This window comes from Oncorhynchus mykiss, chromosome 30, assembly GCF_013265735.2.
Source record: "Oncorhynchus mykiss isolate Arlee chromosome 30, USDA_OmykA_1.1, whole genome shotgun sequence".
In the NCBI taxonomy this organism is placed as follows: Eukaryota; Metazoa; Chordata; class Actinopteri; order Salmoniformes; family Salmonidae; genus Oncorhynchus; species Oncorhynchus mykiss.
In genome coordinates this window covers 6,850,245-6,983,864 of record NC_050570.1, presented here as the reverse complement: position 1 = coordinate 6,983,864, position 133,620 = coordinate 6,850,245, and the positions used below count along the sequence as shown (strand labels likewise).

Sequence of the window (133,620 nt, the reverse complement as noted above, 5' to 3'; positions counted from 1 at the left end):
AATACTTATGTAAATAAGGTATTTCTGGTTAACATTTTTTATAAACTTGCAAACATTTCTGAAAACCTGTTTTCGCGTTGTTATTATGGGGCAATTGTGTGTTGATTCATGAGATAAAATAAGAATTTCATCAGTTTTTATAATATAAGACTGTAAAGTAACAAAATGTTGAAAAAGTCAAGGGATCTGAATACACTGTATTATCACAGCAGGCTGTTTACTTCTTTCCAAAAAACTATTCTACCAAAGGTGACCAATGCAGAAAGAACGTCACACAAGACCATGAATATGCAGAAACAAAAGGCTTTATTGGATTTTTTTTCTCCATGTTGTCCTTCACACATTCTCTGACGCTGCACAGTATACACAGAGAATACAAATTAAATACACCAAGCTAACAAATCGCAAAAAAACACACAGCAATGTCAAACAGGCAACACAAATACAGTATACGTCACATTCAATCCATTTGTTGTTGTCGATCCGGCCACATGTTTTCATCAACATCACATTTCCTCGATTGCAATGCGACGAGGAAAGAAACCTCCTTACATGTTGCATCCACGTTTGGCAGCCCTCTGCGGGGATTTCCAGACAACCGGCATTCATTGCGTCGTGGAGGGGCATCTGTCACGAGTTCCACCGAAGTTGTTCCCTCTCCTTGTTCGGGCGGTGTTCGGCGGTCAACGTCACCGACCTTCTAGCCATCGCTGATCCATTTTTCATTTTCTATTGGTTTTGTCTTCCATCACACCTGGTTCCAATCCCATCAATTACATGTTGTGTATTTAACCCTCTGTTCCCCCTCATGTCCTTGTCGGTGATTGTTTATTGTAAGTGTATGTGTACGTCTGTACTGTTGTGCGTCGGGTTATGTAACCCATTGATTTGTATTATTATGTTTTCCGGTGGGTTTTTTTTTTGTAAATAAACTTCGCCGTTGGAAACACAATTATTTTTCTCCTGCGTCGGACTTCTCTGCCGCCAGTTAAACACCCTTACAGCATCTGGTCATGTGTACGGTCATAATAAACTTTCCACCTTAGCGCATCTGAACCCGTCTTCCTTTATGGGACCGTCCACCTCTCCTTTATCCTTGCCCTTCAGCCTCTTACTTCCATTCTTGCAAACAGCAATTCAGAGGTGACCTCTTTTATGCACGAATAAAGACTGATTGCTGATTGAACGATTGTGCAAAGAAGTTTTGCACACACGTGCAGAAGAGGTTCACATTCATGTGAAGAATTTGTACGAGCTGTGAACAAATGTTTTAATTTAGTTTGACATGATTTACTCAACTGAGTTTTGTGTCTCTTGTAGAGAGTTGTGTTTACTGTTTTGCAAAAATGTGCTTAGCATTTGCATTGTGTGTGAAAGCAATGAGAAATGACTTACAGTTTTACACAAAATAATACTGTTGTGCTCATTAGGTTAGGATGGAGATTAACTGGTCCCCAGTTTCATTAAAAGTGTCTTAGCAATCGAGAAAAACTGTAAATTAAGTTTGTGATTGGCACTGATTTATGCTACTCTTTGTAGTGCTTCCGTACACCACAGGGGGGCACTGTTTTAGAATACTCAACCCAGCTGCTGCTCTAACTGAAAAAAAAACAGGCTTTCAATTTTTTTTTTCTCTTTTCATTTTTATTTCTTCTGGCAAATCTTTTGCCAATTTGCCACAAGCTCATATTTTCACTTGCGCTGACGTTGCTTCCAGAGGCAGTTTGGAACTCAGTAGTGAGTGTTGCAACCGAGGACAGATCATTTTAACGCGTTATGTGAACTTGTGTGGTCTACCACTTTGTGGCTGAGCCGTTGTTGCTCCTAGAAGTTTCCACTTCACAATAACAGTACTTACAGTTGACCGGGGCAGGTCTAGCAGGGCAGAAATGTCAAAACTGACTTGTTGGAAAGCTCACTGAGCTCCTCAGTAAGGCCAATATTTGTTTATGGCGATTGCATGGCTGTGTGCTCGATTTTATACACCTGTCAGCAACGGGAGTGGCTGAAGTAGCAGGTCCATTGTCTACTGAGCGGCCCAGTTCTTTACCGAAGTTACTTTTTCGTAGCAGGTTAGGATAATTAATGTAGCAGGTTTGGAGACTGAGGTTAAGGTTAAGAAAATGGATAGGGTTAGCGATAATGCTCTTCCAACCTGCTACGAAAATCACTTTGTATCGAAGTTTGAGCGGTAAGACTGAAGAGCCGACTGCAACCAAAAGTTGGACACTAATGTAGTTGAACATTTTAATGCATTTGAAGATACACAAATACACTGAATCAAATACAGTCCCATGAACCCTGGTATTTGAAATAAGTGTTTGAACATACTGTCAAATACAATTTGACAGACTATTTGGTTTTTACAAATAGCCATTAAAATACTCAAAAGTACTTGTTTTGGCAGGTGTATTTGTAAATACACAAAGTATTTTAAATAGCAGATACTCAAATACACATGTATTTGAACCCAGGACTGCATTGTTTATAAAAGGTTTTCTTTATCACTTATTTGTATATATCCACAGTACATATAAATCGCGACAAATTGGTTCCTGTTTGGTCAAACAACAATAATTGGTTGACAATAGAACCTCCCACAATGCAGGATGAAGTTGGTGAAGAACAACTGCAGAAACTTGCAATGGTATGCCGACTAAACGTCATGACCTTTGATCGAGTTTTTTGTAAAGTCCATGTAGTTAGTCGGGAAATATCCCCAGAAAGCAACACACTTTGTCACCGAATTGACAAAAGTGATCCGCTCGAATGCGCCCAGTGTGTCCCTGTATAATGCAGCGTTCAAAGCAACTAGGAACTTGTAAATCTCCGACTTCAAAGCGTTTTAAGACAACTGGGAAATCGGGAGAAAAACTAGCAATTCAATTCAAGGGGCTTTATTGGCATGGGAAACATGTGTTAACATTTCCAAAGCAAGTGTTGTAACATTGTACAAATGGTTAAAGTACACAAGGGAAAATAAATAAGCATAAATATGGGTTGTATTTACAATGGTGTTTGTTCTTCACTGGTTGCCCTTTTCTTGTGGCAACAGGTCACAAATCTTGCTGCTGTGATGGAACACTGTGGTATTTCACCCAGTAGATATGGGAGTTTATCAAAATTGGATTTGTTTTCGAATTCTTTGTGGATCTGTGTAATCTGAGGGAAATATGTCTCTCTAATATGGTCATACATTTGGCAGGAGGTTAGGAAGTACAGCTCAGTTTCCACCTCATTTTGTGGGCAGTGTGCACATAGCCTGTCTTCTCTTGAGAGCCATGTCTGCCTACGGCGGCCTTTCTCAATAGCAAGGCTATGCTCACTGAGTCTGTACATAGTCAAAGCTTTCCTTAAGTTTGGCTCAGTCACAGTGGTCAGGTATTCTGCTAATTGTGCTGTTGTCCTGGGGCTCTGTGGGGTGTGTTTGTGTTTGTGAACAGAGCGCTAGGACCAGCTTGCTTAGGGGACTCTTCTCCAGGTTCATCTCTCTGTAGGTGATGGCTTTGTTATGGAAGGTTTGGGAATCGCTTCCTTTTAGGTGGTTGTAGAATTTAAAGGCTCTTTTCTGGATTTTGATCATTAGTGGGTATCGGTCTAATTCTGCTCTGTGTGCATTATTTGGTGTTCTAATTTGTGCACGGAGGATATTTTTGTAGAATTCTGCATGCAGAGTCTCAATTTGGTGTTTGTCCCATTTTGTGAAGTCTTAGCTAGCTCCGACTGGGACAAATCGTTTTGAACGGTCATCCAACTCGGGAACTCTGACCTCTTTCTAGAGCTCTGACTTTCTGACCTGAAGATCACTGACGTCATGATTTGACCTCGTATTTTTCAGTTCCCAGTGGTCTTGAACATAGCGGTCAACCTATTTCCTGTAGTCTCAAAATTATTAAACATTTTGTTTCTTGAAATACATTTTCGATTTCTACCTCAAATGGAGCACACTTTGTTAATAATAATAGTATTCAATCATAAATTAAATAATGTCATGCCTGATGCACATGTATCAACTAAATAGCATGTTTTTATTGTTTGGGCTATTGGCTAATGCCTTTTAACTGAGTACATAAATCGGTGATCGGTCGCTCTTTCCCGCCAAACATTCCTTTGTTCATTGAGCAGCTTCGCTGTGTGAGCGAGCAACTAACGCGGCGCAATTCGCGGTCATTTGCGCAGATGCATGGGGTGCCGGTGACTCCACCTCATGACTAGAAGGGATCCAGCTTTTGTCAAAATAATATTGACATTTTAGCTAACCCGTACCCCTTTCCTAACCTTAACCAAATTCTCCTAACCTGCTGCATAAACTCTCCTAACCTGCTACGAAAAGTCAAATCTGACATTATTTTGACAAAAGCTGTATCCCTTCTAGCCATGACCGTCAGTCCACTACCGTCTACGGCGTCATTTATGTTGACAGTTGGAACCACTAGCAGTGGTGGGAAAAGTACCCAGTTGTCATAAAAGTAAAGATTTCTTAATCGAAAATGACTCAAGTAAACGTGAAAGTCACCCAGTAAAATACTACTTGTGTCCAAAAGTATTTGGTTTGACATATACTTAAATATCAAAAGTAAATGTAATTGCTAAAATATACTTAAGTATCAAAAGTAAACATAGGAATAATAAAACATTCCTTATATCAAGCAAAGCACCATTTTCTTGTATTTCTTTAATTTACGGATAGAAAGAGGCACATTCCAACACCCAGACATAATTGACAAATGAAGCATTTGTGTTTAGTGAGTCAGCCAGATCAAAGTCAGTAGGTATGACCAGGGACATAGCCACGGGAAGTAGTTTGGGGGTGAGGCTGCTGCGGGTGAGGTGGATGCAGGAAACAAATTGCCCACGCTGAAGATATCGGTCCGCTAATACAGGACTAGTAAAGGCCCAGTGCACTATTTTTGTGAAAATGTTTTAACTAAATGTGTTAGAGTGTTTACCAGTATTTGTAACTTGAGTTTGATCATTGTCTACACAAAATAGTTAATCAGATAATACTTGTGGAATATAAAAATACATCCTTGATATATGTTTTCCAATTTCTTGAAATACTTATTTCTATGTGAAAACTGAAATGGTCTATTCATCCCTTTTCCATCTTAGTAGACACCCTTATCCAGAGCAACTTACAGTAGTGAGTGCGTTCATCCATGTGACGTACTTGTTGTGTGTATGTACTGACATGTATGTGTACCCGATACACACACACACACACACACACACACACACCACACACACACACACACACACACACACACACACACACACACACACACAACACACACACACACAACACACACACACACACACACACACACACACACACACACACACACACACACACACACACAAACATTTAAAACATTAACATGTAGTGTATGTCAATTGTAAAGTATTTTTAGTTATGTGTCGGCCCCCTGTAAGAGTAGCAGTTGCCATTGGCGTCGGATAATGGGGATCCTAATCATTTAAATAAAATAAATGTTGTTACTTTTTCCCCATGGGAATTAAACCCACAACAAGCCTAGCATTGCACACGTCATTCTCTACCAACTGAGCCATATCATCACAAACCACTTGATGTCTCCATGTACTCAATTACTGTATTGTACATTGTTTTATCGTCATGGTGATGAAAAGTCTACAGGTAGAAAACTAGATGACCAGCCTATGTACAATACACTAATGTACATTTACATTAAGTGGTTTGAAAGGATGGTAAATTAATACTGCGCAAAAAAAAAATGTTGTTTTCCCATGTTATTTGATCAAGAAAAATATTTAATTTGATGTGGATGTTTGATGACAGAGTTTTGTTATTTCTAGATTCCATTAGAATGACATCACAGAGAAAGGAACAGGGTTTTGTTCTTTCTAGATTCCATTAGAATGTCATCACAGAGAAAGGAACAGGGTTTTGTTCTTTCTAGATTCCATTAGAATGTCATCACAGAGAAAGGAACAGGGTTTTGTTATTTCTAGATTCCATTAGAATGACATCACAGAGAAAGGAACAGGGCAACAACTCTCACAATTCCAACTATTGAATCCTGCAAAATTCTGTTCTTAATTATACAACCACCTTTTTTTTGCCAAAGCAGAAACGCTACAGACTTCTATATCGGTCGGCTAATACTAGTAAAGGCCCAGTGCACTACATTTGTGAAAATGCAGCACACTCAGCACCCCTACTTTGCACGGCTATGACCAAGGATGTTCTCTTCATAAGTGTGTGAATTTGACTATTTTCCCGTCCGCATTCAACATTTTATGAGTAGGACTACTTTTGGGTCTCAGCGAAAGTGTTTCTTCAGGAATGTAGTAAAATAAAAGTTGTCAAAAAATATAAATAGTAAAGTACAGATACCCCAAAAAACGACTTAAGTGGTACATTAAAGTATATATTTTTTACTTAAGTAGATTACACCACTGACCACTGTTTGGGACACTCTTCAGCTATGAACCCAGCATACGGTTAGTTCTCCAAACCTGCCACATTATGGATGATCAGTCCTTGTATCCATAGTTCAGTCTATGAATTTAAACATTGTTACATTTCTCCAGCCCCCCCCCCCCCCCCCCCAGCTGTTTACCAACAAAAAGGCAGGGCGAACGGATCCCAGATTGTCCCTTCAAATCTAAAGTGAATATTACTAGAGCTTTTACAATGCAGCCAAAAACATTCTTACCTTTCTATTAACAGAATTTTCCTCTGCATCTTGGTTTTAGTTGTACTCTCGAACTTTGACTTTCTGCCATAATGTAACAATGAACAGCAAGTGACTGTGTCAGCAAAACATTAGAAGAATCAGGAAACAAGCAGCCAATGGCTGGGTTTGCCAGAGAACAAGAGAGAAAGAAGGACACAGAGAAGAGTGAGGGCTTTTTCCACAGTGAAGGTATCTGCCCGACTGAATGATCTACAAATAACCTAGCATCATAAATAACTACTCATTATTATTTGTAGATCAGTCAATCAGTCACAATTAGACAGACAGAGATAATGTGTTACAGAGAGAGAGAGATTCAGACAGAGATAATGTGTTACAGGAAGAGAGAGAGAGAGAGAGAGAGAGAGAGAGAGTCAGAGAGACAGACATCATGTGTTATATATAGAGAGAGTCAGACAGACAGAGATAATGTGTTACAGAGAGAGATAGAGTCAGACAGACATGTTACAGAGAGAGAGAGAGTCAGACAGACAGAGATAATGTGTTACAGACAGAGAGAGAGAAAGAGAGAGAGTCAGAGAGACAGACATCATGTGTTATATAGCGAGAGAGAGTCAGACAGACAGAGATAATGTGTTACAGAGAGAGATAGAGTCATACAGACATGTTACAGAGAGAGAGAGTCAGACAGACAGAAAATAATGTACTTTTTACTACATAAATCTTCCCTGACACCCAAAAGTACTCATTTCATTTTGACAGGGAAATGGTCCAATTCACACACTTATCAAGAGAACATCCCTGGTAATCTCTACTGCCTCTGATCTGGCGACTCACTAAACACAAATGCTTTGTTTGTAAATTATGTCTGAATGTTGGAGTGTGTCTCTGTCTATTCCCCCTCCCCATTTAAAAAAAATGGTACCTTCTGATTTGCTTAATATAAGGAATTTGAAATTATTTATACTTTTGATACTTACGTACAATTAAAACCAAATACCTTTAGACTTTTACTCAAGTAGTATTTTACTGGGTGACTTTCACTTTTACTTTAGTCATTTTCTATTAAGGTATCTTTACTTTTACTCAAGTATGACAATGGGGTACTTTTTCTACCGCTGACAAAAAACACTCAGTGACACGATATGCAACAAATAACTGTTTACTATCCATCAGGGAAATAACAAAATAATCTAAAAATGGAACACAGTCTACTGAATGTTCATATAACATTACTATCCATATGATCATAGCATGTACACCTAACCCGTATAGACCTGTGTGGCGCAGCGGTCTAAAGGCACTGCATCTCTGTGCAAGAAGCGTCACTACAGTCCCTGGTTTGAATCCGGGCTGTATCACATCCGGCTGTGATTGAGAGTCCCATTAGAGCGGCGCACAATTGGCCCAAGTTTGGATGGTGTAGGCCGTTATTGTAAATAAGAATTTGTTCTTACCTAGTTACATTTAAAAATATATATATTATATTTATCCATGACAATGGTATTAACATTAACCTCACCTCATATCATTGATATATCCATATTGTTATTGTAGTACAGGATACATATTAACACGCATACAGAAGGAAGATCGGGGGTCAATGAGAAATGACTTTCAAATGCTGCGAAGCAACATGCATGACCCAAAAACCATATGGAATATGGAATACTGCTGTCTGTCAAACGGACTGCAGTTCTGGTCTCCTAGGATGTGTCTGAAATGGCACCCTATTCCATTCAGTTAAGACCAGGTTAGCGTCTCAAATTGCTTCCTATTCCCTATACAGTGCGCCAGAAGTAGTTCACTACATAGGGAATAGGGTGCCATTATCAGACCAGATAACAGAGCATTGTATTGGTAAGCTTGGACACAGCTGTGTTTAACGTCAATAAACCAAAACATACTGTTGTGTCCCTTATGTACACGACATTGGCACACGGTCTGGTCTGACTCACAAATTCACCAGAACCACACCTGTTGACTGACTACATTCAGAAACGTTGTTTTGTTCTGTTGCACATACAGTGAAGAACCAAGGCTTCTGTCAACCTAACAGAGCATGTTACTACAGACGGACACGGTAAAGGATTGTAGCCTGGTTTAACCAGATTGGAAGATGCGCTCACCACTGTTTCGCTATCAACGGTGAAATGTATTGACATCAGGAGATCAGATGCCAGGCTAAAGGGATTATAGTCTACTGGACTAGATACCGAATACAATGTTATTTTACTGGTGCAATATTATTAACAATCCCATTTTTATAATCCGCAGATATATATCTTTACAAACGTGTCCTATTCTGCTCTTACTGGCAAGGGCACATGCTATTTAAGCGAGGCCAATGTACAGTATATAAACTGAGGTTGATCATTTTATAGTTACAAGTTGATCTGTAAATTCATGTTTTATATCGCTCCAGTGTGTTTAAGTGAATACAGCGAGCACGGAGTCGAAAATTCTGGTTTGAGCAAAAAAATATATCATATATTATTCAATGATGAGAATAAAACCCATTAGAAGCCTTTTATACACCAACGACTGTGGAGAGACAGAAAGAGCAGAGCTGCATATACACTCACATACCTTCCAGAACATATACACTCTGCCTCACATACGTTCTAGAACATATACACTCTGCCTCACATACCTTCTAGAACATATACACTCTGCCTCACATACGTTCTAGAACATATACACTCTGCCTCACATACCTTCTAGAACATATACACTCTGCCTCACATACGTTCTAGAACATATACACTCTGCCTCACATACCTTCTAGAACATATACACTCTGCCTCACATACCTTCTAGAACATATACTCTGCCTCACATACCTTCTAGAACATATACACTCTGCCTCACATACCTTCTAGAACATATACACTATGCCTCACATACTTTCTAGAACATATACACTCTGCCTCACATACCTTCTAGAATTTATACAGGAAAAGTACAACAACAACAACAAAAGTTTTGAGAAATATTTAAAATAAAATCATATTGAACATCATCACACAATCAGACAAGACAATTCACTGTTTTTTTTGTTTTTTAAAATATCTGGCATTCATGTACACATCTTCACATTTGTTTCAAGTCTAATATTGTATTACACATTTTTGTAATATCCATCTTTTACATTTTCAGAGTTAACTTTCTTGAGACTAAAACATTTTCCACTCCAGTCAAATGTAGCTATGCGGTAGTTCCATCTCTAAATGAAAACATCGATACTCATAAAGGCTACAGTTATTTTCTTCCCGTTTCAGTTCATAAAATGAGATGTTTGTATAAACAATATTCAATATTTTCTATATATACCATAATCACATCTATACTCATGTACTAACGTTGACAGCCACATTTTATGTTTTCACTTGTAAAGGTTAAACTCCACCATTACCCAGCAGGCAAAACTGTTTGAAATGATGTCACGATGACATCATTACAACCAGATTTGCCCCCTGGGTAATGTAGTCTTTTTTTATTTATTTTTTATTTAAAGCATTTGCTTCACAGGGTTCACTTTAGGATTAGTGAGAGGATTGACCAATGGGAATAAACATTCATAACATCTAACATCTGTCCATCTACAAATAGCAAATACTATATCTTCAATGGGGAATTAAGACTACGTTTTGTAAATCTTCCATTGTTTCCATCATTCCCTTCTGCCCCCTATAGACAGAACTATCTGCCCCCTATAGACAGAACTATCTGCCCCTTATAGACAGAACTATCTGCCCCCTATAGACAGAACTATCTGCCCCCCTATAGACATAACTATCTGCCCCCTATAGACAGAACTATCTGCCCCCTATAGACAGAACTATCTGCCCCCTTATAGACAGAACTATCTGCCCCTTTACAGACGGAACGATTTTTGTTTCACATAGTCTAAATTCTTAACTGGGTTACAGTAGTCATAGACTTATCTGGAATGTTCCATCCTATACGTAAGACCTTAACACTGTGCATGTGTGCTTAAATGGGTTGTTATGATTAAACATCTTTTAATTATTTCACTTATAGTCAACAGAATAACATGCTCGCTCAAAACACACTCCCCATAACCTGAAATAAATCTGAAAATGTCGAGGAATTTAACACCTCTAATATGGCTAATGTTGATGACGCCAACAGAACGTCTGGTATTTCTACTGTAGACAAGACTAACATGTAGCTATTAGCCATCTAGCAACTAGCTAAGATCTAAAAAAAAAAAACAGATGAATACAAATAAAGTCATTTTATGTCTAAAACAAAGTAGATGTCTATTCCTGAGAATCTAAGTGATACAAAATCAAAATTCAACATGGACAAAATTGTGATAATCCTTTTTTTAAAAATAGGATTAAATTCGATCTTTCTGCATTTTTTGTCATGTCCATGTGGCAAAACTGCATCCTTGACAATAATACAGTACTGCAAAAACAAGTATAAACTGTTTTTCAAAAACATGACAGAACATCACAAGCCTACCCCCACTAGGTCCCTGTGTGGATCAGTTGGTAGAGCAGGGCACTTGCAATGCCAGGGTTGTGGGTTCAAATCCCACGGGGGACAAGTACAAACATAAAGTACAAAAAAATGTATGCTCACTATTGTAAGTTGCTCTGGATAAGAGCAGCAAGTCAAATGTACTAAAACTAATATATATTTTTTGAAACGTTGCAATGGCTCTAGTAAGACAGTGTTGGGTTCTTCTATTCAAAGCTAATGAGCATTACAGGGCAGTGCAAGTGTCTGTCTGGCACATGGAAGCAGAGAAATTAATCTTGTGTGTGCGTAATATGTTATTACTATGTGTAATAACTATGTGCATGGTTGGAGTGCTGGTCCATGTTAGGAGATAGGTGTTCCGAGTTTTGTAAAATTATTATTCCTTACATTTAGGAAAAACCTTTTGAAGCAAAATCAAAACAGTATGACACATTTTAATATATACAGTGGGGAGAACAAGTATTTGATACACTGGCGATTTTGCAGGTTTTCCTACTTACAAAGCATGTATATGTCTATAATTTTTTATCAAATGAATTACTTAAAAATCATACAATGTGATTTTCTGGATTTTTGTTTTAGATTCCGTCTCTCACAGTTGAAGTGTACCTATGATAAAAAAAATTATAGACCTCTACATGCTTTGTAAGTAGAAAAACCTGCAAAATCGGCAGTGTATCAAATACTTTGTCTCCCCACTGTATATATTTTTGTTATCTAAGAATTATCTGAATGTAATCGTGAATTGTGGTTCTCATTTGATGATCATCCCTTTTCATCTCCCCAGTCTGTCCCTCACCTAGCCTGGGCGGCTCGGTTTCTGCTCTCATAACAACTGACGCGAGATCAGAAACAGACTGTCACCCTGGCTATTCCTCACCCCTTCTCTCCCACCCTCTCCTCCTCCCTGTCCTACATGCCCGGGTCGTCATAATTGTAGGTGGGTGCCTGTGAGTACTGGGGCTGTTGCTGCTGCATGGCTCCCTGCGCCACCCCCACGGCGGCCTGCTGCGCTGCCTGCTGGACGTGAGGGTTCTTCCAGGCCCCGGTGGTCCACTCCTCCTGGGCTTTACTCATACTGCCCCCAGTGCCACGGTACATGTTGTGCACCTGGAGAGAGAGTCAGGGAGACGGTGTTAGCGTGAGTTGTATTACTGTAGCACAAACAGAGGACACAATAAAGAGTACTGTCTTTGCTCATGTTGTGCCTGGTGCTACAACACATGTTGTCCCTGGTGTTACAGTACATGTTGTCCCTGGTGTTACGGTACATGTTGTCCCTGGTGTTACGGTACATGTTGTCCCTGGTGTTACGGTACATGTTGTCCCTGGTGTTACGGTACATGTTGTCCCTGGTGTTATGGTACATGTTGTCCCTGGTGTTACGGTACATGTTGTCCCTGGTGTTACGGTACATGTTGTCCCTGGTGCTACAACACATGTTGTCCCTGCTACGGTACATGATGTCCCTGGTGTTACGGTACATTCTGTCCCTGGTGTTACGGTACATGATGTCCCTGGTGTTACGGTACATGTTGTGCCTGGTGTTACAGTACATGTTGTGCCTGGTGTTACAGTACATGTTATGCCTGGTGCGATGGTACATGATATCCCTGGTGTTATGGTACATGTTGTCCCTGGTGTTACGGTACATGTTGTCCCTGGTGTTACGGTACATGTTGTCCCTGGTGTTACGGTACAAGTTGTCCCTGGTGTCACGGTACATGTTGTCCCTGGTGTTACGGTACATGTTGTCCCTGGTGTTACGGTACATGATGTCCCTGGTGTTACGGTACATATTGTCCCTGGTGTTACGGTACATGTTGTCCCTAGTGTTACGGTACATGTTGTCCCTGGTGTTACGGTACATGATGTCCCTGGTGTTACGGTATATGTTGTCCCTGCTACGGTACATGATGTCCCTGGTGTTACGGTATATGTTGTCCCTGCTACGGTACATATTGTCCCTGGTGTTACGGTACATGTTGTCCCTGGTGTTACGGTACATGTTGTCCCTGGTGTTACGGTACAAGTTGTCCCTGGTGTCACGGTACATGTTGTCCCTGGTGTTACGGTACATGTTGTCCCTGGTGTTACGGTACATGATGTCCCTGGTGTTACGGTACATGTTGTCCCTGGTGTTACGGTACATGTTGTCCCTAGTGTTACAGTACATGTTGTCCCTGGTGTTACGGTACATGATGTCCCTGGTGTTACGGTATATGTTGTCCCTGCTACGGTACATGATGTCCCTGGTGTTACGGTATATGTTGTCCCTGCTACGGTACATGTTGTCCCTGGTGTTACGGTACATGTTGTCCCTGGTGCTACGGCACATGTTGTCCCTGGTGTTACGGCACATGTTGTCCCTGGTGTTACGGTACATGATGTCCCTGGTGTTACGGTACATGCTGTCCCTGGTGTTACGGTACATGTTGTCCCTGGTGTTACGGCACATGTTGTCCCTGGTGTTACGGTACACGCTGTCCCTGGTGCTATGGTACATGCTGTCCCTGGTGTTACGGCACATGCTGTCCCTGGTGTTACGGTACATGTTGTCCCTGGTGTTATGGTACATGTTGTCCCTGGTGTTACGGTACATGTTGTCCCTGGTGATACGGTACATGTTATCCATGGTGCATGATGTCCCTGGTGTTACGGTACATGTTGTCCCTGGTGCTACGATACATATTGTCCCTGGTGTTATGGTACATGTTGTCCCTGGTGTTACGGTACATGTTGTCCCTGGTGCTACGGTACATGTTGTCCCTGGTGCTACGATACATATTGTCCCTGGTGTTATGGTACATGTTGTCCCTGGTGTTACGGTACATGTTGTCCCTGGTGCTACGGTACATGTTGTCCCTGGTGTTACGGTACATGATGTCCCTGGTGTTACGGTACATGTTGTCCCTGGTGCTACGATACATGTTGTCCCTGGTGTTACGGTACATGTTGTCCCTGGTGTTACGGTACATGATGTCCCTAGTGCTACGGTACATGATGTCCCTGGTGTTACGGTACATGTTGTCCCTGGTGCTACGGTACATGTTGTCCCTGGTGGTACGGTACATGTTGTCCCTGGTGCTATACCTATTTACCCTTATTCAGGTGCAAAACTTTCACTGGGGATGGGGGGATGGGGGGGGCATGTCCCCCTCACATTCTGAAATTGCATTTTTGTCCCCCGTAGTTTTATCATAGGAATGTGATACAAAATGAGGCAACGGTGTGCTTTAGGACCATGCGGACGCCTCCGAGCTGTTGGGTAGGCTGTCCCCCCTCACTTCTAAAACCAAAGTTGCGCCCCCTGCCCTTATTTACCAGGTAAGTTGTTGTGCACCTGAAGAGAGAGACAGACTGAGAGACAGTGTGAGAGAGAGATTTATAGAGTACTGGTCCGGTGCCACAGTACATGAAGCAACACAAACATAGGCATAGACACATGCACACACACACACACACACGCACACACACACGCACGCACGCACAGACACACACACACACACAAAAGTACACATGGATTTTGTACTGTAGATATGTGGTAGTGGCCTGAGGGCACACAGTGTGTTGTGAAATTAATGGGGATCCATAATAAACCCCAGGAAGAATAGCTGCTGCCTTGGCAGGAACTAATGGGGATCCATAATAAACCCCAGGAAGAGTAGCTGCTGCCTTGGCAGGAACTATTGGGGATCCATAATAAACTCCAGGAAGAGTAGCTGCTGCCTTGGCAGGAACTAATGGGGATCCATAATAAACCACAGGAAGAGTAGCTGCTGCCTTGGCAGGAACTAATAGGGATCCATAATAAACCACAGGAAGAGTAGCTGCTGCCTTGGCAGGAACTAATAGGGATCCATAATAAACCCCAGGAAGAGTAGCTGCTGCCTTGGCAGGAACTAATGGGGATCCATAATAAACCACAGGAAGAGTAGCTGCTGCCTTGGCAACGCCTAATGGGGATCCATAATAAACCACAGGAAGAGTAGCTGCTGCCTTGGCAGGAACTAATGGGGATCCATAATAAACCCCAGGAAGAGTAGCTGCTGCCTTGGCAGGAACTAATGGGGATCCGTAATAAACCACAGGAAGAGTAGCTGCTGCCTTGGCAGGAACTAATGGGGATCCTTGTGCTTCCTGGAGAAAGTCAGGGAGAGATTGAGATGGTGTTTGAGATATATTTATATTACCCTAAGTAAAACACAGTACAGGCCATATATATTACTTGTCCATCAACTATGTAGTCGACAAGTCAGGGATATTTATCAAATATTTTTTACTCTTTTATATTTAGGGAATCTATTGGGCTCCCGAGTGGTGCAGTGGTCTAAGGCACTGCATCTCGGTGCTAGAGGTGTAGCTACAGTCCCTGGTTCAATTCCAGGCTGTATCACACCCGGCTGCGATTGGGAGTCCCTTAGGGCTGCGCACAATCGGCCGGGGTAGGCCGTCGTTGTAAATAAGAATTTGTTCTTAACTGACTTGCCTAGTTAAATAAAAGTACACTCTTTTTTTTTTTACAGGGATATTAATTAACATTTCAGTGTTCACATCAATGAAGGGTAAATGTGCCTGAGTTAGCAGAAGAGATCATATTCACCCGCCTGTGGTACCTGAGATGTGAGTCATATTACAGCCAAAGTCAAACTAAAGCTTGTAAGAAAGAAATACGGTCTTTGCTGTAAATTAGATCCGGGCCTGAATACATAGTGTCGACAGTAGGAGTGCTGATCTAGGATCAGATCCCTCCTGTCCATTTCCTGTCTTATTCATTCTGATATAAAAGGCTAAACTGATCCTAGATCAGCACTCCTCTACTCTAAGACACTTTATGAATGTGGGCCCTGATCTCCTGTTACTATAGCAGCCCATCAAGTTGTTGTCCTCTTCAAGTCAAAGACACTAAAGGATGCAGAGAGATCTGATCTCCTGTTATTATAGCAGCCCATCAAGTTGTTGTCCTCTTCAGGTTAAAGACACGAAAGCTATATTTCCTGGAGAACGTACACCAAGAAAATATGGTCAGAAAGATAAGATGATACAATTGTGGGTTTGTCTTGACAGTTTGCTATTGCCTCAACAGACAAGAGCAGTACTAGAAGTACGGTAGTAGTGAGGAGAAACTGTTTTTTTCAGCTGAATCATATGTTGGAAGTTTACATACACCTTGGCCAAATACATTTAAACATTTATTCTAGTAAATATTCTCTGTCTTAGGTCAGTTAGGATCACCACTTTATTTTAAGAATGTGAAATGTCAGAATAATAGTAGAGAGAATTATTTATTTCAGCTTTTATTTCTTTCATCACATTCCTAGTGGGTTTACATACACTCAATTAATATTTGGTAGCATTGGCCTTAAATTGTTTAACTTGAGTCAAATGTTTTAGGTAGCTTTCCACAAGGTTCCCACAATAAGTTGGGTGAATTTTGGCCCATTCCTCCTGACAGAGCTGGTGTAACTGAGTCAGGTTCATAGTCCTCCTCGCTTGCACACGCTTTTTCAGTTCTGCCCACACATTTTCTATGGGATTGAGGTCAGGGATTTGTGATGGCCACTCCAATACCTTGACTTTGCTGTCCTTAAGTCATTTTGACACAACTTTGGAAGTATGCTTGGGGTCATTGTCCATTTGGAAGACCCATTTGCGGCCAAGCTTTAATTTCCTGACTGATGTCTTGAGATGTTGCTTCAATGTATCCACATAATTTTCCTTGTTATTTTGTGAAGTGCCAACATTCCCTCCTGCAGCAAAGCATCCCCACAACATGATGCTGCCACCCCCGTGCTTCACGGTTGGGATGGTGTTCTTCGGCTTGCAAGCATCCCCCTTTTTCCTCCAAACATAACTATGGTCATTATGATCAAACAGTTTTATTTTTGTTTCATCAGACCAGAGGACATTTCTCCAAAAAGTATGATCTTTGTCCCCATGTGCAGTTGCAAACCGTAGTCTGGCTTTTTTATGGAGGTTTTGGAGCAGTGGCTTCTTCCTTGCTGAGCGGGCTTTCAGGTTATGTTGATATAGGACTCATTTTACTGTGGATATAGATACTTTTGTACCTGTTTCCTAAGTCATGACGGCTGCGTGGTCCCATGGTGTTTATACTTGCGTACTATTGTTTGTACAGATGAACGTGGTACCTTGAAAATTGCTCATAAGGATGAACCAGACTTGTTTTTCTGAGGTCTTGGCTGGTTTCTTTTGATTTTCCCATGATGTCAAGCAAAGAGGGACTGAGTTTGAAGGTAGGCCTTGAAATACATCCACAGGTACACCTACAATTGACTCAAATGATGTCAATTAGCCTATCAGAAGCTTCTAAAGCCATGACATAATTTTCTGGAATTTTCCAAGCTGTTTAAAGGCACAGTCAACTTAGTGTATGTAAACTTCTGACCCACTGGAATTGAGATACAGTAAATTATAAGTGAAATAATCTGTCTGTAAACAATTGTTGGAAAAATGACTTGTGTCAGGCACAAGTAGATGTCCTAACTGACTTGACAAAACTATAGTTTGTTAACAAGAAATTTGTGGAGTGGTTGAAAAACACGTTTTAATGACTCCAACCTAAGTGTATGTAAACTTCCGACTTCAACTGTATCTACAGAAACCACACTGCACATATTGCAAGAGTCCATTATACTCTAGTCAGAATGAGAAACGTGTTGCTAGAGTCCATTATACTCTAGTCAGAATGAGAAACGTGTTGCTAGAGTCCATTATACTCTAGTCAGAGTGAGAAACGTGTTGCTAGAGTCCATTATACTCTAGTCAGAATGAGAAACGTGTTGCTAGAGTCCATTATACTCTAGTCAGAATGAGAAACGTGTTGCTAGAGTCCATTATACTCTAGTCAGAGTGAGAAACGTGTTGCTAGAGTCCATTATACTCTAGTCAGAATGAGAAACGTGTTGCTAGAGTCCATTATACTCTAGTCAGAGTGAGAAACGTGTTGCTAGAGTCCATTATACTCTAGTCAGAATGAGAAACGTGTTGCTAGAGTCCATTATACTCTAGTCAGAATGAGAAACGTGTTGCTAGAGTCCATTATACTCTAGTCAGAGTGAGAAACGTGTTGCTAGAGTCCATTATACTCTAGTCAGAATGAGAAACGTGTTGCTAGAGTCCATTATACTCTAGTCAGAGTGAGAAACGTGTTGCTAGAGTCCATTATACTCTAGTCAGAGTGAGAAACGTGTTGCTAGAGTCCATTATACTCTAGTCAGAGTGAGAAACGTGTTGCTAGAGTCCATTATACTCTAGTCAGAGTGAGAAACGTGTTGCTAGAGTCCATTATACTCTAGTCAGAATGAGAAACGTGTTGCTAGAGTCCATTATACTCTAGTCAGAGTGAGAAACGTGTTGCTAGAGTCCATTATACTCTTGTCAGAATGAGAAACGTGTTGCTAGAGTCCATTATACTCTTGTCAGAATGAGAAACGTGTTGCTAGAGTCCATTATACTCTAGTCAGAGTGAGAAATGTGTTGCTAGAGTCCATTATACTCTAGTCAGAGTGAAAAACTGGTGGCCAAAGTCCATTATACTCTAGTCAGAGTGAAAAACGTGTGGCCAAAGTCCATTATACTCTAGTCAGAATGAGAAACGTGTTGCTAGAGTCCATTATACTCTAGTCAGAGTGAGAAACGTGTGGCCAAAGTCCATTATACTCTAGTCAGAGTGAGAAACGTGTTGCTAAAATCCATTATACTCTAGTCAGAATGAGAAACGTGCAAGTCAGGGCTTTAGAGTAAAGTCAGGGCTTTAGAGTAAAGTCAGGGCTTTAGAGTATGGTCAGGGCTTTAGAGTAAAGTCAGGGCTTTAGAGTAAAGTCAGGGCTTTAGAGTAAAGTCAGGGCTTTAGAGTAAAGTCAGGGCTTTAGAGTAAAGTCAGGGCTTTAGAGTAAAGTCAGGGCTTTAGAGTAAAGTGTGGAAGTTATGGTAGAACATTACAAGATTATGTTTTAATATTATTTTATGTATCAAATACTTTGATTAGTACTCTCTGATCTGTGTCTGTGGGACTGAGTTGGGCCACTTCTATTGAATGATTAGTGTATGTGAAAGGCTGGCCTGTCTGCCAGGGCCAGGTGAACCGTCCAGTTTCTCTCTCACATGCAGATGAACACTGGACTTGTGAGGAGGATCCAGTGTCCCATTGTTGCATTAGTATCTGTGTGTTATTAAGGAGTGCCAAGCTGAGAAGATGACCCTGTATAAACAAGCAGTAAAATGACCTAGAGACAGAAACCTGGCGACATGTAAATCTTGCTGTCTGTTACTCGATAACACAATGTACCTTCGTATAATTCTACACATCTGTTGATTGTCGTGAACATTCAGGAGGATGTACTTTGCTATGAAGAGCTGTAACCTAAATCTGCTGGTGGGTTCTCAGCGATCCCCTCCGGATGATTGTTGACCAGCTCCATTATTGCTGTATGTTTGTATGTTTGACTGTACGTTTGTTTTTACTCCATGTGTAACTCTGTGTTGTTGTCTGTGTCACACTGCTTTGCTTTATCTTGGACAGGACGCAGTTGTAAATGAGAACTTGTTCTCAATTGGCCTACCTGGTTAAATAAAGGTGTTCTCAACTGGCCTACCTGGTTAAATAAAGGTGATTTTTTGTTGTTGTTGTTGTAATAATTAAATAATAAAGTTTGATTGTTTTGAAGAAATCTAAAAGTCTCTCTCCTTTGGACAGAAGTATTCCACAACAAAGTGAAAATGTATGTAGCACACACACACATATAGTACTATGGTACCTTGGTGAGCCCGGTGAAGGAGAGGACAGCCATGGCAGTGAACATGATGGTGGGGATCAGCATGACTACAGCGGAGCCTATATTGGTGCTGAAGAAGGTGATGGTAGCCAGCCAGCCACTGGAGGAAGGAAATAGGAAGAAAACCACAACAAGGTCACAGCAAGTCCACGCCTCTTCTAAAGGCAGGCTTTCCCTAATGATAACAATACTATCAGCTGTTAGGCCTACGGACGAAAAACAAGTCAATCAATCAAGCAAATCAATCAAACTGTATAGCCCTTTTTTACATCAACAGTGGTCACAAAGTGCTTTACAGTAACCCGATCTAGAACCCCAAAGAGCAAGGAGAAGTGGCAAGGCAACTATGGAGGAACCTTTCCCTAGAAGGATGTAACCTTGAGCGGAACCAGACTCAGAGGCGACTGGAGGGCCATACTATCAAAGCCAATGGGCGTGACTCTCCCACAAATAAAAAAAAACATTGGTGTTTTATCAGGCTTTTTCCAAGTAAAAAAAAAACATGACATTTTGGCCATCAATGGCCTTCATCAGACTGAACCTAGAAGGAAGAAACCTTGAGAGGAACCAGATTCCCGAGAGGACACCCAGGCTCCATCCTTACCAGACGCCCCAGCCTGGAATGCCTATACACTGGATGATGCTGATCACCACCTGGGCCATGAACACGAAGAAGAACGCCATGAAGTTGAACGAGCTGTCAGTCCTACAAGGGGGGGGGGGGAGAGAGAAGTAAATCCAATCAGAAATCCAGGATTTAACCTAGACAGTGGAGGCTGCTGAGGGGAGAGAACGGCTCATAATAATGGCCGGAACAGAGCACATGGAATGGCATCCAACACCTGGAAACCATGGAAACAATGTGTTTGATGTATGTGATACCATTCCACTGATTCCACTCCAGTCATTACCACCACGAGACCGTCCTCCCCAATTAACCACTGTATATCTGGGGGAAAAAGGCCTTAAGAAAGGGTTTACTCACGTCTCTCTGCCTCATCTAATGTAACACGGGCTGCGTTCAGTAAGTCAGAACGGTGTTCCAACGTTTAATTCAACAAAGACAGTACTGAACGACCAAAACGTTGGCGAACGTTAAAACATACTGAACGCACCCCAGATGTCAGAAAGAAGGATGTACTTACTTGAAGGCCTTGTAGATGGGTCTGAACCAGCACACGTAGGAGCAGGGGGTGAACAGGATGAGCCACAGGATAGCCATGCCAAAGTTAGTGGCTCCGCCCCCGCCGCACATCCATGCCAGGCAGCCAATCAGATTGACCGCCAAGGTGGCACTGTTGACTGTAATGAGCACAGATGGTCAAAAAAGGCTAAATAATGATATTAACGGTGGACCTTGCATTATTTACAATGCAGTAGCATTGGTCATGCTTTTAAAATTGTATTTATTTAACCATTCAGGTCAATTAAAAACAAATTCATATTTACAATGATGGCCTGGTGTTCATTAGGGCATGCAACGGTAATGGAGAATGAGGGTGTCTGATTGGACAAGTCCAGGTCGTCCCTCTCTGTTTCAGTCTGTTTTCAACGGTTTGGTGCCAAATAAACAGGACCGTCATGTTACTGTTTTCCCATTTCCTGTTAGTACAATTACATTGTCTGGGACGCGGACCTTGTGTAATTAAAGTACAACAGCACCGTCTGTTATTGGATGATTAATCTAGCAAAGTAAAGTTTAATTGGTTGCTTCAGATTTGTATGAGAGTTTGCAGAGACAGTAAAGGTAACTTTATGATTTTGTATCTTCGGTATAGGGGAGAGATCTCTATGGTCTGTGTCCCAAATATAAATATTGAACGATAAAGAAAATATGCTGTAATTTGTATGATTTGTATTAAAAAAAAACACAAAATTAAAAAGCTATCTATTCAACACACAATACAGTGACTACTGTAAAGGGCACAAACTAATGATAAACTATTGGGATTATTTATAACATATATGTCACAGGACTTACTTATACAATCCCCAACCTGAGTGATAATGCAAATGAAATGAAAATGATAATGAAAGGTATACGATCATACATCTATAAAGATTACCATGACACTATTAGCTGCATTTTCAGCTCTTGTTGTCAAGCCAACGGTATAGATGGGAGGCTTTGAACTAGCGGATGTTGATTTAGATGAAAAACCATGTCAAGTAACAATTATTGTCTGGATGCCTGAAAGTCTTATTAAAGAGCTTCAAACCAGCTACACCCGCCTTCCTGCTATACCTGTGTTTGTTTCCCATAATGCTTTGGGTGACGTTAAAAGTAATCTGAAAAGAAAGGCCAAACAGTAGCAGTAGCACTTAACAGCTTGCCGTTATGACGTCACTCAAGCAATCTACACAATAAATACGCAAAGGGCTTGGTTAGAATGGGCCGGTGCTGCCCGGTACAGCACCAGAACCTCTAATCTTCTACTGCTTGAGTACCGACCAACTCTTGTAGAATATTAGCTCTAATACTTGATGACTAAAACCCAGTTTAACCAAGTTCAGAACTAAAAAGCATTCTCGATGGAAAAAAAATGTGTATAAGGCTTGCTTAATCTGTCTGGGAAACCCTATTTAGTGCACTACTTTTGACCAGGACCCATAGGGTCAAAAGTAGTGCACTAAATAGGGAATAGGGTGCCATTTGGAAGACATCCTGTGGTTAGAGACTGAGTCATCTGTGTCGGTTTCACCAGACAGAACCCTATGGGTCCTGGCCAAAAGTAGTGCACTAAATAGGGAATAGGGTGCCATTTGGAAGACATCCTGTGGTTAGAGACTGAGTCATCTGTGTCGGTTTCCCAGACAGAACTCTATGGGTCCTGGCCAAAAGTAGTGCACTAAATAGGGAATAGGGTACCACATGGGATACCAACACACTCACAGATCCATAGGTAGTAGAGCTTCTTGCAGATGGAGCGGTGTACATCTGGGATCTCATTGAAGTCCTGATAGAAACACGGCTTCAGAGGGATGAAGCCTGGCAGGGGAGGGAAATTGTTTTCTGTGGGGGATAAAAGGAAGAGGCTCAGAATTGAACTTACTTAGTTAGTCAAATCTTGAATTAAAAACAAAAATCCAAGATAAAATATTAAAGTTAAAAGTATAAGAATTCAACCTGATCAACACACAAGTTATATTAAAACAGTCAGGTTACGCATTGTGTGCTATAATTGCATGATAGTAAAATGCTTATTAGCTACTTACTACTAATGACATATATCTTACAAAAGAGTAGCATGATTCAATATTCAACACAGAAATCACACTCTACAAAATATTCCCACGACTATACCATCCTTGTATGTATAAAGACTGTTCTTACCTGCCATTACAATTTGATATTTTCCTCCAGTTGGAAATAAATATAATTCAGACTAAAACTCAACACCTTAGAAATTATCCTGAAAAGAATATTACATTGTATCAATATTTCAGCAAAGAAAAGTATAATTTTATGATCATAAACACCATAACTGCCTTCATAATATTCCAAGCAACAAACCGGTATGTAGGCTATCGGTAAGAAATATGAAAAACCTTGAGCGCCCAATGAATGCGTCGGTTAACAGTGAAATTACGCCAAAACCGACTCTCCCTCCCAGTGTGCTTTGCGCTCGTAGCCTTTATAACCCACCGCCCCCGCACCTACAATATGGGATTACAATGTAACATGTTAGGTCGATTATGCATAATATTCTATGGCTACAAACCCTCCATTCTGATAGCCTCCTGAATACGGCCATTGTAGTCAGTGAGATATACATTGTAGACTGCATAAAATAATCTGTCATTTATTTTAATAAAGTTTGACAGTGTGATGATGGATATTTATGATATTTGCAGCTACCGTTCAAACACTCGTAGGTTGAGGGTGTTTGGATGAAGGGCATTTTCCCAGCATTTATTTTTGCACCAAATGGGCCTATACCACCAGACTGATAACAAACGATGTTATGAGAGCACAAATCAATGCAACATTTTACGTTTCTCCGATGTTGTTATTCATTTTAAAGGATGGGCAGGATGCAAGATTCCGCTGTATGTAATGCTACAACGGCATCGTGATGAGCACTACTGTCAATGGAGAAAGGGGCGCCCTTCAGATGAGTAACCGTAGTAGAGACCTAGCCTACGACACGATGGAGTATTTTCAGCAGGACTCAATAAACAAGTCAAACGATTGTACCATTCCTGCCGCATGATTATTCTACATTCTATTAATGCACGGAGCATTTAGTAAATCTATAATTCTCCCAATCGTGTAATTGAAACAGAATGAGTGAATGAAATGAAATGTAAATAAAACGGTATGGATTCGTTACTTTGGAAAGGATCTATCGCTTACCTCTTTTTTTTCTTCCAAAACCAGGAATGCTGTTACTATGCAACGTTCTTCAATTGCATTATATGACGATATTCTTTATGAAACACAACACACGCTGGTGAAATTAAAACGAGAGACATAAATTCTATATTCGATTAAAATCTGCAAAAACCAAACGAGAGTTTGGGGGTAGAAAGCTATTCCGTGACGTCACGTTTCTCCTCTCTCTTTACGCACATACCCGTCCTACTAGGAAATGGTTTGAGGAAACGGAATCGTTGCTGGACAGAACTGTCCAACAAGAAAACTGCTTAGTAGCGGTATTTCACTCTCACTATCTTAAAGGAAAGGTTCACCCATTTTCAATGTTATATTGTTTTTGTGCATCTCCGAGTGATGCTCTATTGATTCCCTGGGTAGTTTCATGTTTTCATGTGTGTCTAATTTATTGGCTCAAGCAGGTAGAAATTCGTCCGGTATGATGTAGCACTGTGATAAAGTATCTCTCGCTACACTGAAAGTTCATTGGAATAGTACTTTTAGATCGCGAAAACATCTATCATTCCTGTCACTGATGTCAGATTTCAATACTGGCCGATGTCATAACTCGGAAGGATGTCTTCTCTCGAATGAGCCATTGATCATATTTTTTTTGCGATATTCCTACCTAGAGAAATCTAGCACATTTGTCCTATTTGTCTACCAGAGATATTATCCAAAGAAGATGGGAATCTAATGAATGAAGAAAGTTGTAACGCCCCACCCAGCAGACAGTCGACCAATCGTGTTCACGTTGTCATGCTACGTAACGCGGTTGCTAAGCTTTTCGTCAAGCAATGCCTTCTCAATATCAGTGTATTTGTCGAATAACGTGCCTATTTTCCTCGAAAGTACGTAATGTCACGATTCCAAAACTATATGATATTACACATAGTAAGTTAATTATCTCACATCTCGGAAAATATTTGTAATTTTAACTTCTTGTTTACGAAATTCGTGATAATGTTTTTTTTGTTGCTAGCGCTCAATAGCCTCCCATTCATCCTTGAAGGAGAGCGCCCCTTGTCCCAGAATCACACATAATGCACCGCGCGGCCCTTTGACGTGGCATGGGAAACGTTTCCCATCTCCTCAGAAGTGCATCTGCTGTTGCGAATGATCTGCAGTTTGAACACGGTGAGATTGTAGTCCTAAATTGATAGTGCAGTTTGTTTAGGCGATGTTATAGCTAACTAGCTACTTTACATGCTGATATTGCCAAAACAAAAAATATTGTTTTCACATATTAGCGTTAAGCCTGCACTACTATAGTTTAAAATGTAGATGATAGCTGTTGAGGCGCATAATATGCTATAATTCTCTTTCTTTCTCTCTCATTTATATACAGTACCAGTCAAAAGTTTGGACACACCTACTCATTCCAGGGTTGTTCTTTATTTGGACTATTTTCTACATTGTAGAGTAATAGTGAAGACATCAAAACGATGAAATAACACATATGGAATCATGTAGTAAACCATTTTTTTAAAAAACAAATCAAAATATATTTTATATTTGAGATTCTTCAAAGTAGACATCCTTTGCCTTGATGACAGCTTTGCACACTCTTGGCATTCTCTCAACCAGCTTCATGAGGTAGTCACCTGGAATGCATTTCAATTAACATGTGTGCCTTGTTAAAAGTTAATTTGTAGAATTTCTTATCTTCTTAATGCGTTTGAGCCAATCAGTTGTGTTGTGACAAGGTCGGGGTGGTATACAGAAGATAGCCCTATTTGGTAAAAGACCAAGTCCATATTATGGCAAGTACAACTCAAATAACCAAAGAGAAACGACAGTCCATCATTACTTTAAGACATGAAGGTCAGTCAATTTGGAAAATTTCAAAAACTTTGTACGTTTCTTCAGATGCAGTCGCAAAAACCATCAAGCGCTATGATGAAACTGGCTCTCATGAGGACCACCACAGGAAATGAAGAGCCAGAGTTACCTATTCTGCAGAGGACACATTCATTAGAGTTAACTGCACCTCAGATTGCAGCCCAAATAAATGATTCACAGAGTTCAAGTAACAGACACATCTCAACATCAACTGTTCAGAGGAGACTGCGTGAATCAGGCCTTCATGGTCGATTTTGCCGCAAAGAAACCACTACTAAAGGACACCAATAATAAGAAGAAACTCGCTTTGGTCAAGAAACACGAGTAATGGACATTAGACCAGTGGAAATCTTTCCTTTGGTCTGATGAGTCCTATTGTGAGATTTTTGGTTCCGACCTCTGTGTCTTTGTGAGACGTAGAGTAGGATGAATGGATGATCTCCACATGTGTGGTTCCCAATGTGAAGCATGGAGGAGGAGGTGTGATGGTGTGGGGGTGCTTTGCTGGTGACACTGTCAGTGATTTATTTAGAATTCAATCACCACAATCACCGACAAACCAATTGAGGTAGTTTGGGATGAGTTGGACGGCAGAGTGAAGGAAAAGCAGCCAACAAGTGCTCAGCATATGTAGGAGCTCCTTCAAGACTGTTGGAAAAGCATTTAAGGTAAAGTTGGTTGAGAGAATGCCAAGAGTGTGCAAAGCAGTCATCAAGGAAAAGGATGGCTACTTTGAAGAATCTGTTTAACACTTTTTTGGTTACTACATGATACTACATACATATCTGTTATTTCATCAGTTTGATGTCTTCAAGATTATTCTAATGTAGAAAATAGTAAAAAATTATGAAAAACCCTTGAATGAGTAGGTGTGTCCAAACTTATGACTGGTATTTTACTGGTATTATATATATATATATATATACAGTTAAAGTCGGAAGTTTACATACACCTTGGCCAAATACATTTAAACTCAGTTTTTCACAATTCCATTAATCCTAGTAAAAATTCCCTGTCTTAGGTCAGTTAGGATCACCACTTTATTTTAGGAATGTGAAATGTCAGAATAATAGTAGAGATAATTATTTATTTCAGCTTTTATTTCTTTCATCACATTCCCAGTGGGCCAGAAGTTTCCATACACTCAATTAGTATTTGGTAGCATTGCCTTTAAATTGTTTCACTTGGGTCAAACATTTCGGGTAGCCTTCCACAAGCTTCCCACAATAAGTTGGATGAATTTTGGCCCATTCCTCCTGACAAAGCTGGTGTAACTGAGTCAGGTTTGTAGGCCTCCTTGCTTGCACACACTTTTTCAGTTCTGCCCACAAATATTTTATAGGATTGGGGTCAGGGCTTTGTGATGGCCACTCCAATACCTTGACTTTGTTGTCCTTAGGCCATTTTGACACAACTTTGTAAGTATGCTTGGGGTCATTGTTCAGTTGGAAGACCCACTGGCAAACAAACTTTAACTTCCTGATTGATGTCTTGAGATGTTGCTTCAATATATCCACAATTTCCCTGCCTCATAATGCCATCTATTTTATGAAGTGCACCAGTCCCTCCTGCAGCAAAGCACCCCCGCAACATTTTTATTTCACCATTATTTAACCAGGTAGGCCAGTTGAGAACAAGTTCTCATTTACAACTGCGACCTGGCCAAGATAAAGCAAAGCAGTGTGACACAAACAACAACAACACAGAGGTAAACATGTAATAAACAAACATACAGTAAATAACACAGTAAAAAAAAAGTGGTGATGCTGCCACCTCCGTGCTTCACAGTTGGGATGTTTTTTTTGGGCTTGCCAGCCTCCCCCTTTTTCCTCCAAACATAACGATGGTCATTATGGCCAAACTGTTCTATCTTTGTTTAATCAGACCAGAGGACTTTTCTCCAAAAAGTACGGTCTTTGTCCCCATGTGCAGTTGCAAACTGTAGTCAGGCTTTTTTTATGGCGGTTTTGGAGCAGTGGCTTCTTCCTTGCTGAGCGGCCTTTCAGGTTATGTCGATATAGGACTCATTTTACTGTGGATATAGATACTTTTGTACCCGTTTCCTCCAGCATCTTCACAAGGTCATTTGCTGTTGTTTTGGGATTGATTTGCACTTTTTGCACCAAAGTACGTTCATCTCTAGGAGACAGAACACATCTCCTGCCTGAGCTGTATAATGGCTGCATGGTCCCATGGTGCTTATACTTGCGTACTATTGTTTGTACAGATGAACGTGGTACCTTCAGGCGTTTGGAAATTGCTCCCAAGGATGACCCAGACTTGTGGAGGTCTACAACTTGTTTTCTGAGGTCTTGGCTGATTTCTTTTGATTTTCCCATGAGGTCAAACAAAGAGACACTGAGTTTGAAGGTAGGCCTTGAAATGTATCCACAGGTACACCTCCAATTGACTCAAATGATGTCAATTAGCCTATCAGAAGCTTCTAAGGCCATTACATAATTTCCTGGAATTTTCCAAGCTGTTTAAAGGCACATTCAACTTAGTGTATGTAAACTTCTGACCCACTGGAATTGTGATACAGTGAATTATAAGTGAAATAATCTGTCTCTAAACAATTGTTGGAAAAATTACTTGTGTCATGCACAAAGTAGATGTCCTAACCGATTTGCCAAAACTATAGTTTGTTAACAAGAAATTTGTGGAGTGGTTGAAAAACGAGTTTTAATGACTCCAACCTAAGTGTGTGTAAACTTCCGACTTCAACTGTATATATAATCCCAAGAAGCAGCCCCTGCATAGAGGCACATTTCCAGTAAAATACACTGTGGGACTATTCCAACTTCCCCCAGCCCACGCCACCCAACGTCCTCCATCATCCAACCCTGTGAGCAACAGATACAACTCTGGAGACACTCTGCAAGACTAGTTATCTTGTGTCTTCAATACGTGGCCGGATACATGGTACCAGCAGAGGGTTTCGACAAGTTACCACAGACACAAAGTCAAAATGTACTATTTTGTGAAAATGCATATAAACAAAAATGTCATTTTTGGTCTTAATTTAAGGTTAGGGTTGGGCATAAGGTTGGCAGTGTGGTTAGGTTTAAAATCACATTTTAAGAAGAACAATTATAGAAATAGGCGGGGTTTATGACTTTGTAGATGTGGCAACTAGTGATGACCCCAGCAGAGAGGAAGAGGCAAAGCGAGAGGATTTACTCAGCCCAAAATCTGTCAGCGTGAGATAAGTGTTCTTGTTTTACCTTAGTGGAGATAAGCCCTTTTTTCTATTGAGGTCTATAAGAGTTTCGAATACCGTAAGGCTTAATTGATCAAATAGAAGTTTCGCAATGTTTAGTCTGTTAAAATGTACTGATATAATTGGAGGCACGTGGAATTCTGACAACTTTGAGAAAAACGACTTGGTTTTGCCTGTTGTTCACACGCGTATCTGCCCTCTCATCGGCTAGAATTGTCCCAGCTGTTCACGCCTGCCTTCGATCACTGAGCACATTTCCATTGTTAGAGCGGTCACTCAGCTATCTTGTCAATATATTACATTATCTTCGTTACCAGTCGAACCAGCGGTTGGTAACGGGCTCACTCAGGTAGGTTTATAAAGCAATACGTTTTTAATATCTCATCTAGTTATTACAAGTTGACAAGTACATAAATACGTTTTAGTATTGTTTGTGAGCCAGATGTATTGCTCTCTGTTGGATATGCTAATTAGTTGATGCTAAGCTAACGTTAGCTACCCAGCTAGCTACCAGCTTCATCTAACGTTAGGTAACTTATCTTTCATCTTTATGACTGACCCAAGTTTTTTTTAAGATAGCCTAAGCTACGTTTGTAAAGTAGCATTGTGTCTCTTTAAACGAAGTGTATGAATTATTTAACATTGTCATAATGAACCAACAGGTTTTGTTGACATATGGCACAACTATGTAAACATTATTAGCTAACTAGCTATAGCCTGTGGCTGGCTACACATCCAATTTGCACTCAGCCTTTGGTGGTAAAGATTAAGTTAGTTAACTAGGTTAATGCCTTTCTGCATGCTTTTCGGAATCAATTCTGATTATAAAGGTCCAGCCACATCTCTATGTAAATCTGATAGCGGTCCCTCCACATTTGAATGGTTTTACACAGTAGCAGTTCTCGCACAATCAATATTATGTTTATACGTGTCCATTATTAGCTGTCAGTGATGTCCGTGTACACTTGGGACCTGCGACGCGTCTCTTATCTCCATTGTCTACAGTGTTGGAAATGCAGCCGCCACTCCCACCAGATGAAGTCAGGGAGCTGGTGTGTTCCTGTCTTCACAGGGACCCAGTAGCTGCTGACCTGAGATGCAGCCTGTTTGTTGCTGCTGCTCAGAGCTACAAGAGGGACTCACTGCTCAGACCCTACCCCCCCAGATACATCAGAGACACTGACACCAAGGAGTTTGATGAGCTGGTGAGGAGTTAGACAGGACAGAAAACACTGATACAGTGCCTTGCGAAAGTATTCGGCCCCCTTGAACTTTGCGACCTTTTGCCACATTTCAGGCTTCAAACATAAAGATATAAAACTGTATTTTTTTGTGAAGAATCAACAACAAGTGGGACACAATCATGAAGTGGAACGACATTTATTGGATATTTCAAACTTTTTTAACAAATCAAAATCTGAAAAATTGGGCGTGCAAAATTATTCAGCCCCTTTACTTTCAGTGCAGCAAACTCTCTCCAGAAGTTCAGTGAGGATCTCTGAATGATCCAATGTTGACCTAAATGACTAATGATAATAAATACAATCCACCTGTGTGTAATCAAGTCTCCGTATAAATGCACCTGCACTGTGATAGTCTCAGAGGTCCGTCAAAAGCGCAGAGAGCATCATGAAGTTCAAGGAACACACCAGGCAGGTCCGAGATACTGTTGTGAAGAAGTTTAAAGCTGGATTTGGATACAAAAGTATTTCCCAAGCTTTAAACATCCCAAGGAGCACTGTGCAAGCGATAATATTGAAATGGAAGGAGTATCAGACCACTGCAAATCTACCAAGACCTGTCCGTCCCTCTAAACTTTCAGCTCATACAAGGAGAAGACTGATCAGAGATGCAGCCAAGAGGCCCATGATCACTCTGGATGAACTGCAGAGATCTACAGCTGAGGTGGGAGACTCTGTCCATAGGACAACAATCAGTCGTATATTGCACAAATCTGGCCTTTATGGAAGAGTGGCAAGAAGAAAGCCATTTCTTAAAGATATCCATAAAAAGTTTTGTTTAAAGTTTGCCACAAGCCACCTGGGAGACACACCAAACATGTGGAAGAAGGTGCTCTGGTCAGATGAAACCAAAATTGAACTTTTTGGCAACAATGCAAAACGTTATGTTTGGCGTAAAAGCAACACAGCTGAACACACCATCCCCACTGTCAAACATGGTGGTGGCAGCATCATGGTTTGGGCCTGCTTTTCTTCAGCAGGGACAGGGAAGATGGTTAAAATTGATGGGAAGATGGATGGAGCCAAATACAGGACCATTCTGGAAGAAAACCTGATGGAGTCTGCAAAAGACCTGAGACTGGGACGGAGATTTGTCTTCCAACAAGACAATGATCCAAAACATAAAGCAAAATCTACAATGGAATGGTTCAAAAATAAACATATCCAGGTGTTAGAATGGCCAAGTCAAAGTCCAGACCTGAATCCAATCGAGAATCTGTGGAAAGAACTGAAAACTGCTGTTCACAAATGCTCTCCATCCAACCTCACTGAGCTCGAGCTGTTTTGCAAGGAGGAATGGGAAAAAATGTCAGTCTCTCGATGTGCAAAACTGATAGAGACATACCCGAAGCGACTTACAGCTGTAATCGCAGCAAAAGGTGGCGCTACAAAGTATTAACTTAAGGGGGCTGAATAATTTTGCACGCCCAATTTTTCAGTTTTTGATTTGTTAAAAAAGTTTGAAATATTTTCTCATATCAAAAGATAATTTTTGACTTCTAATTTAAACCTTCAGATGCAGCCTTTCTGCTAGAATTCAAACACATTATTCAGCGTCACTGTGTACCACACCTGTCCAGTTGGTGATGCAATGCACTGTAATCAGTACTGTACTGTGTTGATGTAGCCGGCTCTCCTAGGTTATAGACTCCTATTGTGTTCCTCCCAGCTGTCAGATGTGAGCAGTTTGCCTGGTGTGAGGGAGCTGGTGAAATTGAGACCTGGCAAAGCTGACCATCATCTGGCCCTCACACACTGGGTTCTCTTCTCCAAGAGCTTCGCTGTGAAGACACTACAGAAAGACGAGGTAAAGGCAAAGTCAATAACATGATCACCTCACTATCAACATTCTCAGATTATTGGATGTTCCTGTCAGCTCAGCATTACCATCTTATAACCTACACCTAGCGTTCACGTCAAAGGGGTTTGGATCTCTTGGCGTAACTGCTAAGGTATTTTGCTGACAGTTGCTGGTCCCGGGTTTTAGTCCTGGCCAGGGCGGCCCTTGAATATCCTTGTTCCCTTTCTCCTCTCTGCTGCCCCTTCACCAGTATGTCAAGCTCTGTAACCTGACAGAGGCTGAGGGGATCTCTAAGCCGGTCCCGGACTTTCTGTTTGAGCTAGAGTACTGCGACCAGATGAACGTTAAGTTTGAGAAGACGCGGGCGGGACGCGACCTCTTCTATGCATTCCACGGCAGCCGACTGGAGAACTTCCATTCTATCATACACAACGGACTACACTGCCACCTCAACAAGGTCAGTGCAGAAATGTGGCAGTCCCACCAGGCCTGTCGTGATGGAGATGATCTTTGGTTCCCAGTAGCCCTACTTGAGTATGGTTGATATGTTCACAGATAATTGTTATGTTGAGTCAATAGCCAATATTATCTATAGCATCATTTGAAGTTGCAGAGTAAAATCTAATAATTTGTCAGACCATTATATTTTTTTGACTGACTGACTGTTGGGTTTGGTGATTTTCCCCCACAGACGTCATTGTTCGGAGAGGGCACCTATCTTACCAGTGACCTCAGCATGGCGGTCCTCTACAGTCCCCATGGCAATGGTTGGCGCGACAGCCTCCTGGGACCGTTGCTAAGCTGTGTCGCCATGTGTGAGGTCATTGACCACCCAGACGTGAAGTGCCAGGTAAAGAGGAAAGGTACGTTTGCACAACCTCTAGGATACTTCATAACAGATGAGTGGAGACCCAGTACAGGCAGAGGTGGATATGACTTTCCTCTGAGTCTGGTTCCTCTCAAGGTTTCTTCCTTCTAGGGAGTTTTTTCTTCTGCTTGCTCTTAGGGGTTGAAAATAAATCCTGTCAATAATTATTTCCCTAAACATGTTTCAGACTCGGAGATCATTGACCGGCAGCGATCCAGAGCCAGGAACAGTGAAGGAGGAGAGGTCCCTCAGAAGTACTTTGTGGTCACCAACAATCAGCTGCTCCGAGTCAAATACCTGCTAGTGTACTCTCAGAGAAGACACCTGTCCAGGTTAGTACCTGCTAGTGTACTCTCAGAGAAGACACCTGTCCAGGTTAGTACCTGCTAGTGTACTCTCAGAGAAGACACCTGTCCAGGTTAGTACCTGCTAGTGTACTCTAGGAGAAGACACCTGTCCAGGTTAGTACCTGCTAGTGTACTCTAGGAGAAGACACCTGTCCAGGTTAGTACCTGCTAGTGTACTCTCAGAGAAGACACCTGTCCAGGTTAGTACCTGCTAGTGTACTCTCAGAGAAGACACCTGTCCAGGTTAGTACCTGCTAGTGTACTCTCAGAGAAGACACCTGTCCAGGTTAGTACCTGCTAGTGTACTCTCAGAGAAGACACCTGTCCAGGTTAGTACCTGCTAGTGTATTCTAGGCGAAGACACCTGTCCAGGTTAGTACCTGCTAGTGTACTCTCAGAGAAGACACCTGTCCAGGTTAGTACCTGCTAGTGTACTCTAGGAGAAGACACCTGTCCAGGTTAGTACCTGCTAGTGTACTCTAGGAGAAGACACATGTCCAGGTTAGTACCTGCTAGTGTACTCTCAGAGAAGACACCTGTCCAGGTTAGTACCTGCTAGTGTACTCTCAGAGAAGACACCTGTCCAGGTTAGTACCTGCTAGTGTACTCTAGGAGAAGACACCTGTCCAGGTTAGTACCTGCTAGTGTACTCTCAGAGAAGACACCTGTCCAGGTTAGTACCTGCTAGTGTACTCTAGGAGAAGACACCTGTCCAGGTTAGTACCTGCTAGTGTACTCTCAGAGAAGACACCTGTCCAGGTTAGTACCTGCTAGTGTACTCTCAGAGAAGACACCTGTCCAGGTTAGTACCTGCTAGTGTACCCTAGGAGAAGACACCTGTCCAGGTTAGTACCTGCTAGTGTACTCTCAGAGAAGACACCTGTCCAGGTTAGTACCTGCTAGTGTACTCTCAGAGAAGACACCTGTCCAGGTTAGTACCTGCTAGTGTACTCTAGGAGAAGACACCTGTCCAGGTAAGTCACCTGTATAGATGGAGCACTATTGTTAAAGTCCAACACCTCTTTGACACACTGCTAACTGGATGCACAAATGCGGTCAAATATATTGGCACCTTGCACTTTACAATCGAGCAGAATGTTCTGTTTTTTCTTTTCAAAATTGGTTCAATGTTACCTGCAATTTACCACATGTGAGATGATAAATTACACAGTAAACAAGAATCATTGCCTCCAATGAAATGTATTTGAATTTAGAATAATTTAGTCCATTTTTTTACTTTTTTACTTCTATCTCAATTTCACTTTAGATCATTATTGTTTTTTTGTTCCTGTGCATTTGTAAATCAAACAAATAAATTTTTTCAACTTCAAGTGATTTGATAAAAAATAGAGAATGCATATATATTTTACCATCTGTGTTATCTTTGCTGCCCTCTAGTGGTGTCTTGGTGTGTTGCCAGTACATTGGGAAAAGGATGAACTTTCCAGCTTGGCGTCAGCAGCCACTTCAGATTTTCATTGCCGTTCCAACTCCTATATGCGTTTACTGCTTCTGTAGTGCAGATGTAGTCTTTTGACTTGTGTGATGTGATTTTTTTTTTTTGTGATGTTTCCAGACATTCCCAGGGCAGGTCGTGGCTGGTCAGACATCACTTTGCCATTATGATGAGTCTCTATCTGCTGCTACTCATCTTCATCGGTACCTTCAACTCCACCACATTCCTCTCCTTCTGGAACCGGCTCTTCCGGTGACGTCATGGTGCTTTTCGACTTCAGCCCAAGATGGTCCAGCCTGAGGCTTCCTATGGGCTTAAACCCTGGGGTTTTACTAGGGAAATTGTTTCCTTTCCAACCCTTGGGCTTGACCCTAAGGCACGAGCGTGAAACTCATTCCACGGAGTGCCGAGTGTCTGCAGGTTTTCGCGCCTCCCTTGTACTTGATTGATGAATTAAGGTCACTGATTAGTAAATAACTCCCCTCAACTGGTTGTCTAGGTCTTAATTGAAAAGAAAAACCAGCAGACACTAGAGCCTCCATGGAATGAGTTGGAGACCACTGCACTTCAAACTTGGGAAGAGCAGTGTGTCAAGTTCAACAACCTGTGAAATTTCAACAGTTTCTTATGAGAAGGAATAGTTCATCTAGACATGGACCATTCTTCTCATTCATAGTGCCTTCCCTAACACAGAGACAGACCAGACGGACAGACCAGACGGACGGACAGCACAGGAGACAGACCAGATGGACGGACAGCACAGGAGACAGACCAGATGGACGGACAGCACAGGAGACAGACCAGATGGACGGACAGCACAGGAGACAGACTGGACGGACAGCACAGGAGACAGACTGGACGGACAGCACAGGAGACAGACCGGACGGACGGACAGCACAGGAGACGGACCAGGCATACGGACCGGACGGACAGATGGACAGCACAGGAGACGGACCAGACGGACGGACCGGACGGACGGACCGACAGCACAGGAGACGGACCGGACGGACAGCACAGGAGACGGACCGGACGGACAGGAGACGGACGGACGGATGGACAGCACAGGAGACGGGCGGATGGACGGACGGACGGACAGCACAGGAGACGGACGGACGGACGGCACAGGAGACGGACGGCACAGAAGACGGACCGGACGGACGGACGGCACAGGAGACGGACCGGACGGACGGACAGCACAGGAGACGGACCGGACGGACGGACAGCACAGGAGACGGACCGGACGGACGGACAGCACAGGAGACGGACCGGACGGACGGACAGCACAGGAGACGGACCGGACGGACGGACAGCACAGGAGACGGACCGGACGGACAGCACAAGAGACGGACCGGACGGATGGACAGCACAGGAGACGTGGGCAAACAGGACAAACACCTTAACACTGTTCCCATTTCATGTGTTTTCCATCTTACATCCCTTTGTATGTACAGTATACATGGTTATCACAGCTATGGTTATAACACCCTCACATGCTGACAACATCGCCCGCGTCTCATGAGCGAGCATTGCAAAAATACGTGTACACATACATGTTATTCAATCATTGCAGCCACACTGTTCACGCGTGTCAACGAGCGTCTTGCGAAGACGGCCAGCGCTTTGTGACGCTTGACGTGCTGTGAGTCTCTCCTCTCCCATCTCCTCATTGGTTTTTAGGAGCATATACTCACATGGGTGATTGAAAGATGAACTGCGGTCCACTATCCACTCCAGTTGGTGGTGGTAATGCACCTTAAAGTTGGTTGCCAACCCCCATATTTATTTGTATTTATTTCACCTTTATTTAACCAGGTAGGCAAGTTGAGAACAAGTTCTCATTTACGACACACAACAACACAGAGTTGTTACACATGGAGTAAAACAAACATACAGTCAATAATACAGTAGAAAAATACGTATAAATACAATGTGAGCAAATGAGGTGAGATAAGGGAGGTAGAGGCAAAAAAAAGGCCATGGTGGAGAAGTAAATACAATATAGCAAGTAAAACACTGGAATGGTAGATTTGTAGTGGAAGAATGTGCAAAGTATAAATATAAATAATGGGGTGCAAAGGAGCAAAATAAATAAATACAGTAGGGGAAGAGGTAGTTGTTTGGGCTAAATTATAGATGTTCTATGTACAGGTGCAGTAATCTAAAGTCCGAAGAAGAAGCCTGAAGGAGGAGAGATTACTAGAAACTAACTAGGTTTCCCCATTTATCTGTGGATTCATTATCTGAGTAGAGGACCTTGGGCATTTCAAGTAAAATAACAACCTAAGGTTTATATCCCAGGACAAGCTAGCTAGCAACAGCAAGCTAGCTAGCAACAGCAAGCTAGCTAGCAACAGCAAGCTAGCTAGCAACAGCAAGCTAGCTAGCAACAGCAAGCTAGCTAGCAACAGCAAGCTAGCTAGCCAAATAGGACAAATTAGCTAGCAACAGCAAGCTAGCTAAATTGCCATATATGTTTAATGCTTTTTGACCTGGGTGGACAAAATCAACATGCGCGCGATTGCGGACGCACGCGGAGCGGTGTGGTCAGCACACAAGACTGTTTTCACATGAAGGAAACCATGCTTTGAGTCATTTCCTGTTGTTGAAAGTAAACGTTATCATGGACTACTATGTAATATCGCTGAGTAGCCTTTTTAATCACTAACAAACAGGTTTTGAGGTCAATTTCAGTACATTGAAATGTCATATTCCTTCATTAATATGTCATTTAACAGACGCTTTTATCCAATGCGACTTAGTCATGCATGCATATGGTTTACGTATGGGTTGTCCCGGGAATCAAACCCACTATTTTGGCGTAGCAAGCGCAACAGAGGACCATTGAAAAGCATTGAAGAGAATAGGAATTTCAGTGTACTTCCTAAAATAACTGGAATTAAAATGAAATTGACCCTGCTAACAAAAATACAGTGCATTCGGAAAGTATTCAGACCCCTTGACTTTTTCCACATTTTTTTGTAAAAAGTATTCAGACCCCCCCCCCCCCCAGTCTACACACACACTACCCCATAATGACAAAGCATAATGACCATAATGACAAAGCAAAAACAGGTTTTATAGAAATATTTGCAAATGTATAACATTTGTTAAAGTATTCAGACCCTTTACTCAGTACTTTGTTGAAGCATCTTTGGAAGCGTTTACAGTCTTGGTTCCAATCAATTGAATTTACCAGAGGTGGACTCCCAAGTTGTAGAAACATCTCAAGGATGGTCAATGGAAACAGGATGCAACCTGAGCTCAATTTTGAGTCTCAAAGCAAAGGTTCTGAATACTTATGTAAATAAAGGTATTTGTCTTTTTATTTTGAATACATTTGCAAAAATGTCTAAAACCCTGTTTTCACTTTGTCTTTATGGGGTCTTGTGTAGATTGATTTTTTATTTATTTAAATGTTTTAATACTTTTTAGAATCCGGCTGTAACGTAACAAAATGTGGGAAGGGGTCTGAATACTTTCCGAATGCACTGTATACAGTTAAATTGTGCTCAGTTTTAAAAAAAAAAAATGTTTTTATTGTTGCACAACTACTTACATTTTGCCTGCATCTGCCTTACGCTTAATGAATATAAAATACTGCTAAGATTGTTGCTTTCATCAGTAATCACTGCTATATCAGTCTGCAATAGTGTACTTCTGGGTTGTGTTCATTAGGGCACACAGTAGCAAAACGTTTCGCAAACAGAAACAAATGTGTTTCTTATTGGACAAGGAGTCCTGTCAATGTAGTCCCTGTATCTGTACATCTTTGTGGTCAACGTCTTCGTTGGTCTGTTGTTTTTTTATTACCTCATGACAAGTGAAGGACTTTCCCTGGTTGTTATTAAACAATTTGAGTTGGCTTATGCTTAGCTGTTGTCCTTTTTATAATGAAAAACCACTTGAATTTGTCAAGAGGACCCTAATTCTTGAAGAGCTGTTATATATTCTTTATACATCATTTAATCGTTTTATTGTTATAAGATATTCCCAAAACAATCATATCAAATAAAATGTGCTTTTTGTATCGCTTATAACATTTTCATTTCTTACATTTGGATCTTAATCGTAACAAATATATTTGGGATTTTTTTTTTCTCCCTTTTTTTGAGACAATTAAATGTTTATTTAACTTGGGGATTATAGCTGCAACAAACATCAAGATTAGCTAATAGGCTGTTTCTCATGAAATATCACATCTCAACAGCACTTTACAAACTATACAAGTTTAGACAGAGCCAGCGTAGCTAGTGGACTGTTTCTCTTAAACCCAAAGGATTTGAGGTTGGGAGTATTCAGATATTTCTATGTAAACAAAAAGTGAAAAGAATTGTAGATACTCTTGGTGTAGATACTGTTGGTGACTGTGGCCTGTAAATTAAAACTTACTGGTTTGTTGGATGATCCACTACTTGGCCAAAAGTATGTGGACACCTGCTTGTTGAACATCTCATTCCAAAATCATGGGCATTAACTTGGAGTTGGTCCCCCCTTTGCTATAACAGCCTCCACTCGACTGGGAAGGTTTTCCACTAGATGTTGGAACATTGCTACAGGCACGTGCTTCCATTCAGCGACAAGAGCATTCGTGAGGTCGGGCACTGATGTTGGGTGATTAGGCCTGGTTCGCAGGCGGCGTTCCAATTCATCCCAAAGGTGTTCGATGGGGTTGAGGTCAGGGCTCTGTGCAGGCCAGTCAAGTTCTTCCACACCGATCTCAACAAATCATTTCTGTATGGGCCTCGCTTTGTGTACAGGGGTGTTATCATTCTGAAACAGGAAAGGACATTCCCCAAACTGTTGCCACAAAGTTGGAAGCACAGAATCTTCATTGTATACTGTAGCGTTGATTTCCCTTCACTGGAACTAAGGGGCCTAGCCTGAACCATGAAAAACAGCCCCATACCATTATTCCTCCACCAAACTTTACAGTTGGCATTATGCATTCGGGCAGGCAGTGTTTTCCTGGCATCAGCCAAACCCAGATTTGTCTGTCAGACTGCCAGAGGGTGAAGCGTGATTCATCACTCCAGAGAACACATTTCCACTGCTCCAGAGTGGCGACGAGCTTTACACCACTACAGCCGACGCTTGGCATTGCACACGGTGATCTTAGGCTTGTGTGCGGCTGCTTGGCCATGGAAACACATTTCATGAAGCTCCCAACGAACAGTTATTGTGCTGACGTTGCTTCCGGGGGCAGTTTGGAACTCGTAGTGACAGTTGCAAACGAGGACAGATTAATTTTACGTGCTTCAGCACTCGCCGGTCCCGTTCTGTGAGCTTGTGTGGTCTACCACTTTGTGGCTGAACCGTTGTTGCTCCTAGATGTCTCCACTTCACAATAACAGCACTTACAGTTGACCGGGGCAGCTCTAGCGTGGCAGAAATTTTACGAACTGACTTGTTAGAATGGTGGCATCCTTTGACTCTGCCACGTTGAAAGTCACTGAGTCCTTCAGTGAGGCCATTCTTCTGCCAATGTCTGTCTATGGAGATTGCATGGCTGTGTGCTCGATTTTATACACCTGTCAGCAACGGGTGTGGTTGAAATAGCTGAATACACTCATTCGAATGGGCTGTCCACATACTTTTGTATATATAGTGTACATCTATAGGTGTAGACAGAGAGTAGAATGTGGATGTTATCCTGTGGAGAGATGAGAAGAACCAGAAAAGCATTCGAAACACTTGTTTGTTGTATAACTTCTTATTGGTCTGTGTGTTCCTCCATATTGTAACTTTATCATGCTGCCTGTCCGTGGGAATGTTTTATGACAGCTGGATCCCTGAAGGTCCATTCTTATCTGTGTTTATTATCAGTGGACAACAGGACCAATACACGGGCTTGATAACAGTGGCGGCTAGCTTTGTTCACCGAGGAGTCTGCCATACACAAGCTATTATGTAAATATATCACTGCCTGTTCTGTCCCTGTCCAGATAACACAAGTGTCACGGTCTTCCCCCTCTTCATCTGAAGAGGAGAGGCGAGAAGGATCAGAGGACCAAAATGCGGCGTGGTATGTGTTCATAGTGAATATTTAATTAAAGAAAGTACTGAACACTGCAACACTTTACAAAAACAATAAACCAATAATGACCGTGAAGCTACAAATGAGACCTGTGCTGACACAAGCAACTAGCATAGACAATCACCCACAAACAAACAGTGCAACCCAGGCTACCTAAGTATGATTCTCAATCAGAGACAACTAATGACACCTGCCTCTGATTGAGAACCATATTAGGCCGAAACATACAAATCCCCAAATCATAGAAAAACAAACATAGACTGCCCACCCAACTCACGCCCTGACCATACTAAATAAATACAAAACAACGGAAATAAAGGTCAGAACGTGACAACAAGGCTGTCCCTGTCCAGATAACACAAGGCTGTCCCTGTCCAGATAACACAAGGCTGTCCCTGTCCAGATAACACAAGGCTGTCCCTGTCCAGATAACACAAGGCTGTCCCTGTCCAGATAACACAAGGCTGTCCCTGTCCAGATAACACAAGGCTGTCCCTGTCCAGATAACACAAGGCTGTCCCTGTCCAGATAACACAAGGCTGTCCCTGTCCAGATAACACAAGGCTGTCCCTGTCCAGATAACACAAGGCTGTCCCTGTCCAGATAACACAAGGCTGTCCCTGTCCAGATAACACAAGGCTGTCCCTGTCCATGTTCTTGGATATCAGCTATTGGATAGAAGAAGAAACACTAGTTTAGTCAGTGAGGATGTATTTATGTTAATGAACGTGCTTTTGAATCGTAGTAATATGGAAATATGTTGTGCAATCTTGTATCAATGGTTTACTTACCAACTGAAAACATTTAGAAAAGGGTCGGCTTGCAAAACAATTTATAGCTATTTAATTTTATTTATTTTATTTTATGACTTTAAACAATGATATTTCTCAACTGATATTTTAATCAATAAATACAGTATGTTCCCACGGAACAGATTTATTAAACATTTGCATTAGAACAAAGTTGGTTCCAGAAGAAAGTTAATAGCTGAAAACTAATCTAATCACTAATCTGTCAGTTTTTAATTTTTTATTTATCAACCTTGATGTACCTTCGTGCCCTACATTCCCTCTGGAAAATAACCTAAACATCCAAACTAGGTGTATAATATATATATATATATATATATATTTTTTAATGCTTTCAGACTGTGTCCTACTTAACTGTGGTTTTATCAGATTTCACAATGTTTTTATTAATGAATACCTTTTGGAATTAAAATGGTTGCGGAGAAGCAGCTGACATCATCTTGATTTATTTGTTTTATCGCCATCCTTAAATTTGATCGTGTGTGGTCTTTTAGAAACCTGTGATTGTAACTGAGATATTAAAAATGTCTGTGGAATGACTGATAACTCGGCTGCTCAATGAACACCTACTTCTCACAAAAATGACCACCTGTACTTGTTGAATTCAGTTTTTTTTTTCTCCCTTTCTTGATGACTATTTCTTCACCAGAAGCCACTTTATATAAGCCAGACAGACATCTGAAGGACGTTCAGAGAACAAACAGCCTATTGTTGGGCCAGGCAGTATTCCTGTCTTCTACTGACTTTGTTATTGTAGGCTCATAAAGACGGTTATTCAGTAACCTCTATGCAGGTGTACAGTGCGTTCAGAAAGTGTTCACACCCCTTGGTTTTTTCCCACATTTTCTGTTACAGCCTGATTTATATATATATATATTTTTCAATACCCCATAATGTCAAAGTGGAATTATGTTTTTACACTTTTTTTTACAAATGTATTAAAAATGAAAAGCTGAAACGTCTTGATGTCAATAAGTATTCAACCCATTTGTTATGGCAAACCTAAATAAGTTCAGGAGTAAACATTTGCTTAACAAGTCACATAAGTTGCATGGACTCACTCTTTATGCAATAATAGTGCTGGCTGCATCATAGTGCTGGCTGCATCATAGTGCTGGCTGCATCATAGTGCTGGTTGCATCATAGTGCTGGTTGCATCACAGTGCTGGCTGCATCATAGTGCTGGTTGCATCATGGTGCTGGTTGCATCATAGTTCTGGCTGCATCATAGTGCTGGCTGCGTCATAGTGGTGGTTGCATCATAGTGGTGGTTGCATCATAGTGCTGGCTGCATCATAGTGGTGGTTGCATCATAGTGGTGGTTGCATCACAGTGCTGGCTGCATTATAGTGCTGGCTGCATCATAGTGGTGGTTGCATCATAGTGCTGGTTGCATCATAGTGGTGGTTGCATCACAGTGCTGGCTGCATCATAGTGCTGGCTGCATCATAGTGGTGGCTGCATCATAGTGGTGGTTGCATCATAGTGCTGGTTGCATCATAGTGCTGGCTGCATCATAGTGGTGGTTGCATCATAGTGGTGGTTGCATCACAGTGCTGGTTGCATCACAGTGCTGGCTGCATCATAGTGCTGGTTGCATCATAGTGCTGGTTGCATCATAGTGGTGGCTGCATCATAGTGCTGGTTGCATCATAGTGCTGGTTGCATCATAGTGCTGGTTGCATCATAGTGCTGGCTGCATCATAGTGGTGGCTGCATCATAGTGCTGGCTGCATCATAGTGGTGGCTGCATCATAGTGGTGACTGCATCATAGTGCTGGCTGCATCATAGTGCTGGTTGCATCATGGTGCTGGCTGCAAATGTTTGTTTTTTTACAAATGTATTAAAAATGAAAAGCTGAAACGTCTTGATGTCAATAAGTATTCAACCCATTTGTTATGGCAAACCTAAATAAGTTCAGGAGTAAACATTTGCTTAACAAGTCACATAAGTTGCATGGACTCACTCTTTATGCAATAATAGTGCTGGCTGCATCATAGTGCTGGTTGCATCATAGTGCTGGCTGCATCATAGTGGTGGCTGCATCATAGTGCTGGCTGCATCATAGTGGTGGCTGCATCATAGTGGTGACTGCATCATAGTGCTGGCTGCATCATAGTGCTGGTTGCATCATGGTGCTGGCTGCAAATGTTTTTTTTTTTACAAATGTATTAAAAATGAAAAGCTGAAACGTCTTGATGTCAATAAGTATTCAACCCATTTGTTATGGCAAACCTAAATAAGTTCAGGAGTAAACATTTGCTTAACAAGTCACATAAGTTGCATGGACTCACTCTTTATGCAATAATAGTGCTGGCTGCATCATAGTGCTGGCTGCATCATAGTGCTGGCTGCATCATAGTGCTGGCTGCATCATAGTGCTGGCTGCATCATAGTGCTGGTTGCATCACAGTGCTGGCTGCATCATAGTGCTGGTTGCATCATGGTGCTGGTTGCATCATAGTGCTGGCTGCATCATAGTGCTGGCTGCGTCATAGTGGTGGCTGCATCATAGTGGTGGTTGCATCATAGTGCTGGTTGCATCATAGTGCTGGCTGCATCATAGTGGTGGTTGCATCATAGTGGTGGTTGCATCATAGTGGTGGTTGCATCACAGTGCTGGTTGCATCACAGTGCTGGCTGCATCACAGTGCTGGTTGCATCATAGTGTTGGTTGCATCATAGTGGTGGCTGCATCATAGTGCTGGTTGCATCATAGTGCTGGTTGCATCATAGTGCTGGTTGCATCATAGTGCTGGCTGCATCATAGTGGTGGCTGCATCATAGTGCTGGCTGCATCATAGTGGTGGCTGCATCATAGTGGTGACTGCATCATAGTGCTGGCTGCATCATAGTGCTGGTTGCATCATGGTGCTGGCTGCATCATAGTGCTGGCTGCATCATAGTGGTGGTTGCATCATAGTGGTGGCTGCATCATAGTGCTGGCTGCATCATAGTGCTGGTTGCATCATAGTGCTGGTTGCATCATAGTGCTGGCTACATCATAGTGCTGGTTGCATCATCTTATAGGTATGCTTGTAATCATCAAGGACTGGGGAGTTTTTCAGGATAAAAAATAAACGGAACTAAGCACAGGCAACATCCTAGAAGAAAACCTACTTCCTTCTGCTTTCACCAGACAGTTGGAGATGAATTCACCTGTCAGCAGTACAATAACCTAAAAAAAAACAAGGCGAAATCTACACTGCCGTTTCTTACCAAGAAGACAGTGAACGTTCCTGAGTGGCCTAGTTACATTTTTGACATACGTCTATTTGAAAATCTAGCAATGATCAACAACCAATTTGACAGAGCTTGAAGAATTAAAAAAATAATAATAATGGGCAAATGTTGCACAATACCGGTGTAGAAAGCTCTTACTTACCCAGAAAGCCTCACAGCTTTTATTGCTGCCAAAGGTCCTCTCCAAAAAGTATTGACTCAGGGATGTGAACACTTAAGTAAATGAGATATTTCTGTATTTTATTTTCAATAGATTTGCTAAAATGTCTAAAAACATGTTTCTTAGCTTTTTCATTATGGGGTGTTGTGTGTAGATGGGTGAGAATATATATATTTATATTTATTTATTAAATACATTTGAATTCAGGTTATAACACAACAAAATGTGGAATATGTCAAGGGGGGTATATGAATACTTTCTGAAGGCTCTGTGTAAAACTTTATCAGAGAGGATTTAGAGTATTGCTCTGTCTAAATTCACTCCCTCAACCTTAACCTCATCGGTCTAAAATCTATTACAAATCGAGCATGTACTCAGAAAGATAGGATACTCAGATGTGTGTTGTTATTGTACCCCAAATAGCTTTAACAACATGGATATTTGATCCACTACATTATACAATTGCGCATGTTGGTATATGTAAAGACACGTTATAATCTACAAAAAAAAAAATCATTTTTATTCACAAAATTCAAGATGCAGTCAATTTATCACATTGAAAAATGTACACAGGCAATGTATATAACACAACAAAAAAAAAAATTATTGTCAAGTTATTCAAATAATGTATTTGAAAATAGCTGCCATTCAGTATCTGTAACACACTGTATCAGTGCACATTTTAGTCAGGAGTTTAGTCATCAGTTCAGACATCCAGGCACCAAGCACACAAAATACCCCTCCGCATTACTCTGTTGAGAAAAGACATATACCATTCAAAAGGTGAAGAAATGTATTATTCCAAAGCAGATTGTGAATGTTCAATCTATTATAAGGAATGTAAAGCATTTACAACTGCTACCCTGGAGTAGATACCACCACGAGAAATTGCTATCATTTATGACATCATATCTATCATACAGTAAGAATTCTGGGCAGGATTAGTCCGTTCGCAACTTGACACGCTTGCAGCTCACCTGTAGGTTGTGGTGGCAGATGGGGTGGTGGTGGTGGTGACGGTGGGGCTCGGCCAGGTGGTTGTGAACACACCTCCCAAAGCGGTGCAGGCAGGTGGGGTCTGAGGGGGCACAGGTCTGTGGGCAGGAGGCTGAGGATGGGGGTCTCAAGACCAGACAGCTGGAGCATGACGTGTGCTGGCAGGTACCATGACACTCCTGCTTCTCCAGGGACACTGACCTGCCGCAGGGAGAGACAGTAATTCATACAGCTTTTAAAGGACATGAAAAGGGTAGAACATGGGAGGAGGCAAGTGATGAGAACTGAGAGGTAGAGTTGGGGGGATCAATTCCGTTCCCATTCAGACAGATTTTCAGGCCAGGAAAACAGGTAGAAACTGAGGGGAGGGAGAGAGGGAGAGAGGGAATGGACTGCGGGTTTGGACTGAGATGTCCCGGTCCAGATATATTCACCCACCTGGCAGAGCACACCTCATTAGGATTGGCCTGACAGTACTCCCAGGTGCATTCTGGGCGACAGGACTCCACATCCAGGGTCTCCAGCACTGCCAAGAAAAAAACTGCTTATGAGACAAAGGACGGTAAACGACCTAAACCATACGACCTAAACCATACGACCTAAACCATACGACCTAAACCATACAACCTAAACCATACCACCTAAACCATACAACCTAAACCATACGACCTAAACCATACAACCTAAACCATACAACCTAAACCATACAACCTAAACCATACGACCTAAACCATACGACCTAAACCATACAACCTAAACCATACAACCTAAACCATACAACCTAAACCATACAACCTAAACCATACAACCTAAACCATATAACCTAAACCATATAACCTAAACCATACAACCTAAACCATACGACCTAAACCATACGACCTAAACCATACGACCTAAACCATACAACCTAAACCATACCACCTAAACCATACAACCTAAACCATACGACCTAAACCATACAACCTAAACCATACAACCTAAACCATACAACCTAAACCATACGACCTAAACCATACGACCTAAACCATACAACCTAAACCATACAACCTAAACCATATAACATAAACCATACAACCTAAACCATACGACCTAAACCATACAACCTAAACCATACAACCTAAACCATACAACCTAAACCATACAACCTAAACCATACAACCTAAACCATATAACCTAAACCATACAACCTAAACCATATAACCTAAACCATACATTATTATTCATGTCATATAATCTAAACCATATAACCTAAACCATACAACCTAAACCATACATTATTATTCATGTCATATAATCTAAACCATATAACCTAAACCATACGACCTAAACCATACAACCTAAACCATACAACCTAAACCATATAACCTAAACCATACGACCTAAACCATACAACCTAAACCATACAACCTAAACCATATAACCTAAACCATACATTATTATTCATGTCATATAATCTAAACCATATAACCTAAACCATACAACCTAAACCATACAACCTAAACCATATAACCTAAACCATATAACCTAAACCATACATTATTATTCATGTCATATAATCTAAACCATATAACCTAAACCATACAACCTAAACCATACAACCTAAACCATATAACATAAACCATACATTATTATTCATGTCATATAATCTAAACCATATAACCTAAACCATACAACCTAAACCATACAACCTAAACCATACGACCTAAACCATACAACCTAAACCATACAACCTAAACCATACAACCTAAACCATACGACCTAAACCATACAACCTAAACCATACAACCTAAACCATACAACCTAAACCATACAATCTAAACCATACAACCTAAACCATACAACCTAAACCATACGACCTAAACCATACAACCTAAACCATACAATCTAAACCATACAACCTAAACCATACAACCTAAACCATACAATCTAAACCATACAACCTAAACCATACAACCTAAACCATACGACCTAAACCATACAACCTAAACCATACAACCTAAACCATACAACCTAAACCATACAACCTAAACCATACAACCTAAACCATACGACCTAAACCATACGACCTAAACCATATAACCTAAACCATACAACCTAAACCATACAACCTAAACCATACGACCTAAACCATACAACCTAAACCATACAACCTAAACCATACAACCTAAACCATACAATCTAAACCATATAACCTAAACCATACAACCTAAACCATACAACCTAAACCATACGACCTAAACCATACAACCTAAACCATACGACCTAAACCATACAACCTAAACCATATAACCTAAACCATATAACATAAACCATACAACCTAAACCATACAACCTAAACCATACAACCTAAACCATACAACCTAAACCATACAACCTAAACCATATAACATAAACCATACAACCTAAACCATATAACATAAACCATACAACCTAAACCATACAACCTAAACCATACAACCTAAACCATACAACCTAAACCATACAACCTAAACCATATAACCTAAACCATACGACCTAAACCATATAACCTAAACCATACAACCTAAACCATACAACCTAAACCATACAACCTAAACCATACAACCTAAACCATACAACCTAAACCATACAACCTAAACCATATAACATAAACCATACAACCTAAACCATACAACCTAAACCATATAACATAAACCATACAACCTAAACCATATAACCTAAACCATACAACCTAAACCATATAACCTAAACCATACAACCTAAACCATACAACCTAAACCATATAACCTAAACCATACATTATTATTCATGTCATACAACCTAAACCATACGACCTAAACCATACATTATTATTCATGTCATACAACCTAAACCATACAACCTAAACCATACAACCTAAACCATATAACCTAAACCATATAACCTAAACCATACGACCTAAACCATACGACCTAAACCATACAACCTAAACCATATAACCTAAACCATATAACCTAAACCATACGACCTAAACCATACGACCTAAACCATACATTACTATTCATGTCATACAACCTAAACCATACAACCTAAACCATATAACATAAACCATACATTACTATTCATGTCATATAATCTAAACCATACATTATTATTCATGTCATATTATCTAAACCATACATTATTATTCATGTCATATAACCTAAACCATACATTACTATTCATGTTATATAACCTAAACCATATAACCTAAACCATATAACATAAACCATACATTATTATTAATGTCATATAACCTAAACCATATAACATAAACCATACATTACTATTCATGTTATATAACCTAAACCATATAACATAAAGCATACATTACTATTCATGTCATATAACCTAAACCATATAACCTAAACCATACAACCTAAACCATACAACCTAAACCATACATTACTATTCATGTTATATAACCTAAACCATACATTACTATTCATGTCATATAACCTAAACCATACAACTTAAACCATACAACCTAAACCATACAAGCTAAACCATACGACCTAAACCATACATTACTATTCATGTCATATTACCTAAACCATACATTACTATTCATGTTATATAACCTAAACCATATTATCTAAACCATACATTACTATTCATGTTATATAACCTAAACCATACATTACTATTCATGTTATATTATCTAAACCATACATTATTATTAATGTCATATAACCTAAACCATACATTACTATTCATGTTATATAACCTAAACCATACATTACTATTCATGTTATATAACCTAAACCATACATTACTATTCATGTTATATAACCTAAACCATATTACCTAAACCATACATTACTATTCATGTTATATAACCTAAACCATATAACATAAACCATACATTACTATTCATGTCATATAATCTAAACCATATATTACTATTCATGTCATATAACCTAAACCATACATTACTATTAATGTAAAACTTGTAAAACTACTACTAGTAATAGTGTATAAAACAATGAAGGGGACCACAATGAGCATCCATCCTATATAGAGCTGTCTGTAGTGGTCAGATTTTGCTATCTCTCTGTGATGTCGGATATATTAAATATGAGAATCTACAACAATTGAATCCTTAACTATACAGACGATAGTAACAGATAGGACCATAAATATCAGCATGAGATTAGACAACAGGTAGAGGACCATTAATTTCACCATGCGTCTAGATAACAGGTGTAATTATGTGTCAACTGTTAACAGGAGAAAGTATCTTTGATTCAAAGGATTCCTTCACCGACAGACACTATCGCATTTCACAGCTCGTAAATAAGAATAGCCTCGTTGGTGCCAATTTCTGGTGCGTACGTCTCCACAGCTCAATTGATTACATCTCAGGTATGGAATGAACGTCGTATCATTTAAAGATTCATTACACGACCATGGACGAGCAGCAGACCGTGATTCAGAAGCACAGTTGCAGCGCTTTTCATTCAAAACCAATTAGATTTTTATCATGCATCGTGTATCGTAAAGCAGGGGCGAAACTTTGTTTTTAGAAGTTTGGGGGACACATAAATATATATATATATATATATATAATATTTTTTTCATCCATCCAGTCGGATTAACACTCCAAATAGCCTAGCCGACCAATCAGAGGCCTCCCCATTGTTCTAAAGCACACCTTGCCTCATTTTGTATCACATTCCTATTACAAAACTGTGTGTGTGTGGGGGGGGGGGGGGGGGGGGGGGGGGGACGACAAAATCTCATTTCAGACATGTCCGTCCCTGTCCCTGTCCCCAGTGAACGTCGCACCCCTGTAGTAAAGTATTAGAATGCCTGCAGTTCCCATCATCTGGGTCCAGGGATATTCTCCTCGATTTCGCGACAGTGCACTCTGCTCACAGTGAACATGGTTTTAGTGCTCAACCACTTATAGTGATCAAATTGTCCAGCACAGATGTGATCACCATGAGAGAAGTGCATTGAATGACATGGCGTTGTCCGTCAGTGTATCCTACCTGCTTTACAGATACCTTTACGTTCCTCTACGTCTGGTATTCCCTCAGCAGCCGAGACAGACTCCTGGTAGACACACACCAGCCCCTCGTCACACTTGCCCAGGTAGTCCCAGGTCCCACCACAACTCTCCCCAGCCGTCCTGGCACAGGCTGGGCAGCAGCCACAGACCCCCGTGGTCAGGCCACCTTTACACTGGAGCTTCAGGGCCCGGCGGTGGGTGCAGTGGATCCTCTCACAGGGCGGACAGTGGAGGGCCTGGAGGGTCTGGGACTGGGCCTCGGATCGGTGTGAGGTCTCTGACCCTGACACCCCCAGTGATACTGCTACTGCTACTACCAACAGCCACATCTGTGTATGACAATGACGGATGACCATTCTGGCGGTGTCGCGTATGAGGTGAGAGGACTTGGTGAGGATCTTTTATGCTGGTCGTCATTGGCAACACCTAGGCAGTTTACAAGGCACCAACTCTCCACCCCCAGTAGCAGCCAATGAATGGAGGGGGGGGGGGTTTACAGTAAGGTTGCTGTGTGTAGTGAATGTGTGTGTATAGTGCGTGTGTGCGCGTGTGTGTGTGTGTGTAGTGTGTGTTATCCATCAACCCCCTTATCTTCACCATCTCCTTCGTTGTTGTTTGTTCATTCCAAATAAATCTTTCTTTCGCAGTGGTTTTTGTAGTAGATTAGCTTGATCCAGGTCTGCTGTACGAGACTCTTACAAAGAACCTTTGTAATACAGGACACATGACGACAACCAAATGGGGCAATTCAGTGGGATCAGATAGTCCACCTTCTCACAAGGCCAAAAGGACAAGATTAGACATTGGCAGGTTATCTGAACAACCCTCTGTGCTTTCTAGAAGTCTGGAGGCCTCCGCAATAAACGTCTAGCGAGTCGTGTGCCTTAAAACGAATATGTATGTACACGACGTCTCTGAGGTCAGACCCTTGACCTGACATCAATCAACGGGCCGCTCTGCTGCGAGAATGATGAAATATCAACAGCTGAGAACTATTATGGCAGAAGCAAGTTAAAGGAAAAGTATGATGGAGATGAAGTCTCTCACGTCAACGGAATGAAACGGTTTATTAACGTAATGTAGTTAGAAACTCGTTCGCCAGACTCTTCCCATTACACTCTGTGCACAATTAGCAGAAGTCTGATGGAGATGAAGTCCCTCACTTCAACGGAATGAAACGGTTTATTAACGTAATGTAGTTAGAAACTCGTTCGCCAGACTCTTCCCATTACACTCTGTGCACAATTAGCAGATCAACCCACAAAATAAAATTACAATTCCTCAGGAATAATTGTAACAGTTCATTTCTTGAAATTTGGGGGCATGAAAAAAAAAAAAAACACTTCAGTCTAATACAATGCTCCTATGTCCAATACCAATACAGAAAATAATGAATATTACAGTACAAATCAAAGTTTATTTGTCACGTGCGCCGAATACAACAGGTGTAGTAGACCTTACAGTGAAATGCTGAATACAACAGGTGTAGTAGACCTTACAGTGAAATGCCGAATACAACAGGTGTAAGACCTTACAGTGAAATGCTGAATACAACAGGTGTAGTAGACCTCACAGTGAAATGCTGAATACAACAGGTGTAGTAGACCTTACAGTGAAATGCTGAATACAACAGGTGTAGTAGACCTTACAGTGAAATGCTGAATACAACAGGTGTAGTAGACCTCACAGTGAAATGCTGAATACAACAGGTGTAGTAGACCTTACAGTGAAATGCTGAATACAACAGGTGTAGTAGACCTCACAGTGAAATGCTGAATACAACAGGTGTAGTAGACCTTACAGTGAAATGCTGAATACAACAGGTGTAGTAGACCTTACAGTGAAATGCCGAATACAACAGGTGTAGTAGACCTAACAGTGAAATGCTGAATACAACAGGTGTAGTAGACCTAACAGTGAAATGCCGAATACAACAGGTGTAGTAGACCTTACAGTGAAATGCTGAATACAACAGGTGTAGTAGACCTCACAGTGAAATGCCGAATACAACAGGTGTAGTAGACCTTACAGTGAAATGCCGAATACAACAGGTGTAGTAGACCTTACAGTGAAATGCCGAATACAACAGGTGTAGTAGACCTTACAGTGAAATGCTGAACACAACAGGTGTAGTAGACCTTACAGTGAAATGCCGAATACAACAGGTGTAGTAGACCTAACAGTGAAATGCTGAATACAACAGGTGTAAGACCTTACAGTGAAATGCTGAATACAACAGGTGTAGTAGACCTAACAGTGAAATGCTGAATACAACAGGTGTAGTAGACCTTACAGTGAAATGCTGAATACAACAGGTGTAGTAGACCTTACAGTGAAATGCTGAATACAACAGGTGTAGTAGACCTTACAGTGAAATGCTGAATACAACAGGTGTAGTAGACCTTACAGTGAAATGCTGAATACAACAGGTGTAGTAGACCTTACAGTGAAATGCTGAATACAACAGGTGTGTTAGACCTTACAGTGAAATGATGAATACAACAGGTGTAGTAGACCTTACAGTGAAATGCTGAATACAACAGGTGTAGTAGACCTTACAGTGAAATGCTGAATACAACAGGTGTAGTAGACCTTACAGTGAAATGCTGAATACAACAGGTGTAGTAGACCTTACAGTGAAATGCTGAATACAACAGGTGTAGTAGACCTTACAGTGAAATGATGAATACAACAGGTGTAGTAGACCTAACAGTGAAATGCTGAATACAACAGGTGTGTTAGACCTTACAGTGAAATGATGAATACAACAGGTGTAGTAGACCTAACAGTGAAATGCTGAATACAACAGGTGTAGTAGACCTCACAGTGAAATGCCGAATACAACAGGTGTAGTAGACCTCACAGTGAAATGCCGAATACAACAGGTGTAGTAGACCTAACAGTGAAATGCTGAATACAACAGGTGTAGTAGACCTAACAGTGAAATGCTGAATACAACAGGTGTAGTAGACCTAACAGTGAAATGCTGAATACAACAGGTGTAGTAGACCTTACAGTGAAATGCTTACTTACAGCCTCTAACCAATAGTGCAAAAAAGGTGAACAATAGGTAGGTAAAGAAATAAAACAACAGCCAAAAGACTAGGCTATAAAAGTAGCGAGGCCACATACAGACACCGGCTAGTCAGGCTGATTGAGGTAGTATGTACATATAGATATGGTTAAAGTGACTATGTATATATGATGAACAGAGAGTAGCAGTAGCGTAAAAAGAGGGGTTGCTGGGTGGTGGGACACAATGCAGATAGTCCGGTTAGCCAATGTGCGGGAGCACTGGTTGGTCGGCCCAATTGAGGTAGTATGTACATGAATGTATAGTTAAAGTGACTATGCATATAAGATAAACAGAGAGTAGCAGCAGCGTAAAAGAGGGGTTGGGGGGCACACAATGCAAATAAACCGGGTACCCATTTGATTACCTGTTCAGGAGTCTTATGGCTTGGGGGTAAAAACTGTTGAGAAGCCTTTTTGTCCTAGACTTGGCACTCCGGTACCACTTGCCATGCAGTAGTACAGAGAACAGTCTATGACTGGGGTGGCTGAGGTCTTTGACAATGTTTAGGGCCTTCCTCTGACACTGCCTGGTTTAGAGGTCCTGGATGGCAGGCAGCTTAGCCCCAGTGATGTACTGGGCCGTACGCACTACCCTCTGAAGTGCCTTGCGGTCAGAGGCAGAGCAATTGCCGTACCAGGCAGTGATGCAACCAGTGCTCTCGATGGTGCAGCTGTCGAACCTTTTGAGGATCTCAGGACCCATGCCAAATCTTTTTAGTTTCCTGGGGGAGAATAGGCTTTGTCGTGCCCTCTTCACAACTGTCTTGGTGTGTTTGGACCATTCTAATTTGTTGTTGATGTGGACACCAAGGAACTTGAAGCTCTCAACCTGCTCCACTACAGCCTCGTTGATGAGAATGGGGGCGTGCTCGGTCCTCCTTTTCCTGTAGTCCACAATCATCTTCTTAGTCTTGGTTACGTTGAGGGATAGGTTGTTGTCCTGGCACCACACAGCCAGGTCTCTGACCTCCTCCCTATAGGCTGCCTCGTCGTTGTCGGTGATCAGGCCTACCATTGTTGTGTTGTCTGCAAACTTAATGATGGTGTTGGAGTCGTGCCTAGCCATGCAGTCTTGGGTGAACAGGGAGTACAGGAGGGGACTGAGCACGCACCCCTGGGGAGCTCCAGTGTTGAGGATCAGCGTGGCAGATGTGTTGCTACCTACCCTCACCACCTGGGGGCGGCCCGTCAGGAAGTCCAGGATCCAGTTGCAGAGGGAGGTGTTTAGTCCCAGGATCCTTAGCTTAGTGATAAGCTTTGAGGGTACTATGGTGTTGAACGCTGAGCTGTAGCCAATGAATAGCATTCTCACATAAGTGTTCCTTTTGTCCAGGTGGGAAAGGGCAGTGTGGAGTGCAATAGAGATTGTATCATCTGTGGATCTGTTGGGGCGGTATGCAAATTGGAGTGGGTCTAAGGTTTCTGGGATAATGGTGTTGATGTGAAAAATGTGGAGAAAGTCAAGGGGTCTGAATACTTTCCGAATGCACTGTAAGTACGCAAACATATTCCTGAGTGTGTACCCAACATTTTCATAGCAATGTGGCTTTTCTCAAGTGACTTTATGCTCCAGGTCTTATTTGGACATTTTCTCCTGCAAATACCATTGTTGCATTTACACAGGCAGCCCAATTCTGATGTTTTCCCACCAAATTGGTCTTTTGACCAATCACATCAGATATTTTCACATCAAATCTGTTCTGATTTGCTCAAAAGACCAATTAATTCAAACAAATATCAGAATTGGGCTGACGGTGTAAACGCAGTCGATGTGATCTCTACTCAAGGATAAATATAGTGGAATATGGGATAAGCAAACTGACATTTGAAGACCTACATTCTTCACAATAATTTTTTTTTAGCTCATATTATGGAACGCCAGTAGCCATTAAAATACATATAATATTGAACGATAGTGGAGACAAATATAGTCAATCTCATTTGCATAGAATACCACATTTATTTTCCTTCTACTTTCAGTCGTCAAACAGTAACAATTCATTTTGTTGACACGTTTATTTTAAAAGATAAAATTGAATTCATTGTAGATTTGGAAAAAAACGAAGTTATGCTGGTAAAATATTTTGGAACATTCTTACAGTGAAGAGAACTCAAGGATCAGTTTCTTGTCTTATTGATCAGTTTCGAGGAATCGTCGAAGGAATCCTAACGAGGAGAAAAAAAAAAACATATCGAGATCAGATGTTCGTGTTCTTCGTCAAACCATTCAACACTTCTTTCAGAATCTTCTTTGTGTGCAGCGGGCAACACAAGGGTGGTTTTCATTGGATGGCTTTGGGCAGTAGGATAGGTCATAGGTCATGCTCCGAGGTGGATGAATCGAGCAGAGCTGAGAGGGAATGGGAAGGACAGTGGATGTCCCCAAATATAAAAGGGCACTACTTGAACAGGTTGCCGTTTGAGACTCAGCAGTCGGTTGGTGTCACATGAAGTCCTCGTAGTCTTGCGCGTAACCTCCATCGAACTCTCCGTAGTCCGCTAGGTCATCCTTCATCTTGGCCTTCATCCCTCCGGCAGCAACCACACCTTTCTTTTTCTTCTTCCCTTTATTCAGCTGCTGTTGGAAATAAAGACGGGATGATTAGCATCGACTTATATCACAGGAATACACATTTAATGAGGGTCGTGTTCATTAGGGCAAGCAATAGAAAACGTTACAAAACATTTTGCAATGGAAGAAAAAAAAAAAACGAAAAATGAGTAGTAGCTCTTTCACTGTTCCAGTCCGTTTTCTTCTGTTTGATGCCTAATGAACAGGACCCGGATAAGACTGATTACAAGCCCAAAAAAAAGTGTACTTTTCTGTCATTTGAAAAGACCACCTACCTTTTCCTGTTTCTGTTTCTCACTTAGTAATACTGTAAGGGAGTTGCTGACCTTTTTTAGGTCTTCTACCTCCACTGTAACATAAGAGGTGCACAGTTTAAAAAAATTAAATATTTCATATAATACAGTACCACTGACCGTTGATATGATTGACTAATAACATTGGTTAATTTCTAAATTTATATTATTACAATGGATTATAAAATGAATACTCACATGAGAGACAGAGGTCTCGAAACAAGGACTCTAGGAAACCGGAATAGTGTATGGAACTCTCAAAAGGTGTTATCTTGTCTTTTAGCAACTTTTCAAAATCTGTAAAGTCATCTTTAGAAGAGGGGCTTACAGCGTCAATTCCTTTTACAATGTTGACGACACCTGATTTGGGAAGAAAAAAAATTACATTTCAGCACTATGATATTAAAAGTTTCCACTGACAACTTGTGTTGACAATGTAAAAAAAAAAAACACTTTATACTTCTAGCAAAAATGGCTGGTTTTAATCACAGATTCCCTGTAAAGCTTTTTATGGATCTGGAATGTGTAACCTGTCAACTTTAAAATGTTTATAATACATACAGTGTCTTCAGAAAGTATTCACACCCCTTAACTTTTCCCATATTTTCTTGAGTTACAGCAAGAATTTAAAACAGATACCTCAATGTCAAAGTGAAATCATGTTTTTCAAAATGTTTACAAATATGTATTACACTTTGGATGGTGTGTCACTACAAATATACAGGTATCCTTCCTAACTCAGTTGCCAGAGAGGAAGGAAACTGCTCAGGGATTTCACCATGAGGCAAATGGTGACTTTAAAACAGTTAAGAGTTTAATGGCTGTGATAGGAGAAAACTGAGAATGGATCAACAACATTGTAGTTACCCCACAATACTGACCTAATTGACAGAGTGAAAAGAAGGAAGCCTGTACAGAATACAAATATTCCTAAACATGTATCCTGTTTGCAACAAGGCACTAAAGTAATAATGCAAAAATATTGTCAATGCAATGAACTTTTTGTCCTGAACACAGTCTTACGTTTGGGGCAAATCCAATACAACACAATGCTTTTAAAAAAATGGAGCTAAGCACAGGCAAAATCCTAGAGGAAAACAAGGTTCAATCTGCTTTCCACCAGACACTAGGCAGGTTTCCATTGTTCCAGGTCAATTCGACAAAAGCAATGGTGCAAAAAAATATTTGGGATGTCTAACGGAAATTAGATTTTTTATTTTACCTTTATTTAACTATGCAAGACTGTTAAGAACAAATTCTTATTTTCAATGACGACCTAGGAACAGTGGGTTAACTGCCTTGTTCAGGGGCAGAACGACATATTTCTACCTTGTCAGCTCGGGGATATGATATACACAGACAAACAGGTTTTTATATAAAAGAGACAAGGCCAAACTTTTCCTTTTCCTGTAATACTGGGACCAGTTTCCCAAAGTCATCTTAAGGCTAAATTCATCATTGGAACTATAGGATCTATGGTTCAAATCATGAACTTAGCCTTAAGATGCTTTTAGGAAACCTGGCCCTGATCTCTTACCAAAAGCATCCTGAGCCAGTAGAAGACCAGTCTCTTCCTGTAGTTTCTCTGCTAGCTCTTCCTCTGGTGTGAGTTCCGTTTCCTCTTCCTGTAGTTTCTCTGCTAGCTCCTCCTCTGGTGTGAGTTCCTTTTTCTCTTCCTGTAGTTTCTCTGCTAGCTCCTCCTCTGGTGTGAGTTCTGTCTCATTAGATTCCTCTAACTACCAAGCAATAAATTAGAAATAGTATACTTTCAAATCCAGCAGACAATGACTTGTCAGTCATGGACACTTTAGGCTATACACTGAGTGTACAAAACATTAAGGACAACTTCCTAATACTAAGTTGCGCACGTCCCTTGGGTGGTGGACGATGATTCTTGATACACATGGGAAACTGTTGAGCACGAAACAACCAGCAGCGTTGCAGTTCTTGACACAAAACGGTGCTCCTGGTACCTACTAACATACCATGTTCAAAGGCACTTAAATATTTTGTCTTGCCCATTCACCCTCTGAATGGCACACAATCCATGGCTCAATGGTCAAGGTTTAAAAATCCTTCTTTAACCTGTGACATCAATAAGGGATCATAGCTTTCACCTGGATTCACCTGGTCAGTCTGTGTCATGGAAAGAGCAGGTGTCCTTAATGTTTTGTATACTCAGTCTATATATACACACACACACATTGTGAAGCCCTTAGGGAGGTTGAGGTTTAATCTGGAAAACACAAAAATCCGGATCTCTGGGAATACCGGATGTACAGTGTAATAATTTGTACCCAATCCAAATGATAAAGACAATTAAAATCATCAAGGCATCCCAAATGTGCTAATATTTATGGAAGCAAAGGTCACGTTTCTGCTGAATGTTGAGAAGCAAACCAGCAGTCGCAGTAGCTGGATTGGTTACCGTGGCTACTATCATGTGCTCCATAGCAACGACAAGCAGAAATCCCAGTATGCAAGGCACTTACCCTCTTTCTCAACTCTTGTTGTTTTTTTCGTTGTAAACTTTCTTTTTCTTTGATTTTTTCCGCTAATTTCTTCTTTTCTGAACGTTTTGTCTCTGCTACAAAATAAAAGAAAACGGAAAAGAATAATGTGACTTAAATTTGAACTTGTATAATTATAATAGGAACTCACTGGTTCAAGTCATGCGGTTTAAATACCTGCTTTTTTCTCTTCTGCGTTCTTCAATTCCTCCTCTTCATCATCCCAGTTATCCTACAAAGAGAACACACGTTTATGGGAAAAATGGATGTATGCTTCAGAATGTTGCGTCCCAGTCATGGATCTAGCTTTTAGTTACAACCAAAGCCATCACTATTTAGCTTATTCATTGTTCACCATTGGTAAATGCAGTCTGAAACGCAGTCTGAAACGCAGTCTGAAACTGAATGACTGCAAAATCATGTAAAAATGTTCCTTACAAGCAGGAATGTTGAATAAAATTACATTTGAACTTACTCTTTCAGTTAGTCCTTCCGGATGGTCAATTTTAGACAGAATATCCATAGGAAAGTAATTGTTAAACCAAATGTTTAAGAGTGCTGAAATTCAAACTGAGAGTTAAATGATCAGCAAACACCTGCTGACGTCAGTCTCGAGCACGTGCCTTCGGTCATGCGCAAACACACGTGTGTACGAGATGCACGCATAGTAAAACTGAAGTCAGTCGGTGTTTACATGGTTTTGAGCATTGTGACAGTTGATAGAAAATGTCAACTTCAGTACTGATGCTCAAAAAAGTTGGGTAAACAAATACTTTTCTGGGGGATATTTTGTACAAAATTAGTGGACGACAGGTCGAGGTCACACCAGTCATTTATTATGGATGACGGGTCGAGGTCACACCAGTCATTTATTATGGATGACGGGTCGAGGTCACACCAGTCATATATTAGTGGATGATGGGTCGAGGTCACACCAGTCATTTATTATAGATGACGGGGCGAGGTCACATCAGTCATATATTAGTGGATGACGGGTCGAGGTCACATAAGTCATATATTAGTGGATGACGGGTCAAGGTCACACCAGTCATTTATTATAGATGACGGGGCGAGGTCACACCAGTCATATATTAGTGGATGATGGGTCGAGGTCACACCAGTCATATATTAGTGGATGACAGGTCGAGGTCACACCAGTCATTTATTATAGACGACGGGGCGAGGTCACACCTGTCATATATTAGTGGATGATGGGTCAAGGTCACACCAGTCATATATTAGTGGATGACGGGTCGAGGTCACACCAGTCATTTATTATGGACAACAGGTCAACCCAGTCTGAGACACCTACCGTATCCCTTCCCCAGTCTGGGTCCCCATGATGTCCTCTAGGGGTTCTGCCATGCTCTGAGACACCTACCGTATCCCTTCCCAAGACCTGGGTCCCCATGATGTCCTCTAGGGGTTCTGCCATGCTCTGAGACACCTACCGTATCCCTTCCCCAGTCTGGGTCCCCATGATGTCCTCTAGGGGTTCTGCCATGCTCTGAGACACTTACCGTATCCCTTCCCCAGACCTGGGTCCCCATGATGTCCTCTAGGGGTTCTGCCATGCTCTGAGACACCTACCGTATCCCTTCCCCAGACCTGGATCCCCATGATGATCTCTAGGGGTTCTGCCATGCTCTGAGACACCTACCTTCCCCAGACCTGGATCCCCATGATGTCCTCTAGGGGTTCTGCCATGCTCTGAGACACCTACCGTATCCCTTCCCCAGACCTGGATCCCCATGATGTCCTCCATGATCAACCACCCTCCAAGATCCCACTTTTCATTACAATTACCTACAGCTACTGTTAATGTCATGTTGTATAATGTAATCTGCTAAGGGACCTGTGCTCGACATATCATCCTGGACACAGTGAGATGCACTACATACACTAGCACTGTAAACACTCCAAGAGGGAAGAGAACAGCTGTGCCTGGACTACAATCTCCCTCTTCAAGTCCACCTCCTGAAACTGGCTGCCTGTCGAGGGAAAGTGACCGGCAGAACAACCTGTAGCATCCACCTCTCCTCCGTCCCACACACCAGAACTGAGATAAAACCCATGCCCTACTTCTGCCAAGACCATCCCACCAATCATATTATGTACATGTCATTCATACTTCTGTTTTTTCAACTAAATGGTATTGTATTGTTTGTGTTGATGTTAGCCTATACTTATTTATTTCAGTCTATACCTGTATAATGGTATTGTATTGTTTGTGTTGATGTTAGCCTATACTTATTTATTTCAGTCTATAGCTGTATAATGGTATTATATTGTTGTTCTTTGCTATTTCGAAAGTACTGTTTACTTTTAATGTTGTTGAAATGTTAAGGTACCCAAAAGTAGTTCAAAATAATGTTTTCATTAAATAAGCTTTGTTTACATAGTAGGGATGAAAATAAAAGTCATTTTGGCTGGAATGCTCTCCAAAATTCGACACATTAGCTCAGGCCTGGGCAATACCAGTCCTCTGGCCTGATTGGCGTCACCCCCCCTAGCAAACACACCTGATTTAAACTAATTGCATTTTTTTTAAACTAAAGATCATGATTAGTTAATTATTGGAGTTAGGTGTGTTAGCTGGGGCTGGCGCAAAAGTGTGACACCAATCAGGCCCCACCCTAGAGGACTGGAGTTGCCCAGACCTGGATTCTCTCATCACGCCGTTGATATGGCAACGGAAGCGAATAGCTTCTCGAATGTCATTGTGACGCAGAGGGGGAACACTATTTGGCATGACAGGCCGAATGTTCTGGACACTTTTTCCGAGTCTGTCCTACTCCTGACTTGTCACTTTAGGCTAACTTTGGTTAGATAGCCACTGTTAGGTAGTTAACACTGCTATCATCATATGTAATGATCTAGTTTAGGATGCTTAGATTATTAGATTAGATGCTCTTGAAATCAACTACGGTGTATGTGGTTGCTAGCTAACGTTAGCCTGCTATCGTTACCTTGATATCCTCATCCTCATCCTCGCCTTCCCATTTGTCTGCCACAACAGCCTTCTTGGCCCCGATTGCGGGCTCGTCCGGATCGAAAGTGTCAGCATCTAAGACAACAACAAAAATACACATGTAACAAATGTCAACTATCATCTCTTGTATTTTTAATTGGCAATGTTTCGGTAAACTTGAAGAATGCTCCATTCCCACACAAGTGGATTGGATTCTTACCCCATGAATCTCCCTCCGCCATATTTGCCTGTGTATCTGATCAGAACGAATTCCGTGGGTGTACAATCGGTAACTGGCTCTTTGGTTCCGAGAGAGAATGATGCACACACCGATGTGCGCTGTCATGCTCCCATTATTATTCTCCAGTCATTGCTGCTCTAATTATTATTCTTCAGTCATTGCTTTCCCATATTTAGTGGCAACATAGCATCATTCGTTCAAGCCAAAACATAATGTCAGTTATATAGTTTCAGAATATCCATTAAAATAGTAATTTTTAGACCATTGAATATAGTTGTCACCAATTAGCAGTGGTGTAAAGTACTTAAGTAAAAATAATTTAAAGTACTACTTAAGTAGTGTTTTGTGGTATCTGTACTTTACTATTTATATTTTTTGACAACTTTTATTTTTACTTCACCACATTCCTAAAGAAAATGGTGTCATTTTTACTCCATACATTTTCACTGACACAAAAATTATGGTTACATTTTGACAGGAAAATGGTCCAATTCACACACTTATCAAGAGAACATCCCTCCCTGGTCATCCCTTCTGCCTCTGATCTGACGGACTCACTAAACACATGCTTTGTTTTTAAATTATGTCTTGAGTGCTGGAGTGTGACCCTGGCTATCCATAAATAAATAAAAATACAAGATAATTGTGCCTTCTGGTTTGCTTAATATAAGGAGTTTTTTATTATTCACACGTTTCCTTTTTAGACTTAAGTATATTTTAGCAATTACATTTACTTTTGATACTTATGTATATTTAAAACCAAATACTTTTCGACTTTTACTCAAGTAGTATTTTACTGGGTGACTTTCACTTTTAGTTGAGTCATTTTCTATTAAGGTATCTTTACATTTACTCAAGTATGAGATTTGAGCACTTTTTTTCTGCCACTGCAAGTGAGGATGCTTGTAGTTTGTTCAGTTCAGTGTTTTGAATAGCAGGATATTGTAGTAGGCTACACATTACCAGTTGGCATGGCCAAGTTCATTTACATTTTATGATGTGCAGTGATGTAAAAATACTTTAAAGTACCACTTAATTCGTTTTTTTTTGGGGTATCTGTACTTTGCTATTTTTATATTTGACAACATTTACTTCACTACATTCCTAAAGAAAAGAATATACTTCTTACTCCATACATTTTCCCCTGACACCCAAAAGTACTTGTTATATTTTGAATGCTTAGCAGGACAGGAAAATGGCTCAATTCACACATTTATCAAGAGAACATCCCTGGTCATCTCTACTGCTTCTGATCTGGAGGACTCACTAAACAGAGAACATCCCTGGTCATCTCTACTGCCTCTGATCTGGAGGACTCACTAAACAGAGAACATCCCTGGTCATCTCTACTGCCTCTGATCTGGCAGACTCACTAAACAGAGAACATCCCTGGTCATCTCTACTGCCTCTGATCTGGAGGACTCACTAAACAGAGAATATCCCTGGTCATCTCTACTGCCTCTGATCTGGCGACTCACTAAACACAAATGCTTCATTTGTAAATTACGTCTAAGTGTTGGCTATCCGTAAAAAAAATATATATTTAAAAAATGTAAAAAATGTCAGACAATTACTCAAGTAGTATTTCACTGGGAGACTTTTACTTTTACTTGAGTCATTTTCTATTAAGTTATCTTTACTTTAACTCAGGTATGACAATTGGATACTTTTCCCACCACTGATGGTGTGTGTGTGTAACCAGTGTGAAATGGCTAGCTAGTTTGTATTTATTATGGATCCCCATTAGCTGATGCCAAAGCAGCAGCTACTCTTCCTGGGGTCCATCAAAATGAAGGGAATTTATACGATTTAAAAAAACATTACAATACGTTCACAGATTTCACAACACATTGTGTGCCCTCAGGCCCCTACTCCACCACTACCACATGTCTACAGTACTAAATCCATATGTATAGTGCGTATGTTATCATGTGTGTGTATACATGTGTCTGTGCCAATGTTTGTCTTGCTTCCTAGTCCCCGCTGTTCCATCAGGTGTTTTGAAATTTTTTAATTTTACTGCTTGCCTCAGTTACTTGATGTGGAACAGAGTTCCATGTTGTCATGGCTCTATGTAGTACTGTGTGCCTCCCATGGTCTGTTCTGGACTTGAGGACTGTGAAGAGCTGATTTATGGTGTTTCAATCGGTGACGCCACTCTCTCTGACACCTTGCCCTGACACCAAATAAAAATACAAATGCAACAATTTCAATGATTTGACTGTTTCAGTTCATATAAAGGAAATCAGTCAATTCATTAGGCCCTAATCTATGGATTTCACATGACCCGGGCACAGCCATGGATGGGCCTGGGAGGGCATAGGCCCCCTTGACTTTTCCCGAAGCAACTCCTGCATTGTCTTGGCTGTGTGCTTAGGGTTGTTGTCCTGTTGGAAGGTGAACCTTCACCCCAGTCTGAGGATCTGAGTGCTCTGAAGCAGGTTTTCAAAAAGGATCTTACTGTAATTTGCTCCGTTCATCTTTCCCCCGATCCTGACTAGTCTCCCAGTCCCTGCTGCTGAAAAACATCCCCACAGCATGATGCTGCCACCACCATGCTTCACCGTAGGGATGGTGCCAGGTTTCCTCCAGACGTGACACTTGGCATTCAGGCCAAAGTGTTCAATATTGGCTTCATCAGACCAGAGAATCTTGTTTCTCATGGTCCGAGAGTCCTTTAGGTGCCTTTTGGCAAACTCCAAGAGGGCTGTCATGGAAGCCATTCCTCATTAAAAGGCACGGCTTCCGTCTGGCCACTCTACCATAAAGGCCTGATTTGTGCAGTGCTGCAGAGATGGTTGTTCTTCTGGAAGGTTCTCCCATCTCCACAGAGGAGCTCTGGAGCTCTGTCACAGTGACCACTGCATTTTTGGTCACCTCCCTGACCAAGGCCCTTCTTCCCCAAACGCAGTTTGGCCGGGCGGCCAGCTCTTGAAAGAGTCTTGGTGGTTCCAAACTTCTTCCATTTAAGAATGATGGAGTCCACTGTGTTCCTGGAGACCTTCAATGATGCAGAAATGTTTTGGTACCCGTCCCCAGATCTGTGCCTCGACACAATCCTGTCTGAGCTCTACGGACAATTCCTTCATCCAAATGGCTTGGTTCAATTTCGAGTCTCATAGCAAAGGGTCTGAATACTTACTTAAAGTATTTAATTTGTTTTATTTTTGAATACATTTGCAAAAATGTCTAAATACCAGTTTTTGCTCTGTCATTATGGGGTCTTGTGTGTAGACTGATGAGGGGGGATAAAAGTAATGTAATCCATTAAAGTCTAACGTAAATTTGTTTTTTGTTTTTTAAATCAAGGGGTCTGAATACTTTCTGCACTAAGATGACCAAAAGGTATGTTGCTCTGTGCACGGGGGCTCAATTCATCCCAAAGGTGTTCGATAGGTTTGAGGTCAGGGCTCTGTGCCGGCCAGTCTAGTTCTTCCACACAGATCTCGACAAACCATTTCTTCTGTATGGACCTCGTTTTGTGCACCGGGGGCATTGTCATGCTGAAACAGGAAAGGGCATTCCTCAAACTGTTGCCACAAAATTGGAAGCACAGAATCGTCTAGAATTTCCATTCACTGGAATTAAGGAGCCTAGCTCGAACCATGAAAAACAGCCCCAGACCATTATTCCTCCTCCTCCAAACTTTACAGTTGGCACTACACATTGGGGCAGGTAGCGTTCTCCTGGAATCCACCAAACCCAGATTCCTCCGTCGGACTGTCAGATGAATGTGATTCATCACTCCAGAGAACGCGTTTCCACCGCTTCAGAGCCCAATGGCGGGGAGCTTTAACCCATTCCAGCAGAAGCTTGGCATTGCGATCTTAGGTTTGTGTGCTGCTGCTCAGCCATCAAAAACGTATTTCCTGAAGCACACGATGAACAGTTCCGGTGCTGACTTTGCTTCCAGAGAAAATTTGGAACTCGGTAGTGAGCGTTGCAACCGAGGACAGACGTTCTGTGAGCGTGTGTGATCTACCACTTCACAGCTGAGCCGTTGTTGCACCTAGACAATTCCACTTCACAATCACAGCACTTACAGTTGACCAGGACAGAAATTTGCCGAACTGACTTGTTGTAAAGGTGGAATCCTATGCCACGTTGAAAGTCACTGAGCTTTTCAGTACAGGACATTCTACTGCCAATGTTTGTCTATGGAGATTGCATGGCACGGCTCAATTGTATACACCTGTCAGCAACAGGTGTGGCTGAAATAGTCAAATCCCAATAATTTGTAGGGGTGTCCACATATTTTTTAGTGTGTGTGTGTGTGTGTGACTAAGAGTATCTTGCTAAATAATGTATGCGTCTTGGCTCATACTGATGCAGTTCAAAAGCAAAACGTAAATCATTCATTTTCATTAATTGTATAAAAAAATGTATTTATGATCAAGGACACCATTGAGTAACACCGAGTACAACAGGAGTGACCGTCCAAGATGGTCAATGACAACATGGAGTCTTATCGGCCAAACTTTTAGACTCATACATAAGATATTCCACACACCCACGACTAAGAACAGCAATGAAAAACATGATTTAAAAGATAAAAACAAAATGTTAGCCGTTTTGCTGGTGCTACGATTTCAAAATAGTCCGGACATAACAATTGAGGTGATAACTTGTGTACAAAAAAATTATTTTTTTTACATAGGGCTGCATTTAAAAGTTGTTTTTTTTTTATACAAAAAGTGCAGGAGCTCCGAAGCCTTCCTTTCTCCATAAACTCTTCATCACACCCTAAAAAAAACAGAGCATCTTAAGGGTATTTTTAAACATCTTTACAAAAAAACAAAAAAAGGGGTGAAATCTCAAAGATACATTTTCTAAATGAATATCTGGGCCATCATTATGGCTTGTTGAATGGTCTTCCAAGTGAAACCTTATACTACATTAACATTACGACCTATACACATCATCATGATGATTTCATAAACATTTCCTCTTAAAAGATAGATTAAAACCTGCACCTTGTTAGAGACTACATAACTGCACTTAAAATGGGACTAAAAAGCAGACTAGGAAGTAAGCATGCATACCAAATGACACCCTATTCTTTTGTATAGTGCACTATATAGGGAATAGGTCCCATAGGACTGTGGTCAAACAGTGCACTATATAGAGAATAGGTCCCATAGGACTGTGGTCAAACAGTGCACTATATAGAGAATAGGTCCCATAGGACTGTGGTCAAACAGTGCACTATATAGAGAATAGGTCCCATAGGACTGTGGTCAAACAGTGCACTATATAGAGAATAGGTCCCATAGGACTGTGGTCAAACAGTGCACTATATAGAGAATAGGTCCCATAGGACTGTGGTCAAACAGTGCACTATATAGAGAATAGGTCCCATAGGACTGTGGTCAAACAGTGCACTATATAGAGAATAGGTCCCATAGGACTGTGGTCAAACAGTGCACTATATAGAGAATAGGTCCCATAGGACTGTGGTCATACAGTGCACTATATAGAGAATAGGTCCCATAGGACTGTGGTCAAACAGTGCACTATATAGAGAATAGGTCCCATAGGACTGTGGTCAAACAGTGCACTATATAGAGAATAGGTCCCATAGGACTGTGGTCAAACAGTGCACTATATAGAGAATAGGTCCCATAGGACTGTGGTCATACAGTGCACTATATAGAGAATAGGTCCCATAGGACTGTGGTCAAACAGTGCACTATATAGAGAATAGGTCCCATAGGACTGTGGTCAAACAGTGCACTATATAGAGAATAGGTCCCATAGGACTGTGGTCAAACAGTGCACTATATAGAGAATAGGTCCCATAGGACTGTGGTCAAACAGTGCACTATATAGAGAATAGGTCCCATAGGACTGTGGTCATACAGTGCACTATATAGAGAATAGGTCCCATAGGACTGTGGTCAAACAGTGCACTATATAGAGAATAGGTCCCATAGGACTGTGGTCATACAGTGCACTATATAGAGAATAGGTCCCATAGGACTGTGGTCATACAGTGCACTATATAGAGAATAGGTCCCATAGGACTGTGGTCAAACAGTGCACTATATAGAGAATAGGTCCCATAGGACTGTGGTCAAACAGTGCACTATATAGAGAATAGGTCCCATAGGACTGTGGTCAAACAGTGCACTATATAGAGAATAGGTCCCATAGGACTGTGGTCATACAGTGCACTATATAGAGAATAGGTCCCATAGGACTGTGGTCAAACAGTGCACTATATAGAGAATAGGTCCCATAGGACTGTGGTCAAACAGTGCACTATATAGAGAATAGGTCCCATAGGACTGTGGTCATACAGTGCACTATATAGAGAATAGGTCCCATAGGACTGTGGTCAAACAGTGCACTATATAGAGAATAGGTCCCATAGGACTGTGGTCATACAGTGCACTATATAGAGAATAGGCTGCCATTTGGGATGTAAAAATTGCAGGCAGACAACAGAAAAATCACCTTTTTTCTTTTTCTTCCAAAGACGTAAATAAAAAATAAAAAGTAAAAGAAGCAGTCAGTTAAAAGAGGAACACATACTAAAACCAGAAGCACAGTGAAAAGTTGAAAAATATATGTCATATGTACACATGTAATCGAGTGTGTATATTATACAGGTTTGACTGCCCATTCCTGTTAAAATGAGTCTGGAGCAGTCAGGTCCTCACACTCAAATACTGCATGACATTCAGTCCAAAAGTGTAGCTGCAGATGAGAAACAATCTCCCAGAAAGTCGCCACGGTCTTCTTGTTCATTAGGCACCAAAAACAAAGAAAACGGTCCGAATTGGAGAGGTTCTGCCTGGACTTGTCCAATCAGAAACGCTTTATTTTCCTTAGTTGCAAAACGTTTGTGCCTTAACGAACACGGCCCTGCTTTCAAGAATAAACAAAGAGGTCCATCCGTCTAGGCAGAAGCCTTTTACAATACAAGGGGACTGCTCTACCCTGGGGGTACAGTTTAGTTTGAGTATAACAGTTTAGTTCGAGAATACAAAACATATACAAATACTCAAACTGTACATAGCTTCAGGAATTATAAAGATTTGTGTTTTGTTGTTTTCTGTAACAAGAAAATCCTCTGTAATGGTGTTTTGTTGGTATTTTCATCAGTAATGAAAACGTTGTAGTTGTAGGCAGAGATCCATTTAAAACAACATCCTCATTAGAGTCAGTTAAACTTGATTCTCCTCATCTCCGCTGTGTTGAAGGGAAGAAGGCATCCCTCTCCAAGTACTGCAGGGCTAATCCATAGAATTAGAATGAACATTCTAATATAAATATACATTCTATATTTCTATTGGTTAGCCTGCTGGGTCAACCAATCACAAATCAGTCTGGAGGAAGGAGATCGTGAAGACGAAACCGTTCTCTGACGTAAGGCCTTACGTCCTCATTCTGTGGAGGAGTGTAAGAACAGACAGCAGAGGTTGCATAAAATAGTACAGCAACACAAATGACCGAGGTGACGTTCGTGGAGGAAGAGAAAGAAGAGAAACCGGTCTGTTTATGCAAGCCGGATACAGACAATCTAACAGGCACAAGGGCAAATGTTTGAGTGAGTACATAAGGAAGTCATTTGAGTTTGATGCACATTCAAAAAATATATATATTTTTTACAATTTTTCCTCTTCTCCAGAATGAGTACATACCATCTCCACTAGCTTCTCCAGAACGAGTACATACCATCTCCACTAGCTTCTCCAGAATGAGTACATACCATCTCCACTAGCTTCTCCAGAACGAGTACATACCATCTCCACTAGCTTCTCCAGAACGAGTACATACCATCTCCACTAGCTTCTCCAGAACGAGTACATACCATCTCCACTAGCTTCTCCAGAATGAGTACATACCATCTCCACTAGCTTCTCCAGAACGAGTACATACCATCTCCACTAGCTTCTCCAGGAAAGGAACCAGCTTGAGAAGCTCGTTATCGTTCCTGTCCATGAACCAGCTCTCGATGGGAATCCCATTGGAAAGCTGTGATGAAGAACCATGACGTTTTGAATCGTATATGCCACTTTGCCCTCACTATTTATCCAAAATACTTAGTATATTGAGGGCATATAATTTAAGTATGCGATTCCTGCGGGATAGAATGAGTAGCTGTACTGTAAAAGCTTACCTGATAGGCGAAGGCTTGAGGTGAATTGTCGATTATTATTGTTTTTGAAAGATCTCTTCCAAGAATGTTTAGGTCCTTGATGTAGTTTCCTTGAACACATACACAGTGCTCACGAAACAAACGATGCCTGTAGGAGAGGTAGAGGAATAACCCAAATGATTAGCCAAGTGTAGAAGTGGGTGTTAGGACATTAGCGCAAGCTTTATACACGCACCCTAATCCCTACATAGGTGCACTACTTTTGGGGAATATTGTGCCATTTGGGATACAGGTCACGGTGCAACTCAACACGGGTTATTCGTAATCATTCAAAAGCAATAACTTTATTTAACTGACCTGACCAACTGTTTCTTGGGGTCCAGGATGTTGAGCAGCTTGTCTGCATACACCTTCTTAGAGGCAGTGAACAGAATGATCTATGAACAACAAGAAACCCATAAGAATAATTTTTACTATATATTTTCGTTCTGTTTGATTGTCTGTCCCAGTGAAGTCTACAGTAGAGGTTTACACGAGAACGGGACCCTGCGGGAATCTGTCAGGGAATAGGAGTCAAGTTCGGGACAGGATCAACAGTCCAAAGGAAAGGGCAGTGCAGTAATAGGGGTGGAAATACAGACAGGACAGACAGGACAGACAGGGGTTTTTCCCTTTCACTATTTTCTACATTGTAGAATAAACTAAAAAAAACATGAAAACTATGAAATAACACACATGGAATCATGTAGTAACCAAGAATGTGTTAAACAAATCAAAATATATTTTATATTTGAGATTCTTCAAAGTAGCCACCCTTGATGCCAGCTTTGCACACTCTTGACATTCTCACAGGCATTGCTGGTTGTTTGGGGTTTTAGGCTGGGTGACTGTATAGCACTTTGTGACATCTGCTGATGTAAAAAGGGCTTTAAAACACAAATTTGATTGAATAGCCTACATACTTTTGCGTACAAAATTCAGCGATTTTTTTTGATAAGGGACAAGAATGTTCTGGGGTTATAAAACTGTTGTAGGATCAGGATAGTACAGGTGGGGGGATTTTTTTTTTATTGACAGAACAAGACAGGAATTAATTTTCACTCTAGTCTACAGTGGTCTGATGTCTATGTATTAAACACATAGGACCTCACCTCGTAAATTTGAGACATGCGCTCCAGGAACTCTCTGAAGAACGGCCTCAAACGCACGTACACCTGCAGAGAAGAAAGAATCATATGGAAACCATATCATGTCAAGAGCGTTCCCTGTTCAGTGAAAGATATGTTTTGCATGATGAAAAAAATAGGGGTCGGGTTGTAGAAAAATCAACGGACCATCAATGTAATAAGAAACCTTAGTTGCCGGTAGCAACCACTACAGAATGTCCGGTCAGAACAAGGATGAGACGGATGTCCAGGTTAAGGGGAGTTTAACGGAAGATAGCCACATACATCTGACCACTCGTGGTTCAGATAACCGAGAATCATGTCCAGTGAGAACTGACATTAACGATGGTTCAAATTGTTGCGCTTGGCTGGAACAGCGGAGGTGTTCGGGAATCCCTCCTGCCCCCCAGTGGCACAGCGGAGGTGTTCGGGAATCCCTCCTGCCCCCCCAGTGGCACACCGGAGGTGTTCGGGAATCCCTCCTGCCCCCCAGTGGCACACCGGAGGTGTTCGGGAATCCCTCCTGCCCCCCCAGTGGCACACCGGAGGTGTTCGGGAATCCCTCCTGCCCCCCCAGTGGCACACCGGAGGTGTTCGGGAATCCCTCCTGCCCCCCCAGTGGCACACCGGAGGTGTTCGGGAATCCCTCCCCCCCCAGTGGCACAACGGATGTTCCGGTTCTCAGGTCACTTATGTAATTTGATGTTGAAGACACCGACAAGTACCCCTGCATGGGGGGGACCATCCAAGCGAAGAAAGAGGGACCCAACATGTACACGTACACTTAAACATCAGACAGACATGGATTTAGTCCCACGGAGGGAAAACGCTGGTAGTGCTCATTAGGATGGGGACGTTTCTGACCATACGGTGTTCCCAGGGTCCAACACTAACTGAAGTCCAGGGAATCTAGGCCGAACGAGATGTGCTGATAAGTAATTGGCTGACCTTGACCAATAAGATACTAACAAAAGTGGGGGTCCCCTGAATGGGACACTAAGCTGCCTGAATGGGACACTAAGCTGCCTGAATGGGACACTAAGCTGCCACTTTAAACAATGCTACCTTATATAATGTTACTTACCCTACATTATTCATCTCATATGCATACGTATATACTGTACTCTATATCATCGACTGTATCCTTATGTAATACATGTATCACTAGCCACTTTATACTATGCCACTTTGTTTACATACTCATCTCATATGTATATACTGTACTCGATACCATCTACTTTATCTTGTCTATGCTGCTCTGTACCATCACTCATTCATATATCCTTATGTACATATTCTTTATCCCCTTACACTGTGTATAAGACAGTAGTTTTGGAATTGTTAGATTACTTGTTGGTTATTACTGCATTGTCGGAACTAGAAGCACAAGCATTTCGCTACACTCGCATTAACATCTGCTAACCATGTGTATGTGACAAATAAAATTTGATTTGAGCTGCCTGACTAGAAGTAACCATGACTAGAATCAGATGACTGAAGCTGGCCATTTTAACATGACAAATCACATAAAACCCCATGCTTTTTCTCGATTTGTCTTACCTTGATTCCTCATGTCCCCCCTCCCCCCTCCTTCTCAAAACGCATAGAAGTAATCCATGGGAAAAAAGCCCTTGGATATTCTCTTACAATGTGGTTTGAGAATAAAGCGAGGAGAGAGAGAGGACACAAGGAAAGAAGAATTGAGAAAAAGCCCATTGACAATCACTTAACACCTGTGGATTTCTATAGTATCACAGCCTGTACCTGGTAGATGACGTCTTGGAACAGGACAGGGAAGGTCAGGGCTGCGTCATCCAACTCATTCAGACTACAGTGCACCAACGTCTCGTCCTGATGAAGACACAAACAGTACACCTTCTGGTTAGCGGCTGTTCAACCTTCTTTAGTTGAATGCACGGGACGCTGTAGATGAGAGCTAGCCTAGTCGCAGATTGGTTTGTGCTTCTTCTGCCTACTCCAATTGTCAAGCCAAATTTAACCTTTGCTTAGCCCCAGAATTTTGAGAAACCAATCGTAGCGCTCCAATGGGAAAGCAATTGTCGTAGACTGGCACCCAGGCTATATTAAAAGAGAGCAGAAACTCACCAGCACCCAGGCTAGACAAGAGGTTCTGCTAATGACTCAAATATTTTTAAAAAGTGCTACTCACCAAATCTAGGACCAGGGAGAACTCTGGTGTGCTGCGTGTTTTGAGAGGCAGTGCTGGTTTCCTGGCGATCTGCTCCTCTGTCAACGGAGGCACATGCTTGATGAAGAAGTACCTGAAAGCAGAGCAGGCACAGAAGATATTAGTTGGTTCAAGTAAAAAAAAAAATAAAAAAAAACCATTTGCACACACACACAGTTGGTTTGATGGTGATGACGACACGCAGATGGGCAACCTATTTCTACTACTTATTATTCCACAGACATTTAAAAAAGAGGGGGGCACTTAAAACGTTGTTTGATTGGTAAATAAACTAAGAGGTACTCACGGATCAAAGACTTCCCAGTCCTCCTCGTAGGTGCCGTCTGCAGGGGCCGTGGGAGGGGCGTGGGGGTAACAGCTGACTGGGGTGCATACCGGAGCTGGATGACATATTTATAAACAGAAATCCACAGGTTTTATTTATTCGCATCTACCTTTCACCCCGGTTATTTCAACATAGCATGTAAAAAATTCCACTGAATATTCCAGATTACTAATCGCCACGGTGGCCTGTTAGAAGGGGCGTACCGCCACGGTGGCCTGTTAGAAGGGGCGTACCGCCACGGTGGCCTGTTAGAAGGGGCGTACCGCCACGGTGGCCTGTTAGAAGGGGCGTACCGCCACGGTGGCCTGTTAGAAGGGGCGTATCGCCACGGTGGCCTGTTAGAAGGGGCGTATCGCCACGGTTACCTGTTAGAAGGGGCGTATCTGTTTCTGTAACCATCTCCCCTTCCTCCACAGGTGGTTCTGGTGTAGCCAGAGGAGCCGGTGGTGGTGGTACTGGAGCAACAGGAGACAGGACGACGCCTTCTGTAGATGTGGGGGTACTGGTCGACATTTCCTCCACAATCTCCTCAGCCTCCAGCACCTGCCCAGGTGAGTCAGACCCAAGAGTGGCTGGATCGGGGAGATACAGGAGAGACACAGGGGGTTAATCTCAAAAAGTATTTTCTTTGAATTCTTTGCATCTTCTCTTGTTAACGCCTGTTCACAGAGAGGAATAAGGCAATGACGAGAGAAGAGTGAACATGGATGAAAAAAAAAGAAAGTGTGTGTAACCCACAAATGTGTTTTACATTTAAAACCTCTGGCTGGACGAGGGGAATACACAGGAGCGACGTGGAGAAGAGGGAGGTATATAAGAGAATTCCTTTAGGACCGGTAAACATTTTTTTACCATGGGGCTGGTATCCCAGACAGATTACACCAAGTCATGGATCAGTAAAGCACGTTGGAGGAACTTCATTGAGTCAATGTGTTTCAGTCCAATAACAGCCTTAATCTGTAACCAGTCACACTCTTAGACTGGTCTTCCTGGTTGAAAAAAAAACTAACAACAAAAAAACACAAGACACAATGATGAGACTTGAGGCAGATTCTGTTACCCGTCTTGGTTGCAGGTGAGAAGAAGTTGAAGACGGGAGAGAAGATGGTGCCCAGGAGAGTAGTGCGAGGAGGGCTGATGGCCACCTCCACGGGGACCTCCAGTTTACCGTTGGGCTTCAGGGGCTTACTGTTCAACGTCATTGGATCTGAGGGGGAAAACAAGGGAACTTCACTATTTCCAATGAAACCTGCAAAATCCACCTGCTTTTTGGCAACGCAGGATATAAGAACAGCCCTTAGCCGTGGTATATTGGCCATATACCACACCACCTCGCGCCTCATTGCGTAATTATGCCAGAGGAATGTCTTGACTCACCAGGTTTGTTAGCGCTTCTCCTGCAGCCCCTGGGGATAGCTTTGTTAAGAGGATGAGGAGAAGACGTGATCAGGTTGCTGCTGTCCACTTTACAATCAACACGACTCCTCTTAGCTGGGATGTCATGCTCCATCTGACAGAAAGGAAGCAGAGTAGAGGGACTAGTGGTTAGTGTCACAACTTGCTGAAAGCAACATTCAATATGGCACCCTTCTGACTTGTAGCTTTAATTTAGGATGCTAATCCTCTTCAACTGTTTTAAGATCAAAATGCCATTTTAACTTTAAAAAAGGTGAATTGCACCTGCACATTTTGGCCTCTTTTTTTGGGGGGGGGGGGCTCGCTCCTCAAGAAACAGAAGCCAAATGTAACTTGGCTTGGGGGGGGGTGATGTGGGTGTCTCCATTCAGAGACATCAGTACAGAGTGCCAGGTCTCTCTCCATTCAGAGACATTAGTACAGAGTGCCAGGCCTCTCTCCATTCAGAGACATTAGTACAGAGTGCCAGGTCTCTCTCCATTCAGAGACATTAGTACAGAGTGCCAGGTCTCTCTCCATTCAGAGACATTAGTACAGAGTGCCAGGTCTCTCTCCATTCAGAGACATCAGTACAGTGCCAGGTCTCTCTCCATTCAGAGACATCAGTACAGAGTGCCAGGCCTCTCTCCATTCAGAGACATTAGTACAGAGTGCCAGGTCTCTCTCCATTCAGAGACATCAGTACAGAGTGCCAGGTCTCTCTCCATTCAGAGACATCAGTACAGAGTGCCAGGCCTCTCTCCATTCAGAGACATCAGTACAGAGTGCCAGGTCTCTCTCCATTCAGAGACATCAGTACAGAGTGCCAGGCCTCTCTCCATTCAGAGACATCAGTACAGAGTGCCAGGTCTCTCTCCATTCAGAGACATCAGTACAGAGTGCCAGGTCTCTCTCCATTCAGAGACATTAGTACAGAGTGCCAGGTCTCTCTCCATTCAGAGACATCAGTACAGTGCCAGGTCTCTCTCCATTCAGAGACATCAGTACAGAGTGCCAGGCCTCTCTCCATTCAGAGACATTAGTACAGAGTGCCAGGTCTCTCTCCATTCAGAGACATCAGTACAGAGTGCCAGGTCTCTCTCCATTCAGAGACATCAGTACAGAGTGCCAGGCCTCTCTCCATTCAGAGACATCAGTACAGAGTGCCAGGTCTCTCTCCATTCAGAGACATCAGTACAGAGTGCCAGGCCTCTCTCCATTCAGAGACATCAGTACAGAGTGCCAGGTCTCTCTCCATTCAGAGACATTAGTACAGAGTGCCAGGCCTCTCTCCATTCAGAGACATTAGTACAGAGTGCCAGGCCTCTCTCCATTCAGAGACATCAGTACAGAGTGCCAGGCCTCTCTCCATTCAGAGACATTAGTACAGAGTGCCAGGTCTCTCTCCATTCAGAGACATCAGTACAGAGTGCCAGGCCTCTCTCCATTCAGAGACATCAGTACAGAGTGCCAGGTCTCTCTCCATTCAGAGACATTAGTACAGAGTGCCAGGCCTCTCTCCATTCAGAGACATCAGTACAGAGTGCCAGGTCTCTCTCCATTCAGAGACATCAGTACAGAGTGCCAGGCCTCTCTCCATTCAGAGACATCAGTACAGAGTGCCAGGTCTCTCTCCATTCAGAGACATTAGTACAGAGTGCCAGGTCTTTCTCCATTCAGAGACATCAGTACAGAGTGCCAGGCCTCTCTCCATTCAGAGACATCAGTACAGAGTGCCAGGCCTCTCTCCATTCAGAGACATCAGTACAGAGTGCCAGGTCTCTCTCCATTCAGAGACATTAGTACAGAGTGCCAGGCCTCTCTCCATTCAGAGACATCAGTACAGAGTGCCAGGCCTCTCTCCATTCAGAGACATCAGTACAGAGTGCCAGGCCTCTCTCCATTCAGAGACATTAGTACAGAGTGCCAGGTCTCTCTCCATTCAGAGACATCAGTACAGAGTGCCAGGTCTCTCTCCATTCAGAGACATTAGTACAGAGTGCCAGGCCTCTCTCCATTCAGAGACATCAGTACAGAGTGCCAGGCCTCTCTCCATTCAGAGACATCAGTATCAAGCCTGTCTGTCAGTCTGGACTTCATCACATCATCTTGCAAGTCTCCATGTGCTGGCTCCATACATGTTTCTGTGAACACAGTCACTGTTCTATTATCAATGGCAGTTAGTTAGTCTTTACCAGCGTTTCATTAAATGGTCACAGCAGCGTAGATCAGCTCCTAGCCCTTCCTCAAAGATACTGGACGGTCACACACACAAACAGAGCACTGATCAGACACGATCAATACTGGTTATGATTAGCCTGGTGGATAATGGGCCAACCTGATCAATGGATTCGCCTTTATATTTCTCTTCAGAGATCAGAAAATGTGAAGTGAAATAGCATGGTGAACACAGTGATCAGGCTGGTTCCCACCAGGCTAGGTTATAGCCTGAAGATTATATGGTGAACACAGTGATCAGGCTGGTTCCCACCAGGCTAGGTTATAGCCTGGAGATTATATGGTGAACACTGATCAGGCTGGTTCCCACCAGGCTAGGTTATAGCCTGGAGATTATATGGTGAACACAGAGATCAGGCTGGTTCCCACCAGGCTAGGTTATAGCCTGGAGATTATATGGTGAACACTGTGATCAGGCTGGTTCCCACCAGGCTAGGTTATAGCCTGGAGATTATATGGTGAACACAGAGATCAGGCTGGTTCCCACCAGGCTAGGTTATAGCCTGGAGATTATATGGTGAACACAGTGATCAGGCTGGTTCCCACCAGGCTAGGTTATAGCCTGGAGATTATATGGTGAACACAGAGATCAGGCTGGTTCCCACCAGGCTAGGTTATAGCCTGGAGATTATATGGTGAACACAGTGATCAGGCTGGTTCCCACCAGGCTAGGTTATAGCCTGGAGATTATATGGTGAACACAGTGATCAGGCTGGTTCCCACCAGGCTAGGTTATAGCCTGGAGATTATATGGTGAACACAGTGATCAGGCTGGTTCCCACCAGGCTAGGTTATAGCCTGGAGATTATATGGTGAACACAGTGATCAGGCTGGTTCCCACCAGGCTAGGTTATAGCCTGGAGATTATATGGTGAACACAGTGATCAGGCTGGTTCCCACCAGGCTAGGTTATAGCCTGGAGATTATATGGTGAACACAGTGATCAGGCTGGTTCCCACCAGGCTAGGTTATAGCCTGGAGATTATATGGTGAACACAGTGATCAGGCTGGTTCCCACCAGGCTAGGTTATAGCCTGGAGATTATATGGTGAACACTGTGATCAGGCTGGTTCCCACCAGGCTAGGTTATAGCCTGGAGATTATATGGTGAACACTGTGATCAGGCTGGTTCCCACCAGGCTAGGTTATAGCCTGGAGATTATATGGTGAACACAGAGATCAGGCTGGTTCCCACCAGGCTAGGTTATAGCCTGGAGATTATATGGTGAACACTGTGATCAGGCTGGTTCCCACCAGGCTAGGTGATTATACGCATCTAAGAAGTAGAAAATAAGCAACAAATAATGACAGTTTACATAAATTGTTTCACAATTGGGTTATGAAGTGGGTTACCTTTGTGTGATATATATATATATTACAAATTATGAGCCACTGAAAGCTGTTGCAGGTGAAGGCCACGTCTTTGTGAGACACAGAGTTGGTGAACGGATGATCTCAGTGATTTATTTAGAATTCAAGGCACACTTCACCAGCATGGCTACCATACCATTCTGCAGCGAAAAGCCACCCCATCTGGTTTGCACTTAGTGGGACTATCATTTGTTTTTCAACAGGACAATGACCCAACACACCTCCAGGCTGTCTAAGGGCTATTTGACCAAGGAGAGTGATGGGGCTGCATCAGATGACCTGGCATCACAATCACCCGACCTCAACCCAATTGAGATGGTTTGGGATAAGTTGGACGGCAAAGTGAAGGAAAAGCAGCCAACGAGTGCTCAGCATGTGTGGGAACTCCTTCAAGACTGTTGGAAAAGCATTCCGGGTGAAGCTGGTTGAGAGAATGGCAAGAGTGTACAAAGCTGTCATCAAGATAAAGGTGGCTGCTTTGAAGAATATAACATTTTCATTTGTTTAACACTTTTTTGGTTACTACATGATTCCATGTGCTATTTCATAGTTTTGATGTCTTTACTATGTTGAAAATAGTAAAAACAAAGAAAAACCCTTGAATGAGTAGGTGTGTCCATACTTTTGACTGGTACTGTATATACACACCACGCAGTGTCAGAGGAAGGCCCAAAGAAACTGTCAAAGACTCTAGTGACATAATGTTCTCTCTGCTACCGCACGGCAAGCAGTACCGGAGTGTCAAGTCTAGGTCCAAAAGGCACCTAACTACTTCTAGCCAAGCTATAATATTGCTGAACCATTCATCAAATGGCCACCCAGACTATTAACATTTATCCCCCTTTGTTTTTACACTGGTACTGTTCCTAAATGCTAATGTTTTAGCATTTGAGGTACAAATCCCATTCAAGTCATGGGACCGATATTAGTATTTTTCCCACATCATGTCCAAATCATTTGAAAGTATCTCAAATTGATTGTGAAGCTCAACAAAGTCATTTGGATTATTTGAACACGAAGCGTGTAAAACCGCTAAATATCCATCCCGTGACATAAATGGGATGTGCCGCAATTTATTTTATATTTAACCTTTAACTAGGCAAGTCAATTAACAACAAATTCTTATTTACACTGCTCAAAAAAATAAAGGGAACACTAAAATAACACATCCTAGATCTGAATGAATGAAATATTCTTATTAAATACTTTTTTCTTTACATAGTTGAATGTGCTGATAACAAAATCACACAAAAATGATCAATGGAAATCAAATTGATCAACCCATGGAGGTCTGGATTTGGAGTCACACTCAAAATTAAAGTGGAAAACCACACTACAGGCTGATCCAACTTTGATGTAATGTCCTTAAAACAAGTCAAAATGAGGCTCAGTAGTGTGTGTGGCCTCCACGTGCCTGTATGACCTCCCTACAACGCCTGGGCATGCTCCTGATGAGGTGGCGGATGGTCTCCTGAGGGATCTCCTCCCAGACCTGGACTAAAGCATCCGCCAACTCCTGGACAGTCTGTGGTGCAACGTGGCGTTGGTGGATGGAGCGAGACATGATGTCCCAGATGTGCTCAATTGGATTCAGGTCTGGGGAACGGGCGGGCCAGTCCATAGCATCAATGCTTTCCTCTTGCAGGAACTGCTGACACACATGAGGTCTAGCATTGTCATGCATTAGGAGGAACCCAGGGCCAACCGCATCAGCATATGGTCTCACAAGGGGTCTGAGAAGAAATGCCACCCAACACCATGACTGACCCACCACCAAACCGGTCATGGTGGAGGATGTTGCAGGCAGCAGAACGTTCTCCACGGCGTCTCCAGACTGTCATGTCCGTCACATGTGCTCAGTGTGAACCTGCTTTCATCTGTGAAGAGCACAGGGCGCCAGTGGCGAATTTGCCAATCTTGGTGTTCTCTGGCAAATGAAAAACGTCCTGCACGGTGTAGGGCTGTAAGCACAACCCCCACCTGTGGACGTTGGGCCCTCATACCACCCTCATGGAGTCTGTTTCTGACCGTTTGAGCAGACACGCACATTTGTGGCCTGCTGGAGGTCATTTTGCAGGGCTCTGGCAGTGCTCCTCCTTGCACAAAGGCGGAGGTAGGGGTCCTGCTCTTGGGTTGTTGCCCTCCTCCACGTCTCCTGATGTACTGGCCTGTCTCCTGGTAGCGCCTCCATGCTCTGGACACTACGCTGACAGACACAGCAAACCTTCTTGCCACAGCTCGCATTGATGTGCCATCCTGGATGAGCTGCACTACCTGAGCCACTTGTGTGGGTTGTAGACTCCGTCTCATGCTACCACTAGAGTGAAAGCACCGCCAGCATTCAAAAGTGACAAAAACATCAGCCAGGAAGCATAGGAACTGAGAAGTGGTCTGTGGTCCCCACCTGCAGAACCACTCCTTTATTGGGGGTGTCTTGCTAATTGCCTATAATTTCCATCTGTTGTCTATTCCATTTGCACAACAGCATGTGAAATTTATTGTCAATCAGTGTTGCTTCCTAAGTGGACAGTTTGATTTCACAGAAGTGTGATTGACTTGGAGTTACATTGTGTTGTTTAAGTGTTCCCTTTATTTTTTTGAGCGGTGTACAATGACGGCCTAGGAACAGTGGGTTAACTACTTTGTTCAGGGGCAGAAGGACAGATATTTACCTCGTCAGCTCAGGGATTCGATCTAGCAACTTTTCCGTTACTGGCCCAACGCTCTAACCACTAGGCTACCTGCCACCCAAAATGTGAGCATTTGCAAACAGTTCACACAAACACACCTTGACAGCATTTCCCCTGATGAACTTCTTGATGGTGGAAAACAGGCCCGTCTCATTCTTCTGCATTCTGAGGCCTCTCCTGGTCGCAGCAGTGGGCTCCACCTCACAGTGTTTCCTCTTGGCCTGGGCTGGGCGGGGGGCCGAGGCTGGGGCTGGACGGCCGGGGCTGGATTTGGGACCAGGTTTTGGTTTGGTGCTGGTCTGCTGAGAAGCTTTCCGCACTCTCAACCTCATCATCCTACACGTTACATGGAAGACTGGTGTGGCAGCACAGCAAGCAGACAGGGCAATATATATTACAAGTACAACAAAGAGAACACAGGAAACCAGTGAGGTGACATGTAGCCAAGTCAAAGCTTTAATACAGCCACATCACATTTATTTATTATAGCCCTAACAATGTGTTTATTTTTACTTTGTTAGGATGTTTGGCATATTCTTGACATTTGTATTCCCCAAAAAACGACTATATCTAAAAAAAAATAAAAAGAGTATTGAGAATTATAACTATATAATTAAGCTAATAATTATATGTCATTGCAATTATAATGTATAAATATTTCAGAATACAGATTTAAATTCACAATAACATATCCACAGTGGGATCTATGCTACAGTACTTGTAGTTATTTTATGAACACTACCAGGAAAGTGGGCGGTGTTCGTTCTGCAAAGAGTATTGAGAATTATAACTATATAATTAAGCTAATAATTATATGTCATTGCAATTATAATGTATAAATATTTCAGAATACAGATTTAAATTCACAATAACATATCCACAGTGGGATCTATGCTACAGTACTTGTAGTTATTTTATGAACACTACCAGGAAAGTGGGCGGTGTTCGTTCTGCAAAGCTTTTTTTTCCCCTTCTAGCTGAAGTTGTTGGCAAACTTTTAACTAGTTGCTAGTATGAGACCTAGGTAACTAGTCAAGACGACAATTCCCTTTCACAAGACAAGTCACATAGGACGTTAAACCAAATAAATATGAGACTTGACCAAATGCCACCACATATATATATAGCTCCAAACATTAGTAATGGGTTAGCTAGTATCTAGCTAGCAGTTGTTAGCAAGCCAGTGAACAGCGAGTGACAAGCATGAACATTACATTAGCCAGTTAACTGTTATGTAACCAGTGTTTGGCTAGCTAGCCAAAACAGTTAGCGACCCCAATTATTTTATTCCGGCCATTCTAAAACGAGATACAGGTATTACAGGTAGTAAGATGGCAAAGCTAGCCAACAAAATTGGGACTAACGATTTAACATTTTTTTAAAGTAACGGAATAGTTGTCTGGCGACTAGCTAACGGTATCCATCACTTAAGATTAGCAGGCTAGCTAGCCATTTTGATTTCACGATTGCCAACCAAACAACATGCATAACATCGGTCAGCAGTTTTAATATTAGTTTTAATAAATTAAATGACTAGTATCGTCGCTAGATATAGCTAGCTAGTCACGTTAGCTGGTAGCATTTTTAAAAGCTACATCAAGCTGGCTAGCTAGGTGCTCACTGGTGATATGGCAATCGTTTGAATCAAAAAAAAAAAAAAAAAAAACATGTTGACACAGCCATAAACAATTAACGTTACTTACCGATGGTGCAAATAAATTCGTAACCAAACTTGCCGCTTGCCTGTCCACACTGGTAGCCGCAACGGTGCGGCCACCGAGAGAGAGGTCTGTCCGTCGTTATCGCTGCCAGCTGTGTTCAGAACCACAGACCATCGACGGGCTCTTCGGACGCCATTTCCCGCCTCATCACAAATTCCCGAGAGGGTGCACTCGATAAAGCTACTCGGGACTCCAGCGCTACTTTGATGTCTAGGAATGTGGATTATATTACATGAGATTTACAGTGTACCACCACCATCGCAAAAGCAGCTAAAAGTAACCACTGAATAACGTCATAAAAGTATGCGGTAAAACGGTTTGTGAGAGATATATTATTTTCATGATATGGTTTGACGGATCACGTGTTTCAATACGGAGCATATATGTGGCTGCTGCACCGGAGTAAACCGAGTGTACCCACTGTAATGCGAATCCTAGCTAACTCGTCAGAAATCCCGGATGATTGATTCTCACACACACACATATTATATATACACACACATATATATTATATATACACACATAAATATATATTATATATAGACACATATATATTATATACACATAAATATATATATATATATATATATATATATATATACATATTATATATAAATATATATTATATATAGACACACATATATATTATATATACACATAAATATATATACACACACACATATATTATATATACACAAATATACATTATATATACGCACACATATTATATATAAATATATATTATATATACACACACACATATATTATATAAATATATATTATATATACACACATATATTATATATAAATATATGCACACACATATGTTATATATAAATATATACACACACACATATGTTATATATAAATATATACACACACATATATTATATATAAATATATACACACACATATTATATACAATTGTGCGCCACCCTATGGGACTCCCAATCACGACCGGTTGTGATACAGCCTGGAATCGAACCAAGGTCTGTAGTGACTCCTCTACCACTGAGATGCATTGCCTTTGACGCTGCGCCACACATATGACCTGCGCAGGCGCACCTCAGCATTACTGGCACACAATTTAATTTTTCAAAAATAGGTTTGGAAAGCAAAGTTTGATCTCATATACTTCCTAAGTCTACTAAGCATAGTGAGTACCGGTATGTGTGGATGCCTCGTATGGTGTGGTCATTGTAAACAGAGAAGGACGTCATACTATAGAAGTTTAGGAGTAGCCCTTCAGTGGAGCTTATCAGCAAAATAGAACAAAAATAATACATTTGTTATTTATTAAAATTACTCAACTTTTATATTTATAATTTCCTATAGGAATGAAAGCAGGACAATCATATGTAATAAAATCATAGGTGTAAATTTAAGGTTAGAGGAAGGGTTAGCTATCTAATGTTGGCTTTGGAAATTCATATTTAAATACACGTTAGTATAAAGCTGGTCAATTCTCTCCTAATAATCCTCATGAGTTGTGAGAATCCCTGTTACTCCCATTCATAAGGCATTTAATTATATACAAGCCATTATCATATACAGATAAACATATCTATGTGTTGCTACCATGTTGTGTTGCTACCATGTTGTTGTTGTGTTGTGTTGCTACCATGCTGTGTTTTCATGTGTTGCTACCATGCTGTGTTGTCATCTTAGGTCTCTTTATGTCATGTTGTCTCTCTTGTCGTGATGTGTGTTTTGTCCTATATTTATATTTTATTTATTTTTAATCCCAGCACCTGTCCTGCAGGAGACCTTTTGGTAGGCCGTCATTGTAAATAAGAATTTGTTCTTAACGGACTTGCTTAGTTAAATAAATAAAAAACATAACCTATAGGTGAGAAACCCTTCCTTATGCCACTTTAAACGATGCGTACAGTATGCAGTGCTTAATTTGTTAAAATCGGGAGGTCCCGGAACACTCAGCGCGAGAGGGGGCATAGACTATATGCCCACATACTCAAATGTAGCTGTGGTGTTTACACAAGTCAATTTCTTTTAGCTTAATTTTCAAGACAAATGTACAGCTTTTTTTTCTTTTTTTAAGTCACTGCAGATGTCCTGCCATATGCACGCACACATACTCAGTTTACAATAACCATATTTCATATCATTATCAAGACTAACAGTAGAACGCACATCACAATATAATTTAATTTCATGTTGGTTGCAGCAGAGCACATGAGAATATATAGGCCCCCTGCCTATAACATGAAGCACATATTCAGAGTAAGGAAAATATTTTCCTACCTTAGTTTTCAAAACCTCCCACAATGACTTTCCATGTCAGTAAATGTCTTACTTAAGTCATGAGCGGGCCTGTATCTGTGATATTTAGCCTCCTTGTAAGGCTGTTAACGGTAACTTGGGTGTCCTCTTTAGCCTCGTCTACAATGCTTGCTTCCACTAAATGCTCCTTGGTTCGGGCATGGTAAAAAAAAAACTTTTCAGAGGGCTTTGTTTTGTTTTTACATCGGAGGCAGAGGACATTACTGTACATTCCACCCAATCTTTTGTTAATTTAATCCATCCAGTCGTTTCTAGACCAAAGCTCACTACATTTTTGCATGTTGTACAGCCCAGCTTTAAATTTCACATGACAAGCCAGGGGTTGGTTATACCTTTGCTTGTTCTTGAACTGAGCCTCCCTTCAGTGGATCAACCTGGTCTCAGAGCATTTCGTATTATTCTGTACGTAAATCTGAGATGTTCCTTTAAGTATGATATGTGACATTTTGTATGGTATGTATTCATTTGTGAATGTCCATCACCCATTTCGTATGGTATGTTACGATTTACAATTCGTATTATATGATACGAATTTGCAAAACGTACAATATGTTACGAATTTTAGCTTGGTGGCTAACGTAAGCGAAGGGTTAGGGTTAAGTTTAGGAGTTAGGTTTTAAGGTTAGAGGAAGGGTTAGCTAACATGCTAAGTAGTTGAAAAGTAGCTGAAATACTAATGTTGTCTGTGATGAGATTTGAAGGCCTACTTGGTAGTGGAGGTGGCAGGGTTAGCAGCGCTGCTAGCTAAGGCATCGCCATCAGGGTCAGTTTTATCCCCACTCCTCTCTTCCGGCACTGACAGTTCTCTGGCTCGTTTCGGGATTGATTTTCTCTGGATTTTTTTACTTGAAAAACATCATCATTGCTTCTTCATATCCATTTTAAAAATGTGTCTTTCCCACGTTTCAAATTCAGTAGGGAGATGACTAGCCTAGGCTACATGACTACGGACAGTAGAGACCACTTCCCTAGCTGACCACCACGACCAAGACCTGTGTCAAGATCAGTTACTTACCCCCCCACCGACCCTACCCATAACCTATAAGTACAAATCAGAAAGCAGGTCTGGAATCAGTAGGATGATTACACAGGATCCTCGCGCTTTAACCTGATGTTTTTTTCCGGGGGTCGGGAGAAATAACAAGTAGGCAATTTGATTTGACTGTGATAGCTTTTATTAGAATGTTTATAGTGCGAACAGTGAAACAATTAATAAATCATGCCGCAAGAGGTACCAGATCCGGGAAAATAGGTGATCTGGCTCAAATTAAGCACTGACAGTATTACTAGAGGTTTTAGATCAAATTAAGCACTGACAGTATTACTAGAGGTACTAGATTTGTTATATATATATATATATATAAAAAATATAATGGTATTTTCAATACCTTGCTGAATTGTATTATGAAATTATGGTTATTGAAATAGTGGTCTGGGAATAGTGTTGTAACCTTCTAGGAACTTTCCCAAAAATTACCAGGTTTTCCAGAAATCCTTGGAATTTTGGGAAAGTCACAGGAATTTTGCAACCCTATCTGGGAATCAAAGATCAGAGAAACAGTTGATTACATTGTAACAGTGAAACAGCTGAATTGGTTGTATACGCTTCTATTTCATCCCAAGGTGCATGATTTTCCTGTATGGTCCTGGTCCACCCCAAAACCCCCTATGGGAAAAATATCAGATGTATGTTTGGACTAATATTAGCAACAAAAGGCTCTGAAAAACATGTATTCGCTGTTCAGTCTACATAAAAGGTTGGGTTTATTAGGGCACACAACAGAAAACATTTAGCGATGGAAAATAAAAATGAGCATTTCTTATTGGTCAAATTAAGTAAATCAATCACTGTTTGCCCCTGCCCCCCCCTCCCCTTCCACACTTTCTGCCTTACGAATACGACCCAGTAATTATCTTTGACAGCTACTTACTTGAGAAGTCCATGCCAGTACAGATGAGGCATCACGTCAGCTTTCATGTGGTACATGGTCCGTCTCTCCTTGCTTTGGTCAATAGGGAATGTCTCCAATGGCTGCCCACTATAGTCAAACTCAGCCAGGATGACGGTGTTGTAGTTCGTCACCAAAGGGCAGGATGTGTAACCATCATACTGTAAACACAAGTATCTTAGAGCTATATTTAAGCAATAAGGCATGAGGGGGTGTGGTATATGGCCAATATACCACGGCTAAGGGATGTTCTTAGGCGGAGTGCCTGGATACAGCCCTTAGCCGTGGTATATTGGCCATATACCACGGCTAAGGGATGTTCTTAGGCGGAGTGCCTGGATACAGCCCTTAGCCGTGGTATATTGGCCATATACCACAACCCCCCCCCCCCCCCCCCCCCCCCCCGAGGTGGCTTATTGCTATTATAAACTAGTTACCAACGTAATTAGAGCAGTAAAAATAAATGTTTTGTCATACCCGTGGTTTGCGGTCAGATATACCACGACTGTCAACCAATCAGCATTCTGGGCTCAAACCACCCAGTTTATAATCATGTGGATACATCCCAAAAGGTACCCTATTCAAACCATAGTGCACTACTTTTGACCAGAGCCCTGGTCATAAGTAGTGCACTATATAGTGTGTCTTTTGGGACATATCCTGTGTTATCTTGAAGATTCTAAAAATACTAATAGTAGGTTAAGTGTAATTAGTGTTATGTAAGGTAACGTACCTTACTATCCGGCTTTTCATTCTTCAACACTTTTGAAATGGTTCTGTCCAGAATACTAGACTGGGCAGCTGGAAATAAAACACACCATATTCTTACTGATGCTCAACAACAAACGTAGGACATGTAGGTATAGGTTTTCAACCTCGCAGGTAAATACCACAGCAAAAGTTTTGCAAGGGCCGTTTCCCCTGGTGTTTAGTTGTGGTATTATAATTTTTTTTTTTACACGTGGCAAAACAGAAAAAACAAAAACGACTTTACCCACGGCAGCAGCTGTTTTGGATGTCGGCAGGTTGGTGCAGTCTCCAATCCCGAACACGTTGGGATACTTGTTATGTTGAAGGGTCTCTTTGTTGACGTCCAGCCAGCCAGCCTCATCAGCCAATAAGGATCCTTTAACCACCGGGTTGGGTCCCATCGGAGGAGTGACGTGAAGCATCTCATACTGAAAAAGAAAGAAAAGCTTGATTCCCTGACTGAAAATTAGCACAAACAAATCAAACTATTACTGTCTTGTTGTTGCCCAGCAAATGCTCCGATAGTTAGTAAGTTAAGCTTCAGACAAGTAAGCCTTATCTGAGCCAGAATGACCCATAGGCTCCTGCCCTATCTCCGAATTATGTAGTGAGGCAGCTTGATGTACCAGTTCACCCCCTGGACATGATGCTAGTCTATCTCCTGTTTCTGTAGTGCGAGTCAGCTTGATGTACCAGTATACCCCCTGGACAGGACGCTAGTCTATCACAGGGCCTTACCCCCAATCTATCTCCTTAATGTTGAGTGCCAAACAGAGGGACATCAGGTACCATTTTTTAGAGTCTTTGGTATGATTCAACAAGGGATCGAATTCCCAATCTTCTTATCTTTGGGGAGAAACACCAACCACAAGACCACTGAGATAGTGAATGCTACAATAACTATGAATGCTACAATTACAATGAATGCTACAATAACTATGACTACATCTGCATACTACGTTACTTAGCATCAGTTTTCTATGTCAACTTAAATAATATGTTAGAAATCTGTGAACAAACCCCTCGGCTACATTCTGTGTTTTCGATTAGCAAATTACCTCAAACACTTTGGTTTCTCCAGGATTGTCGAGGTTTTCAAACACAGCTTCCTGCTTGTCGGCCCGGACCTCGATGAGATTTTGTCTGAGATTCACCTGGATGTCGCGACTCTTCACAATCTCCCACAATGCATCTGCATATTTCTTGACCCCAAACAGCACTGGCAGTGATGTGTTGTACACAACGTTGGCCTTAGCCCTTTTTCCTGTCTTCGAGAGGGATCAGATCAGAATAAACCTGTTATAATATTGAGGAAGGGTATGACACAGATGAGAGCTGGGTTATGTTCATTAGGTACCAGTAAGAAATACACAATTTCAAAACGTTTTGCTACGGTGTGTGTAACAGTATAACTTTAGACCGTCCCCTCGCCCATACCCGGGCGCGAACCAGGGACCCTCTGCACACATCAACAACTGACACCCACGAAGCATCGTTACCGATCGCTCCACAAAAGCCGCGGCCCTTGAAGAGCCAGGGGAACTACTACTTCAAGGTCTCAGAGCAAGTGACGTCACCGATTGAAACGCTATTTAGCGCGCACCACCGCTAACTAAACTAGCTGTTTCACATCCGTTACATGTGCACTAATGAACAGAAGTCAACCCAGATGTAAAAAGGTATTCTGAATCTACATTTTTGTAACAGTTTATCTGATGCATTTTATATCGAAATACCTTCCTGAGATAAGCGTCGGTCAGGTACATGATCTTCTGTGGTGCTCCTGCACACTTCACCGGAGTGTTGGGGAAAGAGAATACAGCATTTCCCTCCTTGAAGTTCTGCAGTGCACTCCAAGTCTTCTCCACAGTTTGTACGGAATAGTTTGAACCAATCTTAAATTTGACCCAATCTTCAATCTCAGGCAGACCCTTGATCTAGAGAGTGATTGCGAGAGACAAAAATAGATGATCATTGGCAGAGACTGACTCATACAATAAAAGGACTTATGTTAAAGGCCCAGTGCAGTAAAAAACGTGATTTACTTGTATTTTATATATATATATATATATATATATATTTCCATATATATTTCCACACTAAGGTTGGAATAATACTGTGAAATTAAAAATAAAATAAAAAAACGATTAATGCCCTTTTAGTGTCAGAGCTGTTTGAAAAGGCCACCTGAAATTTCTGCCTGTTTTGGTAGAATGGAGTTTTGGCCTACTTGGTGACATCACCAGGCAATACATTAGTTAATAGACCAATAAGAGAGTTCCAAACCTCCCCACTCAGACAGTCTGCTAAGAAGCTATTTTTGTTTATTTTTGACAATTGTAATTGAAAACAAATCACAGCAACTTATTTCATTGATTCAATATTGAGATAAACATGTCTGCATTAGACCTTTGAAACAATATTGAGGGAGTGGTGAAAGGCATAAAATAAACAATATGGTGCTTATTACCTTTTCATAGTGTAGCTGTAAACCTAAAGCCACTATCAGATATTGGTAGGAGATCTGTTACAGGGAAGACAATACAAGTTACAGTCAGTTGTAAGGTAAAATTATTGTAGGCCTACTTCCTTGTTATTAACAAACATACACTGAGCATACAAAACAATGAAGAACTTTGCTCTTTCCATGATTTAGACTGACCAGGTGAAAGCTATGATCCCTTATTGATGTCACTTGTTAAATCCATTTCAAATCAGTGTAGATGAAGGGAAGGAGACAGGTTAATTAAAGAAGGTTTTTTTAAGCCTTGAGACAATTGAGACATGGATTGTGTATGTGAGCCATTTAGAGGGTGAATAGAGAAAAACAAAAACAATGTTCCCTCAAAACATTGTCAGCACGGAGCACATTTCAGGTCTGCTGAGCGCAAACTTGAACGTTGTGAAAATTCTGTGCAACTTCCAGAGCGGGTGGGTTTACTGTCAACACTGATGCTACACCTGCTTTAAGTTCTAGTTTTACTGTCAACACTGATGCTGTACCTGCTTTAAATTACAGTTTTACTGTGAACACTGATGCTGTACCTGCTTTAAATTACAGTTTTACTGTCAACACTGAGGCTGTACCTGTTTTAAGTTACAGTTTTACTGTCAACACTGAGGCTGTACCTGTTTTAAGTTACAGTTTTACTGTCAACACTGAGGCTGTACCTGTTTTAAGTTACAGTTTTATTGTGAACACTGATGCTGTAGCCGCTTTAGGTTACAGGTTTAACAGTGGCCAAGTAGGCTACAGTGGCTATTTGATCATAATCTAGGCCTACCAGAATGGCCTACCATTTTTTTTAAATTGAGAAAATGCATCCCATAACATTTTAACATGGAAAAAGTTGTTTCATCATTGAGCCTACAGTAGAAGTCAATGTGTGGTGTTCAATGTAGGCCGACATTCCATTGAGACTTTTATTCTGAAAAAACATCAACCTGTTTATCCACTTGTCCTTCAGACCAGGTGACTGAAAATGTTTTTTGATGCAAGAAAACCACTTTACAAAATAAAATGCATCATTATTCCGATCCCACTATTACAGAGAATCAGACACATTATGCTTCCCTCTGCCTGTTCACTACTTAGCTTACTCAATCTAGTCTCAAAATACAACACTGCCCCTTTAAGACAAAAAAAGCTTGTTACCTGACTCGCTTTTCAAAGATGTCTAGAAATGTACACGTTTTGTGCTCTTGTAGGAAGCAATCACTCCACTATTGCGGACTACAAATGATCTATAACGGGGCTAATAACTCACTAAGTGGCAAAGGATATGAACAAAATGTGCACACGTGGCTACATGTAGCTCTCCCTTTGATCTCAAAACAAGTGCATCTACTCACGACCGCTCATGCTGTACACACGGTCCAGTTCAACGTAAATTCCACAGATCCATATGGCAATGGTCTATTTGCATATAGGCCTACTGCAGCTCTGATTGGTTATGCCGCACCGGTCTGTGTCGTGCGTGTCAATGCAATAGAATTCTACTACGTTGCATTCTGCCAACAACAAAATCTCTTGCATAGTTAGTTTTGTTTCGGTATGTTGCATTGAAAGTGGATAATGTTGTGTTGATTTTTATCAATTGCCACAGTAAAAGGGAAACGTTGATAGTGTTAACTAACAGGGAAAAACTCTAGATAGTTGAGTTCAATCTCGTGCTTCTCTACATGGGCCAATGATTCTCCTGGGCGGCAGTCCCGGGGCGAGCGTGCAGTTTAGAGGGAACATGAGGTGGAACTCACTGTTAGGAAGGCGTTCCTAATGTTTGGTATACTCAGTGTAAAGGACATGTAAAGCTGAATGATTTCATTGTCATTTGTCCAGTTGCATATCAAGAGGATCTATATTGCAGGCCTCTCCAGCCCTGTTCCTAATTTAGTGAACCTGATTCTAATAATTAGCTGGTTGATAAACTGAATCTTGTCAGTTACAACTGGGGTTGGAGTGAAAACCTACAGGAGAGTAGCAGTCCAGGAACAGGGTTGGAGTGAAAACCTACAGGAGAGTAGCTCTCCAGGAACAGGGTTGGAGAGCCCTGGTGTAAACCTACAGGAGGGTTCTTCTCCAGGAACAGAGTTATAGAGCCCTGGTGTAAACCTACAGGAGGGTAGCCCTCCGGGAACAGGGTTGGAGAGCCCTGGTGTAAACCTACAGGAGGGTTCTTCTCCAGAAACAGAGTTATAGAGCCCTGGTGTAAACCTACAGGAGGGTAGCTCCCCTGGGAACAGGGTTGGAGAGCCCTGGTGTAAACCTACAGGAGGGTAGCTCTCCAGAAACAGGGTTGGAGAGCCCTGGTGTAAACCTACAGGAGGGTAGCTCCCCTGGGAACAGGGTTGGAGGGCCCTGGTGTAAACCTACAGGAGGGTAGCTCTCCGGGAACAGGGTTGGAGAGCCCTGGTGTAAAACCTACAGGAGGGTAGCTCCCCTGGGAACAGGGTTGGAGGGCCCCGGTGTAAACCTATAGGAGGGTAGCTCTCTGGGAACAGGGTTAGAGGGCCCTGGTGTAAACCTATAGGAGGGTAGCTCCCCTGGGAACAGGGTTGGAGGGCCCTGGTGTAAACCTACAGGAGGGTAGCTCTCTGGGAACAGGGTTGGAGGGCCCTGGTGTAAACCTATGAGAACAGGGTTTGAGAACAGGATTGGAGAGCCCTGGTGTAAACCTATGAGAACAGGGTTTGAGAACAGGATTGGAGAGCCCTGCTCTATAGCCTTTTATCTCTTAAGTGTTATGGCTTTTTCTGTTTGTTTTTTCCAGATTAGCATTTTGCCTCCAGCACCTTCACTAATCGGTTTTGCTGTGTGTGGTAGATTCAGCCTAATATCCGCAGGAAGAAGGAGCAACACAGATTATGACAACACTTGACTGACCTTTGCCTTCAGATGGAGACCAAGCCCTATAATTACATTTTTTAAACTTCAATCAATGTGTATTAAATCAAATAAACGATATGGAAAGTAAACAGCCCTACCTACCTCCATGCCATTTCCTGTGCGCACAGTGTTTGTGTCTGGGTTGATCTCCTGAACCTTGGATCTAACCCACTTGACACCAGACGGCACCACACTGGCGGTAGGTCGACCGGAAGAGGCCACACCTTTAGCCCCAGCGCCAACCAATGTCCAGATGGGCTGATAGTAGTGCATCTACGGGAATAATGTTGCTTATTATAAACCGGGACGTTCGAGCCCTGAATGCTGATTGGCTGACAGCCATGGTATATCAGACCGTATACCACGGGTATGACAAAACATCAATTTTTACTGCTCTAATTACGTTGGTAACAAGTTTATAATATCATTAAGGCACCTTGGGGGTTTGTGATATGGCCAATATACCACGGATAAGGGCTGTATCCAGGCAGTCCGCCTAATGCTTAAATATATACTCTTGTGCACGAGACTACATGTTCCACATCCAAAATGGCCCCCTATTCCTTATGTACGGGCCCCTGGTCAAGTAATGGACTGTATAGGAATAGGGGGCCATTTGAGACCCACCCACTGTCTTTAATACCTCACTGGGTTCCACTATGGCCACGTTCTCCGCCCCTAGCTTCCTCTTCATCCGAGCACTCATTGTGATGCCACCACTTCCTCCTCCCAGCACTAGAACCTTGTAATGCTCTTTGGAGGAGGAGGCATGGCTGCTGCTGCTGGTGGTGGTGGTGTGGAGATGACAGATGCCAATAGCAGCAGTCCTATGGCACTGCCTCCACAGGGCTCGATGCCGATGCACCACTCTGACTGTAGCCATGTATTCCTTTTCTGTATGATCTCTAGAATGGATTCAAAGTCAGGCTTCAGTTACAGTGATGACATAGGGCCTAGTGACTGACAGATTGACAGGAAGTGATTCCATAGGGCCTAGTGACTGTCAGATTAACAGGAAGTGATTCCATAGGGCCTAGTGACTGACAGATTAACAGGAAGTGATTCCATAGGGCCTAGTGACTGACAGATTGACAGGAAGTGATTCCATAGGGCCTAGTGACTGACAGATTGACAGGAAGTGATTCCATAGGCCTAGTGACTGACAGATTGACAGGAAGTGATTCCATAGGGCCTAGTGACTGACAGATTATTGACAGGAAGTGATTCCATAGGGCCTAGGTCGAGTGACTGACAGATTATTGACAGGCAGTATAGTCAAAGGAAAAAATAGCAGAATGTGTGCAAGCATAAAACGCGCACTTACAATTATCAGGTTATTGAGGCTACTGGTTATATTCGTCTTATGTGTAGGGGTAACCGTTCTATCAAATCGGACTTCTGTAACCTAGCTAGTTCAGGTTAGCCTAGTGGTTAGAGCGTTGGACTAGTAACCGAGAGTTTGCAAGATGGAATCCTCGAGCCGACAAGGTAAAAATCTGACGTTCTGCATCTGAACAAGGCAGTTAACCCACTGTTCCTAGGCCCTCATTGAAAATAAGAATTTGTTCTAAACTGACTTGCCTAGTTAAATAAAGGTAAAAAATATATATAAATAAATAAATAAATGCCAACCCACATACTACATATGCATATTTCATAGCCCCCGTGTCAAAAAATAATAACAACATTGAGCAAAGTGATTTGAAGTCTATGCAGAGCAGCCAATTCACATCACTCTACCAAGACCTCTACTAGCTTGGGTTAAATGCAAAAGACACATTTCAGTTAAATATATTCCGTTGGACAACTGACTAGCTTTTCCCCCTTTCCCTTTCAATGCAACTTATTCTGGGAGTCTGTTGGGACATTGGGCCGGGACCACTCTAAACACTAGTCAACAGTTAAATGGTGAATGATAGGATCTCTGATGATCCCATAGACTGTGAAACATATCGACGATGTCATCGATGACGTCACCCCATGGGTTTCATATGAGGATGCTCAGTGGCGTATTTGATGATCAGGAAGTGTGATTTCAGTGTGTCGAAATCTTGCGACATGGAGTTTTTTTGGAAACATTGCATGCGTAGTTTGAGCTACTCTAGGGAAGTATGTTGCAAGTTAGCTCAGTGCTGTCCTTATGGAGTTTCTCAAATTGAAGGCAGACCGAGGTACTGCAGGTGCAGGCTGCCATTAGCAACTAAATTATCCTCATTACTTCGTCTGTATGTTTATTTTATCTTTATTTTACTAGGCAAGTCATTTGATTGAAATGCCCTCAATAATCTGACATCCCAGTTAAGGATACAATGACTTATCTGGGAATAGCAATAACTAAGAAACAAAAGCTAGATGTTTTCTGAACTTTAACCCTATCATAGAGAGAACTCAAAATTAATGTAACCCAGCTAGCAATGAGGAATCAGCCCAGCTCCACTGCGCTAGCTGGGAATCATTGGTTACAAGGGATGCATCTCTTTGGTTACTCGCTTTCTCATAAGTTTCTTTTTAACTAATAACATTACATTCGTTTCCTAAAAATAAATACAAAAGTGCTACCCTACTAAACATGAACTTAAAACTTTTTTTAAAGACATTGATGTGTATTGTACCTTCTGTAATGAACAACCGGACTGTTTTACATGTATTTTATACCCGGAAGTTGTGGAAAGATATGTAGATGTTTTTAAATGATATACATGCATATTTTTCCCTTCTAGTTGAAAATGTTATATTTTTTTTATTATTTTTTTACAAAGTATAGCAAAGGCTATGCGACGCCTTCTTAATCAAAATCATTGTTATTTTAGCTCAATTCCAAATTCGTAAATGTAAGCGTTGAAAACCTCTTATTTGAGAATGAAATTAAACAAACATTTTCTTCTCAGAACATAAAAAGCCATTACAACTTTGAAAGCTTGTACTTTTTACAAAGTGTTTATTTAAATATATTGTATGTATTCCATGACTGTTCTTTGTAATGTTTGTATACTTTTTTCTAAAATATTTTATATTTTGAATTGCTTAAAAATACATTGGGCTGGGACTGAGTCGAGGCCCAATGTCCCAATAGACTCCCAGAATGAGTTGCGTCGAAGCTAGAAACCTACCTTATTTAAGAAGAAAGTTGCGAAAACGGGATATGATCCTTGCAGGCTGGCGATCTATGACTGGCTACTCAGACGCCTTGCTCTGGTCAAACTTACTGTCGATCTACCTTCAGTCTTAAACACACCTCGAGAGCGTGTCACCGATTGCGTAGTATAGTTTTCGTAGTAAGCCACTACATACAGTAAATACAAATTGCCCTCGTTTCACAAAACCCAGACGACATGACGCTTGAAAAAAACATTCCGCCCACAATAAAGACATGCACAACTGCTAGATCAAACCTCTTCAAACGGAAGCTGTGCAGAAACATGAGTTGTAAACATAAATGACTGCGTAAGCTCATCGACCTGTTGAACGTCTATCAGCTGCTGAGTGCATTACTCGAAATGTCCACATGATGGCACCATTGTCAAAAGAAATGCCTGGCAATGAGTCACTGCCAATGATGAACAGTATATAAACCCTTAAGGTCCTTGTGTAATGTGATATTGTACCCTCTAGCCCAATTGTCCATTGTATATTATTTATATACTTGTGTTCCCACATGTACTTCCTGTATTGATTTGTTGTTAATAAAAAAATATTTAAAAAAACACTGGATTGCAGTTGCTGTCTATTGGCCATTGAGAGACGGTTTGAAAGGCTTTGATGCCACCGTTCGACCATATTGGCAGTCCTCCATAGGAAGAATGGAATTCTACAGTATTTCAATTAAATGTTTCAAGGACAAAATCACATGTATTTAAGCATGATTTGTGTTTTAGTTGTGACATTTACATTAGTTATCTAAAAAAATGGTGTTTAGCTAACATAATATAATTTAGAAGTATGCATTAAGGTGTCTGAAATATAATAAATGTGGCAAAAATGGCCAAGATGGAGGTTGTCACTAGCTATCACAGCCACAAAGTCAAAATGAGCTATATCGTCAAAATTCCTGAAAACAAACATTTGCTTTGAGGTTAGGCATAAGATTAGCAGTGTGGATAAGGTTAGGGTTCCGTTTAAAATCTGATTTCACAAGAGAAATTGTAGAAATAGGCGGGGTTTATGACTTTCTGGCTGTGGCAACTAGTGATGACCGAAGTTAGTATGTGTGTGTGTGTGTGTGTGTGTGTGTGTGTGTGTGTGTGTGTGTAATCAAATAAAATGTTATTAGTCACATGCGCCGAATACAACAGGTGGAAACCATAAGAAATAAACATTACAAATAGTTAAAGAGCAGCAGTAAAACAACAATAGCGAGACTATAAACGGGGGGTACCGGTACCGAGTCAATGTGCGGGGGCATCGGTTAGTCAAGGTAATTGAGGTAATATGTACATGTAGGTAGAGTTATTAAAGTGACTATGCATAGATAATAACAGAGAGTAGCAGCGATGTAAAAGAGGTGGGGGTGGGGGGTGCAAATAGTCTGGGTAGCCATTTGATTAGATGTTCAGGAGTCTTATGGCTTGGGGGGATAGAAGCTGTTTAGAAGCCTCTTGGACCTTGACCAGGCACTCCGGTACCGCTTGCCGTGCGGTAGCAGAGAGAACAGTCTATGACTAGGGTAGCTGGGGTCTTTGACAATTTTTAGGGCCTTCCTCTGACACCGCCTGGGGTAGAGGTCCTGGATGACAGGCAGCTTAGCCCCAGTGATGTACTGGGCCGTACGCACTACCCTCTGAAGTGCCTTGCGGTCAGATGCCGAGCAGTTGCTGTACCAGGCAGTGATGCAACCAGTTGCAACCACTCTCGATGTTGCAGCTTTTGAGGATCTGGGGACCCTTGCCAAATCTTTTAGTTTCCTGAGGTGGAATAGGCTTTGTTGTGCCCTCTTCACGACTGTCTTGATGTGTTTGGACCATTCTAGTTTGTTGTTGATGTGGACACCAAGGAACTTGAAGCTCTCAGCCTGTTCCACTACAGCCCCGTCGATGAGAATGGGGGTGTGCTCAGTCCTCCTTTTCCTCTAGTCCACAATCATCTCCTTAGTCTTGGTTACGTTGAGGGATAGGTTGTTACTCTGGCACCACTCAGCCAGGTCTCTGACCTCCTCTCTATAGGCTGTCTCGTGGTTGTCGGTGACCAGGCCTACCACTGCTGTGTCGTCTGAAAACTTAATGATGGTGTTGGAGTCGTGCCTGGCCATGCAGTCGTGGGTGAAAGAGGGTACAGGAGGGGATTGAACACGCACCCCTGAGGAGCTCCAGTGTTGGCAGATGTGTTGCTACCTACCCTCACCACCTGGGGGCGGCCCGTCAGGAAGTCCAGGATACAGTTGCAGAGGGAGGTGTTTAGTCCCAGGATCCTTAGCTTGGTGATGAGCTTTGAGGGTACTATGGTGCTGCGGGTCTGTAGTCATTTAGGCAGGTTGCCTTCGTGTTCTTGGGCACAGGGACTATGGTGGTCTGCTTGAAGCATGTTGTTATTACAGACTCAATCAGGGACATGTTGAGTCCCGCACCTTGAAAGCGGCAGCTCTACCCTTTAGCTCAATGCGAATGTTGCCTGTAATCCATGGCTTCTGGTTGGGGTATGTACGTACAGTCACTGTGGGGATGACGTCCTCTATGCACTTATTGATAAAGCCAGTGACTGATGTGGTGTACTCCTCAATGTCATTGGAAGAATCCCGGAATATGTTCCAGTCTGTGATAGCAAAACTGTCCTGTAGTTTAACATCTGCTTCATCAGACCACTTTTCTATAGACCGAGTCACTGGTGCTTCCTGCTTTAATTTTTGCTTGTAAGCAGGAATCAGGAGGATAGAGTTGTGGTCGGATTTACCAAATGGAGCGTGAGGGAGAGCTTTGTACGCGTCTCTGTGTGTGGATTACAGGTTGATCTAGAATTGTTTTCCCTTTGGTTGCACATTTAACATGTTGATAGAAATTAGGTAGAACTGATGTAAGTTTCCCTGCATTAAAGTCTCCGGCCACTAGGAGCGCCGCCTCTGGGTGAGTGGATTCCTGTTTGCTTATTTCCTTATACAGTTGACTGAGTGCGGTCTTAGTGCCAGCATCCGTCTGTGGTGGTAAATAAACAGCCACAAAAAGTAAAAAACTGAAAACTCTCTAGAGGCAAATAGTGTGGTCTGCATTTCATCACAAGATACTCTACTTCAGGCGAGCAAAATCTAGAGACTTCCTTAGATTTTGTGCACCAGCTGTTGTTTATAAATATGCACAGACCCCCCCCCCCCCCCCCTCGTCTTACTGGATGGAGTGTGCTGTTCTACCTTACCGGTGCAGCGTAGGATATTCGTGATCGTACCTCATCTAATTTATTGTCCAATGATTGCACGTTGGCGAGTAGTATTGCCGATAAAAAGGCAGCTTTCCCACTCGCCTTCTGCGGATCCTTACGAGGCACCCCGCTCTGTGTCCTCAGTACTTGTGTCACTTCCTCTTGCAAATAACTGGGATGTTGGCCGTGTCGGGCGTTCGGAGAATGTCCTGTGCATCCTGCTTGTTGAAGAAAAAATCTTTGTCAACATTCTTGAGATGTTGTAGGAACATCTCAATGATGATCAATGGAAACAGGATGCACCTGAGCTTTATTTTAAGTCTCATAGCAAAGGGTCTGAATATTTATGTAAATAAGGTACTTCTGTTTTTATTTTTAATAAATTAGCAAAAATTTCTAAACCTGTTTTCGCTTTGTCATTATGGGGTGTAGATTGTTGAGGAATTGTATTTAATCCATTTTAGAATAAGGCTGTAACGTAACAAAATGTGGAAAAAGTGAACGGTCTGAATACTTTCCGAAAATACTATATATTACCGTTACACTACATGGCCAAAAGTATGTGGACACCATTTCAAATGAGTTGATTTGGCTATTTCAGCTACACCCGTCGGTAACAGGCGTATAAAATCGAGCACACAGCCATGCAATCTCCATAGACAAACATTGGCAGTAGAATGGCCCGTACTGAAGAGCTCAGTGACTTTTAATGTGGCATCGTCATAGGATGCCACCTTTCCAACCAGTCAGTTCGTCAAATTTCTGCCCTGCTAGAGCTGCCCCGGTCAACTGTAAGTGCTGTTATCGTGAAGTGGAAATGTCTTGGCGCAACAACGGGACCCTTTACAAAGACATGCTAAACCTTGGGGATGTGGATTTATTTTGTACTCTTGTGCAGTACAACTGTTTGCAATCACCTTTAAAATAATGTATGGATAATTGAACATACTTATATTTTTTATATTGTATTATTTGTACCAGCATTTCTTTAGAAAATACACTTTTAATGCAAATATATAGTCTCCAAAACATACATTGGTCTATTGTGCTGGGCAACGGGTTTAATACAGAGTGCTTGTGACTCCTTACTCCACTCACACCGTTTCCTGCAATGCAATACACTGTATATGCATTGCATAATGGCTTATAGAAGGAAAAAAAAACGCATCTAGTTGCAGATGCCAGTCTACTCACTAAAATAGAATACAAAACAGATGAGTTAGGACAAAACGCTAGGTCATGTTGCTACTGTAGCTTTAGGTTGACATTTGAACAGTGGCACACATATCAGAACCATGGACAGCTGCCATTTTAGAATGGAACGTTGTCAGCCTTTCTACAAACACGTTGCCCAAAAGCATATAAATGTGATTTCATCTTTTAGTCCACAACACTGTTCCAGTAAGATCTTGGATAAAAACTTGAGAAGTGAGGGGAATTAAGGTTTGAGATGTTCACTCGGAGGGGTCTGGAGTCATCGTGCTCTTGTGCAGGGTGGTAGGTAGATTAGCAGTTAAGAGCTTTGGGCTAGTAACCGAAGGGTTGCTGTGTTCGATTCCCTAAACCGACTAGGTGAAAAATGTGCCCATGTTTACTTGAGCAGGGCCCTGACTGCATCAAAGTACTAAACATGTAGTTTTGACCCAAATACCAACATCAACATGAGACGCAAAAACACAATGGAAAGCTGGTTTGTCATTACATGAAGTGCTAAGAGAAAGGCATACCTGCTTTAGGCCTTTGTCCAGATTAAAGTACTGCTGGCCTTTTGCTCTGTCCATTCCATTGGCACCAGTGCATTCCACTGTAAATGCATTACTCTTGCCCTAATGGAGATGCCAAGTGGGCCTACAAGTAGGTGTTTAAGTTGAGAAGCAAATTGCTTCAATGTAAACGATGATAGACTGGCATATCTCATAACAACCTAGATTAACCTGATGTCTGATGTTGTCGGCCGTGCCTTGGCTTTACACATCCCTAGACCAGCCTTGACATATTCCAAAAAATTATAATCAGGTCAACCACTTGACCTTACAAATACAATATTTGCCTCTAGGACTTGGGTTTTGGGACTTGGAGAAAGGTACCACTTTCAAATTCATAGACAGAACTATGGATGCAAGGACTGACCATCCGTGATATCAAAATTATAGTTTTAACCATGTTTTTTTTTTTTTTTTTTTTTTTTTTTTAGCTTTACAGTATTTGTTTACATTTACTTTGTTTACAAAAATGTGTAGTAAAACAAGCTTATATGTTGGGTTTTGATGGACTATCGACAGTTGAACTAAGCTCATGAAGCCTTTACTGTGTAAGTAATACTCAGTTTGCTTTATCAGGTAATTCATTTGGAGAACATCTCACCACACCCAGTGATGGTGAGGAATCAAGTTTGGTGTGACAGGAACTATCAAAGCAATTAACATACAAGTAAGACATGCACATGCTATTGATTAGATTGGTTCTTCAGGTTGGGGCAGAGATCAAAGAGTTAAAACACTACCCAGAGATGAGGGCAAACTCAGCTCTTGGTTCAGTGTTCTCCACTGGAGCCAGAGTTAAGAAGTTACACTGCTTCATTGCTGCTGTTGTCTTCTGCTCTGCTGCCTGGATGGATACTAAAGTAAAGATTCCTCAAATCAATAAGTTTTTGCTGTCCTTCATTGTCTTACAACCGTATACGTTTGGAACAATATACTCTACAAGCACTACACATTTCCATTTTGAAGTTCTGATACATTTTATGAGCACCACCAACACAGTGAACGGGAAAATTAATTGAAAAGCCAGCAACACTCTGTATTATTCAGTGCCCCATGAAATGACACCATATCTAGATTCTACAGACACTACAGACTACTCCCAACCCCACTTTTACATCAGCACAAATAATAGTTATTTTCACTATAAGCCCAATATTGTCAGTCTGAACATTGTATTTTCCATATCTGATTATTTTTTAACAAAAATTCCTTCTTGCATTTGCTTATAAGCACAATACAAATTGACATTGATTAAAATGTAATATACTGTATTTTGAATGCGTTATCCACCTTGCAATGTTTTGAAATTTGGGCTTTTATTTTGAAGGGCTCCTCATTACCATAGGAAAGTGAAGCTATCGTTAGTTCTGCTAGCAGTAGTGAGAGAAACGCACAGATTCTCCAGAACTGCAGATGACTCGACATCTTCCTCCTTCACTTTCATGATGAGGGATGGTAAAACAACAACAAAAAAAACAGCTTTAATGCCATAGCAACATCAGGAAAACTGGGCAGTTGTGCTTCAAATACAGCAGTTTTGTAACATCTTTCAATTGAGCCTCTCATTCTCCTTAATTGCCGGTGTGGTGAGATAAATCGATCAGTTAGTATATGACGATACATGCGCTGCTTTGTAAACCACATCCATGTGGGAAGAGCAAGGCATGTTGCACTGGGACACGTTTTAATACAGTGAAAAAAATCCTAATTTTACAATATTATGCAGATAAGACATCTTAATTATCTACAGTATGTTACACAAATAATTCTGATTCTTCCGCCACAGAGGTCATACAATAAGTTGTGTAGTGATTCATATGTTGATATGTTTTATTTATGAGAGGTATTGACATGTTGAATGCACTGAGCTGTCTGTCTAAACTACTGGCACACAGCTCGGACACCCATGCATACCCCACAAGACATGCCACAAGAGGTATCTTCACAGTCCCCAGAACAGACTATGGGAGGCACACAGTACTACATAGAGCCATGACTACATGGAACTTTATTCTACATCTAGTAACTGACGCAAGCTGTAAAATTTGATTTAAAAAAAACAAAAACATTATGGAACAGCGGGGACTGTGAAGCAACACAATCTGATTAATGATTTATTTATTTTACCTCACGTTAGTCTCATTCCAAACGTCGGAAATTGTTGGCTATCTGCACGAACTCAGTCTTGACTATGAGTCATCCATACATCAATTGTCTTAAATCGTTTATTTATTACTTACTAAGTAATTCACAGAAATGCCTAAACAAGCAGTAAATATGGTTACATGTGGTGATAGAATGTGCCCTAGTGGGCTAAACCGGCATGGTAGCTTGTTAGACAAAGGGGCAATGGGTAGTCGATTAAGAAGTCACTACAGAGTTTAAAAATTATAACAATTGAAATGCTAATCCTTACACATGAACGCTCACTCAGTCAGGAACAATTGCAATCAATATATATATTTACGCTCAGTGTGTCCTCTTGGTCGCTGGTGAAAAGTTCATTTATTTTGCAGAATTGTCCGCCTCTCTCCCTCGGTTGTGGTTAGAGGGGATTGTTCAGAGTGACAATCGTTATAGAATTAATGTTTCGGCGGTTGTCGTTCTTCTCGTTCAATGATGCCGAATTCCTAGCTGCAGACTAGTAATTAGTATCAAAGACTTGTTCTGATTCTGTCGGTATCGATAGTCTAATAGTTTTAACCACGTGGTATGGTTAAAATATTCAGCAATGGTCTACAACCTCTTCCTAATGGAGAAAAACATGGTCTGGTGATAATTTCTCAAAGTGGGCTTTTATTCAGAATGGCAGAAGAGGGCTGTCCCAGGATGTCTGACCCTAACTGGGCTCAGGGGCGGTCCAGGATGTCTGACCCTAACTGGGCTCAGGGGCGGTCCAGGAGGTCTGACCCTAACTGGGCTCAGGGGCGGTCCAGGATGTCTGACCCTAACTGGGCTCAGGGGCGGTCCAGGATGTCTGACCCTAACTGGCTCAGGGGCGGTCCAGGATGTCTGACCCTAACTGGGCTCAGGGGCGGTCCAGGATGTCTGACCCTAACTGGGCTCAGGGGCGGTCCAGGATGTCTGACCCTAACTGGGCTCAGGGGCGGTCCAGGATGTCTGACCCTAACTGGCTCAGGGGCGGTCCTCTGATTTAGTTCAAATCAAAAGGGAATTGTATTTGTCTTCATTAAACAGTCCACAATCATATTACACCATTATTCAAACAGTATCATCCTCACTCATTCATCTTATACAACAATTAGATGTAAACCTCATATCTGAGGCTATTATATAAACAGCGTTATGGTAATGTGGCCACACCGTCTCTCTTGAGCTTCCCAAGTTGTGCCAAACGCACCAGTTCGTAGCTGGATTCTTCACCCATCTTTTACACTTTCTCTGGAACATGAAATTTGTTTCGTACCTCACGTTCTGTGAGGTGAAAGGATTTCCTTTGTCTCCATGAAAACTACTCTCTATAACTGTGTGTCCATGAGGCAGGGTCTTCCTTAGGAATTTACGACCTCACTCTGCCCGCAGCAGTCTGGTTGTAGAAGCAGAGAACGGGGGATGGTGCTCGATGTACTCAAAGGGGGCAACATCATGACAACATACACATGGATTTAGTACTGTAGATATGTGGTAGTGGTGGAGTAGGGGCCTGAGGGCACACAGTGTGTTGTGAAATCTGTGAATGTATTGTAATGTTTTTAAAATTGTATAAATTCCCTTCATTTTTCTGGACCCCAGGAAGAGTAGCTGCTGCTTTGGCATCAGCTAATGGGGATCCATAATAAATACAAACTAGCTAGCCATTTCATACCGGTTACTTATACACACCATCAGAGATGGAAAAAGTATCCAATTGTCATACTTGAGTAAAAGTAAAGACACCTTAATAGAAAATGACTCAAGTAAAAGTGAAAGTCACCCAGTAAAATACTACTTGAGTAAAAGTCAAAGTAGTTGGTTTTAAATATACTTAAGTATCAAAAGAAAATGTAATTGATAAAATATACATACAGTTTAAGTCGGAAGTTTACATACACCTTGGCCAAATACATTTAAACTCAGTTTTTAACAATTCCTGACATTTTAATCCTAGTAAAAATGACCTGTTTTAGGTCAGTTAGGATCACCACTTGAGAATGTGAAATGTCAGAATAATAGTAGAGAGAATGATTTATTTCAGCGTTAATTTCTTTCATCACATTCTCAGTGGGTCAGAAGTTTACAAACACTCAATTAGTATTTGGTAGCATTGCCTATAAATTGTTTAAGGTTTGTAGGCCTCCTTGCTCGCACACGCTTTTTCAGTTCTGCCCACAAATTTTCTATAGGATTGAGGTCAGGACTCTGTGATTGTCACTCCAATACCTTGACATTGTTGTCCTTAAGCCATTTTGCCACAACTTTGGAAGTATGAATGGGGTCATTGTCCCTTTGGAAGACCCATTTGCAACCAAGGTTTAACTTCCTGACTGATGACTTGAGATGTTGCTTCAATATATCCACATAATTTTCCTGCCTCGTGATGCCATCAATTTGTGAAGTGCACCACTCCCTCCCTGTAAGGGTTCTCATCCTCCTCTTCTGATGAGGAGTAGCGAGAAGGATCAGAGGACCAATGCGCGGCATGGTAAGTGTCCATAATGTTTATTAAACACAACCGAACACTGGAACAAAATAATAAACGTGAATAAACTACACAGTCCCGTGTGGTAACAAACACTGACACAGAAGACAAACACCCACAACTCAAAAGTGAAACCAGGCTACCTAAGTACGATTCTCAATCAGGGACAACGATTGACTCTGATTGAGAACCATACTAGGCCGAACACAGAAATCCCAAATGATAGAAAAAAACGAACATAGACAACCCACCCAACTCACGCCCTGACCGTACTAAAACAAAGATATAATAACAGACCGAAGGTCAGAATGTGACACTCCTGCAGCAAATCACCCCCACAGCATGATGCTGCCACCCCCGTGCTTCACGGTTGGGATGACGTTCTTTGGCTTGCAAGCCTCACCCTTTTTCCTTCAAACATTTCTATTTTTGTTTCATCAGACCAGAGGACATTTCTCCAAAAAAGTGTGATCTTTGTCCCCATGTGCAGTTGCAAACCGTAGTCTGGCTTTTTTATGGCGGTTTTAGAGCAGTGGCTTCTTCCTTGCTGAGCGGCCTTTCAGGTTATGTCGATATAGGACTCGTTTTCCTGTGGATATAGATACTTTTGTGCCTGTCCACCAGCATCTTCACAAGGTCCTTTGCTGTTGTTCACAATGTCTGCACTTTTCTCACCAAATACATTCATCTCTTCTTCCTGAGCGGTATGACAGCTACGTGGTCCCATGGTGTTTATAGTTGCGTACTATTGTTTGTGCAGATGAACGTGATACCTTCAGGCGTTTGGAAATTGCTCCCAAAGATGAAACAGACTTGTAGAGGTCTACAATTTCTTTCTGAGGTTTTGGCTAATTTCTTTTGATTTTCCCATGATGTCAAGCAAAGAGGCACTGAGTTTGAAGGTAGGCCTTGAAATACATCCACAGGTACGCCTCCAATTGACTCAAATGATGTCAATTAGCCTATCAGAAGCTTCTAAAGCCATGACATCATTTTCTGGAATGTTCCAAGCTGTTTAAAGGCACAGTCAACTTAGTGTATGTAAACTTCTGACCCACTGGAATTGTGATACAGTGAATTATACGTGAAATCATCTGTCTGTAAACAATAGTTGGAAAAATGACTTGTCATGCACACAGCAGATGTCCTAACTGACTTGCCAAAACTATAGTTTGTTAACAAGAAATTTGTGGAGTGGTTGAAAAATTAGTTTTAATGACTAACCTAAGTGTATGTCAACTTCCGACTTCAACTGTAAGTATCAAAATTAGAAGTATACATCATTTTTTATTGATTTGATTTTAATCCCTTTCACCCCACAGATAAAGTAATAACCTGTTAAAATATTTTATAAAGGTTTAAGATAAATGATTAAATAATTCTACCTGGAAACTTAACCATTAGGATTAGAGGTTATGTAGCATGGATAAGGAGTAATTAAAAATAATAAACCTAGTTGGACCTGGGAAGAGAGGAATGTACTGTATGTGTGTGCCGAAAGAAAACAAAGAGGATCCTTAACCTATGTTTGAACCGACCTGGCTATAACTCTGGGGAGATAAGATAGGACAGGGAGAGCCCCTCCAGGTTTCCCGTATCTGGGGGGGGACTGGAACTGTCAGCTGGGTAGTGATCAACTGTGGTGAGACTTCATGAGAAAAAGAGAGAATCCAAATGTTAGTGTGTATGTATGTGCGTAGGTTAAGAAAATGTTATAAAAGTAACATCTTTGTATATGCACAGGAGAGCTCTCGCAAATAAACTTGGATTTGACCAATTGTGAGCTGGGAAATCTGTCTGTTTCATTTAAACCAGAACTTTACACACTCTGGGTTTGCAGACAGATTAAAATAATTGAAATTTAAGAACATTGATTACAAAATTCTATATCATAACCAGAGTCTACATGACTCACCCGAATCCCTTTCACTCCACAGAGAAAGTAAATAATACCAATGAGATTTGTCTCTGTCTTTCTCAATGACTTCTGAAGACTGTGTGAAAATACAATGTTGTTATTCAGACAGGGCTGTCTCCAGGTAAACATTTAGATTGGTGATCCTATGCAGTCGCCAATGCATCTAGGGCAGCAATTCAAGACGGATTCAAGAAGATGCTTACATGCAGATTATAGGTGAATTGCACGGGCATAAAAATGCATGGAGGAAGGATTGTGTGGTGATTCGCCGTCAGCTCTTACTTGTATTTAGGTTCTGATGTTGACCAGGTGGATTTTCTTGGAATCATTGACAGCAGACAGCAGCCAAGACTACTCTGCTCAATTGCCATTGGGAGCACAGCATAACCACAGTAGTCAATGTGTTCTCCTAGCAGTAATGAATGAAGACAATGCTTGACATACAGTCACGGTTTATAGCCCTTATAAGGGATAACACTGATTAATGTTTTACTGTACATCAAGTTTCAAGTTAATGTCACAGTGAAATGCCTGCTGCTTATAGTAGCATCTATACATATAAACTTTGTTTACATACCTATTAGATTGACTCTTCCAGGAGCTCGTGCTTAAAAGAGGAGATTCACAATACTTTTCATACTTTTTCTAAAAGGCATCTTTCAGATTTTGTAACCTAGGAATACAACACAATCGGGAAAATGAATGCACAATTCAGGGAGTGAGTTGAGTACAAAACTGTCTTACTGTTGCTTACTATACATATATAATACATGCATTGATAGTTTTAGCAACTGTAATGACCAATATAGTATTTAGACAATTATCACAATCATAACTCACCTTTCATTTGCACTTATCAGAATCTTTGTCTTTGGCGAGTGCGCTGCCATTTTTTCAAACCAAATACCGGTTCTAACCGGTTGTTTTTAGACTATTGGTAAATCACCAAATCTAGCCTAGGTAGCCTACTATACTGAAGATAAAGATTGAAACGCACCAATACTAAACTCAGCAAAAAAAAATAAACGTCCTCTCACTGTCAACTGAGTTTATTTTCAGCAAACTTAACATGTGTAAATATTTGTATGAACATAACAAGATTCAACAACTGAGACTGAGTAAACTGAACAAGTTCCACAGACGTGACTAACAGAAATGGAATAATATGTCCCGGAACAAGAGGGGGGGGGGGGGGGGGGGGGGGGTTCAAAATCAAAAGTAACAGTCAGTATCTGGTGTGGCCACCAGCTGCATTAAGTACTGCAGTGCATCTCCTCCTCATGGATTGCACCAGATTTGCCAGTTCTTGCTGTGAGATGTTACCCAAATCTTCCACTAAGGTACCTGCAAAGTTCCCGTACCCTAGCCCTCACCCTCTGATCCAACAAGTCCCAGACGTGCTCAATGGGATTGAGATCCGGACTCTTCGCTGGCCATGGCAGAACACTGACATTCCTGTCTTGTAGGAAATCACGCACAGAACGAGCAGTATGGTTGGTGGCATCATCATGCTGGAGGGTCACGTCAGGATGAGCCTGCAAGAAGGGTACCACATGAAGGAGGAGGATGTCTTCCCTGTAACGCACAGCGTTGAGATTGCCTACAATGACAACAAGCTCAGTCCGATGATGCTGTGACACACTGCCCCAGACCATGACGGGCCGCCACCTCCAAACCGCTCCCGCTCCAGAGTACAGGCCTCGGTGTAACGCTCATTCCTTCGACGATAAACGCGAATCCGATCATCACCCCTGTGGAGACAAAACCGCGTCTCGTCAGTGGAGAGCACTTTTTGCCAGTCCTGTCTGGTCCAGCGACGGTGGGTTTGTGCCCATAGGCAACGTTGTTGCCGGTGATGTCTGGTGAGGACCTGCCTTCCAACAACCCTACAAGCCCTCAGTCCAGCCTCTCTCAGCCTATTATGGACAGTCTGAGCACTGATGGAGGGATTGTGCGTTGCTGTTGTTGCCATCCTGTACCTGTCCATGCTGTACCTGTCCATCCTGTACCAGGTGTGATGTTCGGATGTACCAATCCTGTGCAGGTGTTGTTACACGTGGTCTGCCACTGTGAGGATGATCAGCTGTCCGCCCTGTAGCGCTGTCTTAGGTGTCGCACAGTAATGGACATTGCAATGTATTTCCCTGGCCAAATCTGCAATCCTCATCTGCAGCCTAAGGCACATTCACGCAGATGAGCAGAGACCCTGGGCATCTTTCTTTTGGTGTTTTTCAGAGTCAGTAGAAAGGCCTCTTTAGTGTCGTAAGTTTTCATAACTGTGACCTTAATTGCCTCCCGTCTGTAAGCTGTTAGTGTCTTAACGACCGTTCCACAGGTGCATGTTCATTAATTGTTTATGGGTCATTGAACAAGCACGGGAAACAGTGTTTAAACCCTTTACAATGACGATCTGTGAAGTTATTTGGATTTGTACGATTTATCTTTGAAAGACAGGGTCCTGAAAAAGCGGACGTTTCTTTTTTTTGCTGTGTTTATCTGACTTATAAACACGGGTCCTGGATATTTTTGTACTGCTGATCTACGACCAGCTCTTCCTACCAAAACCAAAACCACAACCTCAAACACTTTCAGTTAAACAAAAAACTATTGCTTGACCAGGTGTTAACATATATTAGCCATCTATAATTTAGCCCAAACAACTACCTCTTCCCCTAATGTATTTATTTATTTTGCTCCTTTGCACCCCATTATTTATATTTCTACTTTGCACATTCTTCCACTACAAATCTACCATTCCAGTGTTTAACTTGCTATATTGTATCTACTTAGCCACCATGGCCTTTTTGCCTTTACCTCCCTTATCTCACCTCATTTGCTCACATCGTATATAGACTTGTTTCTACTGTATTATTGACTGTATGTTTGTTTTACTTCATGTGTAACTCTGTGTCGTTGTATCTGTCGAACTGCTTTGCTTTATCTTGGCCAGGTCGCAATTGTAAATGAGAACTTGTTCTCAACTTGTCTACCTGGTTAAATAAATGTGAAAAAAAAAATATATAATAATAATAATAAAAATAAAAATCATTGTAACGAAACGCAACAATACGGAAGAGTATATAGAGGGGGAAAAAAGGGTTCCAGTTCATAGGAATCACGATTCACGCTGCGCAGAAAGGCATATCGGTGGCGGATAAGGTTGGAGCTGGAACAAACTGCGACTCTCTGCTGCCCACCGCTGGACAGCATGATCCTCCCAGCGATGCTCCCTACTTCTCTCCACACTCCTATTAAAAGAGTCACTCCAGCGATACACCTACGCTTGTACCATTAGCAAGTTTGCTGTCGAGTAAGCTTCGTAGTCAAGATGTCTGATATGGAAGATGACTTCATGTGCGACGATGAAGAGGATTATGATCTGGTAAACTCCTCCGAAGTAAATATATATGGATATTGTAGCTGATTACCATATACAACGTATTTAGCTAGCTAGATAACCAGCGTAAACATTCCACTTCGCTAACTTTAGCGAGCTACCGTATTACTCTCAGCTACGTTACTGTAGCTGTTATTGGTGCTCGTATCATTGACAGCTCAATTGCCTAGTTAGTTAGCTAGCTTTGTCTTGTAATGATTTGTTCACATACTGCTGCTATACCGTTTGCACCGTTATATGATCCAGCTGTTTGCTTTACAAATCACCGTAGCAAAAACAACACACATCATCACGAGCTAGCTAGCTGGCTAGCTGAATGTCAACACAACCAGTGGGTGTTGATCTTGTAAACTGCATTGATGACGAATTGTGTGATTTCAGGAGTACTCAGAGGACAGCAACTCTGAGCCCAATGTTGATTTAGAGAATCAATACTACAATTCAAAGGCCCTGAAGGAGGATGACCCCAAAGCAGCTCTCATCAGCTTCCAGAAGGTTAGTTATCACACACACACACACACACACACACATACACGCCGTGTCAATGGCTGTCCATTTATTAAATGCGTCTTTCTGAACCCCAGGTCTTGGAGCTAGAGGGCGAGAAAGGAGAATGGGGGTTCAAAGCTCTCAAACAGATGATTAAGATGAATTTCAAACTGGTAAGCATTAGACATTAGTCTCACAAGTCTCCAAAAAAATGGTCTCTGAAATGTTACATGTAGGCTACCTACAACTATTGTCTGACAGGCATTTTTTTTTATTTTTTTTTATTTTTACCTTTATTTAACCAGGCAAGTCAGTTAAGAACAAATTCTTATTTTCAATGACGGCCTGGGAACAGTGGGTTAACTGCCTGTTCAGGGGCAGAACGACAGATTTGTACCTTGTCAGCTCGGGGGTTTGAACTCACAACCTTCCGGTTACTATTTCTGTAGGAGTAGCCTAGGTATTCATAAATATGAACAGCCTACCTTATGCGACATCTCTGATCAAATGTGATAATATTTTGTAAAGAAATGCCATGTTATGGGAGCATAAAAATTGTATTTTGAATTACATTTATTTCATTTGTACCCCCCCCCCCCCCCCCCCCCCCCACCCCACCCCAGACGAATTTCCCTGAAATGATGAACAGGTACAAGCAGCTGTTGACATACATTCGGAGTGCAGTTACACGAAACTATTCAGAGAAATCCATCAACTCCATCCTGGATTACATCTCTACGTCTAAGCAGGTATTGCTTGCCGCGTCAAATGATCAATCAATCAACAATGTTGATTCTGTGTACATCTGAGCTGTACAATTTTGGAAAAAACAGTCCAAACAAAACTGAATGTTTGAAGAGGAGGCAAATACTTTTACATTTCTTTTTAAGATGGACTTGCTGCAAGAGTTTTATGAAACCACATTGGACGCATTAAAGGATGCCAAAAATGACAGGCTTTGGTTTAAAACCAACACTAAGGTATGATTCATTTTAAAGATTAAACAAATATATATATAAAACTTTACATGTGTCCTTAATTCCATCCACAATATCATAATTAACATTTTATACAACACAAAAACATATGTGGCGAGTGGCGTATAATTTATATGGAGACACTGACTTTGATACTTGTGTGATTTGATTTCCTCCTCGGTTTGTCCTGTCTGTTGTTTAGCTTGGGAAGTTGTACCTGGAGAGAGAAGAGTATGGTAAGCTTCAGAAGATCCTGAGGCAGTTGCACCAGTCCTGTCAGGTGAAGAAACACTCCTCATCAATGCAATCAGAGGTTTTCACAGAGGTTTTACCACCAAATCTAATTCAGCATTATAACATCATAATGAAAAACATACTTGTGTGTCAGTAGATTGGAACTGTATTGTATCATTGTAGCCTGGTCCGAGTTCTGTTTGCGCTGTATAGACAGCTTCTATAGCTGTTGTCATGACCACAGAAGGCAAGACAGCACAAACAGATCTGGGGCCGGGCTAGTATGGCTGTGGAACCATTGTGGAAATCTAGAATTTCCTGTTCCTCCTGAAGTGTCTGTGGAATTATATCTCTAGTATTTGTTCTGTCTAGGTGTATAGATGGATGATTAGTGTTTGTCCCATGTTCTGTCTTGGTGTATAGACGGATGATTAGTATTTGTCCCATGTTCTGTCTTGGTGATTAGTATTTGTCACATGTTCTGTCTTGGTGTATAGACTGATGATTTAGTATTTGTCCCATGTTCTGTTTTGGTGTATAGGCGGATGATTAGTATTTGTCACATGTTCTGCCTTGGTGTAAAGACGGATGATTTAGTGTTTGTCCCATGTTCTGTCTTGGTGATTAGTATTTGTCACATGTTCTGCCTTGGTGTATAGACGGATGACGGTGAGGATGACCTGAAGAAAGGCACCCAGCTCTTGGAGATCTATGCTCTGGAGATCCAGATGTATACGGCCCAGAAGAACAACAAGAAGCTGAAGGCGCTGTATGAACAGTCTCTACACATCAAGTCTGCCATCCCTCACCCTCTCATCATGGGAGTCATCAGAGGTAGACACATCTCTACCTACACCTTAACTATATATCCACGTCTATACCTACACCGTAACTATATAACTATATAACCACATCTCTACCTACACCTTAACTATTAACTATATAACCACGTCTCTACCTACACCGTAACTATAAAACCACGTCTATACCTACACCGTAACTATATAACTATATAACCACGTCTCTACCTACACCGTAACTATAAAACAACGTCTCTAACTACACCTTAACTATATAACCACGTCTCTACCTACACCTTAACTATATAACCACGTCTCTACCTACACCTTAACTATAAAACCACGTCTCTACCTACACCTTAACTATAAAACCACGTCTCTACCTACACCTTAACTATATAACCACGTCTCTACCTACACCTTAACTATTAACTATATAACCACGTCTCTACCTACACCTTAACTATATAACCACGTCTCTACCTACACCTTAACTATATATAACCACGTCTCTACCTACACCTTAACTATTAACTATATAACCACGTCTCTACCTACACCGTAACTATAAAACCACGTCTATACCTACACCGTAACTATATAACTATATAACCACATCTCTACCTACACCTTAACTATTAACTATATAACCACGTCTCTACCTACACCGTAACTATAAAACCACGTCTCTAACTACACCTTAACTATATAACCACGTCTCTACCTACACCTTAACTATATAACCACGTCTCTACCTACACCTTAACTATTAACTATATAACCACCTCTACCTACACCTTAACTATATAACCACGTCTCTACCTACACCGTAACTATATAACCACGTCTCTACCTACACCGTAACTATATAACCACGTCTCTACCTACACCTTAACTATATAACCACGTCTCTACCTACACCTTAACTATAAAACCACGTCTCTACCTACACCTTAACTATATAACCACGTCTCTACCTACACCGTAACTATATAACCACGTCTCTACCTACACCTTAACTATAAAACCACGTCTCTACCTACACCTTAACTATATAACCACGTCTCTACCTACACCTTAACTATAAAACCACGTCTCTACCTACACCTTAACTATAAAACCACGTCTCTACCTACACCTTAACTATAAAACCATGTCTCTACCTACACCTTAACTATATAACCACGTCTCTACCTACACCTTAAATATTAACTATATAACCACGTCTCTACCTACACCTTAACTATAAAACCACGTCTCTACCTACACCGTAACTATATAACCACGTCTCTACCTACACCGTAACTATATAACCACGTCTCTACCTACACCGTAACTATATAACCACGTCTCTACCTACACCGTAACTATATAACCACGTCTCTACCTACACCGTAACTATATAACCACGTCTCTACCTACACCGTAACTATATAACCACGTCTCTACCTACACCGTAACTATATAACCACGTCTCTACCTACACCGTAACTATATAACCACGTCTCTACCTACACCGTAACTATATAACCACGTCTCTACCTACACCGTAACTATATAACCACGTCTCTACCTACACCGTAACTATATAACCACGTCTCTACCTACACCGTAACTATATAACCACGTCTCTACCTACACCGTAACTATATAACCACGTCTCTACCTACACCGTAACTATATAACCACGTCTCTACCCACACCGTAACTATATAACCACGTCTCTACCTACACCGTAACTATATAACCACGTCTCTACCTACACCGTAACTATATAACCACGTCTCTACCTACACCGTAACTATATAACCACGTCTCTACCTACACCTTAACTATTAACTATATAACCACGTCTCTACCTACACCTTAACTATATAACCACGTCTCTACCTACACCGTAACTATATAACCACGTCTCTACCTACACCGTAACTATATAACCACGTCTCTACCTACACCTTAACTATTAACTATATAACCACCTCTACCTACACCTTAACTATATAACCACGTCTCTACCTACACCTTAACTATTAACTATATAACCACCTCTACCTACACCGTAACTATATAACCACGTCTCTACCTACACCGTAACTATATAACCACGTCTCTACCTACACCTTAACTATATAACCACGTCTCTACCTACACCGTAACTATAAAACCATGTCTCTACCTACACCTTAACTATATAACCACGTCTCTACCTACACCTTAACTATTTACTATATAACCACGTCTCTACCTACACCTTAACTATTAACTATATAACCACGTCTCTACCTACACCTTAACTATATAACCACGTCTCTACCTACACCTTAACTATTAACTATATAACCACGTCTCTACCTACACCTTAACTATTAACTATATAACCACCTCTACCTACACCTTAACTATATAACCACGTCTCTACCTACACCGTAACTATATAACCACGTCTCTACCTACACCTTAACTATTAACTATATAACCACGTCTCTACCTACACCTTAACTATTAACTATATAACCACGTCTCTACCTACACCTTAACTATATAACCACGTCTCTACCTACACCGTAACTATATAACCACGTCTCTACCTACACCTTAACTATTAACTATATAACCACGTCTCTACCTACACCTTAACTATATAACCACGTCTCTACCTACACCGTAACTATATAACCACGTCTCTACCTACACCTTAACTATATAACCACGTCTCTACCTACACCTTAACTATAAAACCACGTCTCTACCTACACCTTAACTATAAAACCACGTCTCTACCTACACCGTAACTATATAACCACGTCTCTACCTACACCTTAACTATATAACCACGTCTCTACCTACACCTTAACTATAAAACCACGTCTCTACCTACACCTTAACTATAAAACCACGTCTCTACCTACACCGTAACTATATAACCACGTCTCTACCTACACCGTAACTATATAACCACGTCTCTACCTACACCGTAACTATATAACCACGTCTCTACCTACACCGTAACTATATAACCACGTCTCTACCTACACCGTAACTATATAACCACGTCTCTACCTACACCGTAACTATATAACCACGTCTCTACCTACACCGTAACTATATAACCACGTCTCTACCTACACCGTAACTATATAACCACGTCTCTACCTACACCGTAACTATATAACCACGTCTCTACCTACACCGTAACTATATAACCACGTCTCTACCTACACCGTAACTATATAACCACGTCTCTACCTACACCGTAACTATATAACCACGTCTCTACCTACACCGTAACTATATAACCACGTCTCTACCTACACCGTAACTATATAACCACGTCTCTACCTACACCGTAACTATATAACCACGTCTCTACCTACACCGTAACTATATAACCACGTCTCTACCTACACCGTAACTATATAACCACGTCTCTACCTACACCGTAACTATATAACCACGTCTCTACCTACACCGTAACTATATAACCACGTCTCTACCTACACCGTAACTATATAACCACGTCTCTACCTACACCGTAACTATATAACCACGTCTCTACCTACACCGTAACTGTGTTACTCCGAGTGGTGCAGCGGTCTAAGTGGGAGTCCCATAGGGCGGCACACAATTGGCCCAGTGTCGTCCGGGTTAGGGGAGGGTTTGGCCGGGGTAGGGCCGTCATTGTAAAATAAGAATTTGTTATAAACTGACTTGCCTATTTTTAAATAAATAAAAAAGAGCTTTATAACCTAGACACACATTCATTGGCTCTTGCGTTCTTGCTTCGTTCTCAAAACGCATTGGAGGAGAAGACCCAAGGTCCCTCCCCTCTGACCGAGTCCTCTAATGTATTTTGTTTAGGTAGGAGGCATGTACAGACAATCCTTTTTCAGGACCATGGAGGATTTTCTTAGGAACTTATTCCTGACCGTGTTTGGTCTCTATCGTGTTTTTGTTTTCTCCAGAGTGTGGAGGGAAAATGCATTTGCGAGAAGGGGAGTTTGAGAAGGCTCACACAGACTTCTTCGAGGCGTTTAAGAACTACGATGAATCAGGAAGTCCTCGCCGGACCACCTGTCTGAAGTACCTGGTGTTGGCCAACATGCTGATGAAGTCTGGAATCAACCCGTTCGACTCACAGGAGGTATGAAAGGTCTCATTTGTGATAAGAGATTAATCTCTCTTATTGGATTGTTTCTCAGACCCAGATTTAAAACGGAGGGCCCTGACACAATATTAGAACCTGCGAATTAAGTAAATTAATTCATATTTTAGTGATCATGGTGATGTGTGTGTTGTATTGGTGCATCTTTTCATAATGTTTGAGTGTCTTTACTCAAACTGACATTTGTTTCTCTTAGGCTAAACCCTATAAAAATGATCCAGACATTCTTGCAATGACAAACTTGGTCAGGTAAGACTGCATCTCATTCACTATTACAATCTAACCTTTCCTGGATAAGTTTGGCTTTGGCTGTTTGTCTACACACGGTTTGTCTACACACGGTTTGTCAACACATTGTTTGTCTACACATTGTTTGTCTACACATTGTTTGTCTACACATTGTTTGTCAACACATTGTTTGTCAACATTATGCTGTATGAACACGGTCTGATTACCGAATGGAAACCAATGTTCTATTCTACTCCCCCTCTAGTTCCTACCAGAACAATGACATCACAGAGTTTGAGAAGATCCTGAAGACCAATCACAGTAACATAATGGATGATCCGTTCATAAGGGAACACATAGAAGGTATGATGGTCTAGACGTCACTTTCAGACTGATATATTTGGTTGATGTTACTTCATCACAACAAAAAAACAACAACAACATATTAGTAAGTAGTAACATGTTTATATAAGCAAGTTAAAAATCCTTATGCCTGGCTGGCATGTAAAGTATCACTGAAAATTCCTTCTATATAATCCTTTATTTCCTTGTCTTTCAGAGTTATTACGAAACATAAGAACACAAGTGCTCGTCAAATTAATTAAGCCTTACACGAGAATACACATACCTTTTATTTCCAAGGTAAGATCACTACAAAGATCTGTCTCTGGCATGTTTTGTTGTTGTTGTTGAAAAAGCAAATATTTTCTCTAAATTTGAAGGTCATTATAAAAATGTTGTCTCTTTTCAGGAATTGAACATTGATGTCTGCGACGTGGAAAGCCTTCTTGTTCAGTGCATTCTAGACAGGTAAATTGCATGTCGTTACATCATTGTGGCTTAGCGGTCTAAAGGCACTGCATCTCAGTGCTAGAGGCGTCACTACAGACCCTGGTTCGATTCCAGACTGTATCACATCCGGGACGTCATTGGGAGTCCCATAGGGTGGCCCACAATTGGCTCAGCGTCGTTAGGGCTTGTCCGGGGTAGGCCGTCATTGTAAATAACAATTTGTTCTTAACTGACTTTTTAAATAAAGGTTGAATAAAACAACAATGCACCACAGTTTTGTGAGTTTACCATCATTGACCTTCTATTAAACTTTTCTTCCTCTACCTGTCAGCACGATCAACGGCCGCATCGACCAAGTCAACCAACTGTTGGAGCTGGATCACCAGAAGAGGAATGGAGCCCGATACATGGCTTTAGATAAATGGACGAATCAGCTGAATACTCTCAACCAGGCCATCGTCAGCAAACTGGCCTAATCAGAGTAGTCAGTAGTGTAATTGAAAAGTTAACAATTCGATGGTGGGGGTATTTCAACTTGAAGGAACTCGTTAACCCAATTCATCTCGGGTTACAGTAGCAGTAGGCTACATTCATTATTGTCATCTGTAGGATTGATGATGTTCAAAGCTTCCAATGGCAAATGTACTGTCACTTATTATGTGACTGATCATTTAAGATGGAGATCAGAGGTGCCAGCTTGTGTTTCATGGCCTTGGGCCAGTTTCCTGGGCACAGATAAATCCTAGTCCTGGATTTAGAAGCATGCTCAATGAGAATGCTTTTTAGGGTTTAGGTGTTGGACTCTGCGTAATCTGTGTCTGGGAACTCGGACCGTGTGGCCTAAAACCAACCGACTTATATTAGAAAACGATGGCCATTGTACAGATAGAGGATTGTAAAATCCCACTTATGTACATTTCTTATAGGGAAAGGACATGTCTGTTCTCCCCCTATATTACCGCCTTCCACGGAAATGTGAAAACACCAAATTATGTATAATATTATTGTGGAGCATGTCAAAATCAGCATGCCCTTTTCTGTAAAATAGCCAGTGCTCTCTATACAGTATTTCATCAATGTAGGTCCATGTTTCATATGGTATGTTGTTTTGACACTGTTGTTGAACAATTTGAGCCTTTCTGTTTTATTAATGAATAATAAACAACAAATTGTACCTTCCTATGGTGTCACTTCTTAAATATTTTTTAACATATTTTTTTTGCGTATCACGTCGAGGTAACTCATATTCTGTAAATATCATACATCAGCAACCATCTCTACAAATCATCCCAAAGCATTATTTCCATTCACTTCCAGGTTGGTGATTTGGTTGTCGGCAACAACTACAACAACCCATCTGTGTTGCAGCATGGCCATTGGTGGGTGGGTGGTGGGGGGGGGGGGGGGTCGTTTGATGACGCGTGTTGAATTCACCAATCAGCGACGGAGAGTTTATGCCGCTGTTTAGGCGCGCGAGCTTTCAACGGAGCGGCGAGTCGTAACACAGGAAGTTCATTACTATTATTAGCCAGACAGATTGAAAACCTAACTTTAGTTGTTTATGATATATACGCAGACGTTATGTTCTGATTAGCAACTGTTAACGAAACTGTACTCTTGTCAGACTAGTACGTTATTAGGTAGCTGTGCCCGTCATGCCAGTCGTTCGATGCTTTGTTTGTTTTCTGGTAAATGGTTGCTATGTTAGCTAGCTAATGTTAGCTAACCAGTCCGATCATTCATTGCCCAGCATCATGTGCATCTGCTGTTTTGTAACGTTTTACATTAGATTTATTTTTTGGGGTCTTCGCTGACAACATTTATCATCGGATATCCACTTGTACTTCAAATCACAAGGTAAGGTGATCAGTGAGTTGACTGTTTTGATCACTCTTCAACCGAACAGTTTCTTCTTCTAGCTAACGTTACAGCTAACTAATTGACTAACGTTAGCTAGCTCGGTGTTGTTTTGAGTCGTACTAAAGGCATAATGACAATGTTTCTGATACGAGATGTGTGGTTTGTGTGAGCCCTCCGCCCTCACTGTCAATCAAATACACAGCCACGTCATGAACATCTGCGCTCTCTTGTGCTTTCTCAGGTCTTCTCTCAGTGTTAGTACTGATCATCATGTCCATCGACTTTGATAGTGCTGCTCTGCAAACTCAACATGAGGAGGAGGAATACGACCCAGAGGACTATGCCCGAGAGCAAGAGGTACGAAAGGTCATTCTCTCTCTAACACACAGGCTGTTTTTTGTTGTTGATAAACTTGCTTGTTTTTAGGGTAGTGGATCAGAAATGTATCATGTGCCTATGAAACAGTGTTGCTATTATGTTGTCTGACAATGGTTTCAGTGTGACCTCAATTCAGAGGGTTTTTGCAGATAGTAGACATCAGCTCTTGTGTTGCCACTCCCGTAAGGGCTGGGATAGTAGTGATATTTATAATTATCGGCCCATTTCAAGGCTTCCTTGTCTAGCTAAAATGATTGAATCCTTGGAGTAGGAAGCAGATTATTCAGTCAACCTTATTTGATCTGTTCTTGATCATGGTGATCTTATTTATCGAAGTGTAGCTGCTACTCCTCTGAAACCTTGGAATGAGTAGGCGTGTCCAAACCTTGGACTGGTACTGTATACAGAGTTTGGACACCTAACTCTTATTAAATTTTTACTACATTGTAGAATAATAGTGAAGTCAAAACTATGAAATGACACATGGAATCATGTAGTAACCAAAAAAGTGTTAAACAAATCTAAATATATTTTCTATTTGAGATTCTTCTAAGTAGCCACCTTTTGCCTTGAAGACAGCATTGCACGCTCTTGGCATTCTCTCAACCAGCTTCATGAGGTAGTCACCTGGAATGCGTTTCAATTAACAGATGTGCCTTGTTAATTTGCGGAATTTCTTTCCTTCTTAATGCGTTTGAGCCAATCAGTTGTGTTGTGACAAGGTAGGGGTGGTATGCAGAAGATAACCCTATTTGGTAAAAAGCCAAGTCCATATTATGGCAAGAACAGCTCAAATAAGCAAAGAGAAACGACAGTCCATCATTACTTTAAGACATGGTCAGTCAATGCAGAAAATGTCAACAACTTTGAAAGTTTCTTTAAGTGCAGTCGCAAAAACCATCAAGCGCTATGATGAAACTGGCTCTCATGAGGACCGCCACAGGAAAGGAAGACCCAGGGTTAACTCTGCCGCAGAGGATAAGTTCATTAGAGTTAACTGCATGTCAGGAATTGCAGCCCAAATAAATGCTCCACAGAGTTCAAGTAATTAGAGGTCGACTGATTAATCGGCAGGGCCGAGGTTCAAGTTTTCATAACAATCGGCATTTTTGGACACCGATTACATTGCACTCCACGAGGATAATTTTACATAATTATGACATAACATTGAAGGTTGTGCAATGTAACAGCAATATTTGACTTAGGGATGCCATCCGTTAGTTAGAATACAGAACGGTTCCATATTTCACTGAGAGAATAAATGTTTTGTCTTCGAGATGTTAGTTTCCGGATTTGACCATATTAATGACCCAAGGCTCGTATTTCTGTGTGTTTATTATATTATAATTCAGTCTATGATTTGATATTTGATATAGCAGTCTGACAGTGGTGGTAGGCAGCAGCAGACTCGTAAACATTCATTCAAACAACACTTTCCTGCGTTTGCCAGCAGCTCTTCGCAATACTTGAAGCACAGTGCTGTTTATGAATTCAAGCCTTTCAACTCCCGAGATTAGGCTGGCAATACTATAGTGCCTATAAGAACATCCAATAGTCAAAGGTATATGAAATACAAATGGTATAGGGAGAAATATTCCTATAATAAATACAACCTAAAGCTTCTTACCTGGGAATATTGAAGACTCATGTTAAAAGGAACCACCAGCTATTATATGTTCTCATGTTCTGAGCAAAGAACTTAAACGTTAGATTTTTTACATGGCACATATTGCACTTTTACTTCTCCAACACTGTTTTTGTGTTATTTAAACCAAAAAAAACATGTTTAATTATTTATGAGACTAAATTGATTTTATTTATGTATTATTTTAAATAAAAGTGTTCATTCAGTATTGTTGTAATTGTCATTATTACATATATATTTCACACACACACACACACACACACACACACACACACACACACACACACACACACACACACACACAGTGGGGCAAAAAAGTATTTAGTCAGCCACCAATTGTGCATGTTCTCCCACTTAAAAAGATGAGAGAGGCCTGTAATTTTCATCGTAGGTACACTTCAACTATGACAGACAAAATGAGAAGAAAAAAAATCCAGAAAATCACATTGTAGGATTTTTTTATGAATTTATTAGCAAATTTATGGTGGAAAATAAGTACTTGGTCAATAACAACAAAAGTTTATCTCAATACTTTGTTATATACCCTTTGTTGGCAGTGACAGAGGTCAAACGTTTCTGTAAGTTGGGCAGCTGTAGAACTTTTTGGAGGATCTGAGTGCCCATGCCAAATCTTTTCAGCCTCCTGAGTGTGGAAGAGGCGTTGTTGTGCCCACTTCAGGACTGTGTTGGTGTGTGTCTGTGCTGTGGACCATGATAGATTCTTAGTGATGTGGACACCGAAAAACAGTAGCTATGCCGACGCACTTAATCAGCATATTTAGTAACCACGTTAGTCATGGCTCATCTGAAGGGATGTTAATAAACGCTTCTTTGGAATGCACAGGCTTTTACCAAGGTTGAGCATAGACAGTGAAATGTCTAATTTGAAAGTTAATTTTTATTTTTTTAATGATTGTCGAACGTAGATAGACATGTTCTTCAGATTTACTGAAGAGGGTCTGGGTCAGATTTACTGAAGAGGGTCTGGGTCAGATTTACTGAAGAGGGTCTGGGTCAGATTTACTGAAGAGGGTCTGGGTCAGATTTACTGAAGAGGGTCTGGGTCAGATTTACTGAAGAGGGCCTGGGTCAGATTTGCTGAAGAGGGCCTGGGTCAGATTTGCTGAAGAGGGCCTGGGTCAGATTTGCTGAAGAGGGCCTGGGTCAGATTTGCTGAAGAGGGCCTGGGTCAGATTTGCTGAAGAGGGCCTGGGTCAGATTTGCTGAAGAGGGCCTGGGTCGGTCTTCTCATCCGGAAAATGTTTCATGACATCATCTCTAATATTGTGGTATTTTTTAGGCAGGAATCTTCTATGTGATCTGAATGGTTACACTGCCCACTCTTTAGTAGTTGTTTTGTACAGTGGGTCAGTGGGAACCTTGAGGAGGGTATCTGTTCAGTGGGAACCTTGAGGAGGGTATCTGTACAGTGGGAACCTTGAGGAGGGTATCTGTACAGTGGGAACCTTGAGGAGGGTATCTGTACAGTGGGAACCTTGAGGAGGGTATCTGTACAGTGGGAACCTTGAGGAGGGTATCTGTACAGTGGGAACCTTGAGGAGGGTATCTGTACAGTGGGAACCTTGACGAGGGTATCTGTACAGTGGGAACCTTGAGGAGGGTATCTGTTCGTGGGAACCTTGAGGAGGGTATCTGTTCGGTGGGAACCTTGAGGAGGGTATCTGTTCGGTGGGAACCTTGAGGAGGGTATCTGTTCGGTGGGAACCTTGAGGAGGGTATCTGTTCGGTGGGAACCTTGAGGAGGGTATCTGTTCGGTGGGAACCTTGAGGAGGGTATCTGTTCGGTGGGAACCTTGAGGAGGGTATCTGTTCGGTGGGAACCTTGAGGAGGGTATCTGTTCGGTGGGAACCTTGAGGAGGGTATCTGTTCGGTGGGAACCTTGAGGAGGGTATCTGTTCGGTGGGAACCTTGAGGAGGGTATCTGTACAGTGGGAACCTTGAGGGGGGTATCTGTTCAGTGGTAACCTTGAGGAGGGTATCTGTTCAGTGGGAACCTTGAGGAGGGTATCTGTACAGTGGGAACCTTGAGGAGGGTATATGTACAGTGGGAACCTTGAGGAGGGTACAGTGGGAACCTTGAGGAGGGTATCTGTACAGTGGGAACCTTGAGGAGGGTAAGCCTTTAGGATGTAGCCTGGTGTTTTCTTTGTATTTCTAACATACCGCCTGCTCCAATCAGATGTAGGCATACTCGGTGTGTTACTCACCTCTCAGCCATCTGCTCTGTTCAACCCTGAACCTGTTACCTGTGCTGTGCTGTGCTGTGCTGGGATATTATTGACCCAGGCAGGCAGGTGAAAGGCTGTCAGCCTGTTGTCATAGTGAGGCTAGCTCTGCTCTGCTCTGTTCAACGCTGAACCTGCTAGCTCTACTCTGTATTTTCTCTTTTTTTAAAGTTAAACATCATAATATCTCTGTCTGTCTCTCTCACACTCTCAGTAGAGTGAAGCTGGAGCAGGGTTGCGTTCAACTAGATTTGACTATACCAGACTGCTCACTCTATGGATTATAAAACATTAGAGTTGCATTTTTACTAGACTAGATCAAGCATGGCTGGATTATTGAAGCCCTGACTGGACTGGATTATCATTGGATTAACATTGCGTTTAAAAAAAACTGGATTTATTCTACAGAGAACTGACTACATTTTTGTGTGTATGCTGTACGTACAGGAGGCTGTTATGCGCAAAGTCAGTCATGTGAAAAATGTTGGGTCTGCTCCAGTTAACCAGGCTGTATGATGTGTGTGAGAACCAACAATAGAGCCGACTGACTGGGAACACAAGGCTAGCCTAGAACATGTCTGGCCCCATTGCCTTCGAATGTTTCATCGTCACACAAGAATGATCCTCTGTGTGGCGACACCAGACTGGAATCATGTGGCTCAGGAGCTGAAGTTGATGCGTTTCCTCACTTCTGTTGATAACTCCCCGAGTGGGACATTTTAGTGAGTTCTGCTCTGGTTGGGGATATGCCTCCTATGATTGAGGACACGGTGGAAAATGTGAGGAACATCCAACAGTCCTTATGGGAAGTAAGTAGCTGTCTCTGCCTTTCCCTGTTCCCTTCACTCAGGCTACTTCAGGCTTCAGGCTACTTCAGGCTTCAGGCTACTTCAGGCTGCAGGCTACTTCAGGCTACAGTCTACTTCAGGCTACAGGCCACAGTCTACTTCAGGCTACAGGCTACAGTCTACTTCAGGCTACAGGCTACAGTCTACTTCAGGCTACAGGCTGCAGTCTACTTCAGGCTACAGGCTACTTCAGGCTGCAGTCTACTTCAGGCTGCAGTCTACTTCAGGCTACAGTCTACTACAGGCTGCAGTCTACTACAGGCTACAGTCTACTACAGGCTACAGTCTACTACAGGCTGCAGTCTACTACAGGCTGCAGTCTACTACAGGCTGCAGTCTACTTCAGGCTGCAGTCTACAGGCTACCGTCTACTTCAGGCTACTTCAGACTACAGGCTACTTCAGGCTACAGGCTACTTCAGGCTACAGGCTACTTCAGGCTACAGTCTACTTCAGGCTACAGGCTACTTCAGGCTACAGGCTACTTCAGGCTACAGTCTACTTCAGGCTACAGGCTACTTCAGACTACAGGCTGCTACAGGCTACTTCAGGCTACAGTCTACTTCAGGCTACAGGCTACTTCAGGCTACAGGCTACAGGCTACTTCAGGCTACAGTCTACTTCAGGCTACAGGCTACTTCAGACTACAGGCTACTTCAGGCTACAGTCTACTTCAGGCTACTTCAGGCTACAGGCTACTTCAGGCTACAGTCTAATACAGGCTGGAGTCTACTTCAGGCTAGAGTCTACTTCAGGCTAGAGTCTACTTCAGGCTAGAGTCTACTTCAGGCTAGAGTCTACTTCAGGCTAGAGGAAGGCTTCAGGCTAGAGGAAGGCTTCAGGCTAGAGGAAGGCTTCAGGCTAGAGGAAGGCTTCAGGCTAGAGGAAGGCTTCAGGCTAGAGGAAGGCTTCAGGCTAGAGGAAGGCTTCAGGCTAGAGGAAAGCTTCAGGCTAGAGGAAGGCTTCAGGCTAGAGGAAGGCTTCAGGCTAGAGGAAGGCTTCAGGCTAGAGGAAGGCTTCAGGCTAGAGGAAGGCTTCAGGCTAGAGGAAGGCTTCAGGCTAGAGGAAGGCTTCAGGCTAGAGGAAGGCTTCAGGCTAGAGGAAGGCTTCAGGCTAGAGGAAGGCTTCAGGCTAGAGGAAGGCTTCAGGCTAGAGGAAGGCTTCAGGCTAGAGGCTACTTCAGGCTAGAGGCTACTTTAGGCTACTTCAGGCTAGAGGCTACTTTAGGCTACTTCAGGCTAGAGGCTACTTTAGGCTACTTCAGGCTAGAGGCTACTTTAGGCTACTTCAGGCTAGAGGCTACTTTAGGCTACTTCAGGCTAGAGGCTACTTTAGGCTACTTCAGGCTAGAGGCTACTTTAGGCTACTTCAGGCTAGAGGCTACTTTAGGCTACTTCAGGCTAGAGGCTACTTTAGGCTACTTCAGGCTAGAGGCTACTTTAGGCTACTTCAGGCTAGAGGCTACTTCAGGCTAGAGGCTACTTCAGGCTAGAGTCTACTGTAGGCTACTTTAGGCTAGAGGCTACTTCAGGCTAGAGTCTACTTTAGGCTACTTCAGGCTAGAGTCTACTTTAGGCTACTTCAGGCTAGAGTCTACTTTAGGCTACTTCAGGCTAGAGTCTACTTTAGGCTACTTCAGGCTACAGTCTACTGTAGGCTACTTCAGGCTAGAGGCTACTTCAGGCTAGAGTCTACTGTAGGCTACTTCAGGCTAGAGTCTACTGAAATGTCACCCTATTTCCTGTATAGTAAGTGCATTACATTTGAGCATGGCTGGCCAGAAAGGAAGTTAACTAAAGGTAATAGGGTGCGTTTTCAGCCTTTACTCTTCACTCAGGGCTGTCGCTCTCGGTAGTGTAGAGCACGTGTATGTTGATGGCTGTCAGGGAAACCTGTCGTGGGAGTCTGTTCGCATGGGCGTGACGCCTGACTTAGTGAAGAGTTGCTGTTGGACATTAGGTGAGGAGGAGCTAAGCTTTCCCTCAGCGCTGGCTTGTTGTGTCCCTCAACGCTGGCTTGTTTGTCCCTCAACGCTGGCTTGTTGTGTCCCACAGCGCTGGCTTGTTGTGTCCCTCAACGCTGGCTTGTTGTGTCCCACAGCGCTGGCTTGTTGTGTCCCTCAACGCTGGCTTGTTGTGTCCCACAGCGCTGGCTTGTTGTGTCCCTCAACGCTGGCTTGTTGTGTCCCTCAACGCTGGCTTGTTTTGTCCCTCAGCGCTGGCTTGTTGTGTCCCTCAACGCTGGCTTGTTGTGTCCCTCAACGCTGGCTTGTTGTGTCCCTCAACGCTGGCTTGTTGTGTCCCTCAGCGCTGGCTTGTTGTGTCCCTCAACGCTGGCTTGTTGTGTCCCTCAACGCTGGCTTGTTGTGTCCCTCAACGCTGGCTTGTTTGTCCCTCAACGCTGGCTTGTTGTGTCCCTCAACGCTGGCTTGTTTGTCCCTCAGCGCTGGCTTGTTTGTCCCTCAACGCTGGCTTGTTGTGTCCCTCAACGCTGGCTTGTTTTGTCCCTCAGCGCTGGCTTGTTTTGTCCCTCAGCGCTGGCTTGTTTTGTCCCTCAGCGCTGGCTTGTTTTGTCCCTCAACGCTGGCTTGTTTTGTCCCTCAACGCTGGCTTGTTTGTCCCTCAACGCTGGCTTGTTGTGTCCCTCAACGCTGGCTTGTTTTGTCCCTCAACGCTGGTTTGTTGTGTCCCTCAACGCTGGCTTGTTGTGTCCCTCAACGCTGGCTTGTTTTGTCCCTCAACGCTGGCTTGTTGTGTCCCTCAACGCTGGCTTGTTGTGTCCCTCAACGCTGGCTTGTTGTGTCCCTCAACGCTGGCTTGTTTTGTCCCTCAGCGCTGGCTTGTTTTGTCCCTCAGCGCTGGCTTGTTTTGTCCCTCAACGCTGGCTTGTTTTGTCCCTCAACGCTGGCTTGTTTGTCCCTCAACGCTGGCTTGTTGTGTCCCTCAACGCTGGCTTGTTTTGTCCCTCAACGCTGGTTTGTTGTGTCCCTCAACGCTGGCTTGTTGTGTCCCTCAACGCTGGCTTGTTTTGTCCCTCAACGCTGGCTTGTTGTGTCCCTCAACGCTGGCTTGTTTGTCCCTCAACGCTGGCTTGTTGTGTCCCTCAACGCTGGCTTGTTTTGTCCCTCAGCGCTGGCTTGTTTTGTCCCTCAGCGCTGGCTTGTTTTGTCCCTCAGCGCTGGCTTGTTTTGTCCCTCAGCGCTGGCTTGTTTGTCCCTCAACGCTGGCTTGTTTTGTCCCTCAGCGCTGGCTTGTTTTGTCCCTCAGCGCTGGCTTGTTTGTCCCTCAACGCTGGCTTGTTTGTCCCTCAACGCTGGCTTGTTTGTCCCTCAACGCTGGCTTGTTTTGTCCCTCAACGCTGGCTTGTTGTGTCCCTCAACGCTGGCTTGTTGTGTCCCTCAACGCTGGCCTGTTTTGTCCCTCAACGCTGGCTTGTTGTGTCCCTCAACGCTGGCTTGTTGTGTCCCTCAACGCTGGTTTGTTTTGTCCCTCAACGCTGGCTTGTTGTGTCCCTCAACGCTGGCTTGTTGTGTCCCTCAACGCTGGCTTGTTGTGTCCCTCAGCGCTGGAGGTTATTTGCTTCATGCAGTTTGTGTCAAATCAGAAATGACTACAGTGAAAATGGAAAGATGATTTTCACATGTTGGATTTTGGAGGAAAGATGCACTTTAAAAATTGGTATTTGTTTGTTTAGAAATACATACCTATCTTTTAAGCAGTCCTGTGAACATTCTCCAGTTTTTCTATAACTCCTGGCTGAGGGCATTCGTTGAACTATTTGAGTGGTTGCCCCCACTGTTTTCCTAGACGGTGTCATTGTATAACTCAGTAACCAAGGTAAGTAACTACCACACAGTGAGTCCACTTGTTGTGTTTCTTCTCTAGCTCCACAAGCTGCTCACTGACCTGCCTGATGACGTGTTGTTTCTTCTTCTCTAGCTCCACAAGCTGCTCACTGACCTGCCTGATGACGTGTTGTTTCTTCTTCTCTAGCTCCACAAGCTGCTCACTGACCTGCCTGATGACGTGTTGTTTCTTCTTCTCTAGCTCCACAAGCTGCTCACTGACCTGCCCGATGACGTGTTGTTTCTTCTTCTCTAGCTCCACAAGCTGCTCACTGACCTGCCTGATGACGTGTTGTTTCTTCTTCTCTAGCTCCACAAGCTGCTCACTGACCTGCCTGATGACGTGTTGTTTCTTCTTCTCTAGCTCCACAAGCTGCTCACTGACCTGCCCGATGACGTGTTGTTTCTTCTTCTCTAGCTCCACAAGCTGCTCACTGACCTGCCCGATGACGTGTTGTTTCTTCTTCTCTAGCTCCACAAGCTGCTCACTGACCTGCCTGATGACGTGTTGTTTCTTCTTCTCTAGCTCCACAAGCTGCTCACTGACCTGCCTGATGACGTGTTGTTTCTTCTTCTCTAGCTCCACAAGCTGCTCACTGACCTGCCTGATGACGTGTTGTTTCTTCTTCTCTAGCTCCACAAGCTGCTCACTGACCTGCCCGATGACGTGTTGTTTCTTCTTCTCTAGCTCCACAAGCTGCTCACTGACCTGCCTGATGACATGCTGGAGGACAGCAGAGACTCCTCCTCTCCTGAGCTGGACTGCTCTGCCTGCAGCAACCCAGACACACGGAACAGGTAAGGTTATTTATTTTTCAGCCGGAGATGAAATGGAGAGGGAGAGAAGTAGCAGCAGAGGGAGAAAAGTAGTTGCAGCAGAGGGAGAATAGTAGCTGCAGCAGAGGGAGAATAGTAGTTGCAGCAGAGGGAGAATAGTAGCTGCAGCAGAGGGAGAATAGTAGCTGCAGCAGAGGGAGAATAGTAGCTGCAGCAGAGGGAGAATAGTAGCTGCAGCAGAGGGAGAATAGTAGTTGCAGCAGAGGGAGAATAGTAGTTGCAGCAGAGGGAGAATAGTAGTTGCAGCAGAGGGAGAATAGTAGTTGCAGCAGAGGGAGAATAGTAGTTGCAGCAGAGGGAGAATAGTAGCTGCAGCAGAGGGAGAATAGTAGTTGCAGCAGAGGGAGAATAGTAGTTGCAGCAGAGGGAGAATAGTAGTTGCAGCAGAGGGAGAATAGTAGTTGCAGCAGAGGGAGAATAGTAGTTGCAGCAGAGGGAGAATAGTAGCTGCAGCAGAGGGAGAATAGTAGCTGCAGCAGAGGGAGAATAGTAGCTGCAGCAGAGGGAGAATAGTAGCTGCAGCAGAGGGAGAATAGTAGTTGCAGCAGAGGGAGAATAGTAGTTGCAGCAGAGGGAGAATAGTAGTTGCAGCAGAGGGAGAATAGTAGTTGCAGCAGAGGGAGAATAGTAGTTGCAGCAGAGGGAGAATAGTAGTTGCAGCAGAGGGAGAATAGTAGTTGCAGCAGAGGGAGAATAGTAGTTGCAGCAGAGGGAGAATAGTAGTTGCAGCAGAGGGAGAATAGTAGCTGCAGCAGAGGGAGAATAGTAGCTGCAGCAGAGGGAGAATAGTAGCTGCAGCAGAGGGAGAATAGTAGCTGCAGCAGAGGGAGAATAGTAGTTGCAGCAGAGGGAGAATAGTAGTTGCAGCAGAGGGAGAATAGTAGCTGCAGCAGAGGGAGAATAGTAGTTGCAGCAGAGGGAGAATAGTAGCTGCAGCAGAGGGAGAATAGTAGTTGCAGCAGAGGGAGAATAGTAGTTGCAGCAGAGGGAGAATAGTAGTTGCAGCAGAGGGAGAATAGTAGCTGCAGCAGAGGGAGAATAGTAGTTGCAGCAGAGGGAGAATAGTAGCTGCAGCAGAGGGAGAATAGTAGTTGCAGCAGAGGGAGAATAGTAGTTGCAGCAGAGGGAGAATAGTAGTTGCAGCAGAGGGAGAATAGTAGTTGCAGCAGCAGAGGGGGAGTGGAGGTGTGGTCTGGATTTGTACTCGCACACATGGTGTAGTATATGTGCACCAGCCCTGTGGCATTGCCCGCTAGGTGGCGTTGCCCAGTAGGCCACACGTTTGAATGTTGGTACATTTAGGCTAATAGCCATCATGGGCTAATGCAGAACACAAATTTATTCACAAGTTATTCAAATGTTCTGTCCTTCTCAAACAATGAATAGTCTAATCAGATGAGCTGTACGTTTTGTATTGATCGTCATTCCATACACCTTTTTAGTAGGACTTTTATTTATGTTGTATTGATTTCTCAGATCACAACAGCCTACGTGGAATCACCAACACACTGAATGGTCCGATCGCCAAACACCTGCCTCACGTGAAGAAGTAAGCAT

The 133,620-nt window shown here is 42.1% G+C and overlaps 8 protein-coding genes across 21 annotated transcripts in view; 3 read left to right on the top strand and 5 right to left on the bottom strand.

The window, feature by feature from the left end:
• Nucleotides 1-11,929: 11,929 nt before the first annotated feature.
• Nucleotides 11,930-24,617, bottom strand: LOC110521227 (secretory carrier-associated membrane protein 5). Of its 2 annotated transcripts, none has more exons than XM_036968680.1 (7): nt 24,348-24,617; nt 23,325-23,403; nt 22,884-23,003; nt 21,136-21,292; nt 20,595-20,696; nt 19,973-20,090; nt 11,930-12,305 (listed from the first exon to the last, which is right to left on the bottom strand). In XM_036968680.1, exons 2-7 carry the CDS (start codon nt 23,329-23,331, stop codon nt 12,108-12,110), a joined length of 702 nt encoding a protein of 233 aa, XP_036824575.1. In that variant the 5' UTR covers nt 23,332-23,403; nt 24,348-24,617; the 3' UTR covers nt 11,930-12,107. The 2 variants fall into 2 exon arrangements, with proteins under 2 accessions (XP_036824575.1, XP_036824576.1); XM_036968681.1 differs by lacking the exon at nt 24,348-24,617 and adding an exon at nt 23,540-24,294.
• Nucleotides 24,618-29,350: 4,733 nt separating this feature from the next.
• Nucleotides 29,351-36,120, top strand: LOC110521226 (protein mono-ADP-ribosyltransferase PARP16). The gene is made up of 7 exons (XM_036968679.1): nt 29,351-29,776; nt 30,433-30,632; nt 32,338-32,475; nt 32,720-32,926; nt 33,161-33,332; nt 33,525-33,669; nt 35,261-36,120. The coding sequence occupies exons 2-7, from the start codon at nt 30,441-30,443 to the stop codon at nt 35,394-35,396; spliced, it is 990 nt and encodes a 329-aa protein (XP_036824574.1). The 5' UTR covers nt 29,351-29,776; nt 30,433-30,440; the 3' UTR covers nt 35,397-36,120.
• A 9,876-nt stretch (nt 36,121-45,996) lies between these two features.
• On the bottom strand, nt 45,997-51,781 carry LOC110520940. The gene is made up of 4 exons (XM_036969196.1): nt 51,375-51,781; nt 46,822-46,909; nt 46,365-46,584; nt 45,997-46,139 (listed from the first exon to the last, which is right to left on the bottom strand). The coding sequence occupies exons 1-4, from the start codon at nt 51,748-51,750 to the stop codon at nt 46,089-46,091; spliced, it is 735 nt and encodes a 244-aa protein (XP_036825091.1). The 5' UTR covers nt 51,751-51,781; the 3' UTR covers nt 45,997-46,088.
• Nucleotides 51,782-56,406: 4,625 nt separating this feature from the next.
• LOC110521225 (eukaryotic translation initiation factor 3 subunit J-A) lies at nt 56,407-63,188 on the bottom strand. 2 transcript variants are annotated; one of them, XM_021598662.2, is made up of 8 exons: nt 63,036-63,188; nt 62,814-62,911; nt 60,022-60,076; nt 59,827-59,921; nt 58,872-59,070; nt 57,533-57,694; nt 57,317-57,390; nt 56,407-57,044 (listed from the first exon to the last, which is right to left on the bottom strand). In XM_021598662.2, exons 1-8 carry the CDS (start codon nt 63,055-63,057, stop codon nt 56,913-56,915), a joined length of 837 nt encoding a protein of 278 aa, XP_021454337.1. In that variant the 5' UTR covers nt 63,058-63,188; the 3' UTR covers nt 56,407-56,912. The 2 variants fall into 2 exon arrangements, with proteins under 2 accessions (XP_021454337.1, XP_021454336.1); XM_021598661.2 differs by having other exon boundaries at nt 56,407-57,047; nt 63,036-63,187.
• A 4,226-nt stretch (nt 63,189-67,414) lies between these two features.
• Nucleotides 67,415-84,544, bottom strand: LOC110521224 (CTD small phosphatase-like protein 2-A). Its single transcript, XM_036968537.1, has 13 exons — nt 84,258-84,544; nt 82,653-82,909; nt 76,238-76,370; nt 75,921-76,067; nt 75,226-75,432; nt 74,822-74,915; nt 74,497-74,608; nt 74,091-74,177; nt 72,312-72,374; nt 71,518-71,597; nt 71,182-71,308; nt 70,941-71,036; nt 67,415-70,448 (listed from the first exon to the last, which is right to left on the bottom strand). The coding sequence occupies exons 2-13, from the start codon at nt 82,887-82,889 to the stop codon at nt 70,383-70,385; spliced, it is 1,449 nt and encodes a 482-aa protein (XP_036824432.1). The 5' UTR covers nt 82,890-82,909; nt 84,258-84,544; the 3' UTR covers nt 67,415-70,382.
• A 3,479-nt stretch (nt 84,545-88,023) lies between these two features.
• LOC110521223 (sulfide:quinone oxidoreductase, mitochondrial) lies at nt 88,024-98,142 on the bottom strand. 2 transcript variants are annotated; one of them, XM_021598659.2, is made up of 10 exons: nt 97,772-98,142; nt 95,305-95,566; nt 94,764-94,934; nt 91,746-91,799; nt 91,012-91,212; nt 90,334-90,543; nt 89,520-89,703; nt 89,259-89,326; nt 88,508-88,686; nt 88,024-88,242 (listed from the first exon to the last, which is right to left on the bottom strand). In XM_021598659.2, exons 2-10 carry the CDS (start codon nt 95,542-95,544, stop codon nt 88,185-88,187), a joined length of 1,365 nt encoding a protein of 454 aa, XP_021454334.2. In that variant the 5' UTR covers nt 95,545-95,566; nt 97,772-98,142; the 3' UTR covers nt 88,024-88,184. The 2 variants fall into 2 exon arrangements, with proteins under 2 accessions (XP_021454334.2, XP_036824431.1); XM_036968536.1 differs by lacking the exon at nt 95,305-95,566 and having other exon boundaries at nt 97,772-98,131.
• A 14,338-nt stretch (nt 98,143-112,480) lies between these two features.
• On the top strand, nt 112,481-121,584 carry LOC110521222 (COP9 signalosome complex subunit 2). 5 transcript variants are annotated; one of them, XM_036969066.1, is made up of 13 exons: nt 112,481-112,720; nt 113,102-113,215; nt 113,305-113,382; nt 113,833-113,958; nt 114,100-114,189; nt 114,389-114,499; nt 115,080-115,254; nt 119,186-119,364; nt 119,582-119,634; nt 119,879-119,976; nt 120,173-120,255; nt 120,365-120,423; nt 120,737-121,584. In XM_036969066.1, exons 1-13 carry the CDS (start codon nt 112,652-112,654, stop codon nt 120,879-120,881), a joined length of 1,380 nt encoding a protein of 459 aa, XP_036824961.1. In that variant the 5' UTR covers nt 112,481-112,651; the 3' UTR covers nt 120,882-121,584. The 5 variants fall into 5 exon arrangements, with proteins under 5 accessions (XP_036824961.1, XP_036824960.1, XP_036824962.1 ...); XM_036969065.1 differs by having other exon boundaries at nt 114,389-114,511; XM_036969067.1 differs by having other exon boundaries at nt 112,482-112,705; nt 114,389-114,511.
• Nucleotides 121,585-121,814: 230 nt separating this feature from the next.
• The window catches only part of LOC110521221 (centrosomal protein of 152 kDa), a 38,299-nt gene continuing 26,493 nt past the window's right edge, over nt 121,815-133,620 (top strand). For 4 of the 7 annotated variants that reach the window (XM_036968969.1, XM_036968972.1, XM_036968967.1 and 1 more), the window contains exons 1-4: nt 121,817-122,262; nt 122,507-122,622; nt 131,915-132,024; nt 133,540-133,612. In XM_036968969.1, coding sequence (XP_036824864.1) covers nt 122,536-122,622; nt 131,915-132,024; nt 133,540-133,612 — 270 coding nt within the window. In that variant the 5' untranslated portion in view covers nt 121,817-122,262; nt 122,507-122,535. Of the gene's footprint in view, nt 122,263-122,506; nt 122,623-131,914; nt 132,025-133,539; nt 133,613-133,620 lie in introns of all 7 variants that reach the window. The other 3 variants (XM_036968968.1, XM_036968971.1, XM_036968973.1) reach the window with 2 other exon arrangements.

Excerpts from the sequence above, each read along its gene's own strand:
- LOC110521227 (XM_036968680.1), bottom strand. Across the intron at positions 21,293-22,883 it reads GCTCTACTACCTATGGATCT|TCAACAGTGCCACCTTGGCG; the intron begins GTGAGTGTGTTG and ends TGCTCATTACAG. Across the intron at positions 20,697-21,135 it reads CCCATCTACAAGGCCTTCAA|GACTGACAGCTCGTTCAACT; the intron begins GTAAGTACATCC and ends CCCCCCTTGTAG.
- LOC110521226 (XM_036968679.1), top strand. The coding sequence starts at position 30,441 with ATGCAGCCGCCACTCCCACCAGATGAAGTCAGGGAGCTGGTGTGTTCC. Across the intron at positions 32,476-32,719 it reads AGACACTACAGAAAGACGAG|TATGTCAAGCTCTGTAACCT; the intron begins GTAAAGGCAAAG and ends CCCCTTCACCAG. Across the intron at positions 32,927-33,160 it reads TACACTGCCACCTCAACAAG|ACGTCATTGTTCGGAGAGGG; the intron begins GTCAGTGCAGAA and ends TTTCCCCCACAG.
- LOC110520940 (XM_036969196.1), bottom strand. The coding sequence starts at position 51,750 with ATGGTCATCCGTCATTGTCATACACAGATGTGGCTGTTGGTAGTAGCA. Across the intron at positions 46,585-46,821 it reads AATGAGGTGTGCTCTGCCAG|GTCAGTGTCCCTGGAGAAGC; the intron begins GTGGGTGAATAT and ends TCCCTGCGGCAG. Across the intron at positions 46,140-46,364 it reads TCTGCCACCACAACCTACAG|AGTAATGCGGAGGGGTATTT; the intron begins GTGAGCTGCAAG and ends TTTTCTCAACAG.
- LOC110521225 (XM_021598661.2), bottom strand. The coding sequence starts at position 63,057 with ATGGCGGAGGGAGATTCATGGG. Across the intron at positions 57,391-57,532 it reads TCGAGACCTCTGTCTCTCAT|TGGAGGTAGAAGACCTAAAA; the intron begins GTGAGTATTCAT and ends CTTATGTTACAG. Across the intron at positions 57,048-57,316 it reads AGAAACAGAAACAGGAAAAG|CAGCTGAATAAAGGGAAGAA; the intron begins GTAGGTGGTCTT and ends TATTTCCAACAG.
- LOC110521224 (XM_036968537.1), bottom strand. The coding sequence starts at position 82,889 with ATGATGAGGTTGAGAGTGCGGAAAGCTTCTCAGCAGACCAGCACCAAA. Across the intron at positions 76,371-82,652 it reads TCAGGGGAAATGCTGTCAAG|ATGGAGCATGACATCCCAGC; the intron begins GTGTGTTTGTGT and ends CCTTTCTGTCAG. Across the intron at positions 71,037-71,181 it reads CTCAAGCCTTCGCCTATCAG|CTTTCCAATGGGATTCCCAT; the intron begins GTAAGCTTTTAC and ends TCTTCATCACAG.
- LOC110521223 (XM_021598659.2), bottom strand. The coding sequence starts at position 95,544 with ATGGCTACAGTCAGAGTGGTGCATCGGCATCGAGCCCTGTGGAGGCAG. Across the intron at positions 94,935-95,304 it reads CCATAGTGGAACCCAGTGAG|ATGCACTACTATCAGCCCAT; the intron begins GTATTAAAGACA and ends TTATTCCCGTAG. Across the intron at positions 91,213-91,745 it reads TACAGCTACACTATGAAAAG|ATCAAGGGTCTGCCTGAGAT; the intron begins GTAATAAGCACC and ends ATCACTCTCTAG.
- LOC110521222 (XM_036969065.1), top strand. The coding sequence starts at position 112,652 with ATGTCTGATATGGAAGATGACTTCATGTGCGACGATGAAGAGGATTAT. Across the intron at positions 113,959-114,099 it reads ACATCTCTACGTCTAAGCAG|ATGGACTTGCTGCAAGAGTT; the intron begins GTATTGCTTGCC and ends TTTCTTTTTAAG. Across the intron at positions 119,977-120,172 it reads CATAAGGGAACACATAGAAG|AGTTATTACGAAACATAAGA; the intron begins GTATGATGGTCT and ends CTTGTCTTTCAG.